The sequence below is a fragment of the Aethalodelphis obliquidens genome, unplaced genomic scaffold, assembly GCF_003676395.1.
Source record: "Aethalodelphis obliquidens isolate GAN/ISIS:26980383/991018 unplaced genomic scaffold, ASM367639v1 scaffold14, whole genome shotgun sequence".
NCBI classification, from domain to species: domain Eukaryota; kingdom Metazoa; phylum Chordata; class Mammalia; order Artiodactyla; family Delphinidae; genus Aethalodelphis; species Aethalodelphis obliquidens.
This window is the reverse complement of record NW_020837958.1, coordinates 17,572,929-17,717,107: the sequence shown is the minus strand read 5'-3', so window position 1 is coordinate 17,717,107 and position 144,179 is coordinate 17,572,929. Positions and strand designations below refer to the sequence as shown.

General features: G+C 39.5%; 2 protein-coding genes and 1 long non-coding RNA gene across 3 annotated transcripts; 2 read left to right on the top strand and 1 right to left on the bottom strand.

Moving 5' to 3' along the window:
- Positions 1-22,550: 22,550 nt before the first annotated feature.
- LOC113624884 (uncharacterized) lies at positions 22,551-122,413 on the bottom strand. Its single transcript, XR_003434505.1, has 4 exons — positions 122,348-122,413; positions 120,419-120,463; positions 75,643-75,786; positions 22,551-22,754 (listed from the first exon to the last, which is right to left on the bottom strand). It is a non-coding gene; the product is annotated as an uncharacterized LOC113624884 (long non-coding RNA).
- Positions 46,294-48,514, top strand: FSHB (follicle stimulating hormone subunit beta). The gene is made up of 2 exons (XM_027115127.1): positions 46,294-46,481; positions 48,104-48,514. Exons 1-2 carry the CDS (start codon positions 46,323-46,325, stop codon positions 48,332-48,334), a joined length of 390 nt encoding a protein of 129 aa, XP_026970928.1. The 5' UTR covers positions 46,294-46,322; the 3' UTR covers positions 48,335-48,514.
- A 65-nt stretch (positions 122,414-122,478) lies between the features above and the next one.
- ARL14EP (ARF like GTPase 14 effector protein) lies at positions 122,479-142,532 on the top strand. The gene is made up of 4 exons (XM_027115126.1): positions 122,479-122,586; positions 134,945-135,418; positions 137,120-137,247; positions 138,634-142,532. Exons 2-4 carry the CDS (start codon positions 134,993-134,995, stop codon positions 138,860-138,862), a joined length of 783 nt encoding a protein of 260 aa, XP_026970927.1. The 5' UTR covers positions 122,479-122,586; positions 134,945-134,992; the 3' UTR covers positions 138,863-142,532.
- Positions 142,533-144,179: the final 1,647 nt, after the last annotated feature.

Sequence of the window (144,179 nt, the reverse complement as noted above, 5' to 3'; positions counted from 1 at the left end):
GATTTACTTTTAAACCGGTGGAAAACCACTGGAGACTTTTAAGCAAAAAATGATACAAACTGATTTACGTTTTTAAAATATCATTCTGGTTGCTGTGTATAACTATGGCTTTTTCTTTCCTAGAAATTTTATGTAAATGCAATCATACAAAATACAGTCTTGTGAGTCTGACTTCCTTCACTTATAATGTTTTTGAGATTCATCACCAGTTTCTTCCTCTTACGCCTAGATGGATTCCAGTATATGCACATGTCACATTTTGTTTATCCATTCACCAGCTGTTTATCCATTCACGGGCATTTGGTATATTTCCCACTTGGGGCTAATACGGATAATTCTACTACAAATATCTGCATATAAGTCATTGTGTAGACACGTGCTTTCATTTCTCCTGTGTAAATATCTAGGTAAGTATATGCTTATGGAAGGGTATGTTTAACTTTTTGAGAAACTGTCAAACTGTTTTCCAAAGTGACTGTACCATTTTACATTCCTGGCAGCAGTGACTAACAGCTCCGGTTTCTTCACATTCTCATCAACACTTAGTGCTGTCTTTTTCATTTTGGCCATTCCAAGTAGGTGTACTGTGGTATTTCACTGTGGCTATCAACTGCATTTTCCTATTAACTAATGACATAGATCCTATTTGCTTTAATGTGCTTATTTGGAGAAATAGCTACTTGAATCTTTTGCCTATTTTTTTATTATTAAGTTATAAGAACTCTTTATATATTCTGGATATATGCTCTTTGTCAAATATATGCTTTGAAAATATTCTCTCCCAGTCTGTGGCTTGCCTTTTTTAATTTTCTTAATGGAATCATTTGAAGAGAAAACATTTCTAACTTTGGTGAAATCCAATTTTCTTATTTTTTGTATAGCTTGCTTTTGTGTCCTATGTAAGAAATCTTTGCCTAACAAAAAAAAATCAAGAAAATTTTCCTCTATATTTTCTTCTAGAAATTTTATAGTTATAGTATGACATTTGGGTCCACTATCCATTTCTTCAGCAGAATTTTATGTACTGCCAGATCACATTTGAGGGTCATCTCTGCTTATTTTAAGGAGTTTAAATTCAGTAGGTTAAAATTTATTTTATAAGTCAAACAAGTAATAGGTAATCTTTGGAAAAGGAGGGCTCTATCTATTTTTCAATCATTATATCTTGGCCAAAACTGTGTATTCCCAGTCATGGACTCATTTACTCTATTAAATGCATCTTGAAACTTCTTCACACCCTCCACCCTAAATCTTCTTGATGTTGGGAGTGAGGGCAGGGGGTAGGGAATGTTCTTCTTATTCCTAATATTTCCTTTCATGTGATGGGAGATCCACTAGCTTAACATCTTGAACTCCTTCTGCTCCATCACTTATCCCCCAGGGAAGAAAAGAGAGGTATCTAGTTGTACGTTTGTAACCCTGCCCCTTGTTTCCTCCTTGGGAGATGGTGCATATGCAGAGAATGTGTTCCCACTTGCCCTCAACCATGCAGTAAACTTGGTGTAAAGGTCCCACCACTGGCAATGGGGTTGAAGGGAGCGGGGGGCCAGCACTGCCTGTGACTGGATGGTAAGTCTCTCTACCCAGGGATTTATTATTAGGAAGCCCACTAGCCCACAGATAAAAGCCACATCCTGCAGTATCAGCTTTATCCATAATAAAGGTAATATTTTGGCTCTATTTGCTTAATCTGTTCTCTGGTTTCTCATTTGGTTCAGAACTCAGATGTGGAAGGCTGTTATTTGCTTGAACACCCCCAAATATTTCCCAAATGTCATTCCTTTGGGGGTTTCCTAACTCTATCCCTCTGACCTTGTAAATTTTTGTTTCTCCCTTCCTATGGCCAACAGATTGAGAATTCATATTTATAGACAGCCAGCATCTTTATCTTTAAAGTATTATTACAAAATTTTTTTAAATACAAATGCACAAAAAAGGAAGAATATTAACATTACTTATTCTTCCACCCTCTAGAAGTGTGCACTCCAATAAGGTAGACACTTGCCCTACATGGCTATTTAAATTAATTATAATTAACTTATATTAAAAATCCAGTTTCATAGTCATACTAGCCACATTCCAAGTGTCTGATAGCTACATGTGACTAGCGGCTACTGTATCAGGCAACAAAGGTAGAGAACATTTCCATCATCATAGGAAAGTCTATTGGATAGACTGCTCTAGAAAAAATTAGGGATTTAATACGGACTTCTATATTAAATATATATATTTATATGTATATAAATGTACATATATATTCATATTCCACCCTTCCATAATATCATTTCTGGTGGCTCTGCAAAGTATTTTTCTGTATTGATTTCTTTACTCTAATTTCTTTATCCAGCTGTTGGACACAGACTGTTCCAAACATTTTTCATTACAGCCAATGGTGCACTGAATATTCTTGAATACCTTCAAACTGTCTTAAGCTCCTGCAATGACTTACAGAGTCAAATGGCACACATACTTTTCACATTGCTAACAGTTATCATCAGGTATCAATAGAAAGCGGACCCTGGCTTGGAATACGTCCAGCCCTCCTACTTGTCTGAGAGAAGTGGAGAATAATTTAGAATGACTTTACTTCTTTACAGAAAGCCGCTAGAAAAGCAAAAAGGCCAAAATGTGAGCTGTTAGTTAATATATTAAGGATTCCTGGGAGTTTGCTGATTGCAGTCACACGAACATGCCTCCTGGAAGCCGCTGCTCTTTTTTATTCACACCCCAGGAATATTTCTAGTGTTCCTTTAAACACAGTGAGAATCACGTTGTTCTCATAGAGATGCTTGGAACCTTTCTGGCTGGGAACTGGATAGTTAACTTAAGGCTAACCACGGTGTGTTTTGCCATTGGCATGTCCTCCTTCTCTGCTTGGCATCTCCTGCCACATCATATGTGATACTGTTACCACTTTGGTTTCATTAGGGTGGCTAAGGGTATCTCCCAACATGGAAGGCACTGGAAGCACTTTTCCAGCTGTGGCAGGAGAGTGTAAAGAAAGACTCTAGAGACAGACTGCCCGGCTCTGGATCCTCGCTCTGCCACCTGTTAGCTGGGTGACTTTCCCATGTTAAGAAGTCTGTCTTGCTTCAGTTACCTCATCCATGAAATGTGATAATGAATAGCATGTTCTTACATGTCTGGCACATATTAAGCATTATGTAAGTGTCTGATACCTTTATCTACCTTTACCCGTACACTGTGCTTCTGGTGGAATGAGAGAGCAGCAAGTTCAGTCCACCAAATCATTAGCTAAAATTGAACCTGAGTCAACTAAAATACCTAAGTCAGCATCTCCCAGAGTGTCCCACATGGGTGGCACATTTCCTCCGTAGGGAGAATGGGTTATGATTAAATCAGTTTGGAAAATGTTGCTCCTCTCCTAGAGTTAGAATACACATTAGCAAATCCGGGGTTCTGAGAAATCCTACAACAAAGAAACCTGTTGACTTTAATTTAACTATGCATTTTCCAAAATTATTTGATGCAGACATTTTTCATTGAATAGCCCCTCCTTGAGAACAGGCTTTGGGCAATGCTGCCCTCCTATTCGCACAGTGTCTTTATTTATTTATTTTTTTTATTGGGGTATAGTTGTTTTACAATGTTGTGTTAGTTTCTGCTGTACAGCGAAGTGGAGTTCCCTGTGCTATACAGCAGGTTCTCGTTAGTTATCTATTTTATAAATATTAATGTATATATGTCAATCCCAGTCTCCCAATTAGCGCAGTCTCTTTAAAGACATCAGTTTGTGAAAGGAACCATTAGCTGTACTTTCCTTCAGAGACATCTGTTAAGCTTCCTCCCCTCACCCCCATCTTGTGCTTGTACTATTGATTTATTTAAACTTTTGGCAGAACTTTACATTCTTTCTAATCAGTTCTACCTTATCTAGTCAGCTCCTGTCTTTTAGCTTACCAAGATTTGGGGAGAATCTTATGATTAAGTATGCATTCCGGCTTGTCTCCCAGAAAATGTATCAGCTTGATGTATTTTGTCTTCCTCCAGGCATTTGGCAAAAATATCAAGGAGAGTAGACTCAAGAATGGTGCCAGTCTGCTCGGGATTGTTTTCAAATTGTCTGGGTCAGTGATATCTAACAACCCTGAAAATAATTCTCACTAATGTGTTGGTGGTAACAAATATTAAAATAAAATATTCTTCCAAGTATTTTGATAGGAGCCTGGCTGAAGACATCACCTTTGATGAAATGAAAAACTGGTTTTATTACAAGTAACTGCTAGTCAATTGGTGGCTGAAGGGGGCATGCTTTAAGATAGGTTTGGGCCACCTCTGGGACCCATGTATTTACCATAGATTCAGAAGGAAACAGTTGCAGTATATGTCACATATCTGCAAATTCGGCCTTATCCTAAAGCCGAGACTAATATTCTTCCTTCTGCCTGATCCAGTGGCAGGCCTTGCATACATCTGGGGTCAAAGATAATTCTGGAACCTCTTAGGCTTGCAGCCACCTAATCTATTCAATCCCTAGCACTAGCCCCGCACAGAGTTTCATTGATTAGCTACGATAGAATTTCTTTAGCAAAGCACAACTTATATTAACAAAGCAAAAGAAATAGTTTAATAAAATTGCTTTAAAATCAAAGCAATATAATCAAAGTCATCAGAACCGGTAAACAAAACAAATTATGAAAACAGGAAATCCAGGAAGTGTTTTATATTTCCCTTTTGCAAAGGACAGTGGGATTCTATTAAAACAGAGTTTATTGTTCTTCATATTCAAGTCTATTAAGGTTACGATGACGCCAAAGCCCCTTCTAAATAATATTATCATATTTTAAGAGGTATATTAAAAGTGTGTTTTAAAAAGATTATTCGGAAAATAAAGTGCCTTTGTAGCACATGAGGAATTGTGGAAAGAACGAGGGGAGATAAGACAAGTGTCCTAAAACATTTGAATATTGAAATGTGCTTCAATACAACTTCCACTGGCATTCAGTAATGATCACCAAATTCTTATGTCAAGCCAAGACCTTGCTGCTGTGCTCCAGACCAAAATTTCCAACCAACTACTAAAACTTATCTCTTCAGAATTACAAAAAACACCTAAAAATTCACAGGTCCAAAACTGTACTCATTATATATCTTCTCAAACCAGCTTCTTCTCCTTTGTTACCTATGCTAGGAAATGGCACTAACAGCTCCCGGTCACCGAATCAGCTATGCGGTGTCATCTTAGACTCTCTTCTCCTCATCCGTACAACTGGCGACTCATAAAATCCACTTCCCTGGTGGTGCAGTGGTTGAGAGTCTGCCTGCCGATGCAGGGGACACAGGTTCGTGCCCCGGTCCGGGAGGATCCCACATGCCGCGGAGCATCAGAGCGAGTGATGTCCCTCACTCTGGCCACCTCAGCCCTCTGGTCTCTCCTCCATATTGGGACAAAGAGCCTTTCTAATTCTGAAACCTGATCTTGTCACTTCTCTGTTCAAAATTCTTGCATGGTTTTCTGTGGATGACAGGATAAAATTCAAATTCCCCCGTATGATGATGGACAAGAACTCTTCAGCTACTCCGTTTACTCTCCACCTTTTTGCACTTTCTTTGTGAATCACTTTGATGTCCTGAAACACAGCACACCAGTTCGTTCCCCGCCCCCCGCCTGCACACAGCATCTGCAGGCTGGCCTGCCCTCCCCTGCTCCATGCTGGCTCTTGAACTCCTTTACTCCTTCAAATCCCAGTTCACACTTCACTGTGTCTTTGAAGCCTTCTTTATCCAACTCCAAAGTCCTAGCTGTGTATTTGTATTTATTTTCTTTACAAATTTCCGTCCCCTAATAGACAGTGAGCTCCATAAAAACAAGTCTAAAACTTTACATATTTTGATATCTTCAGGTCCCGACTGTACAGCCTCCTTTCAGCAATAAAAGTTTTACTCCATGGAGAGTGGGAATACATAACCTTCCTTCTAGTTCCAACATTCTATAACATAATAGCTTTCAAGACCTAACTATATACAGGGCATGCTTGACATTATACAGATATGAATCCCAGTCATCCCTCCAGTCATTCATCAACGGCTGTCTGAAGATAAGGTATTGATGTGTGCCAGATGGCATATTCTAAAAATTGCCACAGCAGTATCTCCCATCCCTCATGGTCTTCTTGCAATGGACGTGACTCTCTGCCCATTGAGAGGTGAGACATGTTCCTTCCCCTTGAATCTGGGTGGGCTTGTGGCTTTGAAAGAAGTGCTACTACATGACTTTCAAAGTAAGATCATAACAGGTGATACAGTCTCTGCCTGGGACTTTTGGGGATGCTCACTGATAGAAAGCAGCCACCATGCTCGCAGGAAGCCCAACATCGACATGGAGCCACCATGTGTAAGTGTTCCTGCCAACAGCTACAGCTGAGGTTCCAGCCACTCCAGACTTGTTAAAGAGGCTGCACGTGATATCAGCCTTCAAGTTACCCTGAGCCTTGGAGTCTTTCCCACTGACATTTATAGAACAGAAACAGCCCATCCCTACTGTGCCCTTTACAAATTCCTGGTCCACAGAAGCTTGAGTATAATATAATGGCCCTTCTTTTATGCCAGTAAATATGGTGTGGTTTATTATGCAGTAAGAAAACGGATACAATAAGCAATAAGGTAGGGCAACCTTTCTTGTACTGCTCTAAGAGAAACACTGGTGCCCTGGGAGGTATCACCAAGTTTTCTGAGAAAAAATAAAGGTGCGGGAGGGAATTCCCTGGCGGTCCAGTGGTTAGGACTCTGTGCTTTCACTGCCGAGAGCACGGGTTCGATCCCTGGTTGGGGAACTAAGATCCTGCAAGCCTTGGCCAAAAATAAAAAATAAAGGTGGGGGAGAGAGTGGTAGTTCTGTGGTCACTCACACTGTATCTCCTTTTTAAAAATTTCCATTGCATAAAACTAATGGTTTTAAGAACTTCAGAATATCAGGTCTTGAGATACAGAAGAGACCATGACAGTAAAAGGCTATCTTTATAGAGTTTAGATTCTAATCAGGAGCGATAAGCATTAAACAAATAAATAAACAAATTATGGTACATAATGTCACTTAGAGGTACCTGAAATAAATGACGATTGCATCAATTAATTAAAAAAAAAAAGAACTCCAGAAGCAACAACTCAAGGCACCTAGCACTGTCAACACAGAATTCCCCAAATATATTTAACAATGGACTCCTTTTGTCATCATACACAAAACATCCCCCCCCCAAAACTACAGCTTGTAAAATAGTCTGAAACACTGGGTTAAATTCACCAAAACAAACAATCCCAAACACTGGCCAATTGGAAGAGAGTCTTATTTTGTTGCTAAAGCATTATACTCAGGAGGGGCGGCCTTAAATGAGAAGCACAAAGTAGTCAGGTTGTGCTTGGAAGGCTCAGCTAGCCTTAGCACCTCCCCTCAGAGGTTCCTACAGGAAATCAGTCCCTATGAAGTAATGAGAGGGGGAAGGGGAAGGTATTTGATAAGACCCCGTGCGTGTGTAGTTTGCATAGAGTGTTCAGGCCCAGCTTCAGCTGTACTAACAGGCACACAGGTGTCCCTGGCAAAGAATGACCGGTCTGAATGCATTCAAGGAAAGGAAGGATGGGAAAACAGGGAGACACCTGCTCAAAGGGAGACTCTATTTCCAAGCAGTAAAAACCCTTGTTTTTCTGCATGGCTTCTTTTTATTTCAAAATAAAAAGGATCCACAAGCCAGAGTGGGAAAGTGATCCCAGTGGCCCGGAACAGTTAATCTTGGTTGTTCACACAGTGATAGGAGCCTTGGAATCAGTGAGTCTGTCTCATGCCTGGGGCTTGAGGCTTAGGTGGCATTTTCAGTTCTCAGGTTTCCTATCCACTGATGTTCTGCATCAGAACACCAGAGCCTTGCTCTTTCAGTGTGATTTGATGCTGATGAGAGGCAGGATGGTACACAAGGTTATGCATCACCTCGAGCCAAGTGGCTGGCTCCCAGCTCAGGTTACCTGGGCTGTGGGTGAGCGCCACTGCCACCTAGTGGCCATCTTTCAAAAGCACACTCTTCTTCCTCCACTTTCAACAGTCCCGATTGCCCAGACTTAAAGGAGATGAAATTCTCCAGATCAAGAAAGACAGAGTAAAATACCATACCTTTAGCTTTATCTCAAAGACATCCACTGGTTAGCACCTTGAAATTATCTTTCATTTGAAAATCTAGAAGAGGCAAACCATATAGCAGAAAGCTCCTGGGCTTTGTCTAAATGGAGCTGGACGGGCAGTTTAAAAATGTGCGATTATGAACTGTAATAAGTACCACAAACTGGGGGGCTTAAAACAACAGAAATGTATTATCTCACAGTCATGGAGGCTAGATGTCTAAAATGAAGGAGTCAGTAGGGCTGGTTTCTTCTGGGTACTTTGAAGAAGAATCTGTTCCATGCCTCTCTCCTAGCTCACAACGGTTTCTGGCAAGCCCCGATGTGCCTCACCTTGTGGACACATCACTCCAATCCCTGCCTCCATCTCTAGTGTGTTCTCCCCGTGTGTCTGTGTCTCTGTTTCCACTTACTAGAAAAACACCAGTCATTGGATTAGGGTCCACTCTAATACAGTTTGACCTCATTTTAACTAATTGCATCTGCAAAGACCCTATTTCCAAACAAGGTCACATTCGGAGCTTTTGGGTGGACATGAATTTGGAGGAGACACTATTCAACCCAGTATAATGACAGTATGTGAGTAGAGGGGAGAATGAGCAATTGGGTCCTTTTTGCATAAACTGCATCATTACTGCAACTACGAAGTCTTTATATTTTTCTATTTTATTTAAAGGGGATTTGCTCCAAAAAATTATTGGTCTAGGCCCATCTTCTCCCGTAAGAGATGAGGACAATGAAACCCAGAGATGGAAAGTAGATGGCCCAAATTAGTGGCAGGGCCAAGAACAGGACTCAGTGCAGATCACCTCTCCTTCCCCTACACAGCAACACCACCCAAGGCAGCAGCTCCATTGCTACTGCTCCCGTTGTGGTGGTGGTGGTTGTTTAATAGCAGAGCACCCTGCTGGGCACTGTGGTAGGCAGAATAATGCCTCCACCAAAGATGTCCACATTTTAAGAAATTTCATTCACTTATTCATAATTCAAACCCCATTTATTTAAACTCTGCTACACAGATATCTTGAGACAATTTTATTTATCTGTACATTCACTGAATCTTTTCAGCAGCTGTTTATTAGGAACCTACTACTTCTAGAAATGATGGATTAAGAAGTGAACAAGACTCAAAAAATCCCTGCCCTCAATGGAGCTTACATCCTAGTGGGAAAGACAGACAGTAAACATGTCATCAAATGATTATGTAAGAGTTTCAAATAGTGCAAAGTTTTAAAAAGTAGTGATGGGACACAGTGTAACTATGTAAAAAAACCCAGAGGACATGAAGAGCACTGTAGCCAGGGTCAGTGGAGGTCACTTAGGGGATGTAACATTTAAACTGAGATCTGAATGAGAAGAAAGCAGCCATGTGACTATTTGAGGAATGAGTATCCAAGCAGAGAGAACAGCAGTGGCAAAGACGCTGAGGTAGAAAAGCTCTATATCTTTAAGGGACAAAAGAAGGCAAGTGTGGCTGGATGATCAGAGTAGCTAGGGGTAGGTCGTGGTGACTTTGGTAGAGAATCATAGGCAACAGATTCACAGGCAAAGACTGGGGACCTTTAAGAAACATGATATTGCATCTAGATTGTATTCTAATCACAAAGAGAAGCTATAGGAGTGTTTTAAGCAAGAGAGAGATATGATCTGATTTATTGTGGGAGAAACAAAGATTTTTAGAAGAGTTGTTCCCTGTCCAAGGACAGAGGTGTAGCCCTAGACCAACCTGTGTGGGAGGATTATGGGAATGCCCGTGGGAGGAATTAAGTCATCTCGTCAACCTTCGTAGCTGATTTAGGCAAAGGAAGTGAGAAAAAGCGAGGAGACAGAGAGCGTCCCATGAGCACATGCAGCATAAGCAAAGGCACTGTGGCAGACAGTGTATGTGGGCAGGGGTATTGTAGCAGGTCTGAATTAGTGAAGAAATACAGTTAAGACACAGCATGGTGAGGTCTGAGGTAGAGCAGAACAGGACAATTCCTGGAAAGGCCTTGTATATGCTGGGATAAGAAACATGGACTTGATCCTTTGGGTAAGATATCAGAGGATTTTAAGCAGCATGGCCAAAGGATCCAGTTTATGACTTAGACAGAGTAGCCTGAAGGCACTGTTGAAGTCAATGTGACAACAAGAAGAGATGCAGAAGGAAAGTTAGGAAGCTGATTAAATATTCCAGATAGGAGTTGATCAGAACCTGAACATCGTTGTGTTGGTAGTAATAATAATTAATAATAGCATTAACATGTTGTGGTACTTGCTCTGTTCCAGGCACTCTTTTAAGCAATTAATAAATATTAATTCATTTAATGCTCACAAAAATCCCATAAGGTAAGACCTATTACTATCCCAATTTTACAGATGAGGAAGCTGAGATAGAAGGTAGTTAAATAACTCTCCTAAAAGTAATAGAGCAATACAGTAATAAGAAATAAGTGGTAAAGCTGGGAGTGAGGATGAAGGGAAGGAATTCCAGAAATACTTAGGGGAAAAAGTATTTCAAGGTGTATAAGGAAAAAATTGGTAACATTTTCTGAGTAGGAAGAATTATGAAAATATCCTACATTTCCAACTGTGCCTTCGGTGTTTGACTATGGCACTGAATGAGATAGAAAAACGGCGGGTAAACCAGTAGGCCTGTCGGGAAATGGATGGATTCAGTTTGAGATGTTTGAAACACCTGTGGAATATCCAAATGGGTATAGGTGAGCAGCAATGTGGAAAAGTAGTTTACTTTTCTTCTTTAAGTTTTATTAAAATATAATCAGAAAGGTGTCCACATTTTAATCTGTAGAGCCTATGAATAAATTATGTTACATGTCAAAGGGGAATTAGGATGCAATTGAAATTAAGATTGCAAATCAGCTGACCTCGAGATGAGGAGATTATCCTGGACTCGCCAAGAATGTCGAATGTAATCACAAGGGTCCTTAAAAGTAGAAAAGGAAAGCCAGAGTGTCAGAGAAAGATGTGAACACGAAAGAAAGGCACAGAGAGATGAACGTCATTGGCTTGTCGAAGATGGAGGAAGGGGACCACTAGTCAAAGAATGTGGGTGGCTTCTGGAAGCAGGAGAAAGCAAGGGAACATTCTTCCCTAGAGCCTCCAGGGAGGAACACAGTCTTGCCAACACCTTGAATTTAGCCCAACGAGATCCATTTTAGATTCTGACCTCCAGAACAGTAAGATAATAAGTAAATGTGTGCTGTTTAAGCCTCTGATTTTATAGTTTTTTGTTATAGTAGCAATAGAAAACTAATATAGATGCTCTGAGGAAGAATCTCTGCTCGATAACAAGAAGTCTGGAGTTAGTGATGGTAGGGTGGTTCGGGTACTCAGTGAGATCATGAAGGACTCGGGTGCCCTCTTATCAGAAACCTCCACACAACTCCTCCAATGATACTTTATTACATGTCTTATTGGTCCAAACTGGGTTATACAGCAATACCTAGTTGCAAGGGAAGGTGAGAAATCTAACATCTGGCAAAGAGTAACAGCATTATCAGGACTAGATCAGCCGAGTCGTGATTCATTGCTTGGAGCTGGGAATATTGCTGCCCTGAAACCCACTGGTAAGGATGCAGTGAAGACGGGTATAGGGAGGTAAATAACCTTTGGCAAAGATACAATCTAGCATCTGCCGGACTCTGAGAAGCTTAAAATTCACAGGTGTTGGGACAACTATTCATTTCTAAAAAAATCTAAAAATCCAAATAAGACACTTATATAACCAGATGCCCCCAATCAGAGAAACACAACATACAAACGGAGGAGGCTAAAGTGCACTAACTATGTATAAGAATTAATACTTTCAATAGGTGTAGAAGGCAAAAGTCACCGTTCCCACTTAAGAGATAAGGAAACTCTCTCTTAGCCTTAAGGAGGTTAAGTGATGTACCCAAACTCATCGAGTGAGCAAAAGTCGATTCTCATTCTGCTTTTCCCTGGTTGAAAGAGTAAAGAGGAGCAATCGATGCTAATTAAATGCTGGTAGTTAGAAACTTCACAGATCTATCGAGAAGGGCACCTGAACTGTTACTGTTGTGACTAGGAGGCCACTGAACACGACCCGTTCTGAGGAATAAGGACGGGAAGCATACAGGAGGCACAGGGGATTTTTTCCTCCTCACCTCTGGAACGCTTGAATCAGAATATGATTCTTCTTCTGTCCCAAGAAATTAAGTTTCACATAACTTCAAACTCTTCAGAAGTTGAGGGCTGCTTATAGTCTTAGTTATAAAAAAAAAAATCATTCCCTTGGCCTGCACCAAAGAGTGATTTCGTAATAGCGGTTACCTCTGAAAAGGAAAGAAAGGGAATGGGATCAAAAGAGGCAGACAGGGACTTTCAACTAAAACCATAATGTTTAATCTCTTAGAAATATGAAAAATCTGAATAAAAACAATGGCACAATATTAAGAGGTATAAAGCTAGCTGATGGGTATAAAAGCATTTGTTATAGTATCCTATTTTTTTCTCTAAATCCATGAAATGTCTCCCAATTAAAAAAAATATTTTTTTAATTAAAAGATAATTTTAACTCCACAGTGCAAGTGGGTTTTATTCATTATTCATTAACTATATGTGAGTTAAGTGGTAGCTGTGTGCTAGTCACACTTCTAGACGCTTACAAGCAAGACCCACAAAATCACTGCCTCCATGGAGATGACATTCTTGTCAAGGCAGGCAGGAATCAAACAAGGCCATTGCAGTGAGTGTTAAGTGTGTTACAGGAACAAAACAGGGGAATGTGATAAACAGGGACTCAGAAATTGTTGATTCTCATGAGGTAGACAGGAAGAGGAACATGGCTGAGGAGCTGACATTTGATCTAACACGTGAATAATAAAAACAAGTCATTCAAAGAATAAGGAAAAGAGTACTTCATGAAGAGCAATCAGAGCATGCAAAGGCCCTGAAGCCTCACAGCATTCTAAGAACCAAGAGCGGCCCAGGCTTGTTAAGTCATAGCAAGCAATGTGGTGACAGACGTGGTCAGAAAGGTAGGCAAGAGGGCTTTGTAGTCATGCCAAGAAATGTAGATTTTTATCTGAAGTGCAATGGGTAGCCAACGGATGGAGGGTTGAGGGAGAGGGTTTAAGGAAGGGTACAAGCTGTGTGTGTGTATATATATATATATATATATATATATATATATATATGAAAACATGTGAAATATATTACAGTGTACTGACAAGTGGAAAAAGCATATTAAAGAACACTATGATAGTAACATATGTTTGTCCCCAAAATGCATATTGTTTGCATGGCAGAAGTTGGGAAACATTTATTCAAATGTGGTGGGATTTCAAGTGACTTTATTATATTTTCTATCTATATGTTCTTCCTTTTCTTTCATTGCCCAGACACTAAACCTTACTTGTAATCCAGTACTCTTTCTGGTGAATCATAACATCCTTCCCATATCTGGCTGTCCTAATAAATGTTTTAGAGAGAGTTCTACTGGCCCTCAGGCTAACTTTGGATCATCCCCTGTAAGTGCCTGATTTGGGGGCCTGGGAGGGAGGTGATGGTGGGGTTTCATTTTAAATATGTCAAGTGTGAGATGTTTACATTAGTTAGGACAGCCATAACAAAGGACCACACACTGAGTGGCTTAAACAACAGAAATTAATTTTTTCACAATTCTGGAGGCTAAAAGTCTAAAATCCAGGTGTTGGCAGGGTTGCTTCCTTCTGAGGTCTCTCCTTGGCTTGTAGATGATTATCCTTCTCTTTGTGTCTTCACACGCTGATCCCTCTGTGTGTGTCTGTGTCTTTCACCTCTTCTTATAAGGATAACACACCTTTTAGACAAGGGCCCACCCTAACAACCTCATTTTAACTTAATTACCTCTATAAAGAACCTATCTTCAAATATAGTCACATGTGGAGATACTGGGGTTTAGGACTCCAACATATGAATTTAGGGGGTAGGGGGAAGGGGACAAATTCAGCTCAGAACCATGTCCATCCAGGGGGAGACTTTCAGAGGATGTTACATACATGCCTCTGCAGCTGAGCAGAGTACACTGGCCTGGAGGTAAAGACTTGGGAGTCTTTTCTGTGTAAATGCACTCACCCTAGGAGAGCCTGTAGCATCAGGAGAGTCCATGACAGAGGGACACCAAGGAAAAGAGCCTACGAAAGAGATAGGGAAGGCCTGACCCAAGAAGTAGGAGGACAATTAGGAGAGACTGAGGACATGCAAGTTTCAAGAAGGAGAGTGGTCATTAGTGTCAAACTCTAGGTTCTGAAACCATATCCTACAAACAATCCTCCTAGGGCCCCTCTACTGTTGGCTCAAGATCACCACCATGGCTCCCACTGGCAATAAAACAATCAGTCCACCATCCAAGGGTCTCCACAATATGATTCTAACCCCTTTTAAATGTTATCTCCCTTTAGCATCCTTCAAAATCCTTCAGCATTAGTGACACAGAATTGTCCCTACATACTTGCCCGAAGTGCAGTGGACTCTGGCCCTTTGTGCATGTTACCTCCCACCCCAGGAATGATCTTTTCATTATTCTGCTCATCCTCATCCTACCATCCTTCAAGGACAATGCCACCCTTAGCAATTTCTCCATATGAACTTGATTTCTATGTGTGTCTATCTGCTGCACTGGGGCTGTGGACTCTTCAGGGAAAATCCTTTCTATTATTTATCCCTGGCACCCCTTGAAGCCTGCCATGGTGCCTAGTATATAGCAGGTGCTCAAAGAAGGGCTTTTTGCATGAATGAACTAATGTTGTTTTGTATCAAACAGAATTAAATAGAATCCAGCAGCTGACATTTAAAAATGTTAATGCTACTGACTCACCTGTTTGGGGGAAGGGATGAGTTTTCTTTGAAGGCTTAGTGACTTTCACATCTGCTAGATGTGCTGTTATCCTCTTTACTGTGGTCACTTATTACAAGGAGAAACAGTTCCTCATGATTCAGGTATTTTCATACAGTTGGATTATTATGTCTGAAAATTAATATTGTTCTGTCCTCTGATATTTACTTCAGGGCCAGTAGAAACGTAACTATCCTCACTCTCTATTTGTGTTCAATCTAATCACTTAGCAAGAGGATTAGAGCCAGTACACACTGATTTTTTTGAAGACTTGGGAGTGATTATTTTTTTATTCTGACACCGTAAATATTTTCCAAATATATTAATATATGATAATTATTTCTTAATATTTTAATCTTCTTAACATGTTAACATTCTTAACATGTTCTTAGTCTCTGAATATTGAGGGTAATATATACATAAGGTTGTACACTTGTATACAAAATTTTTTCTATGATGTTTTATTGTAATTATATGTACAGATAAGATAGGATACTGCTTCCTTCAAGACCTTCATTAAAGTCAAATTCGAATTTTATTGTGGATTAAGGATGTTAAGGCATTACTTACTGTAATTCCTTACATATGATGCTATTCAAAACCTTTCCAAACCCATCAACTCATGTAACAACACTTTGAGATAGTTTGGCTAATGTTATCACCACCATTTTACGCACTAAAAAAAGGGACACAAGATATTAAGAAGATGTAGTAAGTTATCAGACCCGTGACAAAAACAGTTCTCCTTTCCTCAATTCCATGTACTTGCCAAAGACTATATAAACCTCATTACAGAAATAATTCATGATTAGATTAAATGACCTTTAAGGTCTCTTCTAATTCTGAGATTCTATGAGTCCACAGATAAATATATTCCTTTCAATAGTCCTTCATGTACCAACCTTTATTTTTTATTAGCTGTAGTGCTTAATGGTTAAGAGCGAGTGATCTGAAGTGAATCTGAATCATAATATTCCAGCTAGGCCAATTATAATATTGCTTTAGTCAAGTTATATAATTTTTCTGAATTTCATTTTTCTCATCTGTAATTTGGGGATAATAATAGTACCTGCCTTCTGAATTATTATGAAGCTTCGATGAAATCATACCTATAAAGTCCTTAGCAAAGGACCTAGGACATATTAAGCACTCAATAAACACTAGATGCTATAATTAATGTTGCTGCTGCTATTATTATCATCATTATTAAATTCGAGGATATATTTGTACTTTTAGAACTATGTCCTAAGGATAGTAAGAATAAACTAGTTAAACATCTTCCCTCTATGAATTTTATGCAAACCAGGGTCATGAAATATAGTTAGCCAGTTGATCATTCATGTTGTAGCAGACAGAGCATTTAGATGCCCTGGAACTGGAATTCAACCATGAATTAAAATACCCAGTCTCCTGACTGTAATAAAGACAAATTCTCTAGTGGAAATGGTTCACCAAGGATTTATTAGAACTTTCCTGTAGGAGAAAAAGTTTCAGAGGTTTTCACTATAAGTAGAAAATACATAGAATCAGAACTTAAACCTCAAAGCTTTCATCTTTCTTTATGAAATTCAACAGAAGTCCTTTTAAGAAGTGTTAATCCAGTTAAATAGTTACCAAACCTTACTCTCAGCTGAAATGGGTGTAAAATCTCAAATTAGAAAGTCTCCTTTTTGGTTAACTCCCATCGGATCCGGCTGCAGTATTTCCCATTACTTGCATTTTAAGGAGAAGAGCATTAGCACAAAACTTCAGTATCAGTGTTGGAAATTGACAAGCTGGTGAAAGGGAAAACATGACAGTCAAAGATAGAGTGGATTTCCTGTGTGTGCTAAAAAGAGAAAACCATTTCTTTGGCTATTACGGATACAATTAAAGTAAAGCTTTAAGATAATGTTTCTGTCAGAGGTTGAAGGGATGAATATCAAATCCCTATTATGAGGCAAATATACATATATTTTATCAAATTTTCTTTACACAACCTTATAACAAAAGAATATTATTCCTTATCAACCTAAAATTGTGCAGAGACCTAAAGAAGTGAGTAGCCTGTGGTCACATAGCTGGTGAAATATAAAAGTGGATTCAAGTCCCAGAGCCCAAGACCCTCAGCTAGCTCAGACTGTTCTTTTTTATTTATTCAACAAAAGTTTATGGAAGTATATCATTTTAAGTTTATTAGGAATCAGCTGGAGAAAGAGTGGTGGATGAGACATTGTTCCTACCCACTGTGAATTTATAGTCCTGGACGAGAGAGAAACAAATGTGCTAAGACGGCAGTAAGAGAAGTGAAAAAAGGAAGCAAAAGAGGGGCTACTAATTCAGATCTCCTCTCTCATAACAGGTCTCAAAGAAGGTTACATTTTCAAAGAAGCACGTAATACAGCATACAGGTTTACAAGTACACAAACTGTGAGCACATCGAGGTTCAATTTCACTACCAGGACCCCAGCGATCCAATCCCTAAGCAAACACCCAGGGCTGATCTCCAGAGATGTTTCTGAATCTTAACCAGTACCTCCACAGTCCCCAACCCAGTATGGATTTCAGCATGAGGATGAGAAGAAGAATGAGAAAGAAGGTAACTGAATGACTCTAAACTATAGCTTTAAACAAAAAATCAACTCCCCTCTCAGAGATACTTGTTAACTTTCAATATCCCAGTTGAACTTTAAAGGACACTTCTGTTTCGGTTAAGGGAGAGTATAGATCCACACAACAAGGTCAGACATATTAGAGTTAGTTGCTTTATACCCTTTCCCACATCAGCACACCAGCCAGCAGCTAGACTAAGGGGGAGACAGCTATGCTGAAACTAGAGTGAGCTCAAAATTATAAAAGCTCACACATCGTTTTCACAGTCTATAGGTACTCTCTTTCCTTGTCACACTGACCCCACATACAGTCATTACGTTCTCCCCACACTCACTCTCCTTTGTGCCATGTTCTTTCATCTGAGTTGGGACGCTGGGATGTTCAACTCTCCTTTGTTCATTCACCATCAAAACTTTAGTGGGCTTCCATTATGTGCCAGGCAACATACTGTGGGTTGGAAATACCAGAAAGAGAATGAAGGGTCCCATCTTCTCCCACGTACATACTAACCGTCTACTGCTTGGGCAACAGACTGCTAAAGCAGTGGTAGCAAAGAATGGTTAAAGTGGTTGAACTAGCCCGAGAATGGCAAATAAGCTAGGTGAGAAAAACAATTAGGAGCACTGGAGTCAGGCTGTCGACACTCAAATCTTGATTCCACTAGCTGTTTGACCTTGAGCAAGTCATTTATGTCCTCTGTGCCACAGTTTCTCCATCTTAAAAATAATGATAATAACAATTCCTAGCACATAATGTTGTGGCATGGTTTAAAAAGAGAGTACATATTGATTATCTAGAACAATTCCTGGCACATGATAGGCGCTCAATAAATATTGCTGTGTCTTTCTCACCAAGTGATTAGTACTTATGCTGGCTGGGGTTATTTGGATGTAGATGTGATGTGAAGTTAGGAGTGCAAAAGGTGTGTTAGGGAGTAATACCTGTAAAAGGCAATGGAGAGGAAGTGGGATTGGACAGAGGCAACTATCTGACAAGCCCGTCTAGGAGCTCTAGAGCAAGCTGCCCCTTAGAGGTGTCTCACAGTGGGCACAAATGGCTGGGCACTTATACCACAGCCCCACTCAAGGACTGAAAGAGTACAGCCTCAGTTCAAAAGTTAAGACAGACCCCAAAGGACCGAAGAACGGAAGGCCACTAACGAACCATACCGTCGGCAGCTGGGCAGCAAGTCCTTTCCTGAAAGGAGACCTGGGCAGGCATTTCCATGTTGGCCGTAGCAGTCACTGTCTGGGGTGCTGGTTCAGAAGGATTTGGAGGAAGTGCTGGAATTCAGTGGGCTTAGGCAAGTGGAGACATCATGACTGCTTAAGACTTCAGCCATGGCTCTTGAGCAAGGAGGAGAGCCCACCTGCCAGGAATCTGCCCTGCTTAAATAGATTGTCTCCAAAGGCTCCTCCACCTCTGACAAACTCAGTTCTTTATTCCTGCTTCAGCAGTTTCTTTTAGACCCCAAGGATGCCAAGAGGGCCCTGGCCCTAGGACTCTGCTGCCCCCTAACACAGTGCTATATATACCCTGCTCTTCTAAGGGAGGGGAAAGCAGCCAACTGTCCAGAGGCTCGGGATTTCCAGAATCACACAGTACTAGTGGCTCAAGGCCCCACCCTTAGCTTTGGCTCTATGTGTCCTTCTCAGAACCTCTTCTAAGGCCCAGAGTTTCTCATTTGCATTCAGACTATCAATCTAGAAGAATGACAGTCTGCTTAGAGCAACACTAATTACTTACACCCCGAACTTATTCCAAAATGCATTTACAGAATCTTTAAAAACAATATAACTAGGCTACTTCTAATAAAGGCTTTATCTAAATTGCTGATGCACTTGTAAGGGAAACAAAATATAGATAGAGTACAACTATGGGGAAAGTTTCTAGAAAAGGGGGACTTTGGATAAAAGTAAAATGCTATCAGGGAACAAAATCAGAGTTATCAGCTCAAACAGGTAATGGATCTTTCAGCACTTAAATGTTTTCTTGTTGTTTTGCAACTGTGCTTTCAGTAGGAGGGAATCTGTGATTTAGTAATACAGCTCTTTTTTTTTTTTTTTTTTTTTTTGCGGTACGCGGGCCTCTCACTGCTGTGGCCTCTCCCATTGTGGAGCAACAGGCTCCGGACGCGCAGGCTCAGCGGCCATGGCTCATGGGCCCAGCCGCTCCACGGCATGTGGGATCTTCCTGGACCGGGGCACGCACCCGCATCCCCTGCATCGGCAGGCGGACTCTCAACCACTGCGCCACCAGGGAAGCCCTACAGCTCATTTTTGCTGTCCGTTGTATTTCATTTATGGTTAAGCACAGTGAGGATCTGGGCTGCGGCAGGTGTGTGTTCAGCTGCACCTGGCAGAGAGCAGGAAAGCTGAACAGCTGATGGCAATACCTAGTTCCATCTCTCACCTGGTGGCAGCCACCTGCAGGGAGGTAAATCTCCTAGGAAGAAACTAAAAGTCTCAGTTGCAACTTTAAAGTCTTAAACTTCAGAACTCTACGTGCACACAAAAACTAAAACAGGGCTTCCCTGGTGGCGCAGTGGTTGGGAGTCCGCCTGCCGATGCAGGGGATGCAGGTTCATGCCCTGGTCCGGGAGGATCCCACATGCCACGGAGCGGCTGGACCCGTGAGCCATGGCCGCTGGGCCTGCGCGTCTGGAGCCTGTGCTCCACGATGGGAGAGGCCACAACAGTGAGAGCCAAAAAAGAAAAAAAAAACAAAAAAAACCTAAAACAACCTCTGATGTTGATACCTGAATTCTGGATTTTAAATGTTTTCAAATTTTTAAAAATATTTCTTCGTGAAGCATAATTGGTGGTCATGAACAGTGCCTAGAATGGAGCTGGTTTCTCAGTTCCATAAATGGTTGCTGACTGTGTAAGAAATAACAAAGCAAAGCTGTCTTCCATCCTTGAAGTTCATGAAGCAGATTTACCAAGTTTAAGACCACACACTTCACACACTATATGTTGGTCCTAATGTCCTCTCTGTGATTCCGAATCATGGACTCATCACTCTTTCCTACTAAACCACCACCCCCACCTGCCTTAACATCATCAACTTTAACAACACCTGCTTCTGATTCTTGTTCCCACAAGCCTGTGACAACAGAGATACCCATCAGGGCCCCTGGTTTAAGCTTCCCATCCCTCACCTCACCTTCGAATTTAGACTGCAACTCACTTTGAAAGTCAAGAAAGTCAGTGACCCAGACGTGAACCTTGGGGCAGTTCCAACTGGACTGGGAATGGGATTCCTCCAAAAGGCCACAGCCATGGCCAGAGACACCGTTCTCATTTCCAGGCAACGAAGTCCCAGGGAATACTCTGTGACTCATCCTCAGCAGCTGTTTCCAGGGCACTGAGCTCTGCAGGCTGAACAGGTGGGGGTCTGTCTTCTTTATTTGACAGAGCTTTTCATAGTCAAGTGCCAGGAGAAATGAAGATTACAGTCATAGCTCTTAAGAAACTCCTAAAGAAACACAGGGTTGGCCTTGGGCAAATTTTGATATCAGGCAATTGGCTTTAAGGCCCTCCAGCTTCATTTTTTGACAACCCTCTCGCCCTATGATGCTCTTGACTATCATACTCCAACTCTCCCCTAACATACATTACCATGTACCTATCGGGAAATACCTGTGAGCATCTGAGAAGGCTGCTCTGACTCTAGCTGGGACTAGTCACTCCCCTTGCTGTGATCTTATTGCAACATACTGTGGCCCAAGTCATATTGCAGTATTGCCTATGATCCATGTATTTGTCTACTTGATAGACTGTAAGATCCCTAAGGGCAGGCACCAAGTATTACTCATCTTAACCTAGCACATAGGAAGCTAGCTGAATTGTAACTGATTTGCATTGAAGTCTTAGAAGGAAATTACGGAGGAAAATATTATTTGGAGAGATTAAAATTTAAAGATTCTTTACTAAAACAGATATCCTTTTACTCACATTTTAAAATGAGCAAATTAGATGAGCCAATAATTCACCAAAGAAATGCAAATAAACAAATAAGAAAAAGTTCAGCATTACTAATAAAGAAAATACAAACAAGTTGCTGAGCCGCAAACTGCCAAATATGCCACACACACGCACACACACACGCACACACCCCTTCTTTTAGGATTTTCAATATAAATTGCCACCAGTGTAAGGTCCTTGTTATCATAACCTCATCAGTTTTTACATATGTGTGCATGTGGGTGGGTACGTGTGTGTGTATATATATATATATATATATATATGTATATATGTATGTATATATATATACACACACACACACATACACACATGCACACACACACATATATATAGCTCCCCTGTTTGAGAACATTTGCCCTTTAATTTGCATTTAAAATCAGTTTCTTTAAATATTTTAGTTACAAGCTCTGAATAGTGAAGACATAGTAGATACTGCAAGCACCTCAGTATTGGTTCCCAACCCCAGGCCTTGCTTCTTCGTTCAAGGGACAAATGAGCACTCTGCACTAAATTGGGGCCCTAGTGTCAAGTGTCAGCAGCCTCAGGCCTGGATGCAGTTGGATATTCCAATGATTGTGCCCAGACCTAAGGGACAGTACCTGACAGGTGACATCAGCCATTTCCCCACTGTGCACTAACAACTTGTGATTGGTTTCTGCCATAGGCCAACCTCCCCCAGACCTGTGTTCTGAGGAGGAAGAACCAAGGCCCTGCTCCCTAAGAGCTGTAATGCAGGAAGGAACAGAACTGCCTCTTTAGGCAACGTGCTTACACCAATGAAATTTAAAAGCTCAAGTCAAGCTGAGCCAGTCTACAGGCCCCCCTCACCCCAATCCCTATATATATATATACACACTCAGGCCATCCAAGATGGCTGTTCTCTTGCTCACTGTACATCCCCTGCTCAATCAGTCCCTGCTTCACTCACATGACTACCCAATCCTCTTAATTATAGGGCTTCATTAGACCCTGATAACTGATAAGCCCACCGACGGCAATTCGCCCTATAAATGGTAGCCTCCTTCTCCCCTGGGGTAGCGAAGGCTGCTGTCATGTCTTGCTCACCTTCTGCTGTACACAGTGGAGATGCTGCTCCAGGACCTTGCTTTGGGCTGGTAAGATTCCATGTCCATTAAGCCACTGATGTCTCTGTCACTGTCTCGGGGCTCTTTCTTCGGTCTCGAGGCTGGGCGATCACAAGAAATGCAGGCCTGCGGGGTGTAGTCCAACATATACATATATTTTCTTTTTCCTATTCTCCTAATCCTACCTCTAGAAATCTGACCTTAGGAAAAAGAATCAGATACAGATGAATAATATTATGATATGCTAGCAGTGTTGCTTATAATAGTGAAAAAAATGGAAACAGCTTATCCAATTGTATGTAGGAAAGTGGTTGTTAGATCAACCAAGTTCATCCAACAATTGAAAACAAACTTTATAAGGATATTTAATGACATGAATGAAAGCTAATGATAAAGTATTAAGTGGGAGACTGCAGGAAAAAACAATTATTTTAAAAAGAGGAGAGTAGTCAACCGGAAAAATGGTAAACAAAAGTCATGTAAGATAAAGTCTAAGAACTGAATAGCTTCTTACTTTGGCAATTTAGGAGGCCAAATTTATCCTCAGCAAAAGCCTTTCTTTGTCTTTATCTTTAAAGAAGGCCAGTTGCTTTTCTGAGTGTCTGACCAGCTCCTGGGCTCTCTGAGAGCTAAAGGTAGAGGAAAGCACACGACGTTGAAGTCGAATATGGGTTTAAGGTCTCAATTTCACCACACATTACCCTCATAGGTCTCATTACCTTGAAGACATTAATTAAACTTTAATCCTCAGTTTTTTCATCTGTCCAATGAGCATAATACTTGTAAAGAGTCTATCTAGCAGAGTAACTAGCAAATACTGATGATAATCTTTTCCATTTCTTGCATATTAAATATGTTTATAATTACCTGTCCCACTCAGCTTCTAACTGGACATTAACCAGGTGAAATTAATCCTTGACCATAGTTAATGGGACCAGGTTAACTGACCCTAGAGGAGGCCCATCCATAAACTAATCTGATTCAATCAGAACTTCTCACCTGAAACTCTGAATAGTAGAGGAAAGTTCCAGTAACTGGAAGGAAGTGGAGCTGAAGCATCAGAATACAGACTTGAAGCTGATGGCTACAGTCATATAGAGGATAAATAATATTGAAAGCTCATTAAGAGAGGAGTAGCAGACGTGAAAAGGAGTGAGGAGAGTGCTTATACATTCCTGTAACAAATTATCACAGGCTTCTCAGGCATGCCAGCCCAGGGTCAGGCTGGACATGGCTGGGGGCTTCTGCAGAGCTATTCTCCCCTGTGGGCCTAGTGGTCCCTTGAACTGGTGGAACCTCACCCTGGAGTCTGCCTGTCTCTCCCACAAAGCTTCAGCCCCCAGAAAAGCCACAGCCCCTTAGTTTGGCCCACGGATGCTAGCTGGGCTGTCTATGCCAACCCAGGCCCTCCAGCCAGGTACCACCCAGCCCTCCCGCTCCAAACAGCCCCTGGCCTTGGTGGCTTCCACCCGTGCCTCTACCCTCTGAGTTTTGCATGTTCCACTAACCCAGGCAGGCAGTGGGTAGAGGCGGGAGCTTCCAGCTGCATCTGTGAGGGCAGAACAGTAACCCCCCCACCCCGAGGCACCTACCCCCAATAAAAGCAATTCTAACCTTACAAAAATATTCTCAAGCTCAGTGACTTAAAGCAACACAAACTTATAATTCTGGCGGTCAGAGGGCTGAACGGGGTCTCACTGTGTTTAAATCAAGGTGCTGGCAGAACTGCATTTCTCCCAGAGGCTCTACAGGAAAAGCCAAACATCCCTCGCCTTTTCTAGCTTCTTCAAGGCCCCTACTTTCCTTGATTTGTAGCCTCCTTCCAGCTACATCATCACTCCAACCTCTGCTTCCATCATTACATTTTCTCTCCTACTTCTGCTGTCACATGGCCTCCCCTACTATGTCCTATTATGACCCTCAGACCTCCCTTTTGTAAGGACTCTAATGATTACACTGGACCCATCCAGACAATCTTCCCATCTCAAGCTCTTTAATCACATCTCCAAAGTCCCTTCTGTCTACAACCTAATTCCCTTAGCCTGCCATATTATCTTGCATGACACCTGGGGAGCGTTATTAGCCTACCATTGTGACCACGCAGCCTCAGACTATTTCCAGCCCTGACTCTGTAAGGTCGTTTATTGTAATCTCATGTGGCAGAAATAACGCCTTTTCCGAGGCACATAGGAAGTCTATGCTCCTCAACCCCTTTGCGGTTAGACTGGGGCCAAGTGAGAGGTTTAGGCTAATGGGATGTGTTCAGAAGGGAGATGAGCCCTTGCTTCTCAACATGTGGTCTGCAGGACAGCAGCAACACCATCATCTTGGAGCTTGTTAGGCTCCACCTGAGGCCTCTGAAGCAGAATCCTCATTTCAATGAGATCCCAGGTGATTCTGATGCACATTAAAGTTCAAGAAGCACTGATATAGGCCACTTCCAACCCTGGCACTTAAAAATACAAAATCCAATCCTCTAGCTGTCTCTTCCTCCACTGCAGTGACCTCAGAGGCCAAGAGTTCCAGGTCACAAAGCTACAAAACAGAGGCCACCCAAAGCACGACATAACATAAGCAAAAGATAAATTTCTAAGTTAAGGCACCAAAATTTGGGGGATTGCCTATTGCGGCAACTACTTTTTTTTTTTTTGGCTGTGTTGTGTCTTCATTGCTGCGCACGGGCTTTCTCTAGTTGTGGTGAGCAGGGGCTACTCTTCGTTGCAGTGCGCAGGCTTCTCACTGTGGTGGCTTCTCTTGTTGTGGAGCATGGGCTCTAGGTGCACGGGTTTCAGTTGTTGTGGCACATGGGCTCAGTAGTTGCGGCTTGCAGGCTCTAGAGCTCAGGCTCAGTAGTTGTGGCGCACGGGCTTAGGTGCTCTGCGGCATGTGGGATCTTCCCGGACGAGGGATCAAACCCGTGTCCCCTGCATTGGCAGGCAGATTCTTAACCACAGCACCACCAGGGAAGCCCGCAGCAACTACTTTTAATTATCCTGGTTTTCAGTAAGATATTTATTTGAGCTAGCTTGGGTAGATTTGTCTCTTGCAATCAAAACTTTGCCCATGGGCTTCCCTGGTGGCGCAGTGGTTGAGGGTCCGCCTGCCGATGCAGGGGACACGGGTTCGTGCCCCGGTCCGGGAAGATCCCACATGCCACGGAGTGGCTGGGCCCGTGAGCCATGGCCCCTGAGCCTGTGCGTCCGGAGCCTGTGCTCCACAACGGGACAGGCCACAACAGTGAGAGGCCCGCATACAGCAAAAAAAAAAACAAAACAAAACTTTGCCCACAACAGCAGTTCTCAAACAAGTGAGCATCAGAATTACCTGAAGAGCTGCTTAAAACAAATTGCCAGGCCCCACCCCCTAGAGTTTCTGATTTACTAGGTCAAGGGTGAGGCACAATAACTTGCATTTCTAACAAGTTCCCCAATGATGCTGATGTTGCTGGCCCTGAGACGACATTTTGAGAGCCACTGGCTTACAATTTCACTGTTAGAAGCTTTCCATCACTATATAATTCAATTCTGACAGTATAGACCAGGAGGCTGCAAACTATTGCCCATGGGCCAAATCTGACCCACTGGCAGTTTTCACGAATAAAGTTTATTGGAACTTTGGAACACAGCCATATCTATTTATCATCTATGGCTGCTTCCTCACTACAAAGGCAGAGTTGAATCACTGCAATAGAGACCATATGGCCTGCTGCTATGTACTGAGTGTGGATTAGCTGAGGGCTAATCCACTAAATTGGTTGGGTGGCACTTATAATAGTATCTATACAAATTCTCATGTTGATCTAATCACCAAAGTGATGGTATTAGAAGGTGGGGCCTTTGGGAGATGCAAGTCATGAGGGTAGGGCCCTCATGAATGGGATCAGTGCCCTTATAAAAGAGACCCCATAGAGCTCCCTCACTTTCTGCCATATGAGAACACAGCGAGAAGATGGCTGTCTGTGAACCAGAGAGCAGGTTCTCACCAGACACCAAATCTGCTGATGCCTCGGTCTTGGACTTCTGGCCTCCCAAACTGAGAAATTTCTGTTGTTTATAAGCTACTCAATCTGTCATATTTTAATATAGCAGCCCAAATGGACTGACACCCACAAAACCTAAAATATTGACTGCCTGGCCCTTTACAGAAATGACTGCTGATCTCTGATGTAGACTACAGTGGAATTGTTTTCCTTATATTATCCTGAGACTACAGAACATTGATTTACTTGAGTATATTCGTTGATCATTCTCTACTTCTACTATGCCATTTTCGCTTTGACAACAACCACAAGAAAATTATTTGAAAACTGGTATTTACTATTACTAGGATGTCCCTAGTAAGAGCATTTGTTATCAAGTACAAGTCTCCCCAACGTGGAACTGGAAAGATTCTTGGGAAGCAACAGGATTTTCAAAGTGCTTGTAAAAGTTGGCGAAGTCTGGGTTGTTTCAGTATATCTAGAAGAGTGCTGAGGCAGAAGGGGTGTTGCACAAATGAAAACCAGGCATGTTTCAATGTTATAAACACTCTCTTGATTACCTCACGACCTATCTGCTGGAGTTACAAATCAAAATGGGCCTCTATGTCTTTCATCACTCTAGGGTCAACCTAGTTTATTAAAATCAAACTGCCTGTTATCCTCCAGAATGGTACATAAGCCTATAATATATGCTCTTTCCACCCACTTCAAAAGCCCTATGACCCATTTTTTTTAAAAAAAAATCCTTAAATGTGCCAACCCACACACACACAAAAGCACTGTCTTTTTTTTGTAACTATTCTTTCAGGCTTATGCCTTTTAAAATAGTGGTGTCTGCAGAAATGTCACATCAAAAGAAACTGCCAGAGGTAGAAGTACTTAACTGAAACTGCTTTTATTAGTATATTGGAAGAAATCTGCTGGCCGAAGAATGGAAAAAGGACTGATACTGAATAAAAACACCATGGTGCCAAAGGGAGATGGGGTTTTTTTGCTATTAAAAAAAATCCCACCTCATATTTTAAAATCTAAATAAGAAGATTCTCTACTGACTGTAGCCAGTTTCTTTTTTGTTTTTTTTTTTAAAAAAAAAAACCCTTTCAGAGCCTCCCCAGAATTCTGATCCCTAAATGGAACTTAGGGATCAAAATGGAACTTAGGGCGAATGGAACTTAGGGCTAATCCATTAAGTTGGTCAGCTGGCACATATACTAGTCTCTGTGTAAAGTCAGTCTCCACTACACAGTTGTCAACTATGTCAATCCCCCTCATGCTCCTTTAGAGCTACTCACACCAGAGCTCTTAGTAGGCACTGTGCCCTCACTTTTTTCTGGGGTATGCATAGACTCTTCCCTTTATCTGCAAAACCTTAAGTCCACTGTTTTGATTAATCCTCATTCTACTACCTTATGACTCACCATAGCCTCCTCCCTTACCCACCACCTCAGGAAGAATCCTGACCCTACCTCCCCCAAAGTGTCCTCAACTTTTTAAGAGGTCCACAAAGGGGTGCCTCACATGCCCATAGACCAGGCATCCAGTTTCGTCCTTTACCTAGTGTCTGCCATGTTTTCTCAGACTCTGGCTCCCTGTGTCTAGGGCCCTGAGAGCAGTATCCACTGCAGATGATGCCCGTCGTATGAATGCCAAAGTTCTGGCCAAAGATATTGTTGCTGAAACTGCTAAGCTGGGAAAGAGAGGGATGCTGGCTTCCCTTCTGGGTAGGAAATTGTTCCTCTAACTCTATACCACACTTTGTCACTTGGGCCCCAAAGAAAACATTTGTCATCTTCCTGGGGCAAGTCCCTAACCAGAACTCACACATCTTTCTCCAACAATATGCAACAGTTCTTCCTCCTCAGGACAGTCTAAATCTAGTCATTTAAAAATATATACCCTCAAGTTCTCATTTTACTGACATGGTATTTTCCTTCCAATTAGTCCCCCAGTCACACATCCACAAAAATGTCCATTTTATAAGAAAGGTTTGGCTTTATGTAACCCATAGCATTGGGTTACATAAGCCACAGCATTGGGCAGGCATAAAGATGGATTATTAGAAATAAACATCTCTCAGGAATACTCAGAGTCATCCAAACATCTCTTTACTTTTCTTGATCACTTCTGATCCACACTGAATCAGACTCAGAAGAGTATCTGAGAAACTTCTCTCCCTGATCTCCCTCCCTCCTTCCCAGCTTACCTTTTCTACCCTTCTGTTCCTGGCCTGCTGGTTTCCCCACTCTCTCCCAGATCAAGGCCATACATATCCTTTTTTCACGGCTCCTTCATAGCCGTATATTGGGTTTTTCAAATTTTTCACAGCTGAGCATCTATAAGCCAAACATTCCTTTCTTGTCTCTAATAGCATCACATTGATGCATTATGCCCAAAGACCCTTTTCCTACCAGTGCCAGGAAGGAAAATGAGGGAAATGGAAAAAGAAAATCGCTCATGTCACATGTATGTTTGTCTAACTAAAACGTTTTGCACCAAAGATGGATTAAAATCTCCATCTTTGGAGGGGACCTTCAAGATGGCAGAGGAGTAAGAGGTGGAGATCACCTTCCTCCCCACAAATACATCAAAAATACATCTACATGTGGAAAAACTGCTACAGAACACCTACTGAACGCTGGCAGAAGACCTCAGACTTCCCAAAAGGCAAGAAACTCCCCATGTACCTGGGTAGGGCAAAAGAAAAAAGGAAAAACAGAGACAAAAGAATAGGGATGGGAACTGCACCTCTGGGAGGGAGCTGTGAAGGAGGAAAGTTTCCACACACTAGGAAGCCTCTTCACTAGCAGAGACAGGGGGTGGGTGGGGGGGGAAGCTTTGGAGCCACGGAAGAGAGAACAGCAACAGAGGTGCAGAGGGCAAAGCGGAGAGATTCCCGCACAGAGGATCTGTGCTGACCAGCACTCACCAGCCTGAGAGGCCTGTCTGCTCACCTGCCGGCCGGGGTGGGTAGGGGCTGGAAGCTGAGGCTCGGGCTTCAGAGGTCAGATCCCAGGGAGAGGACTGGGGTTGGCTGCGTGAACACAGCCTGAAGGGGGCTAGTGCACCACAACTAGCTGGGAGGGAGTCTGGGAAAAAGTCTGCAACTGCCTAAGAGGCAAGAAACCATTGTTTCCGGATGCAAAAGGAGAGGAGATTCAGAGCACACCCTAAACAAGCTCCAGAGATGGGCACGAGCTGCGGCTATCAGCGCAGACCCGAGAGATGGGCATGAAACGCTAAGGCTACTGCTGCAGCCACCAAGAAGCCTGTGTGCAAGCACAGGTCACTATCCACACCTCCCCTCCTGGGAGCCTGTGCAGCCAACCACTGCCAGGGTCCCGTGAGCCAGGAACAACTTCCCCGGGAGAACACACGGCGCGCCTCAGGCTGTTGCAACGTCATGCCAGCCTCTGCTGCCGCAAGCTCGCCCTGCATTCGTACCCCTCCCTCCCACCAGCCTGAGGGACCCAGAGCCCCGTAAACATCTGCTACTTTAACCCCATCCTGTCTGGGCAGGAACAGATGCCCTCAGGTGACCTACATTCACAGGCAGGACCAAATCCAAACGTGAACCGCAGGAGCTGTGTGAACAAAGAAGAGAAAGGGAAATTTTTCCCAGCAGCCTCAGGAACAGCGGATTAAATCTCCACAATCAACTTGATGTACCTGCATCTGTAGGATACCTGAATAGACAATGACCAAACCAAAACTGAGGCAGTGGACTTTGGGAGCAACTGTAAACTTGGGGTTTCCTTTCTGCATCTAATGTGTTTCTGGTTTTATGTCTATCTTACTTTAGCATTTAGAGCTTATTATCATTGGTAGGTTTGTTTATTGATTTGGTTGCTCTCTTCCTTGTTTTTTTTTTATATATATATATTTTTTCTTTCCTTTTTCTTTTTGTGAGTGTGTATGTATATGCTTCTTTGTGTGATTTTGTCTGTATAGCGTGGCTTTTACCATTTGTCCTAGGGTTCTGTCTGTCCTATTATTTTTTTTTTTTGTACAGTTTTTAGAGCTTGTTATCATTGGTGGATTTGTTGTTTGGTTTGGTTGCTCTCTTCTTTCTTTCTCTTTTCTCTTTTAATTACTTTTTTATTTTTTATTTTTAATAATATTTTTAATAACTTTCTTTTATTTCATTTTATTATTTTTTCTTTCTTTCTGTTTTCTTCTCCCTTTTCTGCTGAGCCATGGGGCTGACAGGGCCTTGATGCTCCGGCCGGATGTCAGGCCTGTGTCTCTGAGGTGGGAGAGCCAAGCTCAGGATATTGCTCCACCAGAGACTCCCCGGCCCTATGTAATATCAAATAGCGAAAGCTCTCCCAGAGATCTCCATCTTAATGCTAAGACCCAGCTCCACTCAACAACCGGCAAGCTGCAATGCTGGACACCCTATGCCAAACAACTAGCAAGACAGGAACACAACCCTATCCATTAGCACAGAGGCTGCCTAAAATTATAATAAGTTCACAGACACACCAAAACACACCACCAGACACGATCCTGCCCACCAGAAAGACGAGATCCAGCCTCATCCACCAGAACACAGGCACCAGTCCCCTCCACCAGGAAGCCTACACAACCCACAGAACCAACCCTACCCACTGGGGGCAGATACCAAAAACAATGGGAACTATGAACTATGGAGGGCTCCAACACAGTAAGTTAAGTAAAATGAGAAGACAGAGAAACACACAGCAGATGAAGGAGCAAGGTAAAGACCCACCAGACCAAACAAATGAAGGGGATATAGGTAGTCTACCTGAAAAAGACTTCAGAGTAATAGTAAAGATGATCCAAAATCATGGAAATAAAATAGAGAAAATACAAGAAACATTTAAAAAGGACCTAGAAGAAATAAAGAACAAACAAACAATGATGAACAATGTAATAAATGAAATTTAAAATTCTCTACAAGGAATCAATAGCAGAATAACTGAGGCAGAATAATGGATAAGTGATGTGGAAGATAAAATAGTGGAAATAACTACCGCAGAGCAGAATAAAGAAAAAAGAATGGAAAGAATTGAGGACAGTCTCAGATACCTCTGGGACAACATTAAATGAACCAACATTCGAATTATAGGGGTCCCAGAAGAAGAAGAGATAAAGGGTCTGAGAAAATATCTGAAGAGATTATAGTTTAAAGCTTCCCTAATATGGAAAAGGAAATAGTCAGTCAAGTCCAGGAAGCGCAGAGAGTGCCATAAAGGATAAATCTAAGGAGAAACACGCCAAGACACATGATAATCAAACTATCAAAAATTAAATAGAATGGAAAAACGTTAAAAGCAGCAAGGGAAGAGAAGCAAATAACATACAAAGGAATCCCCATAAGGTTAACAGCTGATCTTTCAGCAGAAACTCTGCAAACCAGAAGAGAGTGGCAGGACATATTGAAAGTGATGAAAGGGAAAAATCTACAACCAAGATTACCCAGCAAGGATTTCATTCAGATTCAACAGAGAAATTAAAACCTCTACAGACAAGCAAAAGCTAAGAGAATTCAGCACCACCACAGCAGCTTTACAACAAATGCTAAAGGAGCTTCTCTAGGCAGGAAACACAAGAGGAGGATAAGACTTACAATAACAAACACAAAACAATTGAGAAAATGGTAATAGGAACATACATATCGATAACTACCTTAAAGGTAAATGGATTAAACGTTCCACCAAAAGACACAGACTGGCTGAAAAGATACAAAAACAAGACCCATATATATGCTGTCTACAAGAGACCCACTTCAGACCTAGGGACACATACAGACTGAAAGTGAGGGAATGGAAAAAGATTTTCCATGCAAATGGAAATCAAAAGAAAGCTGGAGTAGCAATTCTCATATCAGACAAAATAGACGTTAAAATAAAGACTATTACAAGAGACAAAGAAGGACACTACATAATGATCCAGGGATCAATCGATGAAGAAGATGTAACAACTATAAATAGTTATGCACCCAACATAGGAGCACCTCAATACATAAGGCAAAAGATAACAGCCATAAAAGGGGAAATCGACAGTAACACAGTCATGGTAGGGGACTTTTACATCTCACTTTCACCAATGGACAGATCATCCAACATGAAAATGAATAAGGAAATACAAGTTTTAAATGATACATTAAACAAGATGGACTTAACTGATATTTGTAGGACATTCCATTCAAAAACAACAGAATACACTTTCTTCTCAAGTGCTCATGGAACATTCTCCAGGATAGATCATATCTTGGATCACAAATTAAGCCTTGGTAAATTTAAGAAAATTGAAATCGTATCAAGTATCTTTTCTGACCACAATGCTATGAGACTAGATATCAATTACAAGAAAAAAACTGTAAAAATTACGAACACATGGAGGCTAAACAATACGCTACTAAATAATCAAGAGCTCACTGAAGAAATCAAAGAGGAAATCAAAAACTACCTAGAAACAAATGACAATGAAAACACGATGACCCAAAACCTATGGGATGCAGCAAAAGCAGTTCTAGGAGGGAAGTTTATACCAATACAATCCTACCTCAAGAAACAAGAAAAATCTCAAATAAACAATCTAACCTTACACATAAAGCAATTAGAAAAAGCAGAACAAAAAAAAACCCCCAGAATTAGCAGAAGAAAAGAAATCATAAAGATCAGATCGGAAATAAATGAAAAAGAATAGAAGAAAACAATAGCAAAGATCAATAAAACCAAAAGCTGGTTCTTTGAGAAGATAAACAAAATTGATAAACCATTAGCCAGACTCATCAATAAAAAAAGGGAGAAGATGCAAATCAACAGAATTAGAAATGAAAAAGGAAAAGTAACAACTGACACTGAAGAAATACAAAGGATCATGAGAGATTACTACAAGCAACTATATGCCAATAAAATGGACAATCTGGAAGAAATAGACAAATTCTCAGAAAAGCACAACCTTCCAAGACTGAACCAGAAAGAAATAGAAAATATAAACAGACCAATCACAAGCATTGAAATTGAAACTGTGATTAAAAATCTTCCAAAAAACAAAAGCCCAGGACCAGATGACTCACAGGTGAATTCTATCAAACATTTAGAGAAGAGCTAACACCTATCCTTCTCAAACCCTTCCAAAATATAGCAAAGGGAGGAACACTCCCAAACTCATTCTACGAGGCCACCATCACCCTGATACCAAAGCCAGACAAAGATGTCACAAAAAAAGAAAACTACAGGCCAATATCACTGATGAATACAGATGCAAAAATCCTCAACAAAATACTAGCAAAGAGAATCCAGCAGCACATTAAAAGGATCATACACCATGACCAAGTGGGGTTTATACCAGGATGCAAGGATTCTTCAATATATGCAAATAAATCAATGTGATAAACCATATTAACAAATTGAAGGAGGAAAACCATATAATCATCTCAATAGATGCAGAAAAAGCTTTCGAAAAAATTCAACCAGCATTTATGGTAAAAACATTCAAGAAAGTAGGCATAGAGGGAACTTACCTCAACATAATAAAGGCCATATATGACAAACCCACAGCCAACATCATTCTCAATGGTGAAAAACTGATACCATTTCCACTAAGATCAGGAACAAGACAAGGCTGCCCACTCTCACCACTATTATTCAACATAGTTTTGGAAGTTTTAGCCACAGAAATCAGAGAAGAAAAGGAAATAAAAGGAATCCAAATCAGAAAAGAAGAAGTAAAGCTGTCACTGTTTGCAGATGACATGATACTATACATAGAGAATCCTAACGATGCTACCAGAAAACTACTAGAGCTAATCAACGAATTTCGTAAAGAAGCAGGATACAAAATTAATACTCAGAAACCTCTTGCATTCCTATATACTAATGATGAAGAATCTGAAAGAGAAATTAAGGAAACACTCCCATTTACTATTGCAACAAAAAGAATAAAATACCTAGGAATAAACCTACCTCAGGAGACAAAAGACCAGTATGCAGAAAATTATAAGACACTGATGAACGAAATTAAACATGATACAAACAGATGGAGAAATATACCATGTTCTTGGACAGGAAGAATCAACATTGTGAAAATGACTATACTAACCAAAGCAATCTACAGATTTAATGCAATCCCTGTCAAACTACCAATGGCATTTTTCACAGAACTAGAACAAAGAATTTCACAATTTGTAGGGAAACAAAAAAGACCCTGAATAGCCAAAGCAATCTTGAGAAAGAAAAATGGAGCTGGAGGAATCAGGCTCCCGGACTTCAGACTATACTACAAAGCTACAGTAATCAAGACAGTATTGTACTGGCCCCAAAACAGAAATATAGATCAGTGGAACAGGATAGAAAGCCCAGAGATAAACCCATGCACATATGGTCACCTTATCTTTGATAAGGTAGGGAAGAATATACAGTGGAGAAAAGACAGCCTCTTCAATAAGTGGTGCTGGGAAAACTAGACAGCTACATGTAAAAGAATGAAATTAGAACACTCCCTAACACCACACACAAAAATAAACTCAAAATGGATTAAAGACCTAAATGTAAGGTCAGACACTATAAAACTCTTAGAGGAAAACATAGGCAGAACACTCTGTGACATCAATCACAGCAAGATCCTTTTTGACCCACCTCCTAGAGATATGGAAATAAAAACAAATATACACAAATGGGACTTAAAGAAACTTAAAAGCTTTTGCACTGCAAAGGAAAACATAAACAAGACGAAAAGACAACCCTCAGAACGGGAGAAAATATTTGCAAACGAAGCAACTGACAAAGGATTAATCTCCAAAATTTACAAGCAGCTCATGCAGCTCAATAACAAAAAAACAAACAACCCAATCCAAAAATGGGCAGAAGAGCTAAATAGACATTTCTCCAAGAATATATACAGATTGCCAACAAACACATGAAAGGATGCTCAACATCACTAATCATTAGAGAAATGCAAATCAAAACTACAATGTGTGATACAAGGTATCACCTCACACAGGTCAGAATGGCCATCATCAAAAAATCTACAAACAATAAATTCTGGAGAGGGTGCGGAGAAAAGGGAATCCTCTTGCACTGTTGGTGGGAATGTAAATTGATACAGCCACTTATGGAGAACAGTATGGAGGTTCCTTAAAAAAACTAAAAACAGAACTACCATACGACCCAGCAATCCCATTACTGGGCATCTACCCTGAGAAAACCGTAATTCAAAATAGTCATGTACCACAATGTTCATTGCAGCTCTATTTACAATAGCCAGGAGATGGAAGCAACCTAAGTGTCCATCATTGGATGAGTGGATAAAGAAGATGTGGCACATATATACAATGGAATATTACTCAGCCATAAAATGAAACGAAATTGAGTTATTTTAGTGAGGTGGATGGACCTAGAGTCTGTCATACAGAGTGAAGGAAGTCAGAAAGAGAAAAACAAATACCGTATGCTAACACATATATATGGAATCTAAGAAAGAAAAAAAAAAGGTCATGAAGAACCTAGGAGTAAGACGGGAAAAAAGACACAGACCTACTAGAGAATGGACTTGAGGATATGGAGAGGGAGAAGGGTAAGCTGTGACAAAGTGAGAGAGTGGCATGGACATATATACACTACCAAACATAAAATAGATAGCTAGTGGGAAGCAGCTGCATAGCACAGGGAGATCAGCTCAGTGCTTTGTGACCACCTAGAGGGGTGGGATAGAGGGTGGGAGGGAGACGCAAGAGGGAGAAGATATGGGGATGAATGTATACATATAGCTGATTCACTTTGTTATACGGCAGAAACTAACACTGTAAAGTAATTATACTCCAATAAAGATGTTAAAAAAAAAATCTCCATCTTAGAAGACGATAACCTGTAGTTTTAAAATGGCAACTTCCGCAGTTTTGAGGTTTCCAATATCTTATGGCCAAGACTCAATCTCAGGTTCATCTCATGGTACCAGAGGCATCCCCTAAGAGTTCCCTAAGAATGGGAACTCTGCCCTGAGATAATGACTTTGACCACATGTATTAGTGAGAGTCATTCAGCTTGAAGTAATGGAGACCCAAAATAATAGTGGCCTAAACAAGATAGAGATTGTTTTCCCTTTCCTGTAAAATTTTGAAGTTCAGTAGTCTAGGGCTAGACTACTGTGAAAAGTCCTCAGCAACTCATGTGCTTCTAGGTCACTGTACCACCGACTATAGAGTGTAGCCCTTGCCCTCTTAGTCCAAAATGACACACCCACCTTACAAGGGGCAGGATGGAGGAAGGATAGGACAAGAAGGAAGAAAAAGGGGCAAAAGCTGCTTGCCACCTGTCCCCTGAAGTTCCAAAAACTGCCAAAAAACATTCTACTTACGTATCTTTTTGTTCAAAACGTGGCCATTCTTGGCTGAAAGGGAGGTAGGGGTGTTTTACTCTTTGTTCTAGGCAGACATATACCCACCTACAAAGTCTATTCGTGTGGGAGACTAGAAAGAGAATGGATATCAGGGGACAAATAGAAGTCTCTGTCATATTGTGCTCCTGAAATCACTCTCTTTCTCTGTGCTAAAAATAAACCCTGGAGTCACCTAAAATAGAATGCTTTAAATTCCCTGTTTTTTATAAAAAGCTGAGCTACAAGTCAAAATTCTGCCACTCAGTGTAACCACTGGCAAGTCACTCAGTGGTTTAATTCTTTGCCTTATTGTAATAGGGATGTCTGTCCTGCCACCTTAAAAGATTTTTCTGAGGATTGATTGGGAATAAACTGAGATAATAAAGGTGAAAGTAATTTTTTAAATGTGATATAAATAACTCTTGAGGCAAAGTAGAATTAAAGCAATAAATTATCTTTTGTCTTCTTTAAACATATACGTCTCTCTTTCAAAGCATCTCCATTCCCCTTTTAGGTTTCTTAGTGAATTGTGGCAGATAGATGTCAAGAGAGCAAAGGGTCAGAAACAAAGGCGTGTGGTCTGATATCGATTCAGATAGGGTCATTTGTATATTGAGAAAGAAAAGGAAATTCTCTAGAATTTGCCAATATTTATGAAGACTCACACCATCAACCTGGTTTCTCAACCTTCTACCTATATTTAATTGTTATTATTAGATATGAGATTAGATCTTCATACCAGAAGTTATTATCCCTCGGACAAATTTTAGGTTCTAGCAATCTGTTTTGCAAAGGAAGCTGCCCTAGCCATTTCGAACAAGTAGAGCAGCTATAAAATCAGCTGGTGTTTTTTAATAATTTTCTGGAGGGTTTAGTTTTGCTGCCATTATTGATGTTTCTGTTGTTGTTTGTTGAAAAGCAATGGAGCGATGGAATGTCTAGAAAGCACCTAAGCATTCTAAACTGCTTCAAGGAAGGAAACAAATCCGGGCAAAGGAGTCTTGTTAAAGATAACTTGCATAGATGCTGTGGTTTTGCCCTGCTCTGCAGGAGGAACAGAGAGAGCACAGAGTGGGGGGATTGAAAGTTTTGGAAAAGCAAAGGACAATTCTGAAAATCATATTAGAGCATATTTCTGGCTTCAGTTGTATGTTTTTATCCTCTTCCTGTGGTTTGGCAACATACAAAGTCAAGCAGGCTGTTATGCCCTCTAGGTAACCTGGTAAAGACTTAAGTCAGAATAGGCTGGGTTATGGTACACTAACAAAAGAACCTCAAATTCTCAATGATGTAACACAATAAAGGTTAATTTCTTTCCCATGCTACATATCTAAGCCAGAGGAGACTGTGCTCTACACATCCGTCCAAGGACACAGGCTGTCAGGCTCTATCAACTTCTAGGTGCATCACCAGGAAGACAAAGCCTCTGCTGTACCCACAGAAAGGAGAGAGAGCACTGGAGAGTCATGCAAGAGATTTTTACCCACAAATAAAATATAGCCCACAAATAAAACACTTCACTTCTGCTCACAGCCCATTGGCCAGAACTAGTCACATGGCCCCAATCTAAATGCAAAGAAGCTAGACGATGTGGGCAAGTACATGGAATATTTGGCGATTTTTCTATGCCATAGTGATGGTTGAATTATCTAAGAAATGCTTCCTGCCTCATTTTTTCTTCATGCTTTCTGTAAATGACAGGTTTTATTTTGAAGAACTTTCTTCTTTTGTAGAAGGTAAGACAATATCTTGGTCTTCCAGCGTGACTCCCTCTTTGCACACATAGTGAAAGAATAAAAATTTATTCTAAAGGGCATGGAAGTATACGTGTATTTATTCTAAAATAGTCTGAATTGTGTTCTGATGAGAGTGGCTGATAGAACAGTGTAATAGGTAAAAGCACAGGCCCTAGAACCAGACAGCCTGGGTTTGAATTTCAGTTCCCCCATTTACCAGCTGCATGAACTTGGTAAAGATATTTGAACTCTCTATGTCACAGTTTCCTCATATTTAAAATGAAGATGATTATAATACTTATTTTATGGTTCCTGTAAGGATTAAATTAAAATTGTGCATGTAAAATATTTAGCACTAAGCTTAGCACTTACATGTTCAATGAAAGTTAACTCATTGTTTAGTGTCCCGTCTTTTTACCCCATTGATTCAGTTTCAGACTCCAGTTTTCTAACACGTCTCCTTGGATTAATGATTCATTGTATAGTTTCCATACCCTTCTCCTCTCTCTTCTTTCTAAGTCTCTGCTCTTCTAATCTCCCTAGTTGCTGGTTCTCTCTTGTCTGGAATCAAATGGGGCTTCTCTAAAATTCACACACACACAATGTTAATGCAGAGAAGTGGCAATGCCTTTTAGTTCCTGGGTGCTTCTCCTCCACTAGTCCAGTCTGTCTAGCAAATAGTTATATGACTGAAGGAAGAATAACAGGGACCCTGGAGTCTCCTTGCCTGGTCTGGACTTGAAGCTCTGCCACTTACTTACTGTGACATTGGGTTAATACACTGCTCTGACCCTCATTTCTTTATTTATAATGTACAGATAATAGTAATATGTAATTCATTAGGCTGTTGATGTACACATTTAGCACAGTGATTGGTACAGAGTAATTGCTCGATAAATGTCTATGCTCTGTAAAATGAGGGCAGTAATACTTAAAGGACATGCATGAGCTTAAGGAAGCTGCGAAACATCATAAACTGTTATGATGAAATGAATTAGAGGCCCATCTGACTGCCCCCGTGGATGAGAACAGGAAGTTTACCTGCTAATATGGAGACTGACCTTCCTGACCCCTTCCCTGAAAAATATAAAGTACATTATTGTATCTTCATATTTATAAATATTGACAACCAGTGGGCTTTTCAGTTTATTATTTTTTCAGGGTTTTACCAATTGACCTAGGCTGGCAATGTGTAATGAACAAGGACCAGACTTTAGACCAGTGAGTAAGTCTTGTGACCTCTGAAAATTTACATTAGCTGACAAGTTCTATACTAGTGCTGTGCAATAGAAATATGTGATCCACTTACGTGATTTAAAATTTTCTAGTAACACATTTTAAAATAAAGTACTTTTAAAGAAAAAGAAGTAGGTGAGATTGACTTAATGATAAATTTTGTTTAAAATAATGTCATTTCAATGTAATCAATACAAAAATCATTAAGATAGCTTACATGCACTCTTATTTTGTCTTTGAAATCCAGTGGGTATCTTCCACTTACAGTACATGTTAATTTGGACTAGATGCATTTCAAGCGCTTAATAGCCACATGTGGCTAGTGGCTGCCATACTGGACAGTGCAGCTCAACTATTGTTGGGTAATCTGGTAGGGTAAAAACTTAATAAAAATTTAGCACTTTGTATGGAATTATCACATCATATATGTTATACATTACTTTGTAATTTAAATAAAGGAAATAAATTTAAATGACTAAAATAAATTTAAATTAGAAAATTTAATATATTAAACTTTTTTTAAAATTTTACATTACAACACATATATCTCATGGACAAAAGAGAAGGAGGAAAAGGATACCAGGCCATAGAAGGAGCAAATAAAGATATGAGCACAGGTCCTTAATTTCCTATTTTTAAACACAAACATAAAGAAATCGTTTGAAAAAAAAAAATCTTTACAAGTGAAAAAACGATGTAGGTCATTGAGTGTATGCACAGGTAGAAATTCTAAGGATGCTCACAGAGTTGTGGACATTGGTTCACCAGAATTTACAAGAGAAGTCTGCTGTTCATTTAAAATATAATGTGATGAATGTTAACATTGAAATAGGTACTAAGAACTAAGGAAATGAAACAGAAAGTACTGGAATGAGTATTGAATGTTGACTACTGTGTAAGGTGGAATGAGTGAATAACTCCTAGAAGAAGCTACATCTAAATGGAAATCTTGTAGGAGTACTTGTAGGAGAAACGTATCTCAGATCTAAGGAATAGAACCTTTTTTCTCTCAAGTAAGAGAGAAAAAATACATCAGGCTTCCCTGGTGGCACAGTGGTTGAGAGTCCGCCTGCCGATGCAGGGGACACGGGTTCGTGCCCCGGTCCAGGAGGATTCCACATGCCGCGGGGCGGCTGGGCCCGTGAGCCATGGCCACTGAGCCTGCGCGTCCGGAGCCTGTGCTCCGCAACGGGAGAGGCCACAACAGTTGGAGGCCCACGTACCGCAAAAAAACCAGCAACAACAACAAAAAAATACATGTGAATTTGGGAAGTGGGGAGGTGTTTCAAGCCAATAAAGTAAGAATTTGACATAGGGTCTCCTTAAATAATCTATTTTTTTTAATATTGAGTTAATATTACTATACTAAAACCCAGTAATAAAGGGCTAGAAATAAAGATGGGTGTTATCAGTCAGTTTCCAACCAGGAAATCTGAAACCTCTTCTAATATGTAAAACAGGGAATTTAATCCAGGGAATTAATTATGCAAGTGTTAGAACCGCTGAGAAGCCAGACAGGAGAAAGGACGTAACCCAAAGATCAGAAGCCCCATTTACCTTCAGGATTGGAGGGATACAAGTGGGGTTTCCAGAAACAAAACCTGAGACCACACAGCAGAAGTTCAAACCACAAAAGGGGTTTCCTCACAAAAGCTGGGAAAACTAAGAGAAGAGCTACCTGTTGTGACCTGGACCCAGGGAAAAGATGCAGCTACTCACCAGCAAAAAAGAATGTAAAGGAGACAGATGTGGAAATTCCCTGGTGGTCCAGTGGTTAGGACTCCGCACTCTCACTGGCAAGGGCCTGGATTCAATCCCTGGTCGGGGAACTAAAATCCTGCATGCCACGCTGTGCAGCCAAAAGTCAGAGCATCTGACTTTTGCTCTGACTTCCCCCTCCTTTCACTCTCCAGTCTTCCTTCCCAGAGGCAAAAGCCTGCTGACACTGCAGCTTGGGCAAGGTAGCCTGCAGAGGTCCTTTCTCCCAAGAGCAGAACAGAGCAAGAACAAGGAATGCATCAACTAGCAAACAGACTATGGACCAGCAGAGCATAAGGAAAACTATGAGTGATTTGTGTTTCAATTTGTTCAGCAAAAGTGTATTAGTGCCTACTGTGGACTAGAAACTCTTTTCCTATTGGGAATACAAAGGTAAATAAAAAAGATCTCTAAATTTTCACCAATAAAATATTTTGACAAGCTTTGTGAAAACAATAACACCTAATTAGGAAATACACTAGTCAGATAAACTAGGCTATAGGAGGCTCAATGTTAGGAGAAAGGTCTGGGGGACCTCTTGACAGGCCAAGGAAAATAGGGTTATTTGGGGGGACCTCTGACCTAAATGTGGATGGATGTATAAACATGGACATTAGGAATATCTGTCCAAATTCTGAATGGCTTCTGTCTTGGCCCCTCTCCCACTAATGGGATTGGTGAGAATTATAAACTACTGAGGTCAATATGGTTTGAAGAGTAGCTCTCTGTGTTGGAGCCAAACAGACTCAGATACGAACTCCAGCCTTGCTACTTACAGGTCCCATAGTCTTGAGAAAGTCATTTATCCTCAGTTTTCCCATCTTTCAAAGAGCAATAATAGTAACCCCTTTAAAAAGTTGTTGTAAAGATAATATGTGATCATATATTTAAAGTGTTTAGTTAAGTGCCTTGGGCATAGTAGGTGCTCAATAAAAAGAAGTTGTTAATATTTCAAACTGAATATGTAAAGAGCTAATAACACTGTATATACATTAGTCATTAAAACACATAGGTTAACATATATTCATATAAATATACTTTGTGAACACACATAGATAACATAAAAAGAGCTAATGGCAAACACAAGGTGTAACTAATAGTCATTACATTGTTAGTACTCTTTTAGAGAAATTGAAAGGATTTATAATTTTCCAGGAATCATGAGTATATGTCATTTAATATGCATTATATGAAATTTAATTATCCATTCTATAACTTTGATAATATGCTTACTTACCTATTACTAACAGATTTCAAAAGTATTTCTCCATTCCAGATATCACTTACATAAATGCTGAATTATTATTTACAGTGCCCACTACTTTGCTAAGTTTTATCTTTGTCATGCATGTTTGATAAAATCATAAACCTGGGTAAATCCAACTAGTTGTCACCTATAAGCCTGAATCCCTGCCACTGAACTGGTCAAAAGAAAAATGCACATCCATGCTTAGTGGTCTCATGTTAACTTTTTTACCATAAACCTCAAGTGGGCCCTTAATGCTGATAGGAAGTTTTACTCTGCCTAACTCACTGATAACTCAACCCCTCTCCCAGTCTCAGAAAACTATTCAGATCTTTTCATCCCTCAATCCTCAGCAATTCAGCCACCATCCTAATTCTGAAATGATGACCTTATTTCCTACTTTACTGAGAAAATGAAATTAATCTCAGGAGAGCTTGCACAGAGACTATCACCACACCTACCAATCACCATCTTCTGCACTCACCATACCTCCCCATCCAGTAGCATCTGCACCCATAAGACAGCCTCCTGCCTGATACAGGATGAGCTCTCCATTCTCCTGTCTAAAGCCAGTCCCTCCACCTGTGCTCTAAGATTCATCTCTTCTCACCTACTCAAGAACACTGCAGGACTTCTCCTCTCTTCCTCCAACATCATTTTTCACTCTCCATTAAATCATTTGCATCACCATAAAAACAAGCAGTTATTTCTCCCATCTTAAAACATAAAAATCAAAAGAAAATTATCTTTACCCCACTTCCGCTTTACCAAATCACCTAGCTCTTTCCTCATCTTTGGATCAAAATTCCTGGAATAAAAAGTTATCTATATTCAACTGTTTTTTTCAATTCATCTCTTGCCAATCACTTAAACACATACCAATCAGGATTTTGTTCCCCTCACTCCAAAGGAACTTCTCTAGCCAAGGACACTAGCAACCTTCCATTGCCACACGCAGTGTGCAATTTCCTCTTATTTAACCTCTCAGCAGCATTTGGTACACTTGTCACTCACTCCTCCTGATACACTCGTTTTACTTGACTTCTGGTACACCACATCCTCTCCACTTCCTTCTTTCCTCAATGACTCTTCTGTTTCCTTTGGATAAAGGAAGAAAAAAACTTAATCTTGTCCTTGACCTCTTAATGTTGGAATACACCAGGCTCCACTCTTGGTCATTTTATCTTCTCTATTCACACCCACTCCCATGGTACTCTCTTCTAGGCTCATGTCAACAACTCCCAAATGTCTACCTTCAGCCAATATATTCCTCCCAAAATCCAGATTCAGCATTCTACTTAGATGTCTTAAAGATACCTCAAGCTCAACATGTCCATACTGAACTCCTTATCTTTTCCCAAAGTTTACTATGTCTACAGCCATCCATTTCAGGTGGTAGCAAAATTATCCTTCAAGTTGCTCAGACCAGAATCCTTAGAGTCATCCTTGACTTTTTCTCTCATATCCAACATTCATCCCTCAAAAAATTCTGTTGGTTCTACTTTCAAAATATATCCAGAATCCGATTGTCTCATTACCTTCATTGCTACCATACTAGTCTGAAGAAATATTTCTTACCCAGATTGCTGCAGTAGCATCTAACAGGACTTTCTGTTTCTACCTTTTTCCCCCTGCATTAGCAACACAGCAGCTAGAGGGATCCCTTCAGACCTAAATCAGATCGATTGTGTTACTCCTCTACACAAAACCCTGCAATTGGTACCCAGTCAGGGACAGTAAAAACCAAAGTCTTTATATCGGCCTAAAAGGTTCTACATGATGTGACTTCCGTTACATCTCTGACATCACATCCTAGTATTTCCACCATTGTTCCTTTGCTCCAGCCACACTGCTTAATTAATAAATATTTGTTAAACAAATCAATCCCAGTCTCCATGGAGCTCTTGGTCTACTGGGAGAAACAGAGATATATAAAGGATTACAAAAAGAAGGTGGTAATTAAATCTCTCCTCTATCTCCCATCCTAAACGCTGGCAAGTGAGTGTTGAAGGTTGAGAAATTGGCCAGGGGTGAGTGGTGTAGGAGACCTAGGGAGGAAGCAAGGACATTTCAGGCAGGATGAACATTGCACATGCAAAGACCTAGAGAAATGAATCAGCAGAACATTTGAAGAATTACAAGTAAAGCATCAAAGAATAACATTTGAGATTAGAGGATCTGGATGTGGGTAGTAAACAGAAATACAGTCTATACTTTAGATAGGAATCAGATCATGAAAGACTTTCTATTTGTTTCTTCCCTTACAGCTTTCAATCTACCCTGGGAGTAACTTATTAACCATATCTTTTTGATGAACCTCAACAGGGCCAAAGCAACACCTGGAAAGGATTCTGAATTCCCTGAGTTAAAGATACAAAAGAAAAACCCAGAGTCAGATTTAATTTGACAAGGTAAAGGAGTGGGTGTTCTACTACATCAAATTTAATCTGTATAAAATAATCATCTCTGGTAACATTTTTCTTGATCTACTGCATTTAGACTATTTTAGTAAGGCTTGATCTCCCTGTCTATCTAAACACTGATTCACTTACAGTAAGCTTCAGGCTAACATTGCTCTTACTAATACCCAACAAATCCACAAGGTGCTAGTTTCAGACGATTTTGTATAAAAGGTGAACTGAGACTAGACTCAGCCTACAACGTTCCCCAGACAAGGCAGCCAACCACAGGTGAGTCTCAGCATCTATAGTTATCAAGCAGTGACAGTTATTTCTGAAATCTACAGATTTTTCAGGATCTGGAGAACAAATCTAGAGCTTTCTGACTTCTGTTGTGTAGGGAATTTTTGCTTGTCAACCTGGCTTCTTAAACATGGTTAATAATTGTAATCACTGCTAGCAAGCAATTGACTTTACATAGACCATTCACCTGGCCTCTGAAAGAGTCTTGTTTTAAACAATGGAGGGGGTGGGGGGGAGCTTGGGGCAAAAGCAAATGATAATACTTATGAGCTGCTAAAAATGAAGAACTAATTTTGTAATATAGAAGTTTCTTTTTCTTTTTAAATAAAACTAGTCTTTAAAATGATAATCAAGGGACAAATATGATGATTAAAATTACTTGCTTCAGTGTATTCACTTTAAGACAGTCAGCAGTACCACCCTAATCCTTAAACATTGCTTAAATCATTATATTAGAGTTTTGATCTATAATATGTTCCTACTTTGACAAAAAAGAAATTGAGGAGGAGAATAAGAAGAAATCGTTGTTCAAGAAACGAAGACGTAAAGAAAAGGAGAAAACATTGCTGGAGCAAAATGTGACTGGAGAGGATGGGTAGACCAATTATTTTTGGTTTGGTCAACTTACATAACAATTATAATGCTTTGGTCTTGGTTTCTCATGGGCCTTAATTGTTTGCTTCCTAGCCCAGGATGAAGTTGGTCCCGTTTTGCTTTCTCTTCTGTTGCTGGACAGCAATCTGCTGCAACTGCTGTGAGCTAACCAACATCACCATCACAGTGGAGAAAGAGGAATGTGGCTTCTGCATAAGCATGAACACCACATGGTGTGCGGGCTACTGCTACACCCGGGTAGGTACTTTGCTTTCCTGGAAGTGAGGGTGCTGAGGGTCTGGACGAGGCGGGCTTCATTAATTCCCACTTTATCAATATTCTAAGTTTCCCAAGGAATAGCCATGAGTCCCTTAGCTAGTACTGTCTGTATTATGATTGGGGTTATTTACCATGATATCAGTTAAACATTTGGACTTATATTTGATTAGGGTAAATGCAAGAAAGCCTCAGATTTGATCTGATCAATTTAGTAATATGTCAAATCTATTTTTTAAATTTTATTTAAAATTTAAAACAATTTTTAAAAATTGTTCTATACTAGATTTTACATAGAGATAAACATACACACATTTAATAATAGAAGAGCTACAATATTCCCCAAAAGCCAATTTCTGTAACTGAAGCCGTATCTCTACAATAGAGATAGTACCAAAATATGTTTGCAAATCATATAAAAACACAACCATGTTATAAAAACTGTCTTATTGGCCCACCTGAATACAAATGTCAACAAGCATCCTGAGAACACAATCAGTCCTTGCAGACTATTAGAACCAAAGTGAATCAGCAAACCCACTCACTTCTTTATACCGTTGAGAAAACCAAGGCACAGAGGCATAAAACCACTAGTTTGTGTTCACGCAGCTTCTTTGAATTAATCCAAGTAAAGAAGCAGTTTCTCCTTTTTCTTTTTTTTCCCCTATAGCACCTGGCTATCTATGCAGCATTTCATTCTACAAACTGACATTGAAAACAGCAATTTTTAATGAAATCTACTTTATGGGGTGGTAAATGAGTTTGACCAAACTCCACTTATCATACCTTCCTGGGATACAGACTTGGTGGCATGATATTGAAATAAACAGAAGTGCCAACTTCTTCCCTCAGTGAATTTTTTTTTTCACTAGAAAGTGTTAGAATAAACCTATACTACCAGGATTAAAGTTTTTATATGCAAACCATGTAGCCTTTGAAACTGAGAGCTCTGCAAAATACACAGCATTTAAGGGGGAAAGATGTGTACAGGACTGTGGAATATTTAAAATCTTCATGATTTCCATGAGCTTTCATGAAAGCTTTCATAGTCATGCTAAGCTAAGCATTAACATTCCACATTATATATTTTTTTTGACTTTTTATAAATCCTCAGGGACAATGTATTTGGAAAATTTTTCTGAGAAATTAAACCTCAGTGTTTTATATTTTATAAATCCTCAGGGACAATGTATTTGGAAAAATTTTCTGAGAAATTAAACTCCATTGTTTTATGGTTCAAGTTGTCATTATAGCTTTCAACTAAGTATAAAAAGTCATTAAAATTTGTCATATTTCCCTTTTCATCATTTTTCTATATTAAAATTCAATCTCTATAGTTGGAGAAATAATTAATATTTTGACATAAGGAATAGGAAAAGGAACAACTTATATTTTCTGTAAGATTTCCAAAACAATCAGGAAACATTGGTATAGCATATAGGTCACTGCTGAGATCATGTTTCCTTGGTTAGGAATTCCTAAGTGAGCTTTAGTGGGTAAACGTTAGAGCAAGCGGTATTCAATCCCTGTCTCATTTTGATTAAGCTAAACAGAAAGTTCCAAAATACTGTAACTTAACTCTCTCTCTCTCCTAAACCACTCAGGATCTAGTGTACAAGGATCCAGCCAGGCCCAACATCCAGAAAACGTGTACCTTCAAGGAGCTGATGTATGAGACGGTCAAAGTGCCTGGCTGTGCTCACCATGCAGACTCCCTGTATACGTACCCAGTAGCCTCTGAATGTCACTGTGGCAAGTGTGACAGCGACAGCACTGACTGCACCGTGCGAGGCCTGGGGCCCAGCTACTGCTCGTTCAGTGAAATGAAAGAATAAAGAGCAGTGGACACTTTGAGCTGCCCACCCTTGACCTGAAGGACCAAGATATTCAAGACGTCTGTGTGTACATGTGCCCAGGCTGCAAACCATTGTGGGAGACCCCACTGATCCCTGCTCTCCTGCATAAGGGAGCTCCAGGACTGGAGAGTGCTGGGGCCTGGGGCCTGTCACCACCCAACCCTGTATTCTAGGTCTGGTTCCATAAGTTTTATTCAGTCTTACTTAACTTACAGACATGGGGTTGCTTTCCTGTTTAATAATCTTAGAAATCCTCTCAGGCAATCCCTTCCTCTTAGACATAGGGATATGGGCCCACAGGAAGGAAATGAGCTAAGAGTGGGTGAAAGTACTAAATGTAGCATTCTCCTGCCAGACTCCTGAGCCCTCAGAGCAGTCCCAGTCTCTTCTTCGTGATTGTAGCCTCAATGCCTAACTTCATGACTAGACTTTAGGAAGAAACTCAATAATGGCTTCCTTAAGGAAAGTAAGAGCAGAAAGGTAGCGGGTAGGACAACTGAAAGAGGATGTCTGAGGCTATCTGATGAGGCTGTGCTCAGCAATGCTGGTCAGTCCACGGAAGTGGGGCATCCATTCCAGTTCCGCTTCACCTCTTCTTCTCTGGCACATGGAGGGTGGATGGAGACAGGATGCATCTCTCTGAATTGCTCAGGCAGGTGGTGGTTAACGAGCTCAGGATTTACAAGCTATTACTGCCAACCCTTTTAGTTAAGGGCAAAAGCAAGAAATGTTAATGTGGGCTTGTGGAAATTAGCCCACATCTACTCCATCATTTAAATAAATTGAACAAATGCTGTCAGGCTCCTGCAAAACTCCCTTTGGGAAGTAGGAAAAAAACTACATCGCCCTGCCCTCCAGGCTGGGATCCACACCTTTGGAGAGAGGTGGATTTGAAAGCAGGTTTGAAAGCAATTTTGGCAACTTTATAAGTACATTTATCTTACCTACAAATACATTTGTGTAAAGAAATAACTCTTTTAGGAAGAATTAGCCATGAGAAAAAAAAAAACTGCTGTTTTCTAGAATCCTCTCTATATCAGTCTTTTGTCTATCAATGTTCTCTCAAATCTGTTTCTTTCAAGAGGGTAAATATTGAAACTATTTCATGAGTTGATTTCGAGATGTTACCTCTTTTAGTTATTTACTTGTTTCATCTTCAGATTGTTTAATTTATTTAAATCTTATTTTTTTAATAAAGATACTCACCACCAGAGTCATAGATTTGGAGTTTTTTTCCCACATAAAAGCAGATGACTAAAATGTCTATATGTTTATAATATTAGTAGAAAGAATCTTACAAAAAAATTTCTAGTACATCTGTAATATTTACTTGTCCTGACCTTTGGAGATATTAAAATTAATTTTGTTGCATTTCTAAAAGTATTTCCTTGTTTAAATTTCCTGTCACTATTTGAAGTCACTTTCTAATGTAGTGGGGAAAGAAAAAGCAAAGAGAGAATCACAGAGTAGATGGGGTCACTGGAGAGTCTCTAGTTCATTCCTTGGATTTTTGATATTGAAGCCCAAAGATGTCAAGTGACCCAGACAAGATCACAAAGACTGTTTATGGCAGGCAGGATAAGAATCCTGGCTTCCCAGCTCTTAGCCCAGCTCTCCTATGGCTACTCTATCATATTAAGTCATTTTGGCAAGGATTGAAGCAAAATTGCAGGTACTGATAATCAGGTATGTCCATTCAAATCTGCTATTGAGCGTGGCTTATAGCTATATTCTCTACAACATTTTGATACATTGAAATTGGAGCTATACTTACAATGTTTAATAAGATGCTTTAAATTATAACACAGCCTTTTCCTTCTCCCTATACGTTTGAAAATCAAAATAATTGCTTTCGCTTTAGAGGTACTAGAAGGCAATGGCTCCAGAGTTAATTTGTCTTAATCATCTTGACCAGATGTGTGTCATCTTGAACAAATTACTTGAATTTTCTGGACCTCAGATTCTTAACTATAAAGTGAAGATACTAATATTATCTGCCTCAGAGGATTATACTGATAATTAAACAGAATAACACATATAGAAAGTTTAGAATAATGTCTGGCACATAGTAATTCCTCAGTAAATATTAGTTGTTATGCCTTGAGACAATGTAGCAAGTTGGTAAATCAGATTTAAAAACAACCCAGCTTAGACTCTTTCTAGTACTCTTAGGTAAACTATTTAACCACTCTGGGTCTCACTTTTCTTACCTTTTTAAGTGGAATACTATCCCACTAGGTTGCTATGAAGGTTAAAAAAGATAATGCGTGTAAGGTGCTTGGGAGTTCCAACAGAAGAGCTATAAACCTGATAAAGAGAGACTTTTTCACCACTTAGCTAAAAAAGGTCAAGGTCAAAATGCTAGGAAGCAGCAGCAGCTTCTGCTTGAGGCCCCTCCATGCCACACTGAAGTGCAACCCTTCCTGAAGAAGCAAGAGAGAAAATCTGTGAGCCCTCCAGGGCCATGCGAAGAAAAGGCACTCCTCCACAGGCCACCATTTGAGTTGAAGCCCATACTATCTCTCCCCAGCACTATGGCAAGGGTCTCTCTTAGCTCTGGACAGTCCTCACACAGCAACAAGAACTATCCTTCTAAACCACAACCTTGACCATGCTTAATAATGAATGGGATTTCCCATTGTTTTCAAGAGGATAAAATTCTAATCTTTTTTTTTTTTTTTTGGCCACGTGTCACACAGCATGCAGGCAGGATCTTAGTCCCCCAACCAGGGATTAAACCCACGCCCCCTGCAGTAGAAGCGCAGAGTCTTAACCACTAGACCACCAGGGAAGTCCCATCTAATCTTTAGCTAGCACATAAGGCCCGTCATGGTCTGACCTGTGATTACCTCTAACTTCGTATCTCCCTCTTCCCCAAGAGGCTGCTAGACCTGGAGACCAGCTGTGAGGGTTGAGGGAGGATTTTGTGTCTTCCACTCCTGAAATGATTTAGCCATAATACCATGCCTTTCATCCCACAAGAGATGTGGCTATGATTTTAAACTAGTCAGTAAGTCAGCGGCACTGAATTCCAAGTGATAAAAAAAAGTGATGCCAGTACATAAGATTAATAAACACTGGGTTCATGACAGTGAGGAAAGAGAAAGAGGAATGGAAGTACTTAGGGGGCCTCAAACTATATCTGTAATGTTTACATCTTAAGATAAATCCGAGTCACAAATATGGTATAACGTTAATATACATAAATCTGGGAGAGGGCTATGCAGGTGTTTACTATTTCTTGCAGGCGTGTAAAGTGCTTGCAAGTTGAAACTAACAAGGCATCTTTATGTGCCTTATATTTTTAATTCCGATTTTATGTCTACTGTAAGAAAAATGAAATGGGCTCTAAGCCTAAAGTCACACAGCTAGTGAGGAAAGGCTCAGTCATTAATATTCACTTGGGGACTGTGGCAGAGAATTCAGTGTGCACCCAGATTTGTGCCTATTTCTTCCTGGCTGTAAAGCTGGACTACATTTCCCAGCTTTCTTCATAATCAGGTATATCCATATTCCAGCCAATGAAATGTGAGCAGAAGTACAATGAGATATTTCCATACCTGGCCCACAAAATCCTCTCATAAGGATTTTCCTTCTCTTCCTCTATTGGCTGAATGTCACCACCCACAGTGGCCTTGAAAGCTTTGTGTTGGTGAGAACAGGATCGTCATCAGCCTGGATTCCTGAATGTCTACATGGAATGCTGTGCCCCAACATCAACAACCCTTTATAGCAAACCAGATGGACTTGGCTTCTATCGGTTAAGTTGCTGATTTTTGTGGGTTTATATGCTAGGAAAAAATTGCATTATTTTAATAATACATTAATTGGTACTGGATGTGGAGGGCTGCATTAACAAAAAACTTAGTGTATATGGCACTGGCTTAGTAGTCCTGCAACAGAATAAGAGTGATAATCAGAGTAAAAATTTTCCCTGTGAAAACACGAAGAACAACCACATGCCTACTGAACCTTTAGCTTGGTGGTCAGGAAATTATGCCCCAGAGGCAAAATCTGACCCTCTTCTCAAAATAAATTTACTGGAACACGGCCATACCCACTTGTTTACGTCTTGTCTAAGGCTTTTTTTGTACTACAACAGCAGGATTCAGTAGCTGTGACAAGACTATATGGTCCACAGAGTCTAAAATATTTACATCTAGACCTTTAATAGAAAAAGTGTGACAACTCATGCTGTAAGGGAAAGGTTTACAAAGAGTCTGAATGTTAATGGGATTGGACTTTTACTTCCTAGTCATTAAAGAGATGGCTTGTTTACAATGGGACGTAAAAGGAAATGGAGAAAGTTCAGGAATTTGGAGCCTTGGTGGTATATCAAAGCCTATTGCTTCTAGATCCCAAATAATAAGAGATAAGATAAATTTGAGGAAAAAGAGCCATTAAGATGCAGCCCTGAGGAACGACAGATTTAGGGTGTGGCCTTCCCACCCAGGTCTTTTGTCTTGTGGTAGAACCATTAAATTGTGAGGAAGCAAAAAAATATATATATTAAGATTGATAATTATGTTTAAGAAGAGAACATTAGATGTGTTTATAGGCACCAGGAACCAAATGAAGGTTGTTTTTAAGGGAGTTTATTGCCAACAAAACTAAGACCAGGCTAAAATTGCCTGATTGTTTGCACAACCTTTGGGTCCCCTAACTTGACAAGCAGGAAGTAGGCTACAAATCTATACAACCCCAAGGATGGCATCTCTCCAATACCTACTTCAAATGTGGCTGTGGAAGATAATGGATATGGAAGAACCTTCTAGATGATGGAGCCAGGAGTTATGGAGAATAATGGACAAGGAAAGAATGTTCCTCCAGAAGAATCATCATCTAATTAAGGAACTTCCTCCACTGCCAAGAAGCAGGATTCCATAGAGCTTGCCAAGAAGGATTTGATCATTGCTTAATCCTGTGAGCTATGTTTTCTAGTCTTCCTTTTTATGAATGGAAGTGTTACTGTGAACAGTGTTATTGCGTGGAAGTGTCCCAACTTCATCACTGAATACTGAATGGAGGGAGACAAAAAAGATAACTTGTCTTTTTAGTTCATGGGTTGCCAGCCCATAAGGAGGCTCATCTGGAAAATGGGGAATTTGATTTAGAGATGGATGAGATCTTTGGAGAGGGACGGAGGTGGTTCCATCTGAGGGAGAAAGATGAAACTGTATTTGTTCTCAGAGATTTGGACTGTGACAGAGATTGTTACATGTTCACCAAAACCCTTTCTCTAGTCTTCCTGGGGACATACATAGTGTACTTTTCCCAGCCTCACCTGTAGAAAGGTTTGATTATGTAACTGAGTTCTAGCAATGGAGGTTATCAGAAATGATATGCACTCTGTCTAGGTCTGGCTCATAAACCCTTCCCACAGGTGAATCTACTCTCTCCCCCTCTTGAATGGCTGAATGTTCATGCTTAAAGCAAGCATGGAAGCCCTGTATAGAAGACGGCAGAGCATCCATGAGCCTGTATCCCTGAATGACCAGAGGACCCACACACACCCACACACCTGCTCCCTCTGAGAGGGCTTTATGTCAGCAAGAAATAAACTTCTCTTGTGTTAAGTCACTGAGACTTGAGGGTTTATGTTACAGCAGGTAATGCTACCTTAACAGGTATCCACAGTATCTCAGGAACTTAAATACAATGTTTCACACCAAGCCACATGAACCAAGCACAAAACAAGTTATCTACTATTGTTCCCATATACACCCTAGATCACCAGCTTCTGGTCAAAAAAGAAAAAGACTTGTTAATTAGTACTTTAACTTTGATCCCAGATATATGTGCCTGTGTGTGTGTAATTTCCCTGAATGGAACTTCCTTCGTCTTTCAGTCTGAAAATGGATTCAGGGAATGACACTGAAGAGCCCTGCTGTCTAGTGAAAAACCCTACATAAAAAGTCAAGCTAGTGCCTCCTGCCTGTTCCCCAGGTAAAGTCCCTTTCCCTGAGGCAGTATGATCACAGAGCTACTAACTGGGGAATACAGAATTCAGGAAGTTCTCATGACTTCAAGGCCTGCGTGCTATCTACTGTGCTCCACTGTTTCTCCACAAGCTTCACTGCAAGGGTATTTTAGGGGGTGGGGTCCATGTAGAGGTAGACCTCTGGGCAACCTTTGGCTAGAACTTAAAATGTTGTTCACCCTCAGTTCACTGATAAGGTTTTAATGGATCCAGGAACTCACATGGCACTAGGATTAAATGCTGCCTTTCAAATGAGATTACTTCAAGGCCTCAACCCACTTTGGGGAAACAGTGGTTGATCCTGGGGGAGAGGTAATACTGATTAGACCAAATATTAAAGATTACTACCAGGGAGACTGGTGAAGCACAGAGGAGCTAGGAAAAGAATTGGGGTTATTAAGCAATAAGTCTTCAAAGGCTCCTGTACATGGAACATATCTATTTCTAGCTTAATATAATTTTTCAAAATCTAGAGCACAATGTCTTTACCCCATTAGCATTTCTTTCTCAATCTTCAATATAGATGCTGAAAAGATCAGCAAATAAGATCAATAATAAAAAAAAAATCTGAGCCACTTTGAAGCAATATATGTAATGATCACATGTAAAGCCTGTATATAGAATATGGTCTGCTGGCCCATGTGAAGACACAGGTATTTAGACAATCAGCTCACATTAAATGATGAAAATAATAAACATTCAGAACCAACTGAAATAATAGATGTTGCATCTAGGAAGTCAGTTGTCCTTAAAATAAGCAGAAACACAAGGGCCCCTCACACTGGAGCTGAGATACAAGTAAATACTGAAGATGTGGCTGCAATGAGTGTGCAGTGAACTCAGTGCTGCTGGGTGAAGTTTACCATATTCTTCCAGCCAGAGCTTTTATATTGGCAAAGGACAGACACTCATCAAGTTTCTTTTACAGGAAAGGAAGCTTTTATTGTAAGGATGTTCGTGGAATTGGAACTAAAATGAGAACACCCAAAGGGATCAAGGCAGTCAGGGGCCCCCAAGGTTCATTACTAGCATGCCTTTCTCTCTCCATAGCAGTTCCAATATCCTCAGTATGGATGTGTTGTTAATCATGGGCTCCTTTCAACACAGCACCCAGTATCCATCAGAACTTCTTTTTGAGTCTCTCAGCTTAAATTTCCAAGAGAAAGGATTTGATGGACTCAAATGTTACCATCTCTGTTTGGTAGAGCTCTTCACACAAAGCTATGATGAAGGCCACTAGGTACCCCAACAGTAGACTTCTGAGTACCCTAGTATCAAGCTGCCTCTGGAAGCAGGATACAACCTTTGTTCCTACAGTGGCCTCTTACCAGCAAAGAACAGCCTGATGCTGTTTTCTTGAGCAAGGGGGAAGTGAAAAGGCAGTTTAGAAGGGGAAGTTGAACATGGCAGGCAGATTGATTGCTGTATCTAAAATAAATATTTATCTGAAGTCAGACCCAACGATTTTAATGGCATGGAAAAGCTCTAAGTTGTCGTTCTGCATTTGAAAAGAAAAGGTGACTCATCCTTTTGAAGATATGCATATTGATCTGAATTCAGTCAATTTTCTGTACATTGGCCCCAAGGGATGAATATTACATGCTACTGGACTTCCCTGGTGGTCCAGTGGTTAAGGCTCCACGCTCCCACCTTAGGGGGCGCAGGTTCGATCCCTGGTCAGGGAACTAAGATCCCACATGCCATGCGGCATAGCCAAAAAATACAAAATTGAAATTTAAAAAAAAAAGGAAAGATGAATATCACATGCTTCTGTCATCGGTACACCAAACAAGCAGGATTCACGGAGTATAATCCTAAAAGCAACTTTATTTTGTTCCCCCCTGTCCCTTTGAATTTGCTCAGAAGTAGCTGTCGTTCTTCAGCCACTGCATGAAAATGTATCAGGCTAGAGAATATCACTGGTCACTCTTGAGTAATAAAATCTTCATTATTACTCCACAAACATGACAGTAACCCCAAAGCTTCAGTTCCAACTAATACCAAAAACTTCAACGGGAGGTGATATTAAAATTTTCCAATCGTTGGAGGAGTGGGGGCATGATTCTTAACTCTCTCTCTCCATCTGGGATTTGCACCCAAAGGTTGCTGACCCCTCTGGATTAGGATGCAGAATAGTAGGGAAAAAAGAAAGGACAAAAAAGATGATTGTCTGCTCTTAGGACCTGACTCTTTCCTGAGAATGTGTCTGTGTTCTTCAGAGGCTCCTCTGCTCGGACCCTCCAACACAATTCCCTTGACGTGGGTAGTGCATCTCCATAAGCAGACCTTTCCTGACCTCCCTCAGCTCCTTCACCCAACATTACACCTCCAGCCTCTGGCAAAAACCCTCTTAAGCAGGATCCCTTATTAAATAGGTACTCCTGAAGTGGGTTTCCTATTCAGATCCCAGAACTCTTGAATCATTGGCCCAATACTGGAGACGAGAGCAGTTGCTTTCCAGATTTGCGGCAGGAGATAGATGGGCCCCAGGCTGAGCAGCTGGAGTTTGTCCCCTGTGGACAGATAGTCCAAGATGAAGGCAATAACAGGAGGGAAGAGAAGCTGAGCACTGCCCAGATAAGAGACAAACAGACCACATATTCCTCAATCTCCAAGTCAAGGAGATCTTCCCGACCTCACGTGCACAGAAAGCCTCCTTGAAGGTCAAAATGGGAGGGGGGGGGTGTCACCCTATAGTAGGTGTTGTCAACCTAACCATAGGCCTCTTCGCTAGAATCCATCTTGGCTAAGGGATGCGTGCACACACGTGGGAGGACCCTGAGATAAACCAAATTCAGACTCAGAACCAGGCAAAGCAAGATGACTGGCCAAAGGAAACCTGGAAGAAATGCCCCATATGTGATTCAAACTACCATGAGGGCATGACTCTTTCTCTGAGCCCGCCTGTGTATCTATCCACACATACCCTTTTTCCTCCTAATAAGCATTTTACTTGTTTCACCACTTTCCATCTCTTTGTGGGAATTCATTTCTACAAAGCTGACAGGTCAGGGTCCTGTCACTGGCCACTGTCCCTGGTAGTCTTGTGGCCTAGGATTCAGTTCTCTCACTGCCATGGCCCGACTTCAATCTCTGGCCGGGGAACTGAAATCTTTCTTCAAGCCGCTGCAGGCCGAGGCCACCCAAGATCAGATCTAGCCCTCTACCTTGAGGTCACAGGAAGCTTTAGCCAGCTTCTTGACTTCTGGCTTTCTCAGGCACAAGTCAGAAATCGCCACTGCATCCACCAACTCTAGGGAATGTGTATCAAGCTCTCTGAATGGTTACATTGAAGCCTCCCACCCTTGAACTTGAAATGAGAGGGTACCTCTCTGTCTTGCCTCCTCAGCAAGAGTTGATAGAGTGGGAATTTCTCCAAAGTATTCCTCTTTGTAAAATCTCATTTCCAACTAAAACCGAGCAGGGCCCAGAGGGGCCCTCCCAGGTACAAAAGCCCCTCCATGTCCCCCTGTTTCCTATTTGTAGAAAAAACCTTTAGTTTCCTAGGTCTTCCCTGAGTTCCAAACAGTTGCTAATTAGGGAAGTGAAGGAGTGCAGAAACAAAGGAAAATCAGTCAAGAAACAACTGTTCTGCCATAAGACAGAGTCTCAGTTCCTCCTCAAGGGATGTACTTAACAATCTGATGCAAATCCTTGAGCTGTTCTGCAGGAACTAAGGCCCCCACCCAGGTGGAGGATGCTAACTACATGCTGAGACTCCAGACTGGCTGGAACCAGAGGGCTGTTGACTGGGATTTCTGGAACACCACCCTGTTACCTCTCCACCAACCACTCAGAAGAAAGTCATGTGCCCTGCAGCCCTCACCACTTGTTACGTTGCCTTTAAAAACTCTTCCCTGAAAACCACTGGGGAGTTTGGATCTTTTGAGGCTGGGCTGCCTGTTCTCCTTGCTTGGCCCTGCAATAAACCTTTTTCTGCTCCACACTCCAACATTTCAGTTTGTTTGGCCTCACTGTGCATCAGGCACACAGACCTGGGCTTGACAAAACAACCGTCAACATTTTTTTAATCCTTAATGAGGGTTAGAGGTTCTCTATGAAGTTTTTGGCCATCTGCTCTGATATTCCAAGAGGATGGTCTATCTCAGGGTTCATTTTGATATCTGAAATCTATTACATTTTGAGGTCTTGAAATCCCAATTTTAAACATCCTGTTTTACTGCCTAATACATTGTGAGAAATCAACTGATTAAAAATGAAAGAAAAACATAATGCTCATGATTTTTATTTTTGCCCTGTCTTTAGTTCAATGCAGGAAACTTCTCCTAGCTGTACACTGATCTGCAAATCATTCTTGAATAATCTATTCTTGATGATCCCAAAAGAAATGTAGTGGGGAGTGCTGGTACATGACACGTGCAAGCAACTAAAATGAAAATGATCTCTAGATCAACACAGGCACTGTGAGATGACATCTCCACTCAAATGCAATTTCACCATCTCCTAAATTATACTTTCCCCACCAGTTCACTTAATATGCACCTGCAGAATGCTGCTTCCCAATTTAATTTTCCTCTGGGCAATATGTTACATTCTCATCTAACCTTGAACATGTTTTATGTCCTTTTCTATTTTCTTAAATAAAAGTTGGGACAAAGACAAATGGGAAGAAGCTGCAAGGAGACGGGCCAGTGAGTGAAAAATGAAGAAGGAAATAAAGCAGTTTGGGAAACGGTTTTAGTTCAGGCTGCCATAACAAAATACCACAGACTGGGTGATTTTGTTGCAGGAAGGGGGACCCCTTCCAGGGCCTGAGAGTGGGCTCTTGTCTAACACTCAGAAATGAATTATCTGAGGAGACACACGTGCTGAAAAAGCAAAAGGCTTTACTGGGAAGGGGTGCCCAGGTGGAGAGCAGCAGGGTAAGGGAACCAGGAGAACTGCTCTGCCAACGTGGCTCGCAGTCTCAGGTTTTATGGTAATGGGGTTAGATTCTGGGTTGTCTCTGGCCAATCATCTTGCTTGGCCCATAGTCTGTCTTAGTCACTTGGGCTGCCGTAACAAAATACCACAGAGTAGGTAGGTTAAACTACAGAAATTTATTTTCTCCCAGTTCTGGAGGCTAGAAGTCCCAGATCAGGCGCCAACGAATTCAGTTCCTGGTGAGAGCTCTCTTCCTGGCTTGTAGATGGCCACCTTCTCACAGTGTCCTTATAGGACAGAGAATGAGGGAGGGAGGGAGAGAGAGAAGCAGGGAGAAGAGAGAGAGAGAGAAAGAGAAAGAGATAAAGAACTCTCTCATGTCTCTTCTTATAAGGACACTAATCTTATTAGATCAGCACCTCACCCTTATGACCTAATTTAATTAATTACCTCCAAAAAGGCACCATCTCCAAATATAGTTACATTGGGGGTTGAGACTTCAACATATAAATTTGGAGGGAGGGAGGGTGAGTGGGGACAAAAACATTTGGTCCATAATAGAAATGATTATAACACCAGCCAACTTAACATTATTTTACTCCATGTTGTGATATGACTAGCAGCCTCTGTAGCTGGAAAGGCTAAATGTGAAGGTGACATGGTCCTGAATTTCTAATAGTGAATCACAAGCCATATCAGGACCCTTTATCTTTAAGCTTACATAACCTACTGTGGTAGGCAGAACAATGGCCCCCAAAGATATCCATGCCCTAAACATTGGAACCTGTGAATATATTATGTTACATGGCAAAAGGGACTTTGCAGATGTGATTAATATTAAGGATCTTAAAATGGGGAGATTACCCTGGATTACTTAGATGACCCCAATGTAACTACAAGGATTCTTAAAAGTGAAAGAGGTGTAATTCCCTGGGGGTCCAGTTGTTAGCACTCCGTGCTTCCACTGCTGGGGGCCCAGGTTCAATCCCTGGTTGGGGGAACTAAGATCCTGCAACCACATGGTGTGTCTTAAAAAAAAGAAAAAGAAAAAAAAGTGGAAGAAGGAGGCAGAAGAGTAGAGTCAGAGAGAGATGGAAAGTCAGAGTGATGCAATGTGAGAATGACCTGACCTGCCTTTGCTGACTTTGAAGATGGGAAGAAGGAGGCCATGAACTAAGGCTGGTGGGTGGCCTCTAGAAGCTAGAAAAGGCAAGGCAATAGATTCTCCTCTAAAGCTTCAAAAAAAAAAAAAAAAAAACACAGCCTGGCTGACACCTTGATTTTAGCTGAGTGAGACCTGTGCTGAACATCTACACAACTGTAAAACAATACATTTGTGTTGTTTTAAGCCACTAAGTTTGTGATTATTTATCATGGCAGCAATAGAAAACTAACACACCTGTCAAAGGCTCTCATCCTCCTTCACCAAAAGTGGATCCAACTCTTCCAGTCAAGATTCATATCTCAAATACGAATACTTTTGTGAAATGTAAAACATGACTGGCTAGACTCAAGGTACATGGGACCTGAATCAGGACAGTTTATGGGCTGTCTGTACAGTTCCATGATAAAAAATTCAGGATGCTTTCAGGAGATAATTTAATGTCTGTTTTTGATGCTAAATCTTCTAGACTCTAAGCACTCCTTGAGGATAGGAACTACTTGTTTGTACTTTTGTCTTCAGAGCCTAAAATTTCAGGGCTTGACATATGGTAGGCACTCAAAAATTACTCGCTGAATATTAAATAAAGTAACTATCACAGACTTTGGGTGAAATTTGATAGAATAAGCCTTAAGATACTTTATAATTTTTCACTCTCAATTTTACTATAAATAAACTTATTACATTTGTCAAGAATTTTTTTGTTTTTTTGTTCTGTTTTGTTTGTTTACAAGAGCCAGAAACTCAAGCAAATGAGGGGATCTGTAATACACATAATTAAGAAGGGCTAGCATGGTACCAGCTTCAAATACACCTAAGTCCAGAAGAATTCTCACACTATGTCCTCAGGACCCTCTCCCTTGTTTGAAAAATGGTTCCATTACTAAAATTGAAAATTGTAAATACAGATATTTAAACTAGATAGTCCTGATGATTCCTTTCTGTTCTAATAGATTATTGTTTCATGAGAGAATGTCACTTACTCACCCAGGGAAAACAGCATTAAAATATATTTCCACTTACCTAAGAGATCTCTCCAAAGACACACCAACAAAACAGAATTTATCACACCCACTCTTAAAGATATTCATTTCCCACACTTAAAGTCAACAGATATAGAAAATTATTTTTAAGATTATAATATAAATTTGAATATACTATTGGTGAAATTATCTCCTTCTTTCCTCTCCCCTAGGTTTCAGCAACAATGGAAACCGTGATAAATATGATATTTCATCCCCTAACATCCTATAATGTAACCAGGTACTGAACTAGGAACTGTGGATAGAAGAATGTATTTTCTGAATCAAAAATTGATCTAAAATAGGGCTTCCCTGGTGGCACAGTGGTTGAGAGTCCGCCTGCCGATGCAGGGGACACGGGTTCGTGCCCCAGTCCGGGAAGATCCCACATGTCGCGGAGCGGCTGGGCCCATGAGCCATGGCCGCTGAGCCTGCGCATCCGGAGCCTGTGCTCCGCAACAGGAGAGGCCACAACAGTGAGAGGCCCCCATACTGCAAAAAGTAAATAAATAAATAAATAAATAAATAAAATAAAAATAAAATAAATAAAATACATCACTCTGGCCATTGCCTTCAATATCAGCATGATTATCTATTGTTAGCTCCATAAGCAGATTAGAAAATACAAATATTAATACAGTTCATTTTGCCAAAGAATTGCAGTTTTACTTCAATTATGAGATCCAGTTTGTTGGATCTAGTTTAAACACTGGGGTGTTGGAATTTTGAGACATGTTGATGGTTTGTGGGACAGCATGGTAGAACCTTTAAAATTATTGCTGGCCAGAAAGTCTGAAATACAAGATCTTATCAAAAGGAAGAGTTGAAGGGATAAAGGAGAAAGCAGAAAAATTATGAGACTTAATTCTGATTCATAAGCAGCTTGTATATAATGTCAAGTAAAATAATACTTAACCAGAGGAGATAATAAACACTAGAAAACAAAATACAATCAAGTGCTAGGTTGTACAGTACAGATGATGAAAGCTACAGAAGAAAGGAGAAATACATGTCCACTTCAAATATTTCATGTTAACTTCCATTTGAGTTCTGAGTGATTTTATATATTTTCTCTTTTCACATCCATTCATCTGAGCATTCTGGTCATCTCAGTAACTGACATTCTTGTTAAGCAAAAACGTGACCCCTAGATTCCTTATTCTAAATGACTTTTCATCCTACTCACTTGGAACAGTGCCACATTCAAAATGACTTTGGCAGATCCAAAAGTTAAATCCTTTAAAGGAAATGTATTTATGAAAGAAATGTGGTAACTGGAATATATAGCCACTGATCATAATAAGCGAGTATTTTACTATATACTAGCTACACAGGATGGAATGGGGGAGGAGCATTTCGGCCCACTTAAAAGGTACATGAAGAAAGGTTTAGAGTTCTCTGAAACGCGACAGGCAAATGAACTATTGAAGTTGCTATAGAAAAGGTAATTATATGTGACAAGTTATAATTTGTGAGGTAAAGCCGGAAAAGCAAACCAGTGTATGTCACTCAGCTCCATCAGGGATCAAGCCAAGTGCATTCAATGATGTTAAACCAAATCACATGCTAATCTCCTTTTAGTGGAAAACAATGTTTTTAAAAAACAAGTTCTTATGTCTTACTTTCAAAATCTCTAGATCTTTTCCTCTGTCTTACTATAGCTGACTTTGAAATAAATATTTCATCTATTTCAGAACGTAAATTTAGTTTAACGGGATCCTGTTTCCATATTAACAGTTTACAATTACAATCTTTGTTTACAGGATCTACAAATAATTAGAAAAGTCCTTAAGTTGTAGTCACTAGATCCAACATACAGAAATCCTGAAAGAAATGTAGGATGAACAATGTCCCAAAGATGGTGACAGCACTATAAGTTTTGCCAAAATAACACAGAAGCATTCACTTAATAATCAATAAGGAAGATTGTTATTCAGTATAAAAACAATTACAAATGGACATTTAAACCCAGTTATTGGGTCTAGAAATAACCTAAAGTTCACAATTGTAAACATTCCAACTTAAAATTGCAAATATTTATGGAAAAGCTATAATATACAAAAAACTGTACTAAGAACTGTGAAAGATACTGAGAAGTATAAGGCAGATCTTACATTCAATGAATTTATAATCTAGTAATTTGACATAGAAAGTATATTGACTTTCAGTCTGTACAAGATGGTATTGACTCATTTCCCCCTGCTTCTCCCTGCTGAGATATGAATTCTGGAAATAACATAAAAGGCAACCAAAGGAGAATTCTAAAAGGTGGTGAGGAGAAAGTAACTTATGTGGATCCTAACTGGAGGAAAAACACGGCAGCTGGACATCCACCCAAGAGAAGAAGGTAACCCAGACCTGTGTTTACCAACCCCCAACCTAGTAAGGCTTATTCCTCCCCATGATTGGTCCTGTGAAAACATCCTGCAAGTCCAACACCGCTGGGATGATCAGGAGCCCTGACAGCAAAAAATGGCCAGACCCCTCCACCGTCCCTTCACACCTCCCTCAAGAATGTGCCAAGAAATGACTCAGGGACTTCCCTGGTGGTCCAGCGGTTAAGACTCCGTGCTTCAAATGCAGGGGGCATGGGTTAGATCCCTGGTCGGGAAACTAAGATCCCACATGCCATGCAGCACCCCTTAAAAAAAAAAAAAAGGAAATGACCCAACCATATGCTATTTACAAGAAACTCATTTTAAATTCAATAACGTAGGTAGTTTGTAAAAGGAAGTTAAATGGTATGCCATGGAAACATCAATAAAAAGAAATGTTAAGCAGGAATAGCTATGTTAAAATGTGATAAAGTAGGCTTCAGAGAAAAGAAAATTACTTAGAGACAAAGAAGGCAGTGACATAATGACAAATCTACAATTACAGTTGAGTACCTCAACACCCTCTTCTCAGCAAGTGATAAAACTACAAGAGAGAGAAGCAGAAAGAATTTAAAAGATCTGTACAACACAGTCAACTAAGAGGTTCTAATTGACTTACATAGAACATTCCACCACTATCAGCTGAATAAATCTTTTTCTTTCAAGTGCCTATGGAACATTCACCAAGATACACTATATCCTGGGCTATAACACAAACTTCAGCAATTTTAAAAGAACTAAAATCATTCAGAGTGTGTTTTTCAATATAAGTGGAATCAAACAAGAAATCAATTACCAAAAAAAAATAATAATAAAAGACAATAGGAAAATCTCTTAACACATGGAAATTAAACAGAAAACTCCTAAATAATTGATGAGTCAGAGGAAATCTCAAGAAAAGTGAAAAATACATTGGACTGAATGAAAATCAAAGTATGACATATCAAAATTTGTGGGATACAACTACAGTAGTGCTGAAAGGGACATTTTTATCACTAAATGCTTACATTTGAAATGGGGAAAGTCTCAAATCTATAACCTAAGTTCCTACCTCAAAAAACTGGAAAAAGAAGAGTAAATAATCCCAAAAAACAATAAAGATAATAATATCAGAGTAAAAATCAATTAAATTGAAAATAGGAAAATTGAGAAAATCAATGAAACAAAAAGCTGGTTCTCTGAAAAAAATCAGTAAGTTGGTAAACTTCTAGAAAGACTGAAAAAAAGAGAGAAGACCCAAATAACCAATATCAGGAATTAAACTGAGGATATCACTGCAGATCCAACAGACATTAAAAAGATAAGGAAATACAACAAACAACTTTATGCTCATACATTCTACAAATTAAAAGATATTGACCAATTCCTTGAAACCCACAAACTACCAAAACTCAATCAAGATGAACTATCTATTATGAATAGATCTATTTTCATTTAAAATATTAAATCTGTAATTTAAAAGCTCCCAACAAAAAAATCTCCAGGCCCAGATGATTTCACTGCAGAATTCTACCAAACATTTAAAGAACTAACATCAATTTTACACAGCCTATTCCAGAAAATAGAAGAGTAGGGAACACTTACAAACTCACTTTATTAGGCCAGTATACCAAACCAAGATAGTTTAAATAAAAAAGAAAGACAATAAAAAAGAAAAAAAAAAGAAAACTATAGACCAATGGTTCTCATCAACTTAGAAGCAAAAATCTTCAATAAATATCAGTAAATCAATTCCAAACAACATACAGCAATATTTATACACCACAACCAAGTAGGACTTATTGCTATGTAAGGTTGGCTCAACATTCAAAATCAATGTTTTTGAATTGTCCCTGGTGGCACAGTGGTTAATCCGCCTGCCAATGCAAGATACACGGGTTCGATCCCTGATCCGGGAAGATCCCACATGCTGCGGAGCAGCTAAGCCCGTGTGCCACAACTACTGAGCCTGCACTCTAGAGCCTGTGAGCCACAACTACTGATCCCACGTGCCACAACTATTGAAGCCCACACGCCCAGAGCCCATGCTCCACAACAAGAGAAGCCACCGCAATAAGAAGCCCACGCACCGCAACAAAGAGTAGCCTCCGCTCGCCGCAGCTAGAGAAAGCCCTCACGCAGCAACAAAGACCCGAGGCAGCCAAAAATAAATTAATTAATTAATTTTTAAAAAATCAATGTAATCTACTGCATCAACAGACTAAAGAAGAAAAATCACATTAACACATTAACGGATACAGAAAAAAATCATTTGACAAAATCCAACAACCATTAACAGTAAAAACAAGACTCAGCAATTTAGGAATAGAGGGCAATTATCTTAATTTGATAAAGAGCATCTTCAAAAACCTACACTAATGTCAGACTTAATGGTAAAATTTGTATCTTTCTCCCCAAAATCAGGAATAAGGCAAGAAGGTTCATTCTCACCACTCTTTTTCAACATAATACTAGAAGTTTCAGTCAGTGCAGTAAGAAAAAGAAATAAATGGCATGCAGAATGGAAAGGAAGGAATAAAACATAAACATTCTCTTTTGACAGATGACATGCTTGTCTACATAGAAAATCTCAAGAAATTAACCAAAAAACCTTCTAAAATTCTCAAGGTTTAATGATACAAGGTCAACACACAAAAATCAATTGCATTTTTTTTTTTTTTTTTTTTTTTTGCGGTACGCGGGCCTCTCACTGTTGTGGCCTCTCCCGCTGCAGGGCACAGGCTCTGGACGCGCAGGCTCAGCGGCCATGGCTCACGGGCCCAGCTGCTCCGTGGCATGTGGGATCTTCCCAGACCGGGGCACGAACCCGTGTCCCTTGCATCGGCAGGCAGACTCTCAACCACTGTGCCACCAGGGAAGCCGCAATTGCATTTTTAAACACTAACAATGAACATATGGAATACAAAATTTTAAAACAATACAATTTACAGTCACTCTGAAGAAAATGATATCTCTAGGTACAGAGTTAACAAAACATGTATAGGATCTGTTTGCAGAAAATTACAAAATGCTTATGAAAGAAATCAAAGAAGACCTAAATAAATGGAGAGACATACTATATGCATGAATTGGAAGATTCAATATAAAGCTATCAGTTCTCCACCAAAGTGATCTATATGCTTAATACAATTCATATCAAAACTCTAGTAAGGTTTTTTTGGTAAACAGAGACAAGCTTATTCTAATATGCAGAAAGAACACAGGTACTAGAATAGTTAAAATAATCTTGACAAAGAATAAAGTGAAAGGAATCACTTTACCTGATATTAAGGCTACAAGTATATAACTACAAGTTATCAAGACAGTGTGGTATTGGCAGAAGGATATACACACAGATCAACCAAACAAAATAGAAAAACCAGAAATAGACCCACACAAAGAACAAATATGCTCAACTGATTTTTCACGTAGGTACAAAAGCAACTCAATGGAGGAAGAACAGACTTTATAAAATGTGGTGCTGGGGCAACTGGATATTCATAGGTGCACACACACACACACAAAAGAAACTCCACCTAAATGTCACACCTTATACAAAACAACTCAAGAATCACGCAATTAAATGTAAATACTAATAGTGTGATCTTTAAAAAAAAAAAATGTCAAGCAATCAGGCATTGAGGTGCTCAATGAGGACAATGTGCCAAACCAAAAGTAAAAATCAAACTTTTATTCACTTAATGTGACAGTGTAATCAAGAGGTGCTGGCTCCCTAGTGTTATATATTTCCCCCCCAAATGGCCCAAGGTGAGGGTCAGGTGGATCCAGCACAGCCTGAGAACGTTGTGTCACTGCTCAGGTTCCTGCCTCTTTATGGATTCATGGGCTGGGGAAAGGCTAGGAGTGGAAAGGTACTGAGGCAAAGTGGAGAAATGTAATTCAGCCAAGGACCCCACTAAAGAGCTCTCAGCAGAGGTGCTTGGGAAGTGTCTCTGCCAAGCTTCCCAATAAAGAGGTCTCTGACTCGAGGTGACTGAGCTAGGAATGCAGACGTGCACACAAGCATGGCTTACTAGTGGGGGCCTTGACAGCACCTCCTTCAAGAAAACTACAGTGCACTGGCTGTGTGCCAGCGGTGTGGGGTGGGCAACCTCCCCGTCCTCATGCAGACTTCCAGTCACAACCGTGTAACTGTCTATGGTTGGGCCTGAAAGACCACACATAGGATTTTGTCCTGGGGTCAGACTCCTTAGAAAAGAGGAGATAATCTTCAAGATGTAGGGACAGGCAAACGTTTCTTAGATGACACCAAGAGCATAATCCACAAAAGGGAAAAAATGATAAACTGGGTGTCATCAAAATTAAAATTTTTGTTCTGCAAAAGACTGCAATGAGAATTAAAAGACAAGCAATAGATTGGGAAAACGTATTTGTGAATCATATATCTGACAAAAAACTTGTATCTAGAATATTCAAAGAACGCTCAAAACTCAGTAGTAAGAAAAAATCCAATAAAGAACGAGCAAATTGGACTTCCCTGGTGGTCCAGGGACTCTGTGCTCCCAATGCAGGGGGCCCAGGCTCAATCCCTGGTTGGGGAACTAGATCCCGCATGCATGCCACAACTAAGAGTTCACATGCCTCAACTAAGAAGTCCACATGCTGCAACTAAGAAGTCCACATGCCACAATGAAGATCCTGCATGCCGCAATTAAGACCTGACACACCAAAATAAATAAATAAATAAATAAAAATAAATATTAAAACAAAAAGAATAGGCAAAAGACTTAAACAGATACTTCACAAATGTAGATATGCAAATGGTAAATAAGGACTTGGAAAGATTTTTTAAATCATTAGCTATCAGAGAAATGTAAATTAAAACCACAATGAGATAATCACTACACATTTATCAGAATGGCTGATGAATAAAGAATAATGACAGTCCCAGATGCGGGCAAGCATTTGGTGTATCTTTTATATATTGCTGGTGGGGATGTAAAACGGTACAGCTATCCTAGAAAACAGTTCGGCAGCTTCTTATGAAACTAAACATGCAATTATCATTTTACACAGAAACTTCACTCTTGAGTATTTATCTCAGAGAAATGAAAACTTATTTTCACACAAACCCTATACAAAAATACTCAAAGGAGCTTTATTCATATTAGCCAAAAACTGGAAATAGCCCAGATATCCTTCAACAGGCAGTTGTTAAACTGAGATAGAGACATACCGTGAACACTACACAGCAATAAAAGGGAACTATCGATACATACAATGTGGATTAATCTCCAGGAGATGTTAAATGAAAAAAGCCAACCCCCAAAGGTTACATACTATATAATTCCATTTATATAGCATTTTGTGTGTGTGTGTGTGGTACGCGGGCCTCTCACTGTTGTGGCCTCTCCCGTTGCGGAGCACAGGCTCCGGACGCACAGGCTCAGCGGCCATGGCTCACGGGCACAGCCGCTCCGCGGCACGTGGGATCCTCCCGGACCGGGGCACGAACCCGCGTCCCCTGCATCGGCAGGCGGACTCTCAACCACTGTGCCACCAGGGAAGCCCTATGTTTTGGCTTTTTGATCGCAAGGCATGTGGGATCTCAGCTCCCCGACCAGGGATTGAACCCATCCCCCCACCCCACACACTGGAAGGTGAAGTCCTAACCACTGGACCGCCAGGGAAGTCCCTCAATGCACTTTAGAAACAGGCTACTAGAAATTAAAGGACCTTTATAGATTACCAATAGACCGCATTTTTTTACCAATATCGAATTTCCCTTCTTTGAAGTCAGGCTTGGCCATAAGACTAGCTTTGGCCAACATAACGTGTAAGAAAGTGACATGTGTCATTTCTGGGCAAAGGCTTTAAAAGCCAGTGCATGCTCTGCCATCTTCTCTTTTTCTTCTGCCATGGCCTCACCAACGTTTCAGGTAATGGCCGCTGTGTCAGCCTGAGGATGATGATGACTTGGAAGCAGCGATCCCAGATGACTCATGATGGTTACCAATAGGAGAAGCAAGATATAAATTCTGATTGTTTCAAGCCTTGTAATATGGGTATTCTTTATTACTGCAGCATAACTTAGCCTATCCTGACTGATATATAGTCCAACGCCTCTCACATTACAAGTACTAAAACCAAGAGCCAACAGCTTAGAGCCCAGCCTACCTAGGAAGTTAGTGATAGGGATAATACTATGACCTATATAGCCAGAGTCCCAGAATGGTGCCATTTCCAATACAGATTTTATCAATGTGCTTCAGGCTATTTGTTCATAAGAATAAAATTAAAATACAAATAAAAGTTCTGTACCAAACTGAATCATCAAATTAGTTTGCCAATTGATACCAAAAATGAAAGAACAGATTTTTAAAAGTAGACTGAATGAAATATTCGTACTTCTAATTTTATCATATAGTTCTGAATCAGCAGCCCATCATTCAGAGGGGGAAAAAAGCAACTGATTCAAATGAGTCACGCTGGAGAAACCCTTGATATTTTGAAAATTCAAATGTCAACAAGCCACATAATAAGAGAAATGGGAGGCACTGGCTCCATCCTTTTGAACATTTCTACAAAATGAATCAAAGTCAAATATCAACCCTAGAGGTTTATTGACCTACAAAAAGATGTTTGGGAATTCTGTAAAGAGATGCTTCAGTGGTGGTCATGAATATTTGGGAAGTTAAAAGGGAATTTGTGAAGGTAAGCAGCATGTTTTTTCCTAACAAAGAGATTGTTTTACTCAGCATGTTTTTTGTGAACATTCTAAGAACCTGAAAGATTTCCCATGGTATATGTAAAAAATTCAAAATTTGACTTAAAAAAGAAAACTTAGGAGCCATTCCAGAATCATTTAAGAAAATAAACCTCCATCCTCATTTGCTACATGTCACACCAAACGAAAGAATCTATGCACTTCTCTGACTGCACGACAGAACCTCTTAAAAACTGCCCAGTTTCAGGCATTAAGGCTTTTCTGCAAATATTCTACTATGATAACAGTTCATGAAGAGAAAAAGATGTAGCTGATATTTTCTTCAGGAAAACAACTTCACCTTGTCCTTGATTAACTATTCTATTAATTTTTTACTTCTTGAAACCATGAGTTTCTTCCCCTCTAATTTTAATTCTGATGATAAACATAATATGGTCGTTGTAGAAAATTTGGAAAGTTTAGGCAAGAGAAAATAAATGCAAAAAAATGTTTTCCTACAATCCCACTCCCCAAGCAGAGACTAGTATAATTTTGGCAAATTTCCTTTGTCCTTTGCACATATCAAATAGAGTCAAGGTGACAGTTTATTGATAATTCTGAATCCTTTTTGTGTTCCAGTCATCACTATGTCAATAATATTTTCTAATATTATTTAAAAATCATTATTAAGCTCATTTTAATAGGTGTACAAAATCCTATCGACAAAATCCTATCGTAACATGTACTGTTACTTATTTAATCAGTCCCCCAACATAGGACATCCTGGTAATTTCCTCCCTTTCATCATCATAAGGTATCTGAGTTAATTCAACTTTATTCCATATTCTTTTTCATTATTATTTTGATCTATCCTGAGCTTTGGAAGATTATTTAATATGGCCCTTTCATTTCCAGGCTGCCCTGCTTCTCCATTTAGCTGCTTCTTCTCTAAATTGTCCTAAGAAACTTGAACAATCTTCTCTTCACAGACATACTTCAACCTTGGATTCCAGCAAATGCTTTCTGGTGCTCTCGCTGATCTCTCTCCCGATAGGTAGGTAAGTAGGTAGATAGATAGACAGGTAGATAGACAAAGATAGAGATATCTATAAAGAAAGAATATCTCACATTCATAAAATAAATAAATGCTTAATTAATTGCCTAAATTTTAAAAATCCCTCTTTATTTTTATGCATTTCTAAAGGCAAATATAGTATGATAAAAATAGAAAAGCATTGGATTGAAATCAGATTCTTAGTACAATTCTGCTTCTCTCTTACATGTCACTAAATTACTTGAGCCCTGTTTCCTCATTTGTAAAATAAGAAATGTACTTAGAGATCTCTACGTTTTCTTCTAATTCTATCGTTCTCTGACTGGAGCAGTTTATAATTCTGCTCAGTTGAGTGATCTTGTGTACCAACCGGACTTCAAAGGGGAAAGCTGAAGCCCCTCCTCGTATTCCAGATAGGACAGGTCTGCACGAGAACTAGAGCTTTACCAAAGTTGGAAGACTTGGGAGAGAAGTCAGGAAAGTTGCCACCAACTACCCCAGCCTGAAGTACTAATGTGGATGGTTTTCAAGAGATGAACCAAAAGCTGCTAACAATCTGGTGAGCCTCTGGGAAGCTCCTCACACAAACTCACCCAGTCTGCTCACAGTCAACAGGTGAGTCTCAAGAGTTCACTTTGGGGACTTCACTGGTGGCGCAGTGGTTAAGAATCTGCCTGTCAATGCAGGGGACAAGGGTTCGAGGCCTGGTCTGGGAAGATCCCACATGCCGCAGAGCAACTAAGCCCGTGTGCCACAACTACTGAGCCTGTGCTCTAGAGCCCGCGAGCCACAACTACTGAGCCCACGTGCCACAACTACTGAAGCTCATGCACCTAGAGCCTGTGCTCTGCAACAAGAGAAGCCACCTCAATGAGAAGCCCGCACACAGTATGCACGACCAACGTGATAATTCTCAAGCTCATCTAGAAGCAGCTGGAACCTCTGTCTGCCTTCACATCTACCCTCAACTGCCTCTGGTACTTCTCCTTCTCTTCCACCTCAAACTTTCACTGAGGACCATGTAGTAAGGGGAATGCTGAGAAACGTATTTCATGCCTTTGAGAGTCTCTCAACTTCATCTGTAAAATACCTATTAAACAGATAGTTATTTAGTCTCTACTACAGTCATGGTACTAAGCTTGGTATTACTACAACAAGTACCAAGAAACATAACAGGAGTAACCACTGCCCTTAAGAAGCTTACAGCCAATTCGAAGAGAAGATACCTCCAGGAACCATAATTGGATGGATATTGAGCTAGACACGCAAGATATAGGGGGGCCCACATTCCTTTTAGTGCTATTCAAAAGCCATGCTTTTAAGATACTAAAAGTTACTTATAGAAAAAGGAATAACAGGTGAAAATCAGGATACACCCCCAGAGGTTACCTGCTGTGTATATCCCCTGCTTGAAGAAAGCTCAAAGGAAACTATGTGGAATCCCCAGGAGGGGGCCCATGAGACCTAAAAAGGGGACTCCTCAGGCTGGGTTTTGGTGCCTGGCGCTTTGGAGACTGGTGCTTCTTTGTAATCCCTGTTTATTGTCCTTGCAACATTTTAAATGACGTAAAGTACATGAGATTTTTTCCCCAAATCATCTTGTGATTTATTTCTCAAGAACTTAACAAGTAGTGCTTAGGATGCTCAGCAGATGCATGGCAGGGGTACCTGGGAAAGCATGACACCATGTGTTGTGGGCTACATTGTGTTCTTCCAAGATCTTTACATGGAACCCCTAACCCCCAAGAATGAGACTGCATTTGGAGATAAGACCTTTAACGGCATAATTAGGTTAAAATGAGGTCATATGGATGGGACTTCTTCAACTTGACTGATGTCCTTATGAGAGAAAATGTGGACACACACAGAGGCACCACAGGTATATGCACACCGAGGAAAGACCATGTGAAAACACAGTGAGAAGGCAGCCATCTGCAAGCTGAGAAGAGAGGCCTCAGAAGAAACCAAACCTGACAACACCTTGATCTTAGAGTTCTAGCCTACAGAACTGTGAGAAAATCAATTTCTGTTGTTTCAGCCCAGCCTATAGTATTTTGTTACGGCAGCCGCAGCAAACTAATACACTTATGGTAGCCACCACGGGCACTACCATGGGATTTGGAACAGCTGCTACGGACACGGGTCCTACAGCCTAAAAGAAGCCTCCTAACAAGTAGTTTTTGGCCAATGATCAGCATAAATTAATAAAATTCTCTATTAGTTTGAGGCGATGCATAGCTAAGTACAGAGAGGATATAAGCTTCATGAGGGCAAGCCCCTTACCTATATTACTGACTGCTGTATCCATAGTGTAAGCGTACATTCGATGAATTTTGAAAAATACATAATCTTATAAAACTATCACATACAGATATAGAATGTTTTCACCACCTCAAAATGTTCCCTCATGCTCCTTCACAGTCAATCTCCTTCCCCAATCCCCTATGATGGAAATTACGCAGAATATAGTCTTTGGGTCTTGGCTTATTTTACTGAGCTTTGATATTCACCTGTTCCTTTTTATTTGTTAGGAAAGTCAGTCTCACACATGCAGTCTTTCAACCTCTGCTCGGTCACACAAAAATGGGCCTTAGGCCTGGAAAACTTCCTTACCAAGAGATACGGAGCCCACACAGCCTGTGCCGGGCTGACTGCTTTCACTCTCTCATGCTGAACGAGTGTTCCTTTGTTCTGCTTAAGCATGTATGTCAGTGGCTCTCAAGCATGGCCCCAGGTTTCAGTATTTCAGACTCCACACAGGAGAGGTCAGTGTCCTGCTGCTGCAGTACAAGAGGGGTGCACACAGGCCGATTTCCCTGGTCAGCTGCCAGGGGCATCTGCTAGCCATTAGAGGTGGACACACACTGGAGCTGATCTTGCTGTCTCTTCTCTATGTGAGTGAAAGCACTGTTCCATCCAGTGTTTGACTGTGCTGTGTTTTCCCTGGCAACTCTGATACCAAGTTACAGTGGGGGAAAGTGTTTGGACTTCTATTCCTGGGAGCTGGCATTGTGATGATCTTTGCTGTCCTTCAAGTAGCTGCAGTCCTACCCTGGCAGTGATTACTGGTACATGGTGTCCTGCCCCACATTATTGTTGAGTAACATTCCGTTGGATGGATATCATAATTTGCTTATCCATTCACCAACTGATGGACATTTGGAGTGTTTCTACGTATGGCCATTATAGATTATGTTCCTCTTAACATTTGGGTACAAATCATTGTGTGAATATGGGGGTGTTTTGGTTTGTTTTGTTTTTACTCTTGGATAAATATGTAAGAGTGGTACTGCCAGACAGGATGTTAAGTGGATATTTAAATTTATAAGAAACTGCCAGAATGTTTTCTAGAATGGCTGCACCATGTTGCATTCCCACAGCAACGCATGAACGTTACAGTTGTTTCTCATCCTCACGAACTCTTGCTATTATAGACTTTTTAATTTTAGTCATTCCACTAAGTGGGCAGTGGCCCTTCACTGTATTTCCCTGATGACTAATGATGTTGAGCCTCTTCTCATGTGCGTATTTACCATTTGTATATGTTCCTTGATTAAACGTCTATTCATACCTTAGCCCATTTTTTAAAAAAACTGAGTTATCTTATTACTGGGTTGTAAAAGTTTTTTCTCTATTCTGGATACAATTTCTTTATCAGCTACCAGTTTCAAAAATATTTTCCCTCGGCCTGTGGATTATTTTTCCCTTTATTTGACAGTGTCTTTTCAAAACAAGTTTTGGTGACATCATCAAGATGGTGCTATCGATTGATCCTGACTTTAGTTCCTCCCACAAGAAGAACTAGCAATTATGCGTAGACAAAAACACCATTGTGAAAATCCCAGAACCCAGGGGTGGGGCTGAAGCACCCGCCTGGACCACAGAGACCAAGAAGGACAGCACTATAAAGGTGAGAAGAGAGGCTACACTCTGACCACATCACGGCTCCTCAGGCTGGCACAGTGCCAAACTGAGAGGGCCCCCGTCAGCTTACTGTTTCTCCAGGGGAAAATGAGAGACCAAGTTAGACACCCAGCTCCCCCAGCACTGAAGGACACTTCCCAGGAGGGCCATTCGGGTCTCACCTCCCAGGAATTACTGGGGTAATCTGCAGGATTCAGCCGTGGGGATCAGATAAAGATGGGGAAGGAGGGCGGGACTTACATCAATCAGATCTTGGTGGACCACATTCCTGCTTGCAGTGGCACCAGCGTAGAAATCTCAGCCAGTGGCTCTGCCCATCTGCAGAGCCAACTTGGTGGCCCCGTCTGGTCAGGGAGCTCATCCAACGTGCAAAGGGACTTCAATCTAAAATGGAATGGAGATATGAAATGGAGAATCTCACACATGCGCCCACAGGAAAATGAAACAAGAAATGAAACAGTGGTTTCCCCTAAATGCCTGACTAGAACTATCTAGAACTTATCTCCTAACCAATGAACATCCACCGAGAATCTCTCCCCATCGTCACTCAAGCCAATGAATTTGCGGCTTGAACCCTAACTGGCCTCCCCCGACTCTTTACACCCCTTCTGCATTAACACAGCCTGCCCCAAACCTTCAACAGACTCGCCTGTAGCTTGCTACAGTATGTTTCCCGAACTGCAATTCATCTGCTATTCCCGAATAAATTCAATTTCTGGTAATATGAGCTTGCCTCAGCTTACCTCTTTTTTTAGGTTAACAGGCAGTTCTACCTGATTTGGTGCCCAGTCAACAGACTGTACAAGGAGTGGAGCCCATTCTACTGTGTCGCAAGGGCAGGAAGCAAATTTGCAGCCCTGCCCAGCTGTTGAGCATAGGCTCCAGTCCCATCCATCCAGCAAGCATGGCCAAGAACACTGGCAACCACAGAGCCCATCCTACAGCCCCACTCTGGCAAAGAGCTAAGCCAGCAGCCCTTCCCAACAAGTATAGCCTCTGGTCTTCCATAACCAGGGAGCCTGAACAGTACCCTGAGCAGACTTAGAGCCCAGCCTACAGCCCTGCCCAATCACGGACACCACCCAGGAATCCGCTTGAATGCACAGCCTAGCCAGCAGGCCCAACTGACTCTACAACCCAGCCAGGGGCACCCTCCACACACACACCTCAGAGCACCTCACCCACATAGAGACCCTGATAGCAAACCATGGGCTCTACCAGCTGACGTGTCCAGTACCCCAAACTGAGCTGACTGGTGAAGCTCTTTCCCTGCCAAAATGAACCTGTAAAGTCTAGAAGAGGAGATGGAAACACGTAGATACCAACGCAAGGAATCCAGGATCATGAAGAATCAGGTAAACATGATAAAACCAAAGGAAACTAATAAAGTTCCAATAACTGAACCTAAAGAAATGGAGAGTATGAACTCACAAAGAATTCAGAATCATCCTCTTAACAGAAGTTTAGTGAAGTACAAGAATATATCCTAAAGGAAATTAGGAAAACAATGCACGAACAAAATGAGATGGCCCTTGAGGGCATTATGCTAAGTGAAACAAGTCAGACAAAGACAAATACTGTGTCTCACTTATATGTGTAATCTAAAAAGAAAACTGAAGTCATAGAAACAGAGAACAGATAGGACAGATTGGTGATTGCAGGGGCAGGGGGAGGGGCAGTGAAAAATCACAAATTTCCAGTTATAAGATCTATAAATTCTAAGGATGTAATGTACAGCATGGTGACTATAGTTAACAATGCTGTATTATATATATGAAAGTTGCTAAGAGAGTAGATCTTTTCTCATCACAAGAAATAAAATGTAACTATGTGAGGTGATGAATGTTACCTAAACATATTGTACTAATCATTCCATAATATATACATACATCAAATCATTATATTATATACCTTAAACTTATACAATGTTATATGTCAATTATATCTCAATAAAATTGTGAAAAAAGATGAATAAGTTCTGGGGATGTAATGCACAGCATGGTAGTTATAGTTAACAATACTGTAATGTATATTTAGAAGTTGCTAAATGAGTAGATTATTTTTGTTTTAAAATTTTTTCTTCTTTTTCCTTTTTTTTAATGGAAGTATAGTTGATTGACAATATAGTGTTAGTTTCAGGTGTACAGCATAGTGATTCAGTACTTTTGCAGATTATATTCCATTATAGGTTATTACAAGATAATGGGTATAATTCCCTTTGTTCTACAGTAAATCCTTGTTGCTTAAAAGAGTAGATCTTAAAAGTTCTCAACACACACACAGGATCATAACTATGTGAGGAGATAGATCTGTTAACTTTTACTGTAGTAACCATTCTGTAATATATACATACACCAAATTGCACACATTAAACTTATACAATGTTTTATGTCAATTACATCTCAATAAAGCTGGAAAAAATAAACTTTTTAAATGAAAAGCAATTTTTTCATTTTGATGAAGGCCATGTTATCTTTTTTTTTCTTTCATGGTTTGTGTTTTTCGTGCCCTGAGAAATCACTGTCTAGACCATGATCACAAATATTTTCTCCAATAGTTTCTTCTAAGCATTTTATAGTTCTAACTTTAATATTTATGTCTATCATCTACTCCAATGAATTTTTATATATCATGTGAAATGTATTCCACATACATTAACTTCATCTTATCAATATACCTATATTAATTTTTATCTAGTTTCAATAATAGCATTGTAATTTTGATTTTCTTTCTTTTTTTTTTTTTTGCAGTATGCGGGCCTCTCACTGTTGTGGCCTCTCCCATTGCCGAGCACAGGCTCCGGACACGCAGGCTCAGCGGCCATGGCTCACAGGCCCAGCCACTCGACAGCATGTGGGATCTTCCCGGACCAGGGCATGTCCCCCGGCATCGGCAGGCAGACTCTCAACCACTGCGCCACCAGGAAAGCCCTGTAATTTTGATTTTTTTAAACAATTATTTCCCTGTCTTTTAGAAATACATACTGAAAGTCTTACTGATGAAATGCTATTATTACCAGGGAGTGTGAAGGAATAGGCAGAAATATAGTAGCTGAAGCAGTGTTGACCACACTTGATGTTTTTTGGGGCTGAGTGATGGCTACATAAGAGTTTGTTGAACTAGCCTCTCACTTCTGTATGTTTGAAATTTTCTACAATAAAACTTAAAAAAAAATTGCAACACGAGGAAACTAAGCTGGAGAAAGACAGTTGAGGATACTTATGTTTTTAGATTTATTCTTGGTTAAGTCACACTTCAATTGAGTTACCTGATTAGAAGGAAGAAAAAATAACATAAACTCGCCAAACACATTATGATTGTGGTTGACAATCTTAAAATGAAATCCCAGATGTATTATTTACTGTAACTCTACACAATTACACTCTACGCCATTTGGTTAGAATGGGATTTGCACTTAAAGTTGTGAAGATCAAATAAAAATGAGCAAGATATCTGGCACATAAAAGTTAGTCTGATATCTTCAGTTTCATTACCTATCCCAATGCCTACCAAATACTGGGCATGTGCTTCACATTTTAAAATTAATTTGAATAGGATTTAATCTCATACTGCTCTGATGGCCTATATTAGAGGAGTCTAACGTAGAGCAAAATGGCATGCTCTTCAAGAATCAAAACTCTTAACTTGTTTTTGTAAGGTTTTGCCTTACAAAAATCCTGGCACACTGAGTACTTGCATTTGCGATCTCAACTGTACAGTTTAACCAGCAGCAGCATCAAATGAAAGTATTAGAAAAAGAAAAATGACCCCTGCTTTCTTTCCATTCTGCAATAGCAGTTCTATTTAAACTGAGAGAGGCAACAGTTCCAAGGATTAATTTGGTAATCAAAAGAAGTATAATTTCCTTTTCTTATAAGGAAGTTCCAAGACACATGCATAGTTACCTATCAGGCTCTCTTACTCTTTTTAAGGTTTCTTATTTGTCTGACATAGCAGCAGGAGAAAGACACTAATTTTCGAATCTGGCAGACCTAGGTCAAATTCTGAGTTTCTCCCTTCCTGGTAAGCTTTGCAAGTCAGTAAATCTCTTCTTTGCCAATTTCATCTGTCAACTAGGGTTTAAGAACAAATATTTACTGGTTGCCTACCACGTGCCAAGAAATCATGTAAGTGAACAAAAAAGAAATTCCCAGTCCATGTGCAGTTTACATTCTAGTAGTTAAATAACTTACCTAGTCATATACTTACTAATTGGCTGAACCATAATTCAAAGACAGTAGTCTCAGTGTAGAGTATATACTCCAAACCACTAAGTTATATCACCATTTTATTGTGAGATTAAATGACATAAGCTGTGACTAGATGGAAACTCAATCATAGCAACTAAAATTACTTATTTTCTTTTTTTCAATCACCCTTACTAAGATATAATTTACATACAACAAAATGCATTCACTTATTAATTTTTATGGACTCAACGTTGTTCATAATATTATCTAGTTATTCCTTCAATGTTTACAGTATCTGGTAATTTGTAACTTGTGTCTTCTCTTTCCTGATGAGTCTAGTTAGATGTGTCAATTTTGCTATTTTTTTAAACTAGCTTTTGGTACCAGTGATTTTTTTCTATTGTTTTCCCATTTAATATTTTATTGTTTTCTATTTTTATCTTTATTGTTTCCATCCCTCTACTTACTTGGATTTAACATGTTCTTCCTCTTCTAACTTCTTAAATTGGAAGCCTAGATTATTGATTTAGACCTTGTTTTTTTTCAAACATAAGCAAGTATGTTTGAAATTTCCCTCTGAACACTACTATAGCTACATTTCACAAATTTCAATGTTATGTTCTCATTTTCATTCCATTCATGTTACATTCTCATTTCCCTTGCAATTTATTTTCTGAGGTTTTCTCTCTCTCTCTTTTCCATCATTCTTCTAGATTTACTGAGTATATTTTAGTTTTCCAACTTGTTTCCACTACTGGGTTATTGGCTATACATGTTTGTAGTTGTTTTAGTGGTCATGCTAGGGTTTATACATCTTTAATTTATCACAATCTTCCTTCAAATAATATTATACTGTTTTACTTATAAGAACTTTCAACAATATACTTCCATATCACCCTGCCATCCTTGTTTTTATATATTTTACTTTTACATATTTCATAAACATGACAATATATTTTTGTCTTAAAAAGTCATTTATCTTTTAAAAAGATTTCAATTAGAAAAAACAATTTTGATCTCTACCCTCTTATTTACTACTTCTGGTACCCTCCACTCCTTTTATCTACATACAAATTTTCATCTGTGACATTTTTCTTCAATGTTTTTTATATTTTATAGTGCAGGTCTGTGGCAACAAATTTTCTCAGCTTTAGTTTGTCTAGGGCAAAAAAAAAAATGTTTTCCCCTACTTTGGAAGAATAGTTTCACTGGGTATAGAACTTAAGGTGGAACTTTTCTTTTAGCACTGTAGAGAAATCATTCCATTGTCTTCTACATTACTTGTGTGTGTGTGTGTGTGTGTGTGTGTGTAAAAGACTAGTTTTTCTTATCTTTGTTCCCCTGTACAGACAGAATATATCTCCTCACACACACACCCCAACTGCTCCTAAGAAATTTCTTTTAATAATTTAATTTTAGCAATTTGATTATGATGTACCTCTTTGTGGTTTTCTTTGTGTCTAACCTGCTTGGGTTGGGGTTCCTTGAACTTCTTGGGACTGTTCAAATATGAACATTTTTCAGCTACTATTTCTTCAAGTATTTTCTTGCCCTCTATCCCTTTTTCTGGGACTCCAAATGAATTAATATTTTCCACAGGTTACTGAGGCTCTGTTGATTTTTTTTCAGCCTTTTTTCTTTTTGACTTTCAGTTTGGGTAGACCCTGTTCATATATCTTAAAGTTCACTAATTTTTTTTATTTTGCAGTATCTAATCTGCTATTAATCTCATCCAGTAAGTATATTAAACATTGTATTATTCTGCTCCAAAAGCTCCATTTGGTTCTTTTTTGTAGTTGAATATTATTGTCATGGTTTCCATTATATCTTTAAGCATATTCATAATAGCTGTTTTAAGGTTCTTTACTGCTTTAGTATCTTTTATTGGAGGTTGGCCATTGTTAATTTTACATTTTTGATTGCTAGATTTTGTTTCAGCTTTTAAATAGCATTGGACATTTTTCTGCCAGGTGTTTAATCTGCTTGCCAATAGGGTTGATCTTTTCAAAACTTCTTTTTCAGCTTTGTTATGAAAAGTCTAGAGTAGCCTTTACATTATATCTAGTTTTGCCACACTTCTAATGTATGACCTTTCTGGAGTCTCTATGGAAATGTCATAGGTGTTAAATGAGCACCCTCTAATCGAGCGGTCAGAATTTTAACATCTCCCAGCCCTGTGTGAGCTATGGGAATTTTCAGCTAACAACTCCCCAACTATCTTTCCCCAGTCTCATTGGTTTCTACCCTATAAATTTCTGGATTTGTATTCAGCATCACACCCAAAGGACTCATAAGCAGATTTCTGGAGTTTTTTCTCTGCACAGCTCTCTCCTCTCCTGTACTGTGTCCTGCAAATTCCAGCTGCCTCATCTCTTCTCCACACTGTGATCTCTGTCTCCTGAAATCAGGAGAATCATCCTGGGATCCCCATCCCTGTTCCTCTGGCAGAAAACCAAAGTGATTTTAGGATTCACCTTATTTGTTTCCTTTCTCAGGGATCAGAGTTCAGGGATGCCTCTTATCCACTGTTTAAAAAATAAATGTTGTTCCATAAATTTTGTCCAGTTTTCTAGGTGCTTAAAGTTGGAGAGCTAGGCTGGTCCCAATTACTCCATCAAGTCCAGAAGTCAAAATCCATCTCATTTCCTTTTTATATTACAAAACATACAGTTTCCAGCCATCAACAGCCTCAAGAAAAACTTCTTAGGAAAGGTACATAAGAATTGTATCTCTAGCACATGAATATCAGGAACTGATGCTACAGAAACATGAGACAATTAATCTTTCAGAGAAAGTTCAGAAGAACAGCTATTCTGGAGTTCTTTGCTGCCAGCAGGGAATCATAAACAATTGATGTTTTTTTTTTAAGCCTGTAACTATTTTTGGCTTAGGTCACTGAATCCATGCCTTTTTTTTTTGTCAGTATTTTTTCTCCAGTTAGTAGAGCAAGTATAGTCCACAGTTTGGCAGTTGGGATAAGCTACTGACAGGCCCTGTCATTTGGTTTGCAACTTTGGTGATGACACAGGGAAAAGTCCCTCATCTATGGTAAGCAGATGGGATACTCAAAGACAGAAAAACAGAGAAGACATAATGAACTGAAGATGAATTTATTCCCTCATTGTTTTTGTCTTAGTGAAGAAATGCCATGGGAGGTGTTGGCAGAAGTCTGACAAGAGCTGAGGATAATCATTTCCCTTCTCTTGGCATAGGGTAGAGCAATTAGCTGCTCTTGGAAAACGGGAGTAAAGTTTCAGGGAAAAGCAACAAAAATGATTAGGCAGTGGAAAAAAAAAAGAATCTGTGGGGAAAGGGCTTAAAACTGACATTGTTTATACCATGAAGAACACTAAGGTATCTTCACATATATTAGTTTCCATTTATGAAGCACATTAAAAACCCTTTCACAAAACACTGCCAGATTATCTGATTTTATCTTCATAATAACCTGTGAGCATAAGGTATTATTTCTATTTTATAGAGACATAGACTAAGAAGCAGAGTTTAAGGGATTTGACTCAAACCGCAGAGCCAGCTGATGGCAGAGACCAAAAAAACAAAAAACAAAAAACGAACCTGTTCCAATCCATTCAACAAGGGCATTTTGGCTATCATTCTTTATCTCCATAAAGGATGCCACCAAGGAAACTAGCTTTAATAAGTGAAATCAAAAGCACAGCAACATCAAAAGACTCCAGAAAGAGTTTCCTGGCATTTTCTGGACTTCTGGGTAAAGACAGAAATCTGAATACACATACCTATTTTCACTACCTATCAAAGATCCATTGAAATAGTAAAGGGATCTTTTTTTTTAAAGGCACAACCCACAAAAACATGGAAAACATGAGATGAAACAGAAACAAATTCCGAGAGAATATAAAACAGAAGGAAATAAATATATGACTTAGCAGACACAAGCAAACTGAATCCTTAGCTGGCAGCAATAAACCCTGGAAATTGGCAGTATCAGGTATCTTTGGAAATGTGGGTAAAGGGAGGACTTTTAAAAAGAAAATTATCTAAACGTCTAGTAGATCTCACACCCCCAGTCTACTCTGAATAGCCCAGAAACCAGCAAAGCTCTGCAGCAGCAAAAGATTGGAGGTCTTTTCTTTAAAGAATGTAAGACAGAGGTACCTCCCTTCTGGACTGATGTCACTGAAAATAGCTCAAGGGTCAGCTACTAAAAATAGCTTACTAAAAATAGAGGACATGGCTACCCCACCGGGCTCACAGAATGCTGTCAGCCAGCTATCACCCGCCAGGAAGGAGACTTTAGATTCTTCTCTGCAGAATCTCACCAGCGCTAGAGGATGTAAACATGAGAGGTCCCCCATTCCAAAGGACTAGGTGGAGCAACCTGCAAGGGAGCTCTCAGTTGACAGTCTGCACTCATGTTTTCACATTCTTAGTGAAAATTAACCTTTTAGTTCCCTCTGAAAACTGAGCAGAAAACCACAGATCAGCACACATCTAGGGAAAACTTCCTCTAATATGTGTTTTTTCCAATGCCACTAAGCAATTGTCCAATTCTCAGTGGACACTGACTGGGTATCCTACAATTTAACTCAATTCTAGCACTATCTACCTGGAAAGCATCAGATCCCACCTGTTAAGGACTCAGCCCTTCCCTTTCAGACTCCAATCACAAGTCCCAGTTGTCACCTGTGCTTCTGACTAAATGGCTATAATCAGAGGTTCCCACAACCCACTCCTTGGGTTCAGTTATTTTGCTAAAGCCACCCACAGAACTCAGAGAAACATTTGCTTATGTGCACCTGCTTATTATAAAGGGTATTTTAAAGGATACAGATGAACAGGCAAATAAAGAGGTGGTACACAGGGTGAGGTCCAGAAGGTTCCCTAGAGCAGGAACTTCTGTCTCCATGGAACTGGGGTATACCACCCTCCTGGCTTGTGGATGCATTCACCAACCGAGAAACTCTCCAAATCTTTTTGTTCAAGAGTTTAAAGCTTAATATGCATTTCCCATGCCACCCACTTCCCCTTCCCAGAGGCTGGTGGATGGGGCTGTAAGTTCCAACCCTCTAGTCACTTGGTCTTTCTGGTGACCAGCCCCAACCTTAGGCTGACTAGGAGCACCACCCTAAGTCACCTCAGTAAAGCTCAGGTGTAGGGACTTCCCTGGGGGTCCAGTGGTTAAGACTCCAAGTTCCCAATGCATGAGGCCCGGATTCAATCCCTGATCAGGGAACTAGATCCCGCATGCTGCAACTAAGAGCCCACATGCCACAACTACAAGATCCTGCGTGCCACAACTAAGACCTGGCACAGCCAAATAAATAAATAAATTTATAAATATTAAAAAACTAATAAAGCTCAGGTGTACTCAAAAGGGGCCCCTTATGAATGACAAATGATACTCCTATCACTCAGGAAATTCCAAGGTTTAAGGAGCTCTCTGCCAGAAACCAGAGGAAAAGACCAAATGTATTTCTTATTATAACATACTTATAAACTAAAAGATGCAGGTGGAGGGAAGAATTGAGAGAGGAAAAAATGACAGAGAGACACTATGTAGAGAGAAGAATCAGCCCACACCTCACCAAAAAAAAAGCAAAACAAAAACTATCAGGCAATTTCCAAATTCAGATCACTGGAGACAAAGAGACCATCCCTCAAGCAACAAGAAAGGAAAAATGGGATTCAAAGTGGCTTAATCTCAGTACTGCAAGCTAGATAACAATGGTGAAATCCTTTTAAAATTCTGAAGGAAAATTATTATCAAACTAGAATTCATTACCAAGCCAGACTACCATTTTTTTATTAGTTATCTATTTTATACATATTAATGTATACATGTCAATCCCAATCTCCCAATTCATCACACCACTAACCGCCCCCCCACCACTTGCCCCACTTGTTGTCCATACATTTGTTCCCTACATCTGTGTCTCTACTTCTGCCCTGCAAACTGGTTCATCTGTACCATTTTTCTAGATTCCACATGTATGCGTTAATGTACGATATTTGTTTTTCTCTTTCTTACTTCACTCTGTCTCTAGGTCCATCCACATCTCTACAAATGACCCAATTTTGTTCCTTTTTATGGCTGAGTAATATTCCATTGTATACATGTACCATATCTTCTTTATCCATTCATCTGTCTATGGGCATTTAGGTTGCTTCCATGACCTGGCTATTGTAAATAGTGCTGCAATGAACACTGGGATGCACGTGTCTCTTTGAATTATAGTTTTCTCTGGGTATATGCCCAGTAGTGGGATTGCTGGGTCATATGCTAATTCTATTTCTAGTTTTTTAAGGAACCTCCATACTGTTCTCCATAGAGACTGTATCAATTTACATTCCCACCAGCAGTGCAAGAGGGTTCCCTTTTCTCCACACCCCCTCCAGCATCTGTTGTTTGTAGATCTTCTGATGATGGCCATTCTAATTGGTGTGAGGTGATACCTCATTGTAGTTCTGATTTGCATTTCTCCAACAACGAGTGAAGTTAAACAGCCTTCCATGTGCCCCTCAGCCATTTCTATGTCTCCTTTGGAGAAATGTCCACTCAGGTCTCCCACCCATTTTTTGATTGGGCTGTCTGCCTTCTCAATATTGAGCTGCACAAGCTGTTTATATATTTTGGAGATTAATCCTTCGTCCGTTAATTCATTTGCAAATATTTTCTACCATTCTCAGGGTTGTCTTTTCGTCTTGTTTATAGTTTCCTTTGCTGTGAAAAAGCTTTTAAGTTTCATTAGGTCCCATTTCTTTATTTTGGGTTTTATTTCCATTACTCTAGGAGATGGGTCAAAAAAGATCTTGCTGTGATTTATGTCAGAGTGTTCTTCCTATGTTTTCCTCTGAGAGTTCCATAGTGTCTGGTCTTACATTTAGGTCTTTAATCCATTCTGAGCCTACTTTTGTGTATGGTGCTAGGGAGTGTTCCAATCTCATTCCCTTACATGTAGCTGTCCAGCTTTCCCAGCACCATTTATTGAAGAGACTGTCTTTTCTCCACTGTATATCCTTGCCTCCTTTGTCATAGATTAGTTGACCATAGGTGCATGGGTTTATCTCTGGGCTCTCCATCCCATTCCATTGATCTATAATTCTATTTTTGTGCCAGTACCATATTGTCTTGACCACTGCAGCCCTGTAGTATAGTCTGAAATCAGGGAGTCTGATTCCTCCAGCTCCATTTTTTTCCCTCAAGTTTGCTTTGGCTGTTCAGGGTCTTTTTTGTCTCCATACACATTTCAAGATTTTTTGGTCTAGTTCTGTAAAAAATGCCATTGGTAATTTGATAGGGATTATATTGAATCTGTAGATTGCTTTGGGTAGAATAGTCATTTTCACAATATTGATTCTTCCAATGCAAGAACATGGTTTATCTCTCCATCTGTTTGTGTCACCTTTGATTTCTTTCATCAGTGTCTTATAGTTTTCTGAGTACAGGTTTTTACCACCTTAGGTATGTTTATTCCTAGGTATTTTATTCTTTTTGTTGCAATGGTGAATGAGATTATTTCCTCAATTTCTTTTTCTGATATTTCATTGTTAGTGTATAGGAATGCAAGAAATTTCTGTGCATTAATTTTGTATTCTGCAACTTTACCAAATACATTGATTAGCTCTAGTAGTTCTCTGGTGGCATCTTTAGGATTCTCTATGTAAAGTATCATGTCATCTGCAAACAGTGAGTTTTACTTCTTCTTTTCCAATTTGTATTCCTTTTGTTTCTTTTTCTTCTCTGATTGCTGTGGCTAGGACTTCCAAAACTATGTTGAATAATAGTGGCGAGAGTGGACATCCTTGTCTTATTCCTGATCTTAGAGGAAATGCTTTCAGTTTTTCACCATTGAGAATGATGTTTGCTGTGGGTTTATCATATGTGGGCTTTATTATGTTGAGGTAGTTTCCCTCTATGCTCACTTTCTGGAGAGTTTTTATCATAAATGGGTGTTGAATTTTGTCAAAAGCTTTTTCTGCATCTATTGAGATGATTATATGTTTTTTATTCTTCAATTTGTTAATATGGTGTATCACATTGATTGATTTGCACATATTGAAGAATGCTTACATCATTGGGATAAATCCCACTTGATCATGGTGTATGATCCTTTTAATGTGTTGTTGGATTCTGTTTGCTAGTATTTTGTTGAGGATTTTTGCATCTATATTCATTAGTGATATTGGTCTGTAATTTTCTTTTTTTGGAGTATCTTTGTCAGGTTTTGGTATCAGGGTGATGGTGGCCTCGTAGAATGAGTTTGGGAGTGTTGCTTCCTCTGCAATTTTTTGGAAGAGTTTGAGAAAGATGGGTCTTAGCTCTTCTCTAAATGTTTGATAGAATTCACCTGTGAAGCCATCTGGTCCTGGACTTTTTGTTTCTTGGGAGATTTTTAATCAGAGTTTCAATTTCAATGCTTGTGATTGGTCTGTTCATATTTTCTATTTCCTCCTGGTTCAGTCTTGGAAGGTTATAACTTTCTAAGAATTTGTCCATTTCTTCCAGGTTGTCCATTTTATTGGCATAGAGTTGCTTATAGTAGTCTCTTAGGATGCTTTGTTTTTCTGTGGTGTCTGTTGTAACTTCTCCTTTTTCATTTCTAATTTTATTGATTTGAGTTCTCTCCCCCTTTTTCTTGATGAATCTGGCTAAAGGTTTATCAATTTTGTTTATCTTCTCAAAGAACAAGCTTTTAGTTTTATTGATCTTTCCTATTGTTTTCTTTAGTTCTATTTCATTTATTTTTGCTCTGATCTTTATGATTTCTTTCCTTCTACTAACTCTGGGTTTTGTTTGTTCTTCTTTCTCTGCTTCCTTTAGGTGTAAGATTAGATTGTTTATTTGAGGTTTTTCTTGTTTCTTGAGGTAGGATTGTATTGCTATAAACTTCTCTCTTAGAACTTCTTTTGCTGCATCCCATAGGTTTTGGATCATCATGTTTTGATTGTCATTTTTCTCTATGTATTTTTTGATTTCCTCTCTGATTTCTTCAGTGAACTCTTGGTTATTTAGTAATGTATGGTTTAGCCTCCATGTGTTTGTGTTTTTATCCCTGTAATTGATTTCTAATCTCATAGCATTGTGGTCAGAAAAGATGCTTGACATGATTTCAATTTTCTTAAATTTACTGAGGCTTGATTTGTGACCCAAGATGTGATCTATCCTGGAGAATGTTCCATGTGCACTTGAGAAGTGTAATCTGCTGTTTTTGGATGGAATGTCCTATAAATATCAATTATATCTATCTGGTCTTTTGTGTCATTTAAACCTTGTGTTTCCTTATTAATTTTCTGTCTGGATGATCTGTCCATTGGTGTAAGTGAGGTGTTAAAGTCCCCCACTATTATTATGTTACTGTCAATTTCCTCTTTTATAGCTGTTAGCATTTGCCTTATGTATTGAGGTGCTCGTATGTTGGGTGCATATATATTTATAATTGTTACATCTTCTTCTTGGATTGATCCCTAGATCATTATGTAGTGTCCTTCCTTGTCTCTTGTAACATTCTTTATTTTAAAGTCTATTTTATTTGATATGAGAATTGGTACTCCAGCTTTCTTTTGATTTCCACTTGCATGGAATATCTTTTTCTATCTCCTCACTTTCAGTCTGTGTGTGTCCCTAGGTCTGAAGTGGGTCTCTTGTAGACAGCATATATATGGGTCTTGTTTTTGTATCCATTCAGCAAGACTGTGTCTCTTGGTTGAAGCTTATAGTCCATTTATATTTAAGGTAATTATCGATATGTGTGTTCCTATTTCCATTTTCTAAATTGTTATGGGTTTGTTTTTATAGGTCCTTTCTCTTGTGTTTCCCACTTAGAGAAGCTCCTTTAGCATTTGTTGCAGAGCTGGTTTGGTGGTGCTGAATTCTCTTAGCTTTTGCTTGTCTGTAAAGCTTTTGATTTCTCCATCAAATCTGAATGAGATCCTTGCCGGGTAAAGTAATCTTGGTTGTAGGTTCTTCCCTTCATCACTTTAAATATATTGTGCCACTCCCTTATGGCCTGTAGAGTTTCTGCTGAAAAACCAGCTGTTAACCTTATGGGAGTTCCCTTAGTTATTTCTCATTTTTCCCTTGTTGCTTTTAATAATTTTTCTTTGTCTTTAATTTTTGTCAATTTGACTACTACATGTCTTGGCATGTTTCTCCTTGGTTTATCCTGTCTGGGATTCTCTGCACTTCCTGGACTTGGGTGGTTATTTCCTTTCCCATGTTAGGGAAGTTTTTGATTATAATCTCTTCAAATATTTTCTCGAGTCCTTTCTCTCTCTCTTCTCCTTGTGGGATCCCTATAATGTGAATGTTGGTACGTTTAATGTTGTCCCAGAGGTCTCTTAGGCTGTCTTCATTTCTTTTCATTCTTCTTTCTTTATTCTGTTCCATGACAGTGAATCCCACCATTCTGTCTTCCAGGTCACTTATCCGTTCTTCTGCCTCAGTTATTCTGCTATTGATTCCTTCTAATGTATTTTTCATTTCAGTTATTGTATTGTTCATCTCTGTTTGTTCTTTAATTCTTCTAGGTGTTTGTTCTTTAATTCTTCTGGGTCTTGGTTAAACATTTCTTGTACCTTCTCGATCTTTGTCTCCATTCTTTTTCCAAGGTCCTGGATCATCTTCATTATCATTATTCTGAATTCTTTTTCTGGAAGGTTGCCTATCTCCACTTCATTTAGGTTTTTTTCTGGGGTTTTATCTTGTTCCTTCATCTGCTACATAGTCCTCTGCCTTTTCATTTTGTCTGTCTTTCTCTGAATGACGTTTTTGTTATACAGGCTGTAGGACTGTAGTTCTTGCTTCTGCTGTCTGCCCTCTGGTGGACCCAAACTACCATTTATAAATGAAGGAAAAAATAAATATATTTTCAAACATGAAAAATTTCCAAAAAATTATCTTCTATGAGAATTAAAAGGAAAGACAAGAAAAATCAGAAACAAGTTATACAACTCAAAGACAAGGTAAAGAGCATCTCAGAATGATCATGAAAGAAGGCCCCAGGTGATCAAAGGTACACCAGGCAGAGAAGAAATCAACAGATAGGTACAGATAAGAACAGTACAGGAGAGACTTCTGGAAGACAAAATAGAAACCTGAATGTGAATGAATACCTTCAAGGGCATTCTAGATAGTTGCCAAAGAGTCAGAGGTTGGATTAATAACAGGCAAGTTGAAAATTAAGCAAATAAACAAAAGATGAAAATATTAAAATCATGTAGTAAGGGAAAAGTAATCATATTTTTATGCATGGCTCAGCTGTGATTAGGGAATATTATCTTAATTTAGGAATAGTGAATATATTAAATGAAAATTTGATCATCACTGTATTGAGGAAGTACAGGAGATAAAGTTGCATGTGTATAGTGAGGCAGAGAGAGGAAAGAATTATAACCTAATCTTTCATAGACAGAAACCAATAGCTTGGAAAAATGAAAACATATCAATGAAATTATATAATTTAGAGACACTCACAGGCCCTGGAGTAAATAGTAGGTTGTGTGTCTCCAGCTTTGCTGGGAAATATGGAGCCTACCCACTCCACATGATGTCAAAAAGGCAACACAGCACAGTTGTTGAAAAGCATTTGAGAGGTGAGCAAATCTGGATTCTAGTCTTGGCTCCACCATCTATTAGCTGTGATACCACGGACAAGTTCCTTAACCACTTCAAGGTGCAGTTTCCTCGTTTATGACATGGAAATAATGATAATAATAATATCTAAAACATTACTAGACACTTGGTTGGCACTCAAAATGTATTTGTTGAATGAATGCTAATAGATAATATATGTAATATTTTAGCCTGATATATAATAAACTCTCAGTAAAAATTAGTTTTGTGTTTAGAGTTAGTCTGTTTATTAGCATGTTCTAAATCTAAGCCCTCTCCCTTCTCATCAAGTTAATGGGGGAGAATTGGTTATTACACTGACTTCATTCTTAGCAACTCTAGAGGCATGTTTAACTCCTCTCTTTCTTGGCCAATCTCTCACAACAATTACTCTATTCTATTAACTCTACTTTTATACTATCTCCCACAATATCAACTTCCTCTTCTGACTTCCCTTATTTTCTCTTGTTTATCTTCAGCAAGTTTCCTAAATGGTTTCACTGCCTCAAATCTCTTAGTCTTCAACTATATCTTCCACCCTGCTGCTAGAGATACCTTTCTAAAACATAAATCCAATCATGTAACTTCCACGCTCAGACTTTCTAGAGCTCCTCATCACTTGTAGATGAAAGCCAAGCTCACTAAGAGCTTGCCCACTAAACCACTAAACAATCTCATCCAAATTCACCCAAATTTTGTCTCCTGAGAGTCTCTAACCCTCCTCTGCCCAACCAGCTTTCCTCCCCTGTATTGCCCAAGCATATGCTATTCCACAGTCCCTACATATGCTATGCTCTTTCTCACATCTGAGGCTTTGCACACACTGTTCTACCTGGAAAGCTTTCCCTTCTTCCCCTTTCCACTCAGCAAACATGCTATAAATTAATTGCTTGTTGGTCTCCCCAACTATACTATAGGTTCCTTAAAGTTTGCAGTCTTACTTCCAGGTAGCCTGCCCAGCACCTCACATAAGGCCAGGCCCATATTAGGTGCTAAATAATTGCTTATTGACTAAAGGAAAGACATAGCCCTATATGAACAGTCACCCTCACTTTGGGGCTTTTGCCTACCAATAATTAAGGGAAGTTGATCATATTCCTTTTCCAAACAAAGGAATCAGATTTCCAGTTTCCCTTATTTACTGTCCAATACTCAAGGTGTTAAGTATGGAGAAATCTAATTTACTCACTGCTCTGTAAATGAAGAAGAGCTTCCACTGTACCTTAATTCTATCTCCTCTAAAACCAAAGTCAACTGGTACAAACATGCCTATTTTAAAAAGCATAAAACTTGCATTTTAGGGAAGTATTTACTATCTTTTGTTTATTGGTTCTATTCCCACCCACCTCACTCCCTGGGAAGCCCAGGTTAACAACTAGTGTGTTTGCATTTCTCTATATCTCTAAATATTGAGATATGTAGGTACATACACATATGGCACACCTACATGCTGATGCAACAGTCCTCTTTACATGCTTTTCTACATCTCGCTTTTCTCACTCAGTGGAATCTGTGGAAAGTCCTCTAATTATAATATTAATTCATGTTGCATTGGCTACATAATTATCCATTGTCAACTCAGATTTTTATGAAAGCTTTATCACCCTCTCATTTAAGCTATCTTCTTGGCCTGGTCAGTTCAGACTGCTATAACAGAATACCATAGCCTAGGTGGTTTATAAACAACAGAAATTTATTTCTCATGGTTCTGGAGGCTAGCAGGTCTAAGATCAAGGTGCCAGCAGCTTTGGAGTCTGGTGACAGCCTGCTTCCTATTTCATAGACAACAGTCTTTCTGCTTTGACCTCACATGGTGGAAGGTATGGGGGAAGGGGCTCTCTGGGACCTCTTTTATAAGAGCACTAATCCATTCATGAGGGCTCTGTCCTCTTAACCTAATCACCTCCCAAAGGTCCCACTTCCAAATACCATCACGCTGGGGACTAGGTTTCAACTTATGAATTGGGGAGGGAAGGGGGGAGGGGCACAAACATTCAGTCTATAGCATGGCCAGTGAGAAGGAAGCACGGAGAAACTTCCTTACCAACGAAATGAAACGAAATCTATAATTCAAAATGGTTGGCAATTTCAGATTTCTGTCAGAATTGAGAAAATGTAAACAAACAAAATCATTGCTGAATATAATCAACTATGAAACTTAGGTCAATGATTTAAATACGTATGTTGCTAGACACATTTTTAAAGAGTCTTAGGAATTTGCATTTGATTCATTTATATTCACTACAACAAAAACAGTACTGCAATTTATAAGGTACCTCCAGGCACTTCATTTGTTAGACTGATCTATAGTAAACTGGCTTATTCCAGCATAATAAAGAATAGTCTTTGCTATATGCCACTAAAATAAATTAATCAAGGAATTTAAAATTGAGTTTTCACACCACAATCTTATTTTTTGTTTTCCCACATTTCTAAAGTAACAGCATCTATCATCATTTAAAACCAATAATATGATTTGTGCTTTGCAGAAACTAACAACAAATTAAAAACCAAACTTTTACATTAGTAGCAACAGAAACCACCGACAGTTTGAGAAATTAGTATGATTTTTCCTTCACTATTACTATAGCACATGAAATCTGGGAGTAAATGGAGCCTAGTACCATCCTGTGATTCGTTTAAAGGCTGTAACACTTCAGGACAATGCAAATGGGTTCTCACATTAAAAAGACATTAAATCCCTCAGCAATTTAGTAGAAAAGGCATATAACAGCTCTCGAATTTTAAAATACAATTCTGTGAAAAATTATCCTGGGGTTGCAGGAGACCCTGAGGCTACTGTAATGTACCTCTTCATGTGTTCTGTAAGTGATGGTAGCCTTCCTCAGGCTCTCTAGGGTTGAGAAAGGCAGCAGTCCTGTTGTTCAAAATATTTAAAGCGAGTGATTAATCATGAGCTGTGTCATAGGCATACGAAGCGATGAAGATGGAAAAACTGAAGAAAAACAAGTAGCTCTGTGGAGGAAGTGTAACCAACCCTTGATTAATTCTGCTAATGGAAAAGAGGGTTGTGGATAACACAAACATAATTAAGTGCCAAATGAAAACCAGCCTGAGTATGTCCCAAAAATATAAATTGAAATTTTAAGATATGAAACACATTTTCCTCCCATGGAACTGTTATCCATGGGGGTGGGTCTATAATTTAACCAAATACTATCCTCAAAAGAATAATGCTTTGCAGTGTTAAAGAAGTTAGAGTAACAACATTTGACAAAGGGAAATACAGTCCGGATACGTTCTTTCTAGAATAAGCATACTTTTCTATGTACTTACCCCCTTCCCCATGCCTATCCCCTAGCCTTTAACATAGAGAGGCTAAAAAACACAAAGATGAAAATTTAATTGTTGGAAATTTTAAAAAATCTGCTAGGGTTTACCATAGTCACTGAGAACAGATACTCTGATAAAACAGATTAAAATAATCCTGATTTAGTAAAGCTTTTATAGGTACACAAACTGGTCTACTCCCCCAGATACACTCACCAAGACAGGGAGAACAGCCCTCTATTCATCAGTCATTTCTATCCAGCCTTGCAGCATGGATGTTCATTCAAGCTTTCAACAAATAACATTCAGTGGGTATAATGGCCCAGGCAGCCTGCTAGATACTGAGGATGGACTGATGAACAAAACAAATCTTGGTCACTGCCCTCATGGAGTAAAACACCCAGCAACTCTTTAACACGTAGTAAGTGTACAATAAATATAATTTTTTTCCTCTCCCCTCAGCTTCTTTTAGCTTGTTTACTCTTCCGTTAAATGAGAATAACAATATATACCTTAGAACATTACTAAGACTAAGAGTTCCAATGAGAGTTCCAAACATGCTCATTGATTTTGAAATCTCTCTGGCTGCTCAGCCCAGCTGCTAAAATATCAACTGATATTAAAAAGAGGGGGAATGGGGTGGGGCATAAGCATTTAGGGCAACATGCTAGCTGTCACTTCTGCTATAATGGGAAGTGTAAATAAGAAAAGATATCAAATCTAGTACAAAATCCATGGGGGAAGAGATTTTTAGGAGTTTAACTGATGGTTGTCAATATTTAAGAACATTTAAAAAGTGAACTGAAAGGGCATCAGATTCCCAAGGAGATTGTTCTAAGTTTAGTGCCAACACAGTAGGAGATTCCAAAAAAGGTTGGGAAAATGTCAAATAAAAAACATACAAAATTAAAAATGACACTTGCTTATACCAAGTGAACTTTAGGAGTTGGGGAAGAAGGCAGGAAAATGCCTAGTCAATAACTGAGAATTATTCTTAAATATTTTTACTGGATCCCTTATTATTCACACTTACTGGTTGGTTTTATCACTATAAAAAAAAGAATCACAAGATTTTTGACAACCTATACACAAACATCCATGCCTCTAGAATTCCATCTGAAGAATTTTGCTATTTCTTGTTTGGGGCCATGGGTATGGGAATCAATTTTCTCCAATTTCCACCACCTATCATTCTGAGCATACAAACCGGTTATATTCTCAATGGTGTAGTACCCGGTAGACATAAATACATAGAGTTGTTATGTATATGAGTGAAAAAATACAGGTGAGAACAAGCAAAGGTTTCTTTAGACTCCTCTCTGCACAGATTAAAGTTTTATAGGTTAAAGAATGAATTGAATTCCCTGGCGGTCCAGTGGTTAGGACTCTGTGCTTTCACTGCTGAGGGTGCAGGTTCAATCCCTGGTGGGGGAACTAAGATCCTGCAAGCCACAAGGTGTGGCCAAAAAAAGAAGATTGAATTAAAGTTCAACTGAAAAAAAGAACATATACCAAAAGCCAGGAATACTCTAAAAAAGAAAATAAGAAAGAACAAGCTCGCCCTGATAATTAGACCTGGTACGGAGCTATAGTAATTAGTTTGGGACTGAAGAAGCAGCATGTGTGTCAATAGCATGGAAGAGAGAATTCAAAAATTGATGTAAACCCATTTGATAAATGAGTATTCCAAATAAGTGGTCAAAAGGAATAGATTATTCAATAAATGATTTGAGACAGCTAGATGACCCATTAAGAAGAAAATTAGGGCTTCCCTGGTGGCGCAGTGGTTGAGAGTCTGCCTGCCGGTGCAGGGGACGCGGGTTCGTGCTCCGGTCCGGGAGGATCCCACATGCCGCGGAGCGGCTGGTCCCGTGAGCCATGGCCACTGAGCCTGCGCGTCTGGAGCCTGTGCTCCGCAACGGGAGAGGCCACAACAGTGAGAGGCCCGCGTACCGCAAAAAAAAAAGAAAAGAAAAGAAAAGAAAATTAAGCTAGATCCCTATCTGATATGTAGCAATTAAATAATTTCCAGAAATACCTAAGATTTAAACCCTTAAAAATTGAAACCATGAGTGTTCTAAAAGAATCAATAAATGCATTCAAAATCTCATAATGGGAAAGGCCTTTCTAAGCAAGATATAATTCAGAAATCATGTAACTACATTAAAAATTAGTCATTAAAAATTATATTCAAGACTAGGGAGGATATTTGTAATACATACATGAAAGGAACAATTTCTTTAACATATAAGAGAAGATATATGAATCAAGATTAAGACAATCTAATAAAAAGAAGCAAAGGATATGAACAAATAATTTATAGAAAAAACAAACGGTCAGTATGCATGGAAAAATTCATAATTCATAATTAAAGCAATGCAAACCGAAACAAGATAGTTCTGCCCACAAAATTGGCAATAATTTTTAAAGTTTAACAATGACTAAGGCTGACATTGTTGGTAGAAATGTAGATTTATACAACATTTTAAAGGCAATTTGACAATATCTTCCAAAATCTAAAGTATATGTACCCTTGACCTAGCAATTGATTGCAAGGAATTTATCTACAGCCACACTTGCAATACATATGATATAGAGTGTTTACTGCAGCCAAAAATGGAAACAACAAATCCTTTTATTATTATAGTTCTTATTAAATAAAATATGACATCTATACTGTGGAATACCATACAGCCCATGATACAAGAGGGAAACCTATATTAGCTGATTATGGAAAGATGGCCAAGCCATATTGTTGAGTTACAAAGCAAGTACACAATAATGTGTAAAGTATGATCCTTTTTTGTGAATAAAACCCAGAAATACTTCTATATGCTAGTGTATGCATAATTTCTTTTCTGGAAGGAATCACAAGAAAACTATTAATAGTTAGTACTTGTGGATGAGACACTGGGAATCACTTAGAACGTTTCCATACTGTTTGACCAGGCTTATTATGAGCAGGTCATACTTATGAGCAGGCCATACTTTATTTTCTATGTCATAGACATTACGGGCAATTTCCTAAAATATGTTTCACCATATCTTTAAAAATAAACAATGTTATTTAACATTTAAAAGTTATAAGTCAGTTACAGTAAGTCCCCTATATACGAACCTTCAAGTTGTGAACTTTCAAAGATGTGAACATATTATAAACCTATTACAGTATAGTAGTATATAGCCGATTGTGTTAGTTTGGTACCTAGGCTAACTCTGTTGGACTTATAAAAAATTGGACTTACAAATGCCCTCTCAGAACAGAACTCATTTGTATGTAGGGGACTTACTATATTTGGAACTCAGGATAAATCATCCACTTATCAAGATGAGGCTGAGAAATTTTCATCTAGTTACATGTGATGGCATGTTCTAGTTCCTATTTTCAGCTGACCATTGAAGAAGAAAGGGACATAGATAGCATTTCTGTTAATAAGGAAATCGGTTCTCTCTCTCTGTTAATTAAGATATCTGAAAACATAAGCATATACTTAAGAGTTTGCCTGTAGAATTTCCTTAATTAAAAAATCTATTGAGACCTAAGCAAGGCCTAACTGTAGAATCCAAAAAGGCCTCTGTACAGAGCAGGTGAGTGAGTTATGCTCAGGCTAAAAGACTGCCCCAGGCGACAGCAAGAGTCAATAACAGATATCTGAAGTTTAAGTGAGGGAAGTACAGTTATTTACATTTCAGGCATTTGTTCAACAACAAATATTGATTGAGCATCTACCACATACAGACACCACCAGATCAGAAGCATTTAGTAAAACAGACTAAGTCTTGACCTCATGGATCTTATATTCTAACCAGAAGAAACAGTAAAGATAAATAAATACGTAACTAATAAAACATCAAGTAAGAGCCCAAGAAAAAAATTAAGCAGGATAAAGAGATCGAGAATGAAAGAGTGGTTATTAGGGAAGGCCTCCCTGATAACTGATGTTTAGGTAGATTCTTGAACTAATGAGGAATAAGCCACCATAGACTGAAGAAGAGAATTCTGATCTGAGGGAATGGCATGTTTAAAAACACTGACATGGAAGTCAGATTTGTGTGTTCAAGGAACAGCAAGGAAGCCAGCATGACAGGACTGTGGTGGACAATGCAGAATGCAGTAAATGAGACACAAGGTGGCATCAGGGAATACGCCAGGGCCAGATCATGCAGGGCCTTCAAGGAAATAACTTAGAATTTTACTCCAAGCATCAGGAAAAGCCACTGGAGTATCTTGAGCAGGAAACTGATGTGATCAGATTTATTTTCTTCAAGGATTCCTCTGGCTGCTTTGAGAGGATAGACTTATGGAGTGTACTAGTCAGCATTCTCCAGAGAAACAGAACCAATAGAAGAGAGAGAGAGAGAGGAGGTGGGGAGTGAGAGAGAGAGTAGAGAGATCAATTTATTATAAGGAATTTACTGACATGATTATGGAGGCTGAGAATTCTCAAGATCTAAGTCAGCAAGCTGAATGGAGACCCAGCAGAACAGGTGGTACAGTTCCAGTGTAAGTCTGAAGGCTGTGAGAACCAGAAGAGCTGATGGCGTAAGTTCTAATCCAAAAGCTGGCAGGCTCAAGACCCAAGAAGAGCTGATTTGCCAGTTCCAATGTGAAAGCAGGAAAAAAGCAAATGCCCCAGCTCAAGACAGTCAGCAGAAGGAGTTCCCTCTTACTCACAGGATGATCTACTTTTTTTTTTTTTTCGGTACGCGGGTCTCTCACTGTTGTGGCCTCTCCCTTTGCAGAGCACAGGCTCCGGACGCGCAGGCTCAGCGGCCATGGCTCACGGGCCCAGCCGCTCCGGGGCATGTGGGATCTTCCCGGACCGGGGCACGAACCCAAGTCCCCTGCATCGGCAGGCGGACTCAACCACTGCGCCACCAGGGAAGCCCAGGAAGGTCTACTTTTTATTCTAGTCAGGCCTTTAACTAACTGGATAAGGACCACCCTCATTAGGGCGGGCAATCTGCTTTACTCCATCTACCAATGCAAATGTTAATCTCATCCAAAACATCCTCACACACATGCCCAGAATGATGTTTGACTAAATATCCAGACATCCATGGTCCAATCAGGTTGACACATAAAATTAATCAACACACAGGCAAGAAGAGAAACGGGGAGACCATGAGGAGATTCTTGTCAGGCAAGAGGTGATGATGGCTTGGACTTGGGTTGTAGCCATGGAAGTAGTGGAAAGTGGCAGGATTTAGAACATACTTGAAAGTAGAGCCAAAGGAAACTGCTGATCAATTTCATACAGGGTATGAGAAGGAAGAATCAAGGATGACTCCGAAGTATTTGGCCTGAGCAAGCAGCTAAATGGAGATGTCATTTACCAAGATAATGACAACAACAACATTAATAATAACTAATAGTTAACTCTTAAATGATTCTTGGTAGGTACCAGGCACTTTTCCAAATGCTTTACATATATTAATCCACTTAATCCTCACATACGTTATTTCATTTAATCTTCACTAATAAGGAAACTAAGGCACAGGAATTTTTAGCAATCTGTCTAAGGTTACACAGCTAGTCAATGAATATGTACTCACAACCCCTACTGCACTAAGAGCAGCTTTTCTTGTTTACTTTCTTGTTTGGTGGGAAGAGGGTGACAACAAAGTAGAAATCAAGAATTTGGTTTAGGGCTTCCCTGGTGGCGCAGTGGTTGAGAGTCCGCCTGCTGATGCAGGGGACACGGGTTCATGCCCCGGTCCGGGAAGATCCCACATGCCGCGGAGCGGCTGGGCCCGTGAGCCATGGCCGCTGAGCCTGTGCGTCTGGAGCCTGTGCTCCACAATGGGAGAGGCCACAACAGTGAGAGGCCCGCGTACCGCAAAAACAAAAAACAACAACAACAACAATAAAAAAGAATTTGGTTTAAGACACGTTAGAGTTAAGAACTCTATTAGATATCCAAGTAGAGATGTCAACGGTTTCATATAAAAGCCTGGAGTTCAGAAAACGGATCAGCACTGGAAATGTGAATTTGAAACTCATACGGGTGGTATTTCAACTAAGGGACTAAATTAAGTCACCAAAGGAATGAGCATAGACAGAATAAAAGAGTTATGAGGACTGACCCTGAGGAACCCCAACATTTAGAGGTCAAGAAGATGAGGACAATCCCACAAAAGCAAATGAAAGCCAACAGTCTTCCAAGTAGAAGGAAAACCACGAGAGTAGAGTACCCTGGAAGCCACATGAAGTCTTTCAAGAAAGAGATCACGTGTACGGAAGCCACTAAGAGCTAAGAAGACTGACCACTGAATCTCGCAACCATGAGTTCTTGGGTGATGTTCCAGAAAGTTTCACTAAATTTTATTACATTTTGTATTTCTTGTTTATACATATCCTGTAAGCAGAAAAAAGTATACATTTTTCTTTGTTTTATTTTTAGATTCTAAGGAGAGGAGCTGGCTAACCACTCATGAAGTTCTGATAATAATATGTTGGTGAATGGAATAAGGTCCTCAGTTTTGATGGCCTCTATTTTATCAGTTCACACAGAAATGTTTAGGTTCTAGAGAACCAACTCACCCTGAAAGTTACAAATTTACTGATAGAATCTGATTTGTTAATCAAAAAGCCAGTGTATCCATTTGTATTAGGAAACACACCATTCTAACACCATTGCAGGTTGAAGGAGCCAAATGGAAGGGAGGTAATAGTAAAATGAGCCCTCCCAGGGAGTAAATTTGAAGAATTTACCATAGTTCAGAATCTAATCCTTACTCTGGCTGATATTAAACTCTGGGAGCAGATTTGACTTGAGAAGGCTGGTTCTCGCTAATCACATTCAAAAGATTCAAATGAACTCAAAAGAAGTTCATTTGTAAGACAATTATAACTGAAAATTCAGGACGCAGATTAATATAGAAAACCAAACCACCATATAGTTGATTGACACAAATGGAATTTTTTTTAAATGTGCTTGCTACAAGATTCATATTTTCAATGGCATATTTAATGAACATCCCTGTTATAATAGCCACACAGGTTGTCTTTGAACCAAAATATTCCCTCTCCTGGCAGAGTGGACATCTGCTATTTTAACTTATCTGACATTTCTTTCCCTTCCGATAACGGTGTGAGTTTCACTAGACAACTTCCTCCCCTCTGTCCACACCTTTGACTCATTTGCCCTGCCTTTCCTACCTCATTTGTATCTCAGAGAAATCTAATAATTGTTGAGGGGAAAGGGTTTTCTTTATAGGGTATTCCAGTTAAAAAATGAAGAAGCAATGATAGGATTATAATATCACCATTCTGTTCCTCTTAATGAAATAATGGAATTAGGCAAAGATCACAGAAAGAGAGACAATTAAATAGCATGTGTTTCCTATTAGCAGTATACAATACACTCTACAACATACTTTTGGCAAAAAAGAAAAAATGATCAGATCTGAATCTGATCACCTCTTCAGATTTAACTACAGTCTATGGGAAATATAGAGGTAGAGACACATGTTTAATAACATTATAAGAATAAAAATCAGAAAAATCAGACTCCTCAGGGCAAAAAACAAACAAACCAGCATTTTCTTCAATAAATAAATTGCAACAAGAAAGATAGAGATAAAGGAGGGGTCACCAATAGATTAAAAGAGACTTAGATGATATATCCACAGTAGTAGTTTACAAAAATTATCCCATTCTTCACCCCATCCTATGCAATATAACTCTGTAGTGCTTTCCAATCTGACACTGACTTGGCAATATCACTTGCTTTGGCCAAAAGAATGTGAAGTGATGGTGTGCCACGTTTAAGCCAAAACCTCAAGAAACTTGCCTGTTACTTCTTTGCTCTCTCACTCCTTTGCCATCCCTATGAGAACGTGCTTGGGATAGCCTACTGGATGACAGACATGTGGATCTAGGTCAAATCATCCAAGACACCACATAGCCAACAGCCAGCCAAACCCAGATACACAAATAGCCCAGATAAGATCATCAGAACCTGCAAGCTGACCCCAGGTACATTAGCCATAAATTCTTGTTTGTTTGTCCTGCAAAGTAATGTATGTTTTGCTAAAAGCAATACTGAACAATAGATAAGTGATACATTCACCAAATTGCAATATAAAGATCTTCTTTGTATTCTGATTTGAACAAACTGTTAAATAAATGTGAGTCAATTGGGAAAGCTTAAACAGTGACTGGTCATCTGTGGACATTATGGAAATATTCCTTTTTTTTTTTCTGTGCTGACATGGAGTTAACAGCTCATTTTTTTGCAGCATGATAATGATATTGTAACTCTGTATTTTAAGAGTCTCTTAAAGATACATACTGAAATGATACGACGTCTTGGATTTGCTTCAAAATAATTTGTGGACCAGGGTGGTGATAAGGATGGGGAAATAGATAAGATTGATCATGAGCTCATATTCACTGAAGACAGATGATAGCTATATAGGGCTTAATTACACTCTTTGCTTTTATATGGTTGGAATTTTCCATAATTGAGAAGACATGCATGGGGAAAAAAAAAAAAACAGGCTTGCACCCAAAGCAAACAACAAAAACAACACTATATCAGGAGGGAAAAAAAAAAAATAGGTTAGTTGAAATTCAACTGGCTACTATTAAACATGCCATTTACTCATTCAAAAAACAAGCAAAAGTACTTGCCATTGAGGAACTTACATTCTAATGAGGAAACAGACAATAAATAAGTACACAATATATCAGACTGTGATCAGAGCTATGGAGAAGATTCCTTCAAGTCTTTGCTCAAATCATATCTTCTCAATGAAACTTCCCCTGGGTAAAGGGTTAGCAACACCCTTTCCCTTTTCCTACATATATGCCCTTGGGTTAATATTTTAGCACTATTTCCCTAAAAATCTGATAAAGGTAGACGAGCAGTTGTGTCACTAAGCAACAGTGCTTGTGGTAAAAACAACCCTGGATTGATAAGTAGCATCTGGATTGAAAGTTATATATGTGAACTACAAATTCTCCGTTGGAATCTATAGCTTTGGAATCCGTGAAAGTGACAATTCTTGTAACTAAACACGTCTCTTGCAGGAACATACTGGGGAAACAGGGTTCTAAGCCAAGGTGCATATTGTACTTACCCAGCTGGATCACCTCTTTTCACACCTGAACTAAAACTTTGGTCGGGGTGCAAAAGAGACTGGCTCCTGGATGACTGGGGATTGCTGCAAAGACTACTCCCGCTGCAGAGAAACATTCGCCCGCCCTGCTGGCATGCTATTTTTCCTGACCTCTATCCTTCTAAGTAAAGCTTAGTGCGAGTATGGCCTATGGTAGTTTAATTGAACCGGAGAAGACTTCCCAGGTGGCAATCATGTTAGGAGCTAAAGAGAAAATGAGCTGGAAATCAACCATGAAGCGGACCAGCAGGAGTATGGGAGAGCTAGAAAGGTTCCGAATGAGATATCTGGGCACGTGGACAGTCCAGGAATGCAAGACTAGAGGTCAGCAGCTAAAGTCTGCAGGCACTAAAAGGGGCATCTGTAGCTTCATCTGCGCAGCTACCCTCCCATTACCCACACACGTGTAGGATGCCTGCATTTGGCTTCCTGTCTTTTGGATGGATCCTGAGGAGCAAACTCAAACTCCCTATCACTGCTCTTGCACCTGTGGATGGCACTGATAACTGTCTGCACCTGGCTGGAGTGGCTGCCGCAGCCAATCAGCAGCAATTCCTGGGAAGCACATCCTGACAAAGCACAGTACATGAGTCAGAGCCTTAAAACAGCCAAAGCACTGCTGTGCCAAGGCAGCTCTGGCAAGTTACTGGGAGCATGTGAGAAACTGCGTCTCTAGGCCCAGGATGTTGGGTCCAGGGACTCAAGGAATGCTTCAGAGGGCTTGGTCTCCCTATGTATTATGTCAACAGAGGAACATCCCGTTTCCATGGGCCCTTCACAGTACAGCTCCCATCTGCTTCTCTAGCTCCATCACCCTCCACTCCAGACCCTTCCTGCCCAGCCATCTCTCAACATGCTGTGCTTCTCACCACTGCTTCAACACTTGAGGCCTATTCACACCCCCGTGATTTGCTAAATATTATTCCCTCTGCCTGGCTCGGACTTTTCCACCTCACTTTCTCTATCTGACCCAGAAAAGGTTGCCGCAGGCTAGCTGACTCCCTTGACCTAAAGTCACCTTTGCTGTAGGTGTCCCTCTCTCCAGCTACTGCTTCTTCCCCTTTCCCTTAGACCTATCCACATCTCCATTAAGTTGTCCTCTAATCATTCAATTTTTGTGTGTTCCAACTCTTTCCAACTGGGACTCTGACTGACAACATTTACAGAAATGTATTGAACATTTTTACTTGTCAGTTTCTTCACTAAGATTATAACTTCCTCAAATGTGGAAACAATTATTTTATCTATTTGTTCAGTAGTTTAACAAGTATCAATATTTACAAGGTTGTCCACTATGTCAGGACCCCAGGGATAAAATGACAAGCAAGAAAGACGATGCCCTCATGGAATTCCTGTCTACTAAGGGCCATTAAAAGACTGTCTTGGGATTTCTTAATTTCGGAGACCATATCATACATCATATCGAGCATTATACATGTACCAGTAAAAGTTATGAAAGCAGTCTTACAATTTTTTGTGTGGCATCATGAGATACAAATAGCACATATAATTCATGAATTGTTATGATTTTATAGAAATTATGCTTATCGAGAACTTCAAAATTAAGAAATAAACTTTTCAAAAGCAATGAAATATTTATGAATACCCAACTAAATAATGAAGTCAATATTTAATTATTAATTCAGATTTCTTCATTTTTAAACTTTGGACTTTTTTATTAATTTAAATTTATGAATTTGGATTTTCAGTTTTATTTTCACATTTTGGAATTTGGGGAGACATGATAATAATACTCACCAATACCTGACCCTCCTTACCTCTGGGCAAATAGAAAGCTGTACTTCTCAGTCCCTACAGTTGAGCAAATCCTGCCCAATGAAAGGGAAGTGATGGGCAGAGAAAAGCCTCGATTATTCAGACTCCCTGTCTCTGCCTTGGCAATCAGGAAGTCTGGGTTTTCTAGATGGGGCAGCTAAAAGACAGTGGAGGTTCTATCAGCCTGGGTTCTTGAGTGACTCTGTAGAGCCCAGAATGCCCCTTCCTTCACCATTAACCTGCAATGAACGTGTAACATAAGCTAGAAACAAAGCTTTTTGTATTGAGCCACTAAGGACTTGGGAAATAATTGTTGTTGTAGCATAATCTAACCAATGCTTACTAATGCAAAGCCCCATGTTGGTTTTTTGGTTTTTTTCAGTTCTCTTACATTTTCAGAGGCCCTGCATACAGTCCTCAGACACCGTGCCAGCACTACCTAGTAAATGAAACAACCCTAAGTCTACTAGGGGACACAGGAGATCAAATGAGAAGTTAAAGTTTAATCAATGCAATTCATTCAACAAAGATTTATTGAGCTCATGCTACATGGAAAGAGGATGAGATCAACTTCCTCTGAGTCACGTGGGCTCCATGAGAATGTGGTGGATACTGGAACAGATTCAGAGTTCTAAGTAGGAGAAAGACAGATGGCTGCTCCGTAGACAACCACTAGTATCTGCCTCAGGGCAGCAACTCCAAAGCTGATGACTTCTTTCACCAATGGTCCCAAATAAAATAAGGATAAGACACTTCTGGTACTAAGGAAAAGATGATTTCTCTGGGAAGATAAACAGAGACACTGCTCTGTGTTGTTTTAGTCTGCAGGCTATTAAGGAAGGCCAAGGAGGATGGGTTCTTATAAGGAAAAAGAGGCCGTTCCATTAAAGAGAGAGGAAAGCACTTTCTCTTCAAGTGGGGTGTGGAGAAAGAAACGGGCTACCTGAGAGATGACAGTGACCAGAAAAAGAAATAAAAGGAAGAATGCAAGAAAAAAAGCTCTCAAGGATTCTGACCCAGGAAGATTCTCTATCTTTGGCTGTTAGTAATCCTATAGTTAAAATATTACCTTGTACAATGCTCCCTGTGAGGTTGAGAGACTGGGGCTCAGGCTACTTTTTCTGTTGATATTTGTACTTTTTAAAATATAGTTTTCTGCATATTGCAACAAAAGCAAGCAATAATCACTTTTAAATTGATTTTATAGAGGTTAATTTAACTGCAGTAAAATTCACCAATTTTAGGTTTACAATTTGACGAGTTTTGAAGGCATAAAGTTGATCATTACTATGAAGATATAAAACATTTAACTTGCCCCCACCAAGTTCTCTCTTATTCCTTTGATATGTACTCTTTTTGAAAATGCAGCCTTAAGAAAGTTTGCCAACCTCAATTCCATGAGTGGACTCTCAATAGATTGCATCAAAGATGATAATCATAGACCCCTTGCTAGTGATTGGTTCAGGAATGAGTATGAAAATCTAATTCTGGCTTAGGAGAGGATTGCTATAAACTTCTGGGAAAGCATGGTCATCCTCTTCTGCTCCTGATGGAGTAACTAAATGATGCTAGACATTTCACCATGAACAAATAGAAAACTGGACAAACTTTATGAAAGAACTGTTTTCGGACTTTAGGCAACAGGTGGTGCAGGACTGTGATCCATTATGTTTACCCAATTTCTGCCCAGAGGAACTGTCCAGGCTGCAAAGCAGGGAGGTATAAGCCATGCAGAGAAGGCGCATCTACAGAGCCAGGGAGACAGAGATTAGAGTTTGGGAGGCTAAGCAGCTGAGATTTCTGAGGCAGAATACCAGAGAAAAGGGAACTAAACAGAGAAAATGCCAGAAATCTGCATCAGGGTCCCAAGTCTTGGCTGAATTCTAAGAGGCCACACAGCTGCTGGTCAAAGAGCAACTATAATGAAAACAACAAAATCAGGTTGCTAAAAGCTGAATATCTTAGCACTTCTCTCATTAGTCATGCCATCCTACTATCTTTATTAATAATCCTACAGCATGGGGGCCTCTGTTTCCTTTACCCCATCACTTTCTACTCTCATCTCTGATACACAGAGGAACTTCTCCCATAAAAATGCAATTATGATGGGACTTCTCCAGCGTTCCAGTGGTTGAGACTCCGCCTTCCAATGCAGGGGGTGCGGGTTCGATCCCTGGTCGGGGAACTAAGATCCCACATGCCGCACGGTGTGGCCAAAAATTAAAAAAAAAAAGCAACTGAGGGCTTCCCTGGTGGCGCAGCGGTTGAGAGTCCACCTGCCGATGCAGGAGACATGGGTTCGTGCCCCGGTCCGGGAAGATCCCACATTGCCGCGGAGCGGCTAGGCCCATGAGCCATGGCCGCTCAGCCTGCGCGTCCGGAGCCTGTGCTTTGCAACGGGAGAGGCCACAACAGTGAGAGGCCCGCGTACCGCAAAAAAAAAAAAAAAAAAAAAAACTGGAGCCTGAAATAGGTGTTCTGGGGCAGCAAAATTTACCAGAACCCAGCAGGGGGTTGGGAAAAGGGAGGGGACGGAGTCACGTTCCGCAAAAAAAAATTAAAAAATAAAATAAATGATTTTGAAGGCTCTCAGAACAATAAGCGTGGCCTGTTGTCACTATTTCTACTTTTATTTCTTTGGGACATCACCTAGAAAGCCTGGATTGGATTACAGCAAGTGACTACAGCTAAGTGTGAGGGGATGTGAAGAACAGAGTCTTCTTAAGCTTTTGCTACATTCTCAAGAATAGGTGGGAAATGACACTGAGGAATTTAAAGTCAGTTAGACCTGGATTTGCCAAGGGGAAGTTATTTAACCATTCTGAGCTCTGGTTCTCTTATCAGTAAAGCTAGACAATAATATATATGTTGCAGAATTACTGTTAATAATTAGAAGCAACAGGGACTTCCCTGGTGATGCAGTGGTTAAGAATCCACCTTCCAATGCAGGGGACGCAGGTTTAATCCCTGGTCAGGGAACTAGATCTCAGATGCATGCTGCAACTGAGTTTGCATGCCACAACTAAGGAGCCCATAAGCCGCAACTAAGGAGCCAGTGAGCCACAACTAAGGAGCCCGTGAGCTGCAACGAAGGAGCCCACTGGCTGCAACCAAGGAGCACATGTGCTGCAACTAAAGGAGCTGGCGAGCCACAACAAAGGAGCCCACCTGCCGCAACTAAGACCTGGCACAACCAAAAATAAATTTTAAAAAATAATTAGAAGCAACATATATCTAATACACAAGATATCTGACAAGTGGTTGATAAATGGTACTTGTTATTATCGCTCTCCGAAGTTTGCCAAAAAATACAATCCTCATTAAATCATGAGTTTTTCCAGTATATCCCCAATATTTCATTAAGGGCTTACAGATACAAGCACAGTAGCAGTTATATTGGTACCATAGAAAGACACATAACTATACAAAATAATACTTATAATAAAGCGACTCTCCTGTCAATATAAATAGAGTTGCATGAGGATTAACCGTGAATGCAAGTGAAAGGGAAGGGATTCTATTTCCAGCTCTAATAGCGTAACTTGTAGCAAACCAGTGAATTCTTGCACCAAGAAAAACTAGAAGGAACAAGATTTAAAAAAAAAAAAAATCACTTTTGAAAGCATTGAGAGTTGCTGAGGCAACCAGGACTGAAGGGCCAAGATCCTAAAGAAAAGTGAAGAGAGAGGTAAGCCTGTAAGGCTCCCATTGGGGAATTTCTTAATTCTTAGTGCTGGCTAAAAGGCTAAGAATCTGAGCAGAGTGTGTTCTTAAGAGGCAAAGCAGCTGAAAGAGTTTCTGGACAGAAAAGACAAAAAGTGTAGTCCAAAGACAACAGAGATAGGGGGAGAGGCGAGCATGACACAGAGTCGACTTTTCAAGATACACAAAGCAAGAGGGTAAGAATCTAAGGAAAATGCCAATGAAAGCATAGGGGAGTTTACAATGGCCTAACAGTGCCAAGGAAATAAAAGTAAGAGCATATAACCCAGCAAAAAGAAGGGGCCCTAATGAACACCCACAGCCTCTCAGTTAAGACCCTTGGAGGGCTATGTCCACAAGACTGGGGGCAAATCAGTTGGATATTTGTCTTAATAAAAATTACAACACAGATGATTCATGGCAACTCAGTTGTTGATCACATTAAAGTGATCTGACCCACCCTCCCCCCAACCCTAGCTTCCTGCCAGAGAACAAGGTAAGCCCTTTCTGAGGGAAGATAAAATCAGGAACTGATGCAATTTTTTCATATACAATGTCCATCATTTAATGAAATATGACAAGGCATACCAAGAAATAAGAAAAAGAAAACACCCAGATGATATAAAGAGACCAGATTATCTAGATCACTGTTGTCCAATAGACCTTTCTGCAATGATGGAAATGTTCCATATGTGTGACATCCAATACAGTAGTGGCTGCACATATGTGACTGTTGAGTACCTGACATGAAAACTGAATTTATTTTATTTTAAATAATTTACATTCCTATTTGAATTTAAACAGCCACGAGTACCTAATGATCCCTGTATTGGGCAGCACAGCTTTAAATAGAATGCACACTTTTCATGCTGATAAAGGGAAGAGAAAATAAAAAACATTTGATTAATCCAACAAAGGAGGGGAAAAGGATCATAGAACAGACAAGACAAAAAGGAAAGAGACAGTATAATGGTTAATACATATCCAATTATATCAGTAATTATATTAATTACAGAAACAATATATACTGCAATAGAAAAACAAAGATTGTCAGCCTGAAAAAAACCACCACACATTCAATTATGGAAATTTCTTTATATACTGCCTCTCCTTCACGCTCTCTTCTTCTCTAGAGCTCTCATCATATTAGACATATGCTCACCCATTCAGTCTATCCTCTATGTCTTCAACTTTTTTCCTATTTTTCATGTCTTTACTTATCTTTGCTGCATTTTGATTAATTTTCTCAACTCTTTCTTCCAATTCAGTAATTCTCATTTTTCCTGTGACATATCTACTGTTTAACCCTTCTACTGAGTTTTTAATTTCAATGATTTCATTTTTAAGAGTTTTTTCAACTGCTTTTCAAATTCATATATTCTATTCTAATATCACAATATCTTACTCTTTCCTTTTGGTTTTTACTCCTTTGATCACTTTAATAATATTAAGCAGAGTTACTCTACAGTATGTTTCAGATTGTTGTATTTTATCAAGTTCTTAAAGTCCTAATATTCCTCTTCATCATGTCTAATTATTCTCTCTCATGAATTATTTTCCTCTATGATTTATACATTTTAATCACTAACTCTTCATGGGAGTTCTTTACTGCCCTGGACTGCTAGAAGTGTTGCTACAGAGAGTTTTGCTTTTGCTGGACACTCTAGGATTTCACTGGTATGAAAGATTAGTGTTCACATTAAAATCCTAGGAAGACCGTCAAATGAGGCTTAACATCTACATATGGAAAAAGCTTAGAGCTTTCATTTCTCAGGTTAATTTTCTTTACTTTTTGGTTTTAGTGTTTAGCTTTTCTAATTCCCCTTTCATTGAGACAGCAATCCCAAGGTCCTACCTTTATGCAGGGACCTAAGTTATAACTTTCTGCCTCACACAAGTCAAAGACTGCCTTCTGCCCTACAGCCTCTAGCTCCTAGGGGCTATATGCAGTCAACAGCCTCCTTTGTGCAACTATCCTTCAACTACATCTGATCCAGTAAAAACCAAACTTTGTATCAATGTGATGGTCTTGCACTCACTCCTCAGTCAACTAGAAAGCTGAGCACTGAGAAAAATATCTCAAAACCATACTAATTGTTACCCTTACCAAATATGATCTCTCACCTCGGCTGAACCCTCATTCAGAGTTTCAACTGTACTCATCTCTGATCAGCTTGCTCCCCCAAACTGTGCAATGACTATCTTATAATGGGCCCTCCATATCTGAGGGTTCCGCGTCCTCGGTTGCTTGAATCCGAGGATGTGGAACCCGCAGTAGGGAGGGCTGACTGTACTACACCATTTCATATAAGGGACTTGGGCATCTGCGGATTTTGGTATCTGTGGGGGTCCTGGGACCAATCCCCCACTGAGGAAGTACTGTACTTTCTTCTAAAGCTCCTACTCAAAGCAGATAATCTGGCTTCCTGTTACGTCAATAGACTCAGACCCATCAAGCAGGATGTCTCTCGGTATTCTGCTTCCAGGCAGACATTCACATACATCACCACCTACTTTCCTTTAAGCTCAGAAGTTTGGTGTCCCAACTCCTATCCTAGGTACACTCCTCCATCTCTGAGCTCTCTCTCATTTCCTCCCTCTTTTGTGAGACCTTTTCTCCAATATTCTCTCCTGTATCTTCAATCTCTCAACTGGCTTCTTTCTCACACCTGACAAACATACTCAATTGTCTCTCTCTCTCCCTAAAAGACTAAAAAAAGAAATAAATAAAAATAGGGTCTTTTCTCCCAGAATCCTCACCTAATGTCTGGCCTCCTTCTTCTCCTCACTGAAAACACTTGAAAGATTATTTATTCTTCTCGGCTGTATTTTCCAATCATTTTTCTACCACATGTAATCTGGCCTCTGCCCAACCACTTTATTGATATTGTTCTTATTTAGGTCATCAATAAATTCCTGGTTGGCAAACCTAATGGACAGCTTTCAATATATATTTTACAGGACCTCTCCACTGCACATGACACCATTGATCATTCCTCCTCCCTATTTCCTCCTTCCCAAACTCCCCATTTCCTTTTTCTCCCATGGCACAGAACTCTCTGCCAATCACTTCTGTGGTCCTGTGTAATATTTCGCAAGGTGCTCTCCTTCACCCAGTATGCACCTGAAGCAACGTACTTTTCTTGCTAGACCTCACTTAACATCTTGATTTTATTGACAACTTAATAACCAATGAATCCAGTGCTTCAGCAAAGGCATTTTCACACCCATACACATTAACTTGTAGACAGACATTGTCTTGTGGTCATCCCACAGGCCTCATCCTCTCTATGTCCCAAATCAAATTTGTCATCTCCTTTGGTAGAAGTACTTCTGCTCTATGTTCTCTTCTTCAATTGGAGACACCATCATTCACCTATGATAGAAACCTGGGAATCATTCTTGACTCCCCCGTCTTCCTTACCCTTCACATCTATGTGCAGTAGTATAGCATGGTGACCCAGAGATTAGCACTGAACAGGTCCTTGCTCCTGATTTATTAACTATACTGGGCAAGTTATTAGATGGCAATTTCATAAGTTCAACCTAGTACTTAGTCTCTTTAAGCTTATTTTCCCCCATCTGCAAAAATGGAAAAGGTATGGTACACATTACAAAGAGGATCGGCATGAAGATTAAAGAAGGTAATGCATGCAAAGCACTCAGCCTCTTGCTTCATACATAATAAATGCTCAATAAATGTAGCTAGGTTTATCAAACCCATCAAGCCCTATCTACTTCCAAAATATATCTTGAAGTTATCTCCTCACTATTACCTCCTCACTATTTACTCATTCACTCATTTATTAGCAAATTCTTATTGAACAGTCACATGTTCCACGTCCTAAGTTAGGCCTTGGGAATTCATGATGAACAAAGTAGACATTGCCCCTGCTTTAGTGGTACTTCCAAGATGGAGGGGAGGACAGACTGTTACACAGCTATTACATGAAGTCATAAAAAGTCATGACCCTAGGGTTTGTTCTGGTTAGTGAGAGCACATTCTCCAGGTCCCATCCCCTTTCCCTAGGGTCCTGGGTGAGGAAACACATGAAAAGCCCAGAGATGAGAGAACTGTTGAAGAAACTCCTGCCAGAGCGATCTACCTAGACCACAAATCTGACTATGTCACCCACTGTGTAAACCTTTCTATGGTTCTTCATTGCCTTCAAGATAAAGTTAGACTACTTAAAATGACAGATAACCTACTTCATCTCTTAAAATGAGAGAGAGAAAGAGTGCTAAGATATGTTTCAACAATACTGAACTATTTATATTTCTGTATACATGCCATTTTTTTAATGTTTTTATACCTTTGCTCCCAAGGCCCCTGAAACATCCTTCACCCTCTCTCTGCTTTGGTAACTCTTTATACAAGCTGGGATTCTTATGGAAAGAAGAAAAGGAAAGCAAGCCAACTCAAACTAGCTTGAGAAAAAAAGAGAAATTCATTATAAGAATACTGGGGTGTCTCATGAAACAGGACAGGGAAGTGGCTGCACAGCTATCGTAGGTAACAACAGAACCAGAAGCTTGTATGCTGGGAGCATGCATTCTCTCCACAGCTCGTCTCTGCTTCTCCCTGTGAGTTGTCAACGTAACTCAGATTGTTGTTGTTTTTCCTCTACCACAAGGCAGAAAACAAGGCAGTTGACAGTTCTCAAGCTTCATTGGAACCCGTGTTGAAAAATTCTAGGGAGGGACACTGATTGGCCCAGCACATTTCAGGTGTCCATTCGTGGACAAAAACTTGTTGGCTAGGGACACAATGTAACAGTGGACTGACTGGCTGTTCTTGCCATAACCACGTGGATGGGGGAGGAAAGCATCTAGAAAAGCTGAGGAGAGAAAACAGGACAGATTAAGGAACACAATGAGTAGACTACATTCCTACTCATCCTTTATGACAGCTCAGATGGTCCTCCTCCAGGGACATTCCAGACCCCCTTTATTTATTCTATGCACCCTTACTGCCCCATATGTATGCCTAATTGTCTAATACTGCCATTAAAATATTCAATGATCTGCTTCTGTGTCAATCTCTCACGAACTCCTTGAGGACAAGTGTGTATCATATTCAGTTTGATTCTTCAAACTCTGAGGATACAAAAGCAAAGCAATAATGAATGTGTAAATTTATTAAATATTTCTGGAAAAATGAGTAGGTGGTTACTCGAACTGACACATGAATTTTATTTCTGAAACTCTAGCTATAAAAAGTCATCATTTCAGGGGCTTCCCTGGTGGCACAGTGGTTGAGAGTCTGCCTGCCGATGCAGGGGACACAGGTTCGTGCCCCTGTCTGGGAAGATCCCACATGCTGTGGAGAGGCTGGGCCCGTGAGCCATGGCCACTGAGCCTGCGCGTCTGGAGCCTGTGCTCCGCAATGGGAGAGGCCACAACAGTGAGAGGCCCGCGTACCGCAAAAAAAAAAAAAAAGGTCATCATTTCAAACTTTCTCTGAAGTCACTACACACACAGCAAACTCCAGTGACTAATAATTCCAAACCTTATTAATTATCTTTTATGAAGTAATTATTAGAAGTGAGAGAATCTATATAATGGATTTGATTATATATATTTAAAATCATTTAATTAACCCAATATTCTGAAGAAAAGCACCAAAAAACTCCTACTATGCTTAAGAACTTTCCAATCCCAGCTCACGTGACAGCCAGTAAAGTTAAATAAAAACGCCAATTCATTGACAGAGGCATTCTCTGTTCGCCTTAAAAGTACAGGAAAGAGTAGCTCACCACTGTCAAGGCATTTATCAAATATGTACAAAACATGAACAAAAGGTAAAACAGAGTGAGAAGAATCTTGGTGAAAATTGGCAAAACAATGTTCTGCTCGCCCTCTGCTGGCTCCTAGGTAGTACTGCTCTTCAAGGGCCTGCCCAAAGGCCCAAATGAGGGTTCTCTCAAGGAAGCCCCAAAATATTTAGAATTGTTCACATTGTTCATCTAAATAAGCCCCCTTCAAGCCAAAACATTCCCGCAAAGCCATCAGTATCTTTTCTCCCTATAATTAATAACGGCTAATAATCTGAAAAAAAAATAGATATATATATGTGTGTATAACAGAATCACTTTGCTGTATACCTGAAACTAACACAACATTGTAAATCAACTACACTTCAAAAAAAAGAAAATGAATTTATAAAGACAAACAAAAAATAATGGCTGATACAGAAAAGACAAAATAAGTAGACTAATGGCTTGACACCTACTTTTTCAAGAGAGTAATTCAAAAGAACAGAGATATATGTAATATTATATTTTCTGGTTTTCTAAGAATATGATCCTTACTCATAGATCAAGATGCAACCTGATAGAGTGGGAAAAACCTGCATTTTGAGTTAGAAGACCGGGGTATGATTCTTGAGCTTTCCCAATTATCTACTGGTTGTGTAACCTTTCCTACCTGTCACTTTTATATTGGTCGCATAATGTTACCGTTTTTGGAACTGAATTTCATCAACCGCTAAATGAAGATGCTAGGCAACAGAACTGTTGGATCCTTTTCTTGTTCTAATATTTTCTGATTTTAAGTGCTGTTAAATTACAAAATTTTAATGGTTTCTGCTTTTTCTTGACACCATTTGAGTCGTTCTCAGACATAAGCAAAATGGTTGAAACCTTTCCTGTCATCATCAGCTTCTTTCCTGGATGCGGTGCCAAACACACTGTGGACACCCAGATGAATGTTGATTGACAAATCAATGGTTCTGATGGCAATGAAGAGCCCCGGGGCTTTACTTCGGGCCGAATTCTCTCCTGCTTATACGTGTAGAATTCTGAACAGCAGGTGTGAACAGATCTGTATCTCCTTGCCCACGCCACCCTGACAACTGAAACCTTTGTTTCAAACGGGAAAAATGAGAAACAGCTAAAAATGTACTTTCAATCTGTTCTACTGTCCAGTCATTAGTTAAATTCCCTATACCACATTTCTTTAAATCAACTGACTCTTCGATATTGTTGCAAAGAAGGAGGGTACAAAGTGGTGAGAAGGAAGTCAGGAGGTACAGTTTCAAACAACTCCACTTCTCAGCTTAATATCCATCTTTCAAGACTAAAATACAACATGTCATGAACGAGAGCACATGTGTGAGCTGCCAGTGCTTCCTTGTATAATTGGTAGTCTATAAATAGTAGCAAAAATAATTTTAGTTACCAGTTATTGAGAGCTTAATTGTGGCAGGTATATATGTATATATATATATACATTACATACTTAAGGAGATCACATATATATATATAGTTGTGATATTGTGATCTGCAATAAGAATTTTTTATATGGTTTCGGTCCCTTTTCCTGGCACAGAGCTCCCAAAATCCTTAGAACTCCCTAATTGATAAGAGTAGTAAACAAGCTTGTAACAACTACACCAGAGGTTTGTTAATGAGGGGACTAAGGGAAAGCCCCAAAGGCTAGTGGCTGGTTGCCAGGGGAACCAACTAGGTGAGTAGAGGGTTGGAACTATAGGCCTCATCCCACCTCTGGGAGAGGAATGGGGCTGGAGGTTGAGTTGAATCACCACTGGTTAATGATTTAATCAGTTATGCTTAATGAAGCCTCCAAAAAAACCCCAAAAGGACTAGGTTGAGAGAGCTTCCCAGGTTGGTGAATGCAGGTAAGCTTCTGGGAGAGTGGTGTGCCCCAGAAAGGGCATAAAAGGCTCTGTACCTATTCTCACCTGCCTTGTCTTATGTATCACCACCTGGCTATTCCTGAGTTATATACTTTTCAAATGAAGCAGTAATCTAGTAAGTAAAATATCTTCCTGAGTTCTGTGAGCTGCTCTGGCAAATTAATGGAACCAGGGGATCATGGAAACCTCAGATTTATAGCCAGGGGGTCAGAAGCACAGGTAGCAACCTGGAATTATGATTGGTGTCTGAAGTAGGGAGGGGGCAGTCTTGTGGGACTGAACCCTTAACCTGTGGGATCTCACACTATCCCCAGGGAGACAGTGTAAGAATTGAGTTAAATTGTAGGACAACCAGCTGGTGTCGTGGAATTGTTTGGTGTGTGGAAAATCCACACATCTGGTGTCAGAAGTAAAGGAGTATATAGTATAAAGAAAAACACAGGAGGAGGTGTGGTATGTGTGTATATACATAAACTGTAAAAGATTAATAAAAAGAAACCTCAATTGAATGGAGTTGGGAGACCAGAAGGGGGCGCTCTCACACCCTGAGATGGTAGCACAGCCCCCCCAATAGGAAGAAGACTCAGCCAATGAAAAGCCACGGACTCTTTGTTTACTACAGCCCTCCCAACCTCCTTTCCTCTCTATAAAATCATTGCCTCCCCTTGCTGTGCAGAGACTTGCACGTGGCTCCCCATGGTTGCAGAGCCTGAACTGCAATTCTCTGCTGATCCCAAAGAAACCCATCTTTGCTGGAGAAATATCTGGCAGTCTATTTGTTTCAACAATACCATAGACGTATATACATACATAGATAATACCACAGAGGTATACGTGTATACACAGAGGTTTGAACTGTGTGGGTCCACTTAACAACGGATTTTTTTTTCAATAGTAAATACTACAGGACTCCAAGGTTCATTGAATCCATGGATGCAGAGCCATGAATAAGAAGGGACAACTATATATACTGTTAAAAATAAAACTACAGGCCCAAAATGACATCACTTGCGGTAAAGTCCATAATGTCAAACCTAGATTTAATACCTAATCTAACTGCAGTTGAACATTCTGCAGAAATGTAATCTTAATCAACCAGTTTGCAATTCTCCGGTCAGCACCTTTGAGGTAATCTGTCAAATGGGCCCTCTCCATCCCCCTACCCCCATCCCGGAAGAAGAGGCAATCTGCATAATAAAACCTCTGCCATTCCTTTCCCTCCCTCCCCCCACTCCCCAAAAGATGTCCCTTTCTTTTATTTTGCTAATAGCTCCCTTGCCCCACCCTTCCTACAACAATCTTCCATTTTGTACCACTCCTTGGGATGCCCTTCTAGTTGTTAGAAGACATGCTGCCCAATTCATAAACCCTTGAATAAAGCCATCTAGATCTTCAAATTTACCAGGTTGAATTTTACTTGACTAGCATATAGCTAAACTCTCAATGACTGGAAGCTATAATAATTCTTGCTAGTATATATACTTGTCAAAGAACAAAATTCAACCGAGTCCACTTTAGAGATTTTATTGTTGGGAATTCCCTGGTGGTCCAGTGGTTAGGACTCTGTGCTTCCACTGCTGGGGGCCCAGGTTCAATCCCTAGTCAGGGAACTAAGATCCCGCAAGCTGCACAGTGCGGCCAAAAAGTAAATAAAGATTGTATTGTCTTTATGCAGCGACTTATGTACGGATTAGCAGATTGAGAGAAGTTTTGAGGAACTGTACAGAATGAAAGGCTTTTACAGGTAAAAGGGCGCAAGAACAGAGAAGTCATACTAGGCATCTGCTGACTGATTAAAGTGAGGGTATTTTCCTTATATGGAGCAAAGGGAAGTCTAGGAGCCTGGTTAGGTAACTTGGGCTGAGCAGGCAAGCACTGATTGGTTTACCTTGGCCTTCCTTATTTTGGGAGAGCCAAGAATAGAAACTTTGTTAAGTTTTGGTTTGCTGACAAGGGACTTACTTAGCATGAGCGATTCCATCTTGGGCCAAAACTGGTTACTTTAATATATTAGTATTATACATATATACACAAACATGTATATGTATATATGCTTGCTACATACATACACACACATACACATACACGCATATATTTATTCCCCACAATAACCCTATAAGGCAGATGATATTATCCCTATCTTACAGATGAGGAGTTGAAGCTTAAGTTATTAAAGTAACTTCCATAGGTTATGCCAGCATAAGTGGCTGATCCAGGATTTGAACCAGGCATATAATTCCAGAGCCCACTTAGAGTTGTTTTGTGCCCCAAGTGGTGCAGTGAAGTAACTTAGTGTTAGAAAACAATTACTTATGCAACCTCCAGAGTAACTAAAATGAAAAACCAACAATAACAGCTGATAAACCCAAGTGCTGGTGAACATGTTTAGGAGTACAAATTGGAGCTGAATGTAGTGCAAATTGATGCAATCACTTTGGAAAACTCTTTGGCAGTATCTACTCACGCTGAACGTACACACTGCCTATTATCTAACAATTCCACTATCCAGTAAATATCCACTACATACGTTCACACAAAGCGTGGAATATACGTGCACTAAAAGACAGAATGTGCACAGCATCATTATTTGTAAAAGCCACAAATGAAATCAACCCAATGTCTATCAACAGTGAAATGGATAAAATAACAGGTTCTCACCTTCACGTAATAGAAATACGATTCAGTCATGACAAAAAACTACTGCTACACCCAATAGAGGTGGATATAATGTTGTGTCATGAAAGCCAGACACGAAAGAGTGTATTCAGTACAATTCCAAATTCCAAAAACAGGCAAAAACAGTCTATGGTAAAAGTAGTTAGAATGGTGGTTACCTTTGTCAACAGGTGACAATAACTGGGGGCAGGGAGGGCAACTTAAAAGAATCTTCTGGGATAGTGGAATTTCTTGACCTGGGTAGTGGTTATATGGATATAAAAATTCATCAAGCTATGACTTGTGTACTTCTGTGTGACATATTAAAATTCAATATGAAAGCTTACAAAAAAAGAAGAAGAGGGGGAGAAGGAAAGCAATTACTAAGAATCCATCCTCGTTCATTTCCCATAACCCCTTTCGGAGCACCAGGCCATCTCATCTGAAACTTGGGACCCATTTCATGTTAATACTTCATGTTTTGCCTAGTTTGTGGTGTTTGTGCAATCACCTTCTTCCTCACATACATATCTAATCAGTTACGAAATCCAACTAAATCCGCTTGCTTAAGTTCTATCCTCTCTTGCTTTCTTAATTCCCTTAGTTCAGGGTTTCTCAATCTTGGCACTACTGCAGTTTTGAACCAGGTAGTTCTTTGTTGTGAGGGGTTCTCTTGTGCACTGTAGGATGTTTAGCAGTTTCCCTGTCGTCACCCCACTAGATTATCAGTAGCACCCTCTAGTTGGAATAACCAAAAATGTCTCCAGACATTACCAAATGTCTTGAGGGCAAGGGAATCACATCTCACGCCACAGAGCCACTGTCTTAGTTGATGGAAGACCTCATTATTAATCACCTGCATTAGGGCAAGAGATTCTACCTGGCCCTCCTGGGCAGGACTGTATCTCTTCCCTATTCTTCACACACTCCACACAGTTTTACAGTTTTCTCCAGGATAAAATCTAGTATCTCTAATATGGCCAAAAAAAAAAAAAAAAAAAAGGGTATTATCTTTCCTCTACTTACCTCTCCAGCTTCCTACCCCAGCTATATTGAATTCCTTGTAGTTCCCTGAAGGATGGATGAAAGTCAGAAGAAGTGTTAGTCAGAAGTGTTAAGTACACTAGCAGCTTAAAAGATAAATGCAAAACTCCTAGGATGTTTTATATATAGAAAATGAGTAAGCATGTACTTTGTGAAACACAGACAGAACTGTGTTAAATACACATAGTGAGTTAGTAAACTATAAGGCATATCAAAGTGAAAATAAACCAAAAATATGATGGAACGGAGCATCAGAGTCAAAAAGGAATGGAAAAACTAAGATATGAATAATTATGCCACCTCTGGGATGACAACTACGTCACCCCTAAATCAGCCATCCATAGGTGACACCTAGTATAGTCTCTTACATGCTCTACCCAAGAAATACAAGTAAAACCCGTGTCTGTTCATCAGGCTAATTAGTAAGCTCTGGTTGTGACCAAACACGTTTCCCTGCATCGATCCAACAGAGCAGGTGTGTGCCATTGGGCCAAAGCACTTTCCACCTGTGGGCCTCCTTGCTGTAACCTCAACGCTAGTCTTCGTAAGCATAAGGTCAGTGGGAAAGGCTGATGTGGCAACAACACATGAACACTGCATAACTCATGACCCAGCTGATGTTGCCCTTCCACTTGTTTGCACCCTAGCCTAAGTGTGTCAGCTTGCCCCAACTCTTTCCCCTTACTTTTCACTAGATATTTAAATTGATTCAGTAAACCATGTTATTCAAGCATCTTAATTTGTCCTGAAAGACTTCTGTTTCACTACCTCTAGGATAGATTGCCTAACAGTTTACTTGGAGGCCACCATTGCACCAAGCAGTTTTCCATAGACAATTCAATTCAGGCATTAATCTCCTCCCAGAATTTCCCTGCCTTAGCACCTCTCATTTTATCCTGTCCATATCCTTGCGTTTCTGATGGCATTTATCACACCACACCGTGATTAACTATTTATTCCTCTCTCTCATTAGTCTGAGCTCTCTGAAAGCAGGTATAAATTTCATTCTTCTGCTCTCATGATAACTTAGCAAAGTGCCAATCACAAAGTAACTACTAAAAGAACTACTGAATGTCACCTCCTGTGGACACAGTTGAGGGGATTACCCATTGTTCTTACCTTTCTCCCATTTCTAAGATGGGTGTAAATTAGGGAGCGGCAAAAACCCTGACTAGGTTCAAAGCAGCATGGAGGTGTTAGGAAGGACCATTAGAGAGGTTCCCTGCAAAAAACAACTTACAGTAGGTGTGTATAGTATTGCTAGCAAGCTTGGGCTTCGGTGGATCTTATTTCCCTGTCTCACACTTTTCACCTGGCTAGTTAAAACAACAGTGGGGCGGGGTGGGGGAAGGGGTCCTCCTACCCCCACCTGAAAATGGCTGCAGGCTCAGACGCTTCAGTCTAAGGGATTTAGGGCCCTCAAAGATTGTAGGTGAATAAAATCTGTTTTAGAAATTAATAGCTCCTAAATTGGCCCAGACAATAGGGTTACAAGAAAGATACTGTGTGTGTGTGTGTGTGTGTGTGTGTGTTTCCCTTCTGAAAATTTGCAAGCGTCTTCCTGGTGCCTACACTCTACTCAAAGTAATAAACATAGCTATTCTTATAATTTATAATAAAGGAGATGCATTTTGGAATATATTTCGCTTGAGTGAAAGAAATCAAAATGTGAGACTCTAAATAAAGGGTCTCTTCTGAAAGTCTTTTTAACTCATTCACTTCTTCAGGGATTAGGAGGGTTGGGGTGCAAGAATGTGGCATCACGCACAGGCGCAGAGATTCGCGAACACAACCCAAGTTAGCCAAATTTGCATCTTGTAAAAGGTGGCCCCAGACACCGCCCAATTCCCTAACGTCCAACAGAAGAAAAAAAAAAAATCCAGACAGCCTCTGAAGCAACCATTGCCTCACCTGGATTCATTCGCCAATTCACGCCGCCCCGCCCTGTCCGCCCCGGAGGCGGTGGGCCAAGCTCCGTTCCCCTCTAGGCTTCTCCCAGCCCTCTCTTTATGGTAGCGCTGAGACTCTCTAGCCTGGCTCGCCGCCCTCTCGCTGGTAGCGCCGGGAGGAGCTGGGAAGCCGGCTGCCGAGGCCCCGCTGAGACGTTGCGGGTGCGGCCCGACCCCGGCGATTGAGAGCTCCCGCTAAAGGTGGGGAGGGCTGGGGGAGGCTTTGGGGAGGGTCGGGGGCGTGGAGACCGATCTCTGGGTGGGAGGAGGGCCCGGGCCAGGTGATGGAAGTCCCCAGGAGAGGAGGGGGAGCAGGTCGGACACGTGAGGGGGATTTTCAGCTGCTAACTGTGGCCTCCGCTAGCCTGCCACCCTGCAGCGTTCCCCGCTTCCTCCGGTTCATCTGCGGCCCCTTGTGTCAAGGCCCAGTACGGTTTCTACCACCGCATCTGTTGACCCCGCGGGTCGTCGCCACCCTTAGGGAGACCTGGAGCCCTGCTAATTTTGATTTAGGCTTGTCTTATTTAGAGGAGAGCTTTGCGGCCTAGAGCCCCATCCACAGCTTATATCTCTGCTATTTGGTTTTTATTTTTTAAATCGGAGCCCTCCCAGCCCTAGCTGTTTGGTTGAGGCCGGATGCCGAATAGTCGTCTTTCTTCCATTCCCGTACCGTGAACATGGTAGAGGCTCATATGATGTATCTGGTGGCTTGCAATATTCTGATACAGCCGTGAAGTAGGGGCGTTATGCCTATGAGCACAGGGTTGAGGTGGGGATAATTGCAGGATCCTGAGCACCTAGTCACATTGATTTGGGCAGATTCAGCCTTCTTTGTGTGAGATTCTGGCAGTTTAGGAACATGTATTCATTCGAAAGATGTTATCTACTAAGTGCCAATGTTGTGCTAGTTAGAGAAGTTAACAGCTGTAACAGGACCCTGGTGATTCCTTGCCCTCACGGAGCTTAATACATAATGGGAAAAACTAAGAAAGAAGAAAGCCTGTGATGAGCGCTATGAAAAGGGAAGTCCCTGAAGTTCCTTACTCTTTTGCCTTGAGTGATAGAGAAAATAACACCATATAGCTCCTGTCTTCCAACAGCTGAAAAGTAATAGAGTAAAAGTTTCAAACACAGAGGAAGAAGGACCTATAACAATAGTATTTGGGTAAGGCACAGCAGAAAGGTGAAGACGCTGGCACTGTCTTGAAGGATTAGTTAGCATTGCCTGGCTTTCCAAGCAAAGAGACAATATGAAGACATAAAATATAAAATAACTTTGCTAGTAGACTATTTTGACTTGGAGTATGTGACGTTTGAACAAGTAATGCCATGCTAAAGAGTCCAGACTTTGTTTTCTAGGAAGAGGTGGAAGTGTTTTCAACAGAATAGCTTACAGTTCAGTGTCACAATCATTTACGCAACTGTTTGACAGTTTAAGTATAGTATTAAGTACTGTTTGACAGTGTTGACCACATCCAGAATTCAGGTAGAATAAAGAGAGCTTTGCTCATTCATCTTAGTCTGGAAACAGTCTTTCAGTTGTTGAAATCAAGGGATTCTGTTCTCTTTGACGGTTTAGGACCATAGGAATAGAGAGAAATCACAAATGGAGTTTGGAGACCTGAAGGGTTTGCTGAATTGTGCCAAATGTGAGCAGTAGGCAGTATATAGATGGGTCTCATTGTTTTAATCCATTCATCCAGCCTATGTCTTTTGATTGGAGCATTTAGTCTATTTACATTTAAAGTGATTATTGATAGGTATGTACTTATTGCCATTTTGTTGATCATTCCTGGTTGTTTTTGTGGTTCTTCTCTGTTCTTTGCTTCTCTTGGTCTCTCCCCTCATGTTTTGATGATTTTTTTTTCAGTGTTATGTTTGCTTCCTTTCTCTTTGTTTTTTGTGTATCTATTATAGGTTTGTGGTTACCATGAGATTCATGTATATTGACATATATATATATATATATATCAGTTTATTTTAAACTAATCCTTGGCGTAAGTTTGAATGCTCTAAAAGCACATTTTACTCTCCCCCCCATGTTTTTGATGTCATATTTTACATCTTTTTATTTTGTGTATCTCTTAAATGCTTAATTGTAGTTATAGTTGATTTTACTACCTTTGTTTTTTAACTTTCATACCTGTTTTTAAGCAGCTGATGCACTGCCTTGACTATAAATTTGCCTGCACCAGTGCAGTTTTTTTTTCATATATTTCCTTATTTCTTGTTATGGCCTCTTCTACTCAAAGAAGATCTTTAACATTTCTTGTAAGACTGGTTTAGTGATGATGAACTTCTTTAGTTTTTGCTTGTCTGGGAAACTCTTTTTCTCTCCTTCAATTCTAAATGATGACTTTGCCAGGTAGAGTAATCTTGGTTATAGGTTTTTTCCTTTCTGCACTTTAAATATATCATGCAAAGTTACTGCTAAAAAACTGGCTGATAGTCTTTCAAGGGTTCTTTTGTATGTGATTGGTTGTTTTTCTCTTTCTGTCTTTGAAATTCTCTATCTTTGACTTTTGCTGATTCAATTATAGCTTGTCTTGGTGTGTCTTTAGGTTTATGGTGTTTGGAACTCTCTGTGCTTCTTGAACCTGGATATCTGTTTCTTTCCCCAGGTTAGGGAAGTTTTCAGCCGTTACTTCTTCATAGATGTTTTCTATTTCTCTTCTTCTCCTATAATGCAAATGTTAGTATGCTTGATGTTGTCTCTGAGGTCCCTTAAGCTCTTTTAAATTTTTTGCTTTTTGCTTTTCTGCTTGGATGACTTCCACTATTCTGTCTTCTAGATTGTTGACCCAGTATATTTTTCATTTCAGTTACTGTATTCTTCATCTCTGTTTGGTTCTTTTATATCCTAACTCTTAAGTTCTCAGTGTGTTCCTTCATTTTTCTCCCAAGTTTGTTAAGCATCTTTATGACCATTACTTTGAACTCTTTATCAGGTAAATTACTTATCTCTATTTCCTTAGGGTTTTTTCCTGGACTTTTATCTTGTTCTTTTTTTTTTTTGGAACATATTTCTCTGTCTCTTCCTTTTGTTTAACTCTGTTTTCGTATTAATTAGTGAAACATCTACCTCTCCGAGTCTGGAAGGCATGGCTTTGTGTAGGAGTGTCCTCTGTATGGACCGTGTGTGCCAGGCACCTTTGTCAGGCTGGTTGGACCTGGAGCAGGTGTGCGCCAGTGTGTCCTGGAGCACGTTCACATTGGGACCACCCTAGTGAGGTGACTGGAGCTGGAGCAGGCATGAGTGGAGCAGGGGAGGGATGCGGTCCCAGGGCTTGCTGTGCTCAGACCACCTTGGCAGGACAAGTGGAGCTGGGGGGTGGGGTGGGCCTGGGGCATGCTGGGGCAGCCTTGGCAGGCCAGTAAGAGTACCTGGACCATGATTCTGTCCGCACTATTAAGGTGTACGGGGGACACACAAAAAATGGCACTTTCTGGCACCTTGGACCCCAGAGACAGTTTCAGCAGTTCTCTGCCCATTTGGCAGACACTTGAGGGTTAGTAAATGGATTTCCTTCATCTAGAGCGTAGGTGCCCTTTAAACAGTTGCTTCTTTGCCCTGCTCTAGTGTGGGCAAGTCTGCGTACAGGCCCCTCAGTGATATGCCTCCCTACTGAAGGTCCTCGTCAGGGTTGGGGTTCCCATCGACACCATGCCTCCATCTCTTTTATCCATCCCCTGTGTTGTCCCTCTATCACTTATCACTTGTTCTGCAGCCCTCAGTTCTTCTTTGGCAGGAATGGATCTGTATGTAGGTACAAATTCAGCGTATCCGTGGGAAGAGATGAGTTCAGGGTCTTCCTACACTACCATCTTTGACTGGAACCTCCCAAATATTTTATTTTAAATAATACTATGGACCATATTTTTGTGTTAAGTTCACTTTATCTTTCTTATGGGGCCTGGGTCTTCTTGAGGTTTAAGACTATCCCACTTGGCCATTTAACCCTTCTGTTAGTACCCATTCAAGTGTCCTGTAGGTAGTTAGTATTTGAAGATAATGAGCACAAAAAGTTACCAGTTGCCAGAGGCATGATTTGTGTGTGTGTGTGTGCGCGCGCGCGCGCGCGTGTGTGTGCGTGTGTGCGCGCCCACGCGCGCGCTGGCAGACACATGCTTAGGACTGAAACTGCTGATTTGCAAAATAGGGGTGAAGTTGTTTTTTTTTTAATTAAGTAAAAGGTAAATGGGGAAATGCCTTACAAATTGTAAGACCCCTATACCGAAAAAACAAGACGTTTTTCCTGAAAGGGAAAGACTCTTAAAAATTGACCTAAAAATTCAGTAATTTTTTTTTTTGTTAAATTTCCTCTTAATGCTCTTTTTCCCACTAACTTGAAGTGGTAACCAAGCACCACTATCTCCCTCTGCTTTTGTTTTGTTAGTGGAAGTGATGGTTGTGGTTCTGCTTTGACTAACTCCTATAGGAGGCCTGTGATCATGTCCTAGAACTTGTGTTATTAGGGAAACTTGCTACTGTCGTGGCCTTGTATGAGGTCACTCAGCTTCTTCAGTGCATCCAACCTACCTACCGTAGAGTTGGGTAATGAATAGCAAGAGATAGTGTTTAAAACTTATTCCATGGAATCTATAAAAAACAAATAATTTTAAAATATAATGTTTAAAAAATGAACTGATAGATAAAGAGAACGGATTGGTAATTGCCATTGTCGGGGGTTAGGGTGGGCAAAATGGGTGAAAAGGGGGTCAAAAGGTACAAACTTCCAGTTGTAAATAAGTAATGGGGATGTAACATCCAACATGATAACTAGTTAATAATACTGTACTGCATATTTGAAAGTTGCTGAGGGAGTAAATCTTAAAAGTTCACATCACAGAAAAGAAACATTTGTAACTGTGGTGACAGTTGTTAACTAGACTTATTGTGGTGATCGTTTTGCAATATATACAAATATTATATCATTACATCGTATACCTGAAACTAATATAATGTTATGTCGGGTGATACCTCAGCTTTTTAAAAAAGCTTATTCCCTAACTTGTCAGTGTTCAGATATATGAGGAGCAAATGCCTGTGTTTACTACCTAAGGTATAGAAGAAGGGGTCTAATAAATCTATATTTATTTCATTCTCTCTCGACTCTTCTGGGAGTGCTATAAAAATATTGGAAGTTAATCTTAGAATCACAAAACATACTCTATTTAGGTACTGAAGGAAAGTATTGGCAATTCTAAGGCAAGAGAAAATTGAAAATGCAGAACTTTTAAAAGCAAGTGTCAAATAATAAAATCCAGAGTTAGTAAGGAGAGACTTTATTGAAAGGGTTATTGCAAGAGGGGAAAAGGGATTATAGCAGTGGAGAGAATTCTCTGACCAAAAGATTTACCAGCTTCTCAAGAGATGAGTAAACAAAGCCAAAACAGAACTGCTTGGTCTGATTGTAGATCCCAGATTGTTTTGCCCTGAGGCCAGCGTATTCTCTGGAGGGGTCCTTTGCTGGCTCTGGCTGAGGGTAGGCCAAAGTTCAGGGACCTAGGGGAAGGAGAGAAACTTAAAATATGGTTAACAAGCATTTTGTTCCAATTGATTATTTTCAACAAGTAGTTCAGCTCATTATTCATAAATTTATAAATGAGACAATGGGAATTTGGAGGTCCTTTGTCCTGGTCACAGGTAAACAAGGGGATGTTCTTGAGTCTTATGGAAGCCATATGGAGAGGAGTAGGAGGGTTTCGTGGCTATTCAAGAACCAGGAGCACAGGTCTCAGGTAAAATTTGACTTGTTAAAAAGGCATTTTACTATTTGAAGGGGAAAATAATTAAGTGTACAAATAAAATTCATTGAAACATTTATCCAGGAAGGCCTTAGGATACTCATGACATTCAGGAATTAAAAAATCCTCCATCACTAAGTGTAGTTTGAAAGCACTTAAAGACCAGTCTCACTTATATCTGAAATTTTCCTAAGGCGGTGGGGGGAGTGGAAAACAAATCTAAATTACTCAGGTCTAAATGAACACATTTGGGGCCTTTTGTTTGTTACATGGTTTTCATCTTAACCTATAAGAAGCTGGATTTTTTTTTCATTCCATCAAAGTGACTTGGATGGAGCAAATTAATTTTTTCCTATGTTTAAAATATAATTTTCCACAAAAAAGGGAGAAGGAAGTAAAATCATGACTGTCACACAGATATAAAATTAGCAACACGTGGTTTTTGTTTACCTTATTAATGAGGGGACTGGTAAGATGTTATATAATCAGTTCAAATGACAATCAAAAGAACTGACACATTTACTGATCAGGAATATTGAAATAAATGAGCAAATAGAGGCAAAACTGTCTTCTTCCACAGTGGGCCAGGGGCGTCAATTGTACCTCTACCAGACAGAATTTACAAGAATATAGACAAGAGTTGTTTTGCGTTGCTGTTAGTTTTGTACAGTTGTCAGCTGTAAAATAGCTCAAAGGCAATGAAAGACTCAGAGCTTTCATGTGATGGGAATGTGAAAACCCTGAAGGTTGTACTCTTTAACAGCGCGGTTTTCCACTGAAGCAGGTATTTCTTTCTATACCTAGTTTATGAAATTTACAACTCCCCCTCCCCCCCTCAAATAATCTTCCCTAAGTGTCGGACTTCCTGGAAGGCAAGTACATGTCTGTGTGTGTGTGTTTCTTATTCTTTTTTGATATACTCTACAAATACAGAAGATGCTTGGTTAATGTTTTTCACTGAATTATCTAAAGCAGTGCATCTCAAACTGTACTGTGCTTACATATCACCTGGGTATTTCCTTTTTAAATGCAATTCTGATTCAGTGAGTGTGGGGCTTTCCTGAGATTTCTCTTTTCTAGTTAATAATAAGTTCCCAGCTGATGCTAGTACTATTCAATAGTTCATGGACAGTAAATAGTAATGTATTTCTGACTGTTAATTGAGGAAGATATTAGATAATCATTACTGGAGAATATGGCACCATACTGCAGGTGAATGGAGCAACATGAAGCCACTAGACTATCACTTGAAGAAAAAAAAATACTAATTGTGGGCCACATTGCCAGAGCACAGGCCAAAATGAGCAAAAGAAACAGTTGCTCGGAAACAGATCCAAAAAACTCTATAGCAGGGCTTCCCTGGTGGCGCAGTGGTTGAGAGTCCACCTGCTGATGCAGGGGACAGTGGTTCGTGCCCCGGTCCAGGAAGATCCCACATGCCGCGGAGCGGCTGGGCCTGTGAGCCATGGCTGCTGGGCCTGTGGGCCCGGAGCATGTGCCCCGAAGAAGGAAGGGCAAAAAAAGGAAGGGGCCCAGGAAACAAAAAAAAAAAAAAAAAAAAAAAACTCTATAGCAGAACTTTAGCTTCAGAGAAGAGAACAGAAATGGGGACACTGGGAGATACAACAGGGGAGGAGCAACCAGAGGGGTGTAAGTTTTAGAAGGCAGGCAGTAACCACCGAAGATCACTGCCTGAAATTTTGTGTTCCTTGAGCTAACCTGACTTTTTTTTTTTTAAAGCAATGCTTGAACGTAAAACTGCTTTGACACAGGTGTGTACACTTTTACCGTGACGGTTTCACTCAAGTTAGTGGTATCAATATGCCATTGAGCTTTAAGCAATGTGTAAAATATATTTCGTACTGCAACTAGTGATTTGTCTTCTGTCAGATGGGGCACTTTAATTTTTAACTGAGCAGGTCCTGTAATTTGTTCATAAGTAGTTCAGTTTTCTTTTAGCAGCAAATAAGAGGTGGAATATAATGTGAAGCTGGCACCAAAGAGATCTCTATTTACTGGAATATGCAAAAAAAAAAAAGGCATGGTAAATGAGGCCACCAGATTTAGCAAATAAAAATACAGGATGCCCAACTAAATTTGAATTTCAGACAAACAACAAATTACTTTTTAGCAATATTTGGGATATAATTAAAATTATTTGTGCATTATCAAAAATTCAAATTTAACTGAGCATCCTGTATTTTATCTGGCAACTCCAATAGTAAATAATTCTACCCTAACAGTGATACCTGAGAGATGGCTTCTTAGAAAATAGCATAATTGTGCAGCAATTTAATTCCTTCAAGTGTTCCTCCATTATGTACTTAAAAGTACGCCAAGAGTTCAAAATGGTTAGAAGCCATTGTTTACCCAGAAGGGGATGTTTTCAAAGACTGATAGGGTCATGGCTAACTTGAAGGAAAAACAAATTCCGCTCTATGCTTTCCAACTAAGAGTCTAGATTCTTAGTGGTTTAAGGTTAATAAAAGAATTTATGCAATTGTGGAAGATGTCCAAGCAAATACTTACCAGAAAAATTAATTTAGTAGGAATTAATCATATTTCCAAGAGCATCAGATCACTTAGAAATAAGGATTCAACCTCACCGGTATAACTTGAGTCTACTGATAAACTCTTGTGAATGACATCGTAATTTAGCCAAGATTAAAGGAAAATAAAGGAATAGAAGCCCCTAGTAGCAAAGAAAAAAAAAAAACTCCCTAACGGGTAAAAATGTTTTATTGCCATGGACAGATAGAATTTCTAAAATAAAATTTCCAAGTCACAAGATGCTTTTCCTATCAAATATGATCAGGGTATAACTTCTTGAATGCTAAGAAATAGTTTTACGTTCAAAAAATCATATTATACATTAGTGGCTACAAATCGGTGACAGTTACCTACAAAGATAAAGAATCTGTGGCATTAATAAGACATTAAGCATTAGCAGTCTCCATACTGTGCTGTGGGGATAGTTGATCAAATTTCCTTCCTGTTGACTGTTAAGGAAGGTCAGAGCCAGATTTGTGACACTATCTGCTGAAGTTTAATACAACATAGTTTGGTGGTGGTGTTTTATAACCGTATCTCTGGCTTCTTCTTTTCCATTCCTTAATTTATCTTAACCCACTTATCTGTTAAAAGAAAGCAAATAATTAGATTTATACAAGCATTTTCCTCTGATGTGATTGGGACCTATACTTGGTAATTAAATTTTAAAAGTTGGTTAAAATATACTCTGATTTAATCAGCTTTTAAATTTTTTAAGTTAAAATGTTCAAACACTTTAAATTCTGGGGTTTTTTGGGAGGGGTGGCAGTGGGGACCGTGTCTGGCCAGCCCTCATGTCCAGGTACTTCAGGTAACACTGCATTTCCCAACCAGGGCCAGACCAGGGTGAGGCAAGAGAGGCACCTGTGGTGCAAATCTGGGTGGGTGCCCGCCTTCAGGGGCGCGCCAGTGTCTTCTCCCAGGCTCAGCCTACTCTTGACCTCTACTCATCCCCCATAAATTCTGTTTTTTAATTTTTAAAATTTTGTATTTTAACTTAAGACATAGAAATGTATATTTACTCACCATTTTTTATTACATGAGACTACTCTTTTCTTTGTATATGGCTTTACTGATTACAGTTTCTCTCTGCAGAAAACATATCAGAAAGTATCTCAGCTTTCTAACCCTTTTTTTAATGTGGAGCAAAGCTTATAAAAACACTTGCAAGATTTCTGGATCCTTTACTTTTTCAGTACCTCGCCACTGCCCGGATTTCAGTGGTTCACATCTATTTTCAACAACAGTTTTTTCCTAGTGACTTGTATTTGTTAAAACTTGTCTTACGAATTCAACTAAATTTTTGTATTTGCTTTGAAAAATATTTAGTTATGAAAAATTTCAAACAGGGCACAGAAAATAATGAAAAACTTGTGTAGATACCGTTTTCTTCTATAAATCTCTCTTTAAAAAAAAAGTCCTTCCTCTTTAGAAGTATATATACTACAGACTTGGTATCTGTTATTCTTAATGTATATTTTAGCATGTATTCAAGTTCTTATCCAGGAACAACACATACTATTGTATATGTAAAATTTTACTTGATATACTATATGTCCTTTTGCAGCTTTTTCACTTGTGATTATCTTTGAAATTTATTCAAATTGACTCATTTAATTCATGCAGTTTTGTTTTTTTTTTTTTTTTTTTTTTTTGAGGTACGCGGGCCTCTCACCGTTGTGGCCTCTCCCATTGCGGAGCACAGGCTCCGGACGTGCAGGCTCAGCGGCCATGGCTCACGGGCCCAGCCGCTCCGCGGCATGTGGGATCTTCCCAGACCGGGGCACGAACCCGCGTCCCCTGCATCGGCAGGCGGACTCTCAACCACTGCGCCACCAGGGAAGCCCCCATGCAGTTTATTTTTAACTGTCCTGTAGCAGTCCCTGTTGAGTAACCTACAATTTCTCACTCTTTACCATTGGGTTATTTCCAATTTTTCACTGTCAAAAGTGATGCTGAAAGACTTTGTATGTATCATGCGCAAAGTCCTTATGCTCACGTGGGACATACATTTCTCTGGCACAGACACATAGAGCTGAAAATGCAAGGCCCTGGGATGTGGACTTCTTCCATTTTGCAAGAAATTACCAAAAACTCTAAAGCAGTTGCAGCAGTTTACATTCCTACAAGGTATAAGGAGCATGTAAGAATTGGCCACACTTTTGCCTTCACTATGTTACCAGATTCTTAAAATCTTGCCAAACAAATGTTTGAGAACTGGTATTTCATTTGCATTCTCCTGATAACTATGAGGTTAAACACCTGCATTTGTTGGCTGTTTTGTTCTCTTCCTCTGTGAATTGCCTGTGTATATTTGTTTCATTTACTAATGGGTGGTCATTTTCTCACTGATTTGTAGAAGTCAGGGGATTTTTTATATATTTGGCATAATAATCCCAACAACACCTATCCAGTGTGACTTCTTTTCCCTTCCTTAGAGTTATATAGAAATGTTTAATTTGGACATAAAATCAAACGTGTCCATCTTTTTCTTTGATATGTCCTTTCTTGTTTGAGAAATTCTTCTCTACCCCAGTGTCACAAAGTCGTCTATGTTTTCTTATAAACATTTTTACAGTTTTTCTTTTCAAGTTTTATTTTATAATAACATCTGGAATTGATTTTTGTTTGTGAGAAAAAGATTTTAGTCTGTCTTTTTCCATATGGTTAGCCGGTTGTCCAAGCATCTTTAATTAAATCTTTCTCCCATTAATGTGTTATACCTATTTTTTTTAATTCTATCAAACATTTATTTATTTATTTATTTACATCTTTATTGGAGTATAATTGCTTTACAATGGTGTGTTAGTTTCTGCTTTATAACAAAGTGAATCAGTTATACATATACATACGTTCCCATATCTCTTCCCTCTTGCGTCTCCCTCCCTCCCACCCCTCCAGGCGGTCACAAAGCACCGAGCTGATCTCCCTGTGCTATGCTGCTGCTTCCCACTAGCTATCTACCTTACGTTTGGTAGTGTATATATGTCCATGCCTCTCTCTCGCTTTGTCACAGCTTACCCTTCCCCCTCCCCATATCCTCAAGTTCATTCTCTAGTAGGTCTGTGTCTTTATTCCTGTCTTACCCCTAGGTTCTTCATGACATTTTTTTTTCTTAAATTCCATATATATGTGTTAGCATACGGTATTTGTCTTTCTCTTTCTGACTTACTTCACTCTGTATGACAGACTCTAGGTCTATCCACCTCATTACAAATAGCTCAATTTTGTTTCTTTTTATGGCTAAGTAATATTCCATTGTATATATGTGCCACATCTTCTTTATCCATTCATCCGATGATGGACACTTAGGTTGTTTCCATCTCTGGGCTATTGTAAATAGAGCTGCAATGAACATTTTGGTACATGACTCTTTTTGAATTATGGTTTTCTCAGGGTATATGCCCAGTAGTAGGATTGCTGGGTCATATGGTATTGATTTATAATACCACATGTCATACACCAAGCCCTCATCTTTTCATGGATCTATGTGTCTATAGTATACTGATACCACACACTTTTAATTATAATAGCTTTATAGTAAATAATTTTTTTGTTTTCTTTTCCTTCAAGATTATCTTGGCTTTCTTGAAACTTTACTCTTCCATATAGACCAGCTTGCTAAATCCCAGGGGGTGGGGGAGTTGTGGAATACCTGGTGAAATTTTGATTGGAATCATATTGAATTTATAGATAAATTCCTAGAAAATTGACATATTTACTGTAGTCACACTTGCCATGATTAATTTCTGCATTTATCTAAGGTTTCATTTGTCTTTCTGTTTGATCGTCTTCTCCATAAAAGTCTTACATATCTTTTGTAAGATTTATATATCTTGTAAGATATCTTTGTAATGTTTTTGTTTCCAGCATGCTTGCTGAATTATCTTACTGGTTCTAATAGTTTGTCCATTGAACCTCTTGTATTTTCCATTTAGATATTCATATCTTTGAGTAATATTTCTTATTTCTTCCTCTTCAATCTTTATATTGAATACCTTTTAATACCTTTTAATATGGTGTTAAATGGGAACTGTGATATAAGTATTCTTGTGTAGTTCTAACTTTACAGAGAATGCTTCTAATGTTTTATAATTAAATATAATAATGTTTTTGTAGGATCTTGGTAAATGTCTTTCTATTCCTTGCTTGCTAAGAGTTTTCTTTCTATTATATAGATATTGAATTTTATCAAATGCTGTTTCAGTTTCCCAGATAAAAATTTTGCAGCACAAATCGAACTCTTTAATGTTTTCTCTAGGGTGATCTGCTAGACAAAAATCAAAGAGGAAATTTGCTAGAATCAAAAATGATGGATCCATGTTCAGTTGGAGTCCAGCTTCGTTCCACAAATGAGTGCCATAAAACCTACTATACTCGTCATACAGGTTTCAAGACTTTGCAAGAATTGTCATCAAATGACATGCTTTTACTTCAACTTAGAACTGGAATGACACTTTCTGGGAACAATACAATTTGCTTCCATCATGCAAAAATTTACATCGACAGATTTGAGGATTTGCAGAAGTCATGTTGTGACCCATTTAACATACACAAAAAACTAGCCAAAAAAAATTTACATGTAATTGATTTAGATGATGCCACTTTTCTGAGTGCAAAATTTGGAAGACAGCTTGTACCTGGTTGGAAACTTTGTCCAAAATGTACACAGATAATCAATGGAAGTGTGGATGTTGATTCTGAAGACCGGCAGAGAAGAAAACCTGATTCAGATGTATGTATAGTCATTTTTTCTCCATTACTTCTACAATGTAGGGTTATAATTATAAGGAAATCGCATTTATATCACTATTTATTACAGTTGAGCCTTGAACAACACAGGTTTGGACTGTGCAGGTCCACTTATATGTGGATTTTTTTCAGTCAATACAGTACTATACAATCTGTGGTTGGTTGAATCCAAAGTTGCAGAGGGCCAACTGTGGGACTTGAACATCCTAGCATTTTGGTATCCACAGCGGATCTTGGAACCAGTCCCCCTCAGATACCAAGGGAAGACTGTACACTAACTAGCAGGCAGTGAATATAAAGTTGGGGAGGTGAAAATAAATGGTGTTTCTAAATATTTGTGTAAACCCAGATTGTTTGGTAAAGAAAGTTGGCTTAGGAAAAGAATAACATCATATTCCCAAGACTTTCAAGCCATAGCTCCTAGTGCTAAGACATTCTTGCACAGCCAGGACTTAACCATCCTAGCTGCTTTTCTGATACCAAAGTAACTCAGTAGGATATGCCAGCCAGCAAGAGTCTGAAATGTAGCAGCATGAAGTCCCCTTTTTTTTGAAGGACTTGAAAACTGCTACTTTAAAAGGAACTTCAGAAGTGACTTGAAATAATTGTTTCTTATTTCAGCCTTTCTTTCTACTTTGGCACTATCCCATTCTTGTTTGGGATTTTAAGATGCTTGTGAATTTCCTTTGCTTCTAGCTCTCAATTCTTACTTGGTATGGTCAAGACTAATTTTAGGACTCCCTACTGTCAAAAAGCGTACATTTTTACATTGTAAGCATTAATTATTTTATAACTCTCTTCCTTAGTCACATGTTACCTTTAAATTATTTAACCGTATCAGAATAACTTAAGATTTCATAAAGCTGTCTCTGGTGCAGAACAAGGACTGGCACATCAAAGGAGCACTTCTCAAATTTTCTATTTATAAGCAATTTATAATTCTTTCTGCTGGCATATTTTTCTCAATTTTCTCCTTTTCATTATATTAATAAACCAAATTAAAATTTTAAATTACCTGTAGTGCTTTTCCTTCGTTATCCCCTCAAAGGCATACCTACAGGACCCAATGTTATCTTGCAGTTTATACTAGGTACTTGCTGCTGTCACTTTAGATGTCTTCTCCACTTCATTTATCTATTGTTCATGTGGAATGTATCACATAAACCTTTCTTCCCCCCAGATAATGAAATTAAACTCTTAACCGTCAAAATTTTGTTTTACCAATTTTTTTAAAAGGATTATAATACTGTTACAGAACTTGAAACTTTATTACTTCTCAGCTTTAAAAATGTATGTAATCAAACCTTTTCCTAAGGACTCAGGATCATTACTAGGAGCCTGTGCTGTGTGCTATGGGTTATACAGCAGTTTTGCTGCCTTCTCTCCCATGTTGGCAGCAGCCATTGCCATTTTCACTGTGCCTGTCCTCCTCTCCTCCTAATATGCCAGAGACTAAAATTAGATAATGAAAATATCATAAATAAGTTAACCAGTAAACTTTGAATATGGTCCCGGACCATGGGCCACATAAATTTTGTTGCACTTGGGCACTAAAACCCTTTTTTTTTCTTTTTAGTGAGTTCCAGACTGTTTTCCAGGCTAAGGAATAATCTAGATTAAGTGAAATATTTATGTATGGTCGGATATTAAGATTTGAGTTGATAATTTGTTTACCTTTATTCAGGGAAGAACTGCTAAAGCTCTGAGGTCATTACAATTTGCAAACCCAGGAAAGCAAACTGAATTTGCTCCAGAAACTGGTAAAAGAGAAAAAAGAAGGCTTACAAAAAGTGCAGTTGCTGGTTCAGACAGGTAGGCTATGTGTTATTTAAGGTATATGTTAACTTGCTTCACATCTGTATTGTTTTCCTATCTTTCTCTTAAGTTTTGAATGTTTCTGGTTAGATATTTTAAATTCGATAATCTAGAATTAGTAAGAACCTCCAAGGGCCTCATAGAAAATTAAGGCATCCCCTTCCACTCTAAAAACTTATTTCTAAGAAACTATCAATGAAGTGAACAAGATAACATTTTTGGCACAATAATTAAAATAATTTAAACTTAATATACTTCTCTTTTTGTTTTGTTTTTGGCTGCGTTGGGTCTTCTTTGCAGTGTGCGGGCTTTCTCTAGTTGCGGCGAGCGGGGGCTACTCTTCGTTATGGTGTGCAGGTTTCTCATTGCAGTGGCTTCTCGTTGCGGAGCACGGGCTCTAGGCGCATGGGCTTCCATAGTTGTGGCATGCAGACTCAGTAGTTGTGGCTCGCGGACTATAGAGCACAGGCTCAGTAGTTGTGGTGCATGGGCTTAGTTGCTCCGTGGCATGTGAGATCTTCTGGGACCAGGGCTCGAACCCGTGTCCCTTGCACCGGCAGGCGGATTCTTAACCACTGCACCACCAGGGAAACCCTATACTTCTTATAGCTAAAATAATTCACTTGTTTGAAAGCACTGATATATAATCAGTATGTCTCTGCTCTATAGGTGGCAGCTAAAAAATAAATTTTGTGAGAATACAGGTTACTTTTTATTTTTTACATGTCTAAAATAGAAAGTTACAGTACAGTCAATAGAATGAACAAGAAAACTAAATTGTTTAGAATATGACTTTTTAAACTGAACATTTCTAAAATGCAAATTGACAAAGAAACGTTAGTGTAATCATTCAGAATTATTTTCTACATAGGCCATTTATTCCATCTGTGAAGGTTTTCCATTGAATCATGTAAGTGTTTTTAGGCCAGATTTGCTAGAGTCCATTAAAGAACAAGAAACAGATTAACTTCAATATAAAAAACAATCGGATAGTATACTATGATAAAAATCTGTGTTCACAAAGCAGTAGATAGATTGGTTGCTAATAAAATGTACCACTATTACCCAGCCTTTTTTTTTTTTTGGTAAGGAAAGGGTAAATAGTTTTAACAATTATATTATTGTTTTTAGACACAGTTCTTGTCCATTCCTTTGGATATGTTTCAACACTTTACAGTGAGGTCTCTTCTTCTCACAAGGAGCTCATTAGCTATTAATTGTAGAGTAGCTTTGAGTTAGGTAAGCCATGTATCAATTTGGCGGGGTTTCATCCCTAATTCAAAACATTTTATCTCCTTAAGTTTTTTCATTAACTGTTTTCAGCTAAATATTCAGAAATAATATATTTGTGAGGTGTAACACACCTTGTGTTTTGTATTACAGACAAGTGATCCCAGCGAAGAGTAAGGTCTATGATAGCCAGGGTCTCCTGATTTTCAGTGGAATGGACCTGTGTGACTGCCTCGATGAAGACTGCTTAGGATGTTTCTATGCTTGTCCTGCCTGCGGTTCTACCAAATGTGGTGCCGAATGCCGCTGTGATCGCAAGTGGCTATATGAGCAAATTGAAATCGAAGGAGGAGAAATAATTCATAACAAACATGCTGGATAATTTGTGGTATCAAATTACGGGATCTTTAAAGTTCCTTTCTCTATTTCTAAAATTCTAAGGTACCTTTTAAAGTTGATTGCCAAGTGACAAACATGCACTCAGTGTGCACTAATGTTGCTTTTAGGGTGCTTTAAAGTAAATTATTTGATGTAAAGTTTGATGGACTATTTATTACTCAGCAGTCAGCTTCCAGCCTGTCTGGGTCAATGTAAACAAGCAGTGTATAGGCAGTCCTCAATTTGCACAATTCCCAGGTCCACAAATTTCAATGACAGTGATTTAGTTAAATAAGCCAGTTGCCTAACAGCACAGTTCAAATTTCAGTCACCATGGTATATTAATTGTGAGTATTTACATGAAGTACAAACTTCCTTGCTAGCTCTTAAGTCCACAAATCACTATGCAAGTAACAGATGTGCTTCAAGATCAGTGATCAATCACGTTACTTCTCTCAAATTCTGCAAGTGATTGGTCACTGCACATCTGTTACTCAGTTTGCTCAGACAGCAAAGCACAGAGTTGTGTTGACTCCTGCCACCCATGTGACATTTTACAAAGTGGATAATCAGAATTGGCCAACAAAGATGAAAGTGCAGTGAAGAAATGAAAATGATAATGCTAGAAGTGTGACTTGAATTGAACATACATAGAGTTGTAGAAGAAATCACTGATCATGGGAATATTGATACTGCTGCTATTCCAGAGCCTCTAGATATGCAGCTAGAGGAACTCAGTGAAGGCAAACTTATCATCATAAATGAGAAAAGGAGGAGCATGTCCCAGAGGAAGTGATGGTAACAAACTTCACATTAAAGGAAATTACAGAGGTATTTCACAACATTGAAAGCACAAACGATAAAATGGTGGAAGCTAATCTAAACTTAAAGGATTCTGACAACTTGCAGTGGTATAGAAAAGATGCTTACCCAGTACCATAAATTACTTGACAAAAAGGCAAGTACTATTACTCCTGATTAGTTTTTTTACAATGAAATAACAGTTTAATTTTCAGTGCTTCTAATATAAATTACAATGTACTAAGTATACTTTTTTACAATTTTTTCATTTTCTTTTATGTTTATAACTGACACTTTTATGTTTATAACTGACACTTTAATATTTTGACAGATTTTTTTCAAGGTCACAGAATAATAATTTTCCCCATTAATTATTAAGATTACTTTGATTGCCATTTTTATGGTCCCACACTACCGCCCATGCAAGGCAAGGACTACCTATAGGTGAGAATAGTACCTACTTCAGGAAAAGTTAATTTTGAGACAGCTAAGTAGTTGAACTATTTTGGAAATAATCTACATAACTAAGTACTATAATACATCATTTCTTCTCTCCACTTATTCTTTTAAAAAAAGTTTTAATACTGTAAACCTTTCATTGCTTAGACTGTGTTCTTGGTGAAAATTTGTGCTTGGTGGCAAAAATCTATGTATAAAACATGGATATACATACAATATATAAGCAGATATGCATTATATCTGTGGTATTTCAATTTAATAGGGTGTTGACTAGGAGTAAAAGGGCTAAAAACAGCTCCTTAATGGAGTAATAATGAAACAAGGTAGAGAAACACTGGTTGAGACAGAGTATAAATTATTTGGAAATTGATTGAATCTTGAGTTGGAATGTGTATGGGTACCCTTTGGAGGGTGGGGGTGGGTGGTAACTTCTCTCTGCTCTTTTTTTCAAGACAGCTATCCATCAGTCTGTCTAAAATGTTTTATTGTCTAGGACATGGCCTCTAAACTAGCTTTTTATTTTCCTTAAGTATAGTACTTCAATCAAATGAGCTTTTAGCAACTTGAAATACTTTTAGCTGTTGAAAATAGATTTATACAGCCAATTTGATGAAGTGACCAAAAGAGGTTTGTTTTTACTCCTGTATACTTTTGGTATCTGTTTAAAATGACTGGTTTTACTTTGATGGAGTGCCATTTTCAACCATGGAATTAAAATGTCATTTTTAAGTTAGAAGTGTTTACCGACCCAATTATTAGAAATACAGTTTATCAGTTCCTTGACTGACATGTTTCAACAGAGCACTGACAAAAAGAATATTTTGTCTTTCTATACTTAAATCAGATGCTAGATTCTTTTTTTTTTCCTGAATTAAGGAAATATTTTATCACAGAAGAGACAAACACAGGCTCCTAATTTTATCTGAACTTCTAGGTTATTAGACCTTCTTAGTTGAGTTACTGCCATCATTTTTTTGCTTCTAAATATGACTTAGTGTATTGCTTAAGCTCTTCGTAGGGACAAGTTAAAATCTTAACTTTTTTGTTTGTTTAAAACAGGAACATATTTTCAACAAAATAAATGACTTTAAAATTCAAATTGTGATATTTCAACGTTCCTTAGTAAAAGAACATTTCTCTTATTTTTCAAATATGATAAATTTTTTAAGGGAAACTTTCTTGAACAATTTTGCAAATATTTGTTCATTATGCCTATTTAGGAGACCAAACTTTTAGTGAGCATGCAAAATGTTTACAGAGAAAGGTATATCTGATTTGGAGTAGGCTGTAATAAAAGCTGTGTTTCAGAAAAACTACATCACAAGTCCACTTATGTTTTAATATAAAATTACAGTAATACAGAATACAGTGAAGTTGTCTAGATCCTTTTTGTACTTTGCGTAAGTATGATTCAAAGTGGCTAAATTATTTTAGAATGCTATTAATCTAAAAGCAAAAATAAAAGTTGTATGAAACGCGTAGCTTTGGCTATAGGTGGGTCCTGGTTGAAAAGTTAACATAAGACCACAAACGTTGGTCTTCCACAGTGTTGGTCACAAACGTTAGAGTGAAAAATGCACGTATATATGTGAATAAAATGAGTGGCATCCCAGTGATCTTTTTCCCATTTGTCTTTTACAAGTATAAGAAAATAACTACTTATCTTTGGAATATTATATATGAGATTCTTCTATTTTTAAAAATATTATGTCTATTTCTAGATAGCAAGCTGCTCTACAACCTGACAGTCTATTCTAAAACTGTTTTCCTGGCGTGGATTCAACTAAGTAATTTTTAACAGATGTATTTTGAAACATGCATACATATATATACATATAGAGAGTGATTTATTCAGAGAATATAACTTATAGTAAGTTCCAGTATGGTTCTTAACTTTATGGAGGTCAAAGACCCCTGTGAGAAGCTGATGAAAACTATGAACTCCCCAGAAAAATGCATTTGAGTACTCATAAATATTCCACGTTCAGAACCCCTGAAACGTATTGAAGTACCTGGGTAATAGGCATTTTCTGTAAACCATTTGATGTTTTTTTTTTTTAAGTGAGGATGGCTGTCTAAAGTATAGTTTGGTTTTTTATGTAATGTTGTAGGTGGGTTTTGTTAAGCGAAATCAGAATGGTTCAGTTCGTTGAAAGAGCTCTTGCTACCCTGAAAAGGCTAAATCCCACCGTGGCCCACCGCTCCCATGTCCAAAAAGGTAATTACATGTCGAGTAGCAATGTAGAAAACTGAGGTGTCTTACATGGACTGAGCTTTTGTAATTAGAGATTTTCTTGCATTATGGTTATGCTGTTAGAAATAGCTTAGCATCCTTGTACAAATTCATGCGACACTGCTTTAGTTTTTGCTGACATCTGCTGGTATTTTCATGAAAATAAACTCTGCTGCTGCTACTTAATGGTTAATCTCTTTGCTTATAAATTAAACTATGAACACTGGTAGTTACATTGAAGTGGGATATTTTTTAAAATTCTCAAAGTAGAATGTCTTCTCTTTTTAGCATTCTTAGGTCTTGCCCAGCAGCGGTCAACAAGTTTTTAAGAATATGAATGAGGATATGAAAATATACATGGACACTTCTGGGTTTCTTTTTATTTTTATAAAGTTGGAGAGACTGTGAAAAATGATGCTTTTACCTGTTTTTTAAAAATCATCAAATACTTCATTGAACACTTAGTTTAAAGTGTAATAGACTTCTCTAGAGTATATACCCCAATTTGTAGATTATCTGTAACAGCATAGTTAAGAGGATTGACTAATCTTACCAGAAGATAAGGGAGATTTATCAAATAAAACAGATTATTAACTCAGTTGGGTTAGTAATTCTCCATCTTTAAATACAATTTGAAAGTATTTAATTACAGCCCTATTAAGTGGCACGATTAAAATTTATTAATTTTTTCCCCTTGAAATGAGGGAATAATTTCTTTGAAATAATGATTAGAAACTTCAGTTTTCCTATTTTTTATCACTACAAGCAAACAGATGTTTTATTAAAAAGTTGCTGTAATCTTCCTAGACTATGGTTTTAAAATAAGTGGACTTATTAAAAATAAAATGTTTGCAAACATTGCTGAAATAGCCAAAACCTTCCAGTACTCCCAATTTCTAACAGCTAATATATACATGAAAACACGAAGTTTTGGGCTCATGATTTTCATTGTAAACAGGCTGGATGATACTTTCTTTACTCAGTTCTTTTCAGAGGCACGTTTTGAGGTAAAGGCACATTTTACTTTAAAGAAAGTAAAACCAGGCCTTGGCTCAGAGTTATGGGATGTTTGCCTTATCGAGAGAACTTATCTAAAACCAAGATTGAAGAGTTTGGCCTTTAAAAGGAGACCTGAAACAATTCATAATGTAAATACTAGCTCTGTAATTATCCCTTAGTTATCAACATCCAATCAGTTATATTGACCAATTTGATAAATACAAATTAAATTTTGGTTTCAGTTATCTTATATTCTAGTAGCCCGAATGTATGATTTGGGCTTCAGGGTAGTATTGCAGTTACTTTAAAAATTAAATATGTTATTTGGTGGCATAAGATAAAGTTACGAATAGTGGCAGTACTGGTACCATGTAAGTGGGTTCTTCAAGGTTCTGGGTAAAGTACAAATTTAATTTTGGCATTAAGAGAGGTAAAATGATTCAGGGATGTTCAGTGAATTGTGGTATCCTTAAGGTTTTTAAATAACAATCTCATGCCTTCCCCAAAGGTTATTTAGCCTTTTGATTTGGATTGGACTTTGCTTGTTTTTCAGCTCAGCTTAGTATAGTGAGATCAGATCAGTTATTAAAAGAGAGTCTGCAGGGCTTCCCTGGTGGCGCAGTGGTTGAGAGTCCGCCTGCCGATGCAGGGGACACGGGTTCGTGCCCCAGTCCGGGAAGATCCCACATGCCGCGGAGCAGCTAAGCCCGTGAGCCATGGCCGCTGAGCCTGCGCGTCCAGGAGAGACCACAACAGTGAGAGGCCCGCATACAGAAAAAAAAAAAAAGAAAGTCTGCAAACACAGAAAACAAACTTATGGTTACCGAAG

Excerpts from the sequence above, each read along its gene's own strand:
- ARL14EP (XM_027115126.1), top strand. The coding sequence starts at position 134,993 with ATGATGGATCCATGTTCAGTTGGAGTCCAGCTTCGTTCCACAAATGAG. Across the intron at positions 135,419-137,119 it reads GAAGAAAACCTGATTCAGAT|GGAAGAACTGCTAAAGCTCT; the intron begins GTATGTATAGTC and ends ACCTTTATTCAG. Across the intron at positions 137,248-138,633 it reads GCAGTTGCTGGTTCAGACAG|ACAAGTGATCCCAGCGAAGA; the intron begins GTAGGCTATGTG and ends TTTGTATTACAG.
- FSHB (XM_027115127.1), top strand. The coding sequence starts at position 46,323 with ATGAAGTTGGTCCCGTTTTGCTTTCTCTTCTGTTGCTGGACAGCAATC. Across the intron at positions 46,482-48,103 it reads CGGGCTACTGCTACACCCGG|GATCTAGTGTACAAGGATCC; the intron begins GTAGGTACTTTG and ends TAAACCACTCAG.